This window comes from Notamacropus eugenii, chromosome 5 (assembly GCF_028372415.1).
Source record: "Notamacropus eugenii isolate mMacEug1 chromosome 5, mMacEug1.pri_v2, whole genome shotgun sequence".
Lineage (NCBI taxonomy): Eukaryota > Metazoa > Chordata > Mammalia > Diprotodontia > Macropodidae > Notamacropus > Notamacropus eugenii.
In genome coordinates, this window is record NC_092876.1 from 65,861,060 (window position 1) to 65,978,592 (window position 117,533).

The 117,533-nt window shown below is 41.9% G+C and overlaps 3 protein-coding genes across 9 annotated transcripts; 2 read left to right on the plus strand and 1 right to left on the minus strand.

Annotated features, from left to right (window-relative positions):
- The first annotated feature begins 62,135 nt into the window (after positions 1-62,135).
- Positions 62,136-77,271, plus strand: SYF2 (SYF2 pre-mRNA splicing factor). Its single transcript, XM_072609366.1, has 7 exons — positions 62,136-62,328; positions 62,449-62,577; positions 68,611-68,736; positions 70,324-70,441; positions 72,293-72,383; positions 73,955-74,053; positions 76,723-77,271. The coding sequence occupies exons 1-7, from the start codon at positions 62,209-62,211 to the stop codon at positions 76,886-76,888; spliced, it is 849 nt and encodes a 282-aa protein (XP_072465467.1). The 5' UTR covers positions 62,136-62,208; the 3' UTR covers positions 76,889-77,271.
- A 2,382-nt stretch (positions 77,272-79,653) lies between these two features.
- Positions 79,654-91,236, minus strand: RSRP1 (arginine and serine rich protein 1). 5 transcript variants are annotated; one of them, XR_011967103.1, is made up of 6 exons: positions 90,636-91,208; positions 85,118-85,653; positions 82,349-82,503; positions 81,865-81,909; positions 80,616-80,696; positions 79,654-80,133 (listed from the first exon to the last, which is right to left on the minus strand). XR_011967103.1 is itself a non-coding variant. In XM_072609361.1 (5 exons), exons 1-5 carry the CDS (start codon positions 91,202-91,204, stop codon positions 79,966-79,968), a joined length of 1,512 nt encoding a protein of 503 aa, XP_072465462.1. In that variant the 5' UTR covers positions 91,205-91,236; the 3' UTR covers positions 79,654-79,965. The 5 variants fall into 5 exon arrangements, 2 of the variants coding, with proteins under 2 accessions (XP_072465462.1, XP_072465463.1); XR_011967102.1 differs by having other exon boundaries at positions 80,616-80,699; XR_011967101.1 differs by having other exon boundaries at positions 80,616-81,611.
- Positions 90,908-115,869, plus strand: TMEM50A (transmembrane protein 50A). 3 transcript variants are annotated; one of them, XM_072609369.1, is made up of 8 exons: positions 90,933-91,065; positions 99,439-99,542; positions 102,420-102,627; positions 105,856-105,968; positions 107,976-108,043; positions 109,891-109,983; positions 111,539-111,599; positions 115,385-115,869. In XM_072609369.1, the coding sequence occupies exons 3-8, from the start codon at positions 102,508-102,510 to the stop codon at positions 115,428-115,430; spliced, it is 501 nt and encodes a 166-aa protein (XP_072465470.1). In that variant the 5' UTR covers positions 90,933-91,065; positions 99,439-99,542; positions 102,420-102,507; the 3' UTR covers positions 115,431-115,869. The 3 variants fall into 3 exon arrangements, with proteins under 3 accessions (XP_072465469.1, XP_072465470.1, XP_072465468.1); XM_072609368.1 differs by lacking the exon at positions 102,420-102,627 and having other exon boundaries at positions 90,908-91,036; XM_072609367.1 differs by lacking the exon at positions 102,420-102,627.
- Positions 115,870-117,533: the final 1,664 nt, after the last annotated feature.

A 117,533-nucleotide genomic window follows, 5' to 3' on the forward strand; every position in this document is an offset into this window, starting at 1 on the left:
ACTCAATTATAGTTATAAACCAAACAAGGTTTGTTGACATTTTCTACAATGCAGTGCAACACTGGTTACTCTTTTAAAGCCTTGAAAGGGAGATGACTGGTCTACCCATTTTGGGGATGGAGGAATTGAGATCACTGCCTCCTGGTGATTTTGTAGGCAATGGTGACTTTTCTGTCAGCTGGAGTGGAAGAATATTGTTTTCCCAGCTTTCTATACAGGATACCAATACATGCAATGGTTTATTTAAAGAGATGGTAGAAGGGGGAAGAGGGCAAAAACGTCAGAAGGCAATCCATCACTAAAGCATTTCACAGTCTAACTCTGACGTACCTTTCCAGGCTTAGTACAGATCTGTCCTTCTGACCAGTCTATGTTCTGGCCAAACTGGATCTTCTTGCTAATGTCCCTCCACAAGATTTCATCTCTCACCTCCATGTTTTTGCTTAGGCTGTCCCCCATGCCTGGAATGCACTCCCTCCTCACCTCTGACCCTTAGAATCAGTAGATTCTTGTGAGGCTCAGCTTAAATTCCACCACCCTCACAAGTCCTTTCCAAGTTCTCCCAGTTGCTAGTGTCCTCTCCCCTAAAATTACTTTTTATTTATTCTCGGTGTGTATACATACACATATATAATATATTGTTACACATATTTGTAATTTTTTTCTTTTTATTTATGTAAGGGTGGGGTTGAACCAACCCCATTTGGCTCTGGTGCCTTGACTAGGTAAGAGCCAAATGAGGTGGTTTCGGTTCCACCCTTTCCATTTACTTGTCTGTATATGAATTGTTTCCTGCCCACCTACCCAGTGGTTTTGTCTGACACCTAATACAGTGCCCAGCACATAGTGACAATGCTTGCTGGAATAGATGGACCAAGGATGAGGCGAGTCACAATACTCAGGACAGTACTGTACTGTAGGAGAGGAGAGTGAATTCTGTTAAAAGGGTGTGCTGTTATCAACTGGAATTGGCTCACCAGAAGCCGAGTGTTAAATAATACGACATCGACACCCTGGAAATCAGCAAATCCTACCAATCAAACCTTAATTTATTATTCTACTGATTGTCAAGATTTTAAAAAGTGATAGAAAAAAATGTTACCAATGTAGATCAAACTTATAAGTGCATCTTTTGTGCTTTTTTTTCTGAGAGCTGGTTGTTAAACATTTACCAGCATACCCCTGGGTGTGTGGTCCTATGATTGGCAGTAAAATACAGTCTTGGTCATCTAGTCCACCTTTCTGTATAAAGCTTCCTTGACAAGTGATCTTCAGGTACTCAAATACCTCCAGTGATGGAGACATCATTATTTCACAAAACCATTCACTCTGGCATGAGACAAGTCTAATTGCTATGAAGCTCTTGCTCATAGAGACCCAATAATCTACCTCTTGTAGCTTTCACCCATTGGCAATAATCGTAACGTACATTTTTATAGCATTTACTATGTGCCAGGAACTGTAAGTGCTTTACAAATATTTTTTTAGTTGATCCTCACAACAACTTTTAGAGGTAGATTCTATTATGATCCTCATTTTGCAGATGAGGAAACTGAGGCAGAGGTTAAGTGACTTGCCAAGGGTCTCACAGCTAAGTGTTTGAATTTGAACTCAAGTCTTCCTTGACTCCACACCTCATGTTCTGTGCGACCATGGTGCCTCCAGCTGCCCCCAGAGGTCCAATCTAGACCTGTGTAGGACAACTAGGTGCAGTGGATAGAGTGCTGAGCCTGGACTCAGGAAGACAAGTTCAAATCTGACCTCGGACACTTACTGTCTGTGTGACCCAGGGCAAGTTACTTAACCCTGTTTGCCTCAGTTTCCTCATCTGTAAAAAGAACTAGAGAAGAAAATGGCAAGCCACTCCAGTATCTTTGCCAACAAAATCCCAAATGGGGTCACCAAGAATCAGACACAAGTGAATCAACGGAAAATATGTAATTTCTCTTAGTTCCCTGCCCAAGGGTCTGCAGAAAACTAGTGACAGAGACTAAATTAGAACTTAGCTCTTGGAACTTTCAGTCTGATATTTTTCCCCTCACTGAACTGCCTTCCTGCATGGGACAGTGAATGGAGCATTATCAGCCTTAGAGTCAGAAAGACCTGAGCTCAAATCCCACCTCAGCTATTTCCCAGCTATATAACTCTCTAAACCTCATCTGTAAAATGAGGATCACCGTATCACCTACCTCATGGTGTCATAAGGAATCAAAGGAGATATGAATATAGCACTTTATGAATCTTAAAGTACTAGTAAATACTAGTTATTATTATTATAACAGTTAATAAAAATTTACTTGTATATATGATCCCTGCCTCCTCAACACCAGAAGAATAGATACATATAGAAGCCTTTGCACTCCTAGAAACCAGGCACAAATATGGACAGTGAGATCATTACCAGAACCTGCCATCTGCAAGAAACATGAATCTTCGGTTACTCTGCTCTGGACCCAGTATGATATTCCAGTCGGGTCTGTTTCCTTGGGCGTTGGTATGTTCTAGAGAAGGTATTTGTCTTCTGTCTGTGGGCTGCAAACAGCCTAGGGATGACTCATCCTTAGGAGACCTGGTGGTGTGTTGATCTGAAGAACATGCCATGGACAGTTAGGTTATAAATTTTTAAATACAAATGAAATTGGTCATTTCTCGAGGAAATGGAGTGGCAGGGATTAGCCTACCCCAGGGCAGAAGGCAAGCTAGCATCATTACAACAGCATTTCCTGGAGAAGAAATGAGGAAGGTTCCAAGGAAAGGGATCTTGAAAGAAAAACTGACCAAGCATCCGGTCCTCCATCCTTCATCTTCAGCCTGCCCTCCCCTCACCTTGAAAGGCACACCAGCTGCCCCCCTCAGCCCCATCTTTGCTTTCACAGTTTTTTCCTCAACAGTCACCCTCTGTTCTTTCCTGGTTGAATCGAACACAAACCCAGGGCTGTTCATGGAGAGATTCCAGCCAATAAGATCCAATACTCTAGCTCATATTGCAGGCAAGAGTTCATGGTCAGGGACCTACAGAGATGGAATGGATCAGCAAGCTAGAATTCAAGAGCCAAATCCAGCCCACCATCTCTTTTTGTATGACCTTCGAGCTAAGAATAGGTTTTATGTTTTTAAATACAATAAAATTTAATTTCAAAATGTAAAAAATATTTTTATCTTCACTGGCCATACAAAACAGGCTCCTACCAGAGGACCCCTGCCTTAAAATATAGAGTAGAAGAATTAGGAGGGCCTTGGAATACAGAATGTCAGAGCTGGGATGGGCCATGTTGCTGTTCAATCATTTTGGTTTTTTTAGTCATGTCTGACTCTTTGTGGCCCTGTTTGGGGTTTTCTTGGGAAAGATACTAGAGTGGGTTTCCCATATCCTTCTTCACTAATTTTACAAATGAAGAAACTGGGGCAAATAGGGTTAAGCCCAGGGTCACACAGCTAATAAGAGTCTGAGGCCAGATTTGAACCCAGGAAGTTGTGTCTTTCTGACTCCAGGCCAGTTGTTCTACCCACTGTGTCACCTGTGGGGGAGAGGGAGGGAGGAGGTACTTAGAACAAAGAATTTTGAAGTTGGAAGGTACCTTAGAAATACTTTAGTGTAAACTCAGCAGTGCACAGAGAAGAGGTCAATGAGACCCAGAGAACTGTGAATTGCTTGGTCATGGCAGCAAATAAGTGGCAGAATCAAGATTAGAACCCAGGGTTTGGGGCTCCCAGGCTAGTTCTCTATGTGCTGGAAGAGATAACCCTTGGGATCTCAGCTGCTGGGCTCCATCTTCTTCCTCCGGCTTTGGCCCATCCCTAAACTTCAGGCCTGTTTACAATGGCACAGGCCACAGCAGTGCCTTCCTCTCTGGTGGTTGTCTCTCAGACCAGCCTGCTAATTATTGGCCTCTGCTGCAAACACGCTGCCATCACTCCAGGGCTAACCCACAAATAGAAGGCTTTTCGCTCTCAATCAGCCTCTCTCTGCCTGCTTGCCACATGGGTGAGCGGCACTCCCTCACCTGTCAGTTCCACTTAGAACCCAGGCCTTGGGAATTGAACCTTTCACCATCCCACCCGACCACGTTCCTTAAAGACGTGTTTCATTGAGCAGGGGAAGAGGGGAAAGTGGTGGGGGCTTTTTCCAAGGCATCCTGGTTCTGTGCCCAGTAGCATACGTGCAAGGGGAGAAGGTGGGGAGAGGTCCCTTTGCTGCGGCCACTGCTGCCACCTCGATAATAGGAAAGCCCAGGGTATCTGCAAGACATCAGAGCAATCCCAGGCTGCTGTCCAGGAGCTGTAGGCCCTTCCAGGTTTGGTTGTGGGCCTAGCCCCAAGCAGCAGATTTTGGTTGGAGACAACCCCAACGCCCAAGAAAGGAGGACAAAATCTTCATTTTCTGACTGTCACCACAGTGGAATCCTTCATGCTACCTCTCACAGCCATACCACACACCCAGCAACCATACACTCAGAATGTCAGAACTAGTAAAGTCCTTAGAACATGAAATGTCCAAGATGGAAAGGGCCTGAGGACATAGAATGTCTGAGGTCCTTTGAATAATCTGGAAGAGGAGAAAAGGGAAAGGGAAAGGGAGAAGAGATGAGAGAAGAGGAGAGGAGGGGAGGGGAGGGGAGGAAAAGGGAGGGGAGGGGAAGAGGAAGGGGAAAGGGAAAGGGAAAGGGAAAAGGAAAAGGAAAGGGAAAGGGAAAGGGAAAGGGAAAGGGAAAGGAGGGGAGGGGAGGGAAGGGGAAGGGGAAAGGAAAAGGGAAAGGGAAAGGGAAAGGGAAAGGGAAAGGGAAAAGGAAAGGGAAAGGGAAAGGGAAAAGGAAAGGGAAAGGGAAAGGGAAAGGTAGGAAGAAATTGAGGGAAGCAAGAAAGGAAGGAGGAAATAGAGAAAGACCAGATCTCCTAGTCTTGGTCTAAGTCTTTTATCATAAAACCAGCTGTTACCTCTTTGGCCTCTGATGGCTGGGAGCCCTGTTCCTGTTTGCTTACTGTACTGATTCTTGTTCTGCTAATAATCCTAGCAACTTTAATATGTCACTTAAATTCTCTGGCCCTCAGTTTCCCCTTTTGTACTCCCATGAATTGATAAGGCATACCTTGATCTTCATAGAAGGTGCTATATGTAGGAGTTCCCTAATTGATTTGATGTGATTTGAAGGTAGGGAATTTGGGACTAATGAAAGTAGTCCACCCTAATGGAAGGTGTGTCCATTGAGAACTCATTGAGAAGATTAAGGACATATCCTGATTAGACCCTTAGTGCCTGGGCCTACCCCCAAGATGAATTGGTTGGCTTCCACTGTTGTAGGATCAGCTATGTGGGAGGAGCCCACTGGCCCTCCAAAAGGGAACCAACAGAGGTCTTCTCCTCCTCCTTTCTTCTCCTTTTTCCTCTTCTTCTCCTTCTTCTTTTCCTTCTTTTTCTTCTTTTTCTTCTCCTTCTCCTCCTCCTCCTTCTCCTCCTTCTCCTCCTTCTCCTCCTCTTTCCTCTCCTTCTCCTTCTTCTCCTTTTCCTTCTTTTTCTCCTCCTCCTCCTTCTCCTCTTTCTCCTCCTTCTCCTCTTCCTCCTCCTCCTCCACCTCCTCATCCTTCTTCTTCTTCTTCTTCTTTTTCTTCTTCTTCTGCTGCTGCTTCTTCTTTTTCTTCTTCTTTTTCTTCTCCTTCTCCTCCTCCTCTTCTCCTTCTCCTTCTTCTTCTCCTTCTTTTCGTTCTTTTTCTTCTTTTTTCTCCTCCTCCTCCTCCACCTCCTCCTCCTCCTTCTTCTTCTTGTTCTCCCTCTTCTTCTTTTTCCTCTTCTTCTTCTTCTGCTGCTGCTTCTGCTTTTTCTGCTTCTGCTTCTTCTGTTTCTGGTTCTTCTGCTTCTTCTGCTGCTGCTTCTTCCATTTCACATTATCTCTGTAATCATGAGAATATAATGGAACCAGAAATGGGCCTGTAACCTGAGATGGGTTCAGGAGCCATTTGTGGTTCAAGAAATATGAAAACTACATGTTTTCATGTAGCCCCAATGTGGTTAAAGAGGAGACTTTTTGAGCCCAGCTTTGGAAAAGAAATGGCATAGCCTCACAGCCACATAGCATCCATGAAGAAGGGACCCCATTGTCTGAGTAGCATGATTTCCTGAGCCCTGGGTTTTTTGGCAGAGATCTAGAGTTCCAAAAGCCACCCTTTCATCAGAGAGGATGGAATTCATCAAATCTCTTGGGCAGTGTCATCCTGGAATCCAACCTTCTAGCTAGAGAAGGGGAAGGGAATAAGCATTTATATACTGCCTACTATGTGCCAGGCATTGCTAAGCACTTTTCAAATGTTATGTGCTCATTACAATAACCCTGAGAAATGGCTGCTTTTGAAATCCCCATTTTACAGTTAAGGAAACTGAGGCAGACAGAGGTGAAGTGTCCAGGGCTGAATTTGAACTCAGATCTTCCTCACTCTGAACCCAGAACTCTATCCACTGCACCACTTACCTTCCTCAGAAGGGAGTTTCTGTACAGTGTTGTCTTATGGAATGCCTTTCTAGCTACCCCAAGTTTAGAGTTCTAGGACCTGGCTTTCTATTAGGAGGTGAATTTAAGGCAGAACACCCTACCAGGCAGAAACTGAGATGGCCAACAGGCACCCTGAAGAGATGGAGGTCAACAGCTGGCAAGAGAGAGGTTCAGCAACATGAGACAATGAAGACATATGACCACAATCTCAGTGGAATACTATTCAATGGGGACTACATGAGTCTGTCAACAAACAGTATCCAGTTAGAGATGAAAAACTGTGTCTACACAACTAGCTTAGGAGCATAGAATGCCATAGATTTTCAAGCTGGGAAAGACTTTAAAGACCATTGAGTTCAACCCCACTCATTTAACTGATAATGAAACTAAGGCAAAAAGAGGCTCAATGATTTGCCCAGGGTCACAAGCTAGTAAGTTTCTGAGCAAGGATTTGAACCCAAGTCTTCCTGACTCTAATTCTAGTTCATTTTAAGATGAGTAATGACCAGGCCCAGAAGCAGTAGTATGATGATCTTATCCTAAGATATTCATAGTCAGTCTTGCAGCATCAGAGATGCTAGCTGTCCCTCCATGTATATTCCCTAGACGTAACCACTATTTCCATTTATTGGTTTTATGTCCCCAAGTTGAAAGGGGGAAATGATCTCTTGCTCCTTTTTCCTATGCTATTTCATTCATTATCTTTGCTTTGAACTACTTTGTGTCCTCTGCCTGAATAGTAAAGGGAAACACATCTGTGGGGGCTCGGGACCTATAGATCTGAATGCATGTAAATCCACAGAGATCCTTGAATATAGAGTATGTGGAGACCCCACATTCAAAAAGGTAATACCTCTGGCACTACATCAATGTTTTTCTTTTTCTTTTTCTTGTTTAGACCAGATATCATTTCATCATATGGGAAATCCCTGGCAAGGAAACTCTATCAATATAGATCAGTACCTGCCCCTCAACTTAGGCTTAGAGAGTCTTTGACTCCTGGCCTCCCTGGTTTCCTTTCAGTTCCAGCTAAAATCCCATCTTCCACAGGAAGCCTTCTCCAATCCGTCTTAAACCCAGTGCTTTCTCTCTTGGTTATTTCGTATCTATCCTGTATATATAGCTTATTTAGGCATATTTGTTTTCTTGTTGTCTCCCCATTAGATTGTGAGCTCCTTGAGATCAGGCACTGTCTTTGGCCTCTTTTTGTATTTCTAGAATTTAGCACAGAACCTGGTGCTTAATAAATGTTTATTATTGACTGACCTTATCTCTTATGCCATCTCACCAATATATATAGTAATAATAATAGCATAATAAATGACAGGTACGTCCTTAAAATATCCCTCTGCTTATAGAGTCACAGAAGGGTTTATGTAGCGCAGTGTATGGCATAAAGAGCTCACAGGAAGCCCTAGTTTGAATCCTGTCTCAGACACTTACTTAACAGTTGGGTAATCTTGGACAAGTCACTTCCCTCTCTGAAATTCAATCTCCTCCCCTGTAAAATAAGAGAGTTGGGCCAGACGGCCTCCAAGCTCCCTGCCAGCTCGAAATCTCTGACCCCAGCATCTATTGAAAAATTTCAGATTCATTACAGGATATCCTAAAAACTAATAGGGGCCTTAAGAGAGCATCTCATCCAGGCAGGATTCAAACCCAGGACCTCTGACCACAAATCCATTCTCTTTTCACTGCACTGCATTGCCTTCTTATTTTACAGAAGAGGAAACTGAGGTTCAGAGATGAAAAGACCCAAAAAACCCAAGCAGGTTTGGGCAGGGCCCAGCTAGAGCTGGGAGAGGTAGTCACCTTCCAGCCTTAGGGATCCTTGTCTTTCTTCATACTCCCTCCTTCAGCAGGCCAGTAGAGTTCAAGTATCTGCCAGTAGTGAATGACAGAAAATGGAGACCAAGGGTCTTGGATTGAAGGAGATGAGCAATGGGGGGACGCTCCAATTAGTGGGCCCAGGCCCTGCCAGCCCTCTGATCACACTGTTATGCTCCGGGTCTCGTTTTGGATCTTATCTAAGCTGGGTACCTTGTGGAACACAGAGCAAGTCAAGGACAACACCAGTATCCAGGGCTCCTGCCCAGATACACAGTCATGTGCCGCTTTGTGCAAAAAGCATTGTATTTCCCCAGAAACACATGAAGAATCTTGGCTTGGCTTGGTTTTGCTGACGCTGCAATCTCCCTACCACTCGACTCCCCCCTTCTCCTGCAGAGCATACACATGCAAAGCTCCAGCCCTACAGGCCAAGAGATTGGAGGAACTGAATCATCTTGGATGTACATTTTCCTTTTGAATCTGCAGATCCTGGGGCAGGGTGGGGGACACAGAATCAGTTATCAAATGTCAGGGGTGGAAAATAAGCATTTGCTCCCTCTCCAGGCTGTCTTCCCCAGGCACTCAGCAGAATGCCTGACCAATCAGCAAGACAGAAGCCAAAATTCTTCTCCTGACTACCGCCTACCCACCCCAACCTCCTCAAAGCCTATGATTTTCGGAAGCCTTACACAGCATTTCAGAAGCCTCAACTAGCCACCCATTCATGAGTTATCTTCACAAATTATGCCCCCTTCTCATTAAGCCTGCACTGAATTCTCCATGAACCTCCCTTCACTTTCCCTAAATTCTCTCTATCCTCACAGAATTCTCACCAGCTCTCAGCATAGTACATTGGGAAGCACAAAGAATTTGGAGCCAGAAGGGCTGAGTTCAAATCCCAGAGGTGTCTCTTACCACCTGGTACCTCTGAGCCACATATTCTCCTTCTATAAAAATGAAGGGGATGTATGATCATATGAAAAAGAGAAACTATCAATAAAAACTTACTCAAAATAAAAAATATTTAAATGAAGGGGATGAACTAAAAGGCTTATGAAATCTCTATCAGCCCTAAGTCTAGAACGCCATCATCTTATGGGCTCTTGCTAATCCTACAAAGTGTTCCCCAATCCCCAATATTCACTCTCCCAATTCTCCCTGGCCCCACTAAATTCTTATAATATCACCAAGAGGCAACCAGCCTCTACTTCTCACTAGTCTAGCAAAATTCGCACTAGTGGCACTCCATACATGCATGTGGAATTGAATTGAATCAAATCTATAAAATAGGAAAATAATACTCACACTACTAATCTCAGAGGATTATTCTAAGGAACAAGGCGCTACGAATATGAGCCTTTTCTTTTATTGACAGGTTTAGGTAGGTAAGTCTGCTTAGAAGAGTGGTACCATGAACACTGCCTCTAGAGGCCAAGGACTTGACTTCAAATTCTGCTTCTGATGTTTAACATGCATGTGATCTTGGGCAAATCACTTAGCCCAGGCCCCGAATCTCAGTTTCCTCTTCTGTAAAATAAGGGAATTGGAGTACATGGCCTCTGAAATTTGTGTCAGCTATAGCTTGATGATAGTAATTTGAATCCTAACTACTATCCCTCTCAAGATACTTTATATTTACCTGCTTTGTATGGACTTATATTTACTCACGTTAAATATCTGCTGTATATATTTATATTATATATATATTTGTGTGTATGTATATATATATTTGTATATATTTATATATGTGTATACACATATATACATATATATACTTTATGTATACGCACATACATATACCTTGTGGTCTCTGCCATTAGAACACTAAGTCAAATCTTCCAGTATATAGCCCTGTGCTAAGTGCTTCTATAGAGAGGAAGACAAAAATAATCCCTACCTTCAAAGAGCTGCAACCTCATTGGGGATTCACCATGCAAACAATTATGAAAGAACAAGATTTCTGTATAAGATCAATTATAGGGAATGTCAGAGGGAATATATTACCATTAAGGGCAACTGGGAAAGACTTCTTGCAGAAATTGTTGCTTTATCTGAGACTTGAAGGAGGCCAGGGAAGCCAGGGAATAGAGATGAGGAAGGAGAGAGTTCTAGATGTGGGGAGCAAATGCGTGGAGTCAGGAAATGGAGTACACCATTCAAGGCACTGCAGGGAGGCCAGGGTCTCTGGACTGGGGTGTCAGAAGACTAGAAAGATAACTCCAAAAGACTCATGATGGAGAATGTTTTCCACATCCGCAGAAAGAGCTGTGGAGAAGCAGACGATTGGAGCTCTTTTTTTTGTTTTGTTTTGTTTTATTTTTTCTTTCTCATGGTTCCTCCCATTCATTCTAATTCTTCTTTACAACAGGAATAATGTGAAAATGTGAATAATAAGAATGTATATGTAGAGTCTTTATCAGATTGCATGCCATCTTGGGGAGGGGGAAGAGGAGGGAGGCAGAGAAAATTTAAAGCTCAAAAGCTTATGGAAGTGAATGTTGAAAGCTAAAATTAATTAATTTTTAAAAAAAAAAAAACAAAGCTATCCAAAAGTGGAAAGAAAAAAGGACTGGAAAGGCAGGAAGGGGCCAGATTACGAAGAGTTTTAAAAGCCAAACAGAGGTTTTTATAACCTGGAGGTAATATGGAGTCACTGGAGTTTATTGAGGAGCAGGAGGGCAGGGTACTATATAATTAATCTGCTCTTTGGGAAGTTTACTTTGATAGTTGAGTGGAGAAGAGACTGGAGGAGGAGGAGATTTGAGACAGGGAAGTCAAACAGAAGCTACTACAATACTCCAGGCAGGAGATGATGAGGATCTGTGCGACAGGGATGATAATTAGTATCAGAGGAGAGAAGGGGGTGTGTATGAGAGCTGATGTGAAAGTAGAATGAACAGGACCTGGCAATAGATTGAATATGAGAGGTGAGAAAGTGAAGATTTGAGGAAGACTGCTAGGTTGCAAGCTTGGATGACAGGGATGATGGTGGCGCTCTCAAGAGTAAAGGGGAAGTGAGAAAGAGGGTAAGGTTTGGGGAAGACAGATAACAAGTTCCGTTTTGGACAGGCTGTGTTTGAGATGTCTACGTGACATCCAACTCAAGATATCCAATAGGCAGTTGAAGATGTGAGACTAGAGGTCAAGAGAGTGGTTAGATAAGTAGATCTAAAAATCATTTACATAGAGGTGACCATTGAATCCATGGGAACAGATGAGATCAAAGGAAATAATATAGAGGGAGAAGAGAAGAGGGCCTAGCAGGACAATCTATGAAGACTGAGCAAAGGAGACTGAGAAGAAGCAGTCAAAAAGTTAGAAGAGCCACAAGAGAGTGTCAAGAATACAGAGAGAGAAAAGAGTACCAAGGAGAGAAGAGTGATCGACAGTATCAAAGGATTCAAAGAGATCGAAAAAGATGAAGATTGAGAAAAGTCATGAAATTTGGCACATTGCCAATATATTGTTGGTGGAGCTGTGAAATGATCCGATCATTTAGAATTATTCAAATAAAGTAACTAAACTGTTTATACCCTTTGAACCAGAGATCCCATTAACAAATCTTATACTGCAAGGGAGTCATCAATAAGAAGAAAGTTCTCATATATTCCAAAATATTTATAGTAGCACTTTTTGTGAAAACTAAGACTTAGAAACAAAGTAAATGCCCATCAACTGGGGAATGACTAAACAAATTGTGGTTCGAGAATGGAATGGAATGTTACTGAGCTGTAAGAAACTACATGAGTGGTGAATACTGAGAAGTCTATGAAGAGCTTTATGAACTGATGTAAAAAAGAAACAATAGTTTCAGTCACTACAACAATGTAAATAAAAAGGACACAACAAAAATCTAAAGTAAACATAACAAAATTATAAAGATTAAGTGAGATTTGAAGAGATATGAGAAAACAACTCCAACCTACCTCTTCGTGGAGGTGGGAGATTCACAATTGTCAAGCATCACACATGTTTTCAAGACTTTTTCAATATATGGATCACTTGCACTAATTTTCTTTTCTCCTCTCATAAAAATATTATTTGTCATGTGGGATAGTGCTCAGAAAAGGGAGGGATATTTAGGGTAATATCAAATATCAATAAAAACATATTCAATTTATTTTTAAAGACCATTGATAACTTTGTAGAAAGCAGTTTTAATTGAATGATAAGATCAAAAGCCAGAATGTAGAGAGTTAAGGAGAGAATGAGACTTACCTAGACGGTTTTCTCAAGGAGTTTATCCTTGAAAGAGGGGGCCACTCCCCAGTCATCCTGATCTATATCTTGCCAGATGGCTCCGGAGAAAAGAGTGAGGCTGGTGACTTTGCACAGCACTCCCTTGCTTAAATCCAATTCTCTTGCAAGTCATGGCATCATCTTCCTGATGTCATGGTCCTCTTTGAGAACAAAGGACAATAACAATTTTGAAAGGGACTGGAGCTCTAGGACAATAGCAATAGAAGGGACAAGTTAGAGGTTTATGAGGATGAGGAAGACCTAGGTATATTTGTAAGTAGCATGGAAGTAGTTGATAGAGAGGGAAAGGTTGAATATTAATGAGAATGGAGATGACAGAAGGAACAGTCTGGGATGTTCCTGGGAAGACAGAATGGGATGGTATTCCTTGTGCATGTAGAGAGGCTTGCTTTGGCAAGAAGGGCCATGTGAGATAGGGTGAAAGAGGAGATTGTTGTAGAAGGCATCTGAGTGGTGTGGGGTGAGGAACAGAGAAGAGGGAGCTCTTTTAAATGGCCTCAAGTTTTTCAGTGAAATATCAGATCAGTTTCTCAGAAAAGAGGGTTGGGAAGGGGACTCTATAAGAGGTTTCAGGAGATATGGAAAAGTTGGGAAAAGCCATTGTGGTAAGAGAGTGAAATGATTAGGGATGTGTAAAAGGATTGCTTTGCAACAGGGATGGTCCAGTTGAGATTATGTATCATTAATTTGTAGTGGACCCAGTCAGCGCAGTTTCATGGTCTCATCCCACTCCATTCAATAGCAAATGAATGAGAGCAAAGGCAATGGATGGTGGGAATAATCCAAAGCTGGGTTTTTGGCAAGGCAAGGTTAATGATAGTATAAAGCAAAAAGGGACTCAAGAGAAGGGGACAGTAGGGTTGAACTGGTTTATCAACGTGTCAAGATGGGAAAGGAAGGAGCAGATAGTGAAGGAGTGATAGCTTGAGAAAGAACTAAGCAGGGGAGGGGGAGGGATTGGAGGTCATAGTGAGTTTGAAGGACAGAATTTGGACTTGTAAAGTCGAGAGAGAGATGGAATTACATAAGATTACAATCAGATAAGGGAATTTCAGTTTATGGACACGGAAGTGGTGCATTTGTGGGTATTGGCAAGATCAAGTGTATGAGCATCTCTGTATGTAGCTGAAGCAGGGTGGAGGAGAAGGTCATGGGAAATGATTTAGCTGAGGCACTGAGAAGTTAGGGTATCTGAGGAAGTATCAGCATGAATGTCTACCTCCCCTAGTATGAAAGCAGGAGTTGTGAAAGAAAGACTGTGAACTAGGAATTGAACTCATTGAGGAATGAAGGGGAGTGTTCTCAGGGTCTATAGATAAAAGCCACAAAAATCTTGATTGGGTGACAAATATGGATGGCATGGATCTCAAAAGAGAAGAGCTTACTAAGTAATGGTGGTAGAGGAAGAGTCTGGAAATAGCAGTAGGGAGCAAGGAGTGTTCCAGCTCCTGTACCATGAGCAGTGAGGGAGTTATGAGTGAAATTAGAACCATGCTGGAAGGGGTGGGCAAGGAGGGGGCTGTGTCATCAGGAAGGAACCAGCTTTCCATGAGCAAGAAGATGGAAAGAGTGAGACAGGAAAAGGTTTAAGATGAGAGCTATGGAGCAAGCACCCTAGAGAGCACAATGGAAAGGGTAGATGCCAAGCACTGGGTCTATATCTGCAACCTTATTACTACAAAAGAGAGTTGAGAGATATGTAACAATAGCATGTCTATTCTGAGGAGCTGAATGCATTTTTTTAAAGCTAGTGCCTAATTTTTCCTCTCAGGCTCTCTTTGAGGTAGAGGTGATCAGAAATTACTGTCTTCCTTCTATAATAAAAACAGATGCAGAGAAGTTATGCTGTTTGACAAATATCACACAGCAAATTACTGATAAAACCAAACTAGAACCACCCCAGTCCCCTCACCCCCAAGGCACTCTTTCCACTAGACTCCTTGCATGCCAGGGAAAGAAAGGGAGGGGGGGAGAGAGAGACAGAGACAAAGAGAGAGACAGAGACAGAGGATGAGAGAGAAAGATAGAGAAAGAAGGAAAGAATGAAAGAGAGAAAGTGAGAAAGGAGGAAGATAAGGAAGGAAATAAGGACGAGAGAAAGAAAAAAGCAAGGAAAGAAAGAGAAAGAAGGAAGAAAGAAAAAAAGAAAAAACTCAGAAAGAGTCTTGTGTGCGTTTCATAGGGCATAAAGTCATCAAAAGCTCAGTGGCCAATAATGACCAGGGGGAGGTAGCCACCAGAATCCACAAGGTGACTGAGATCCTAGAGGTCAGAGGACAGACTCTCAGAAGCAGCTAGATGGTAAAAATAGAGAGCATGGGAAGACCTGAGTTTGCATTGTTCCTCAGACACTGCCTAGGTGTGTGAACCCAGGCAGTCACTTACCCTTTCTCAGACTCAGTTTCCTCATCTGTAAAAGGGAGATAATAATAGGACTTAGCTCCGAGGGGTATTGTGAGGATCAAATGAGAAAACATGTGCAAAGTGCTTTGCAAAATTGAAAGTGCTACGTAAATGTTTGCTATTATTATCTCAGAGCCAGATGAGACCTCATTTTAGAGATAAGATGGTGAGCCCCAGAGGTGAGGTGCTTTGTCCTTCACTCAGCGTTAGAGACAGGACGATTTCAGCAGCCAAGTCTCCTGATTTCCACCACCTCAATACCAGTCCAGGAATCAATCGTTTCACAAGTATCTATCCTGTGTCTCAATGTGCCTAGGACTGTGCACATGTGGTGCCATAGCTTGACAAAGTCATATACCACCCCCAAGTCCTTCTCTTTCTCCCCAGACTGAGCCAGTTTACCAAGTGGGTCTTTCTCTGTCGTTCAAACCCCAGGGGTTTGTGAAACACTTGCCGTGGAGGACTGTTTGATATTTTTAATCACTCAGCCGGCCTGCATCAGAATCTGGCAGGCGAACAAAGGGAAGCTAAAAGGGAACAGAGATAGAGTCTGCCTGCCAGGGCCCGCTGCCATTTCTGCATTTCCACAAACGCTCATCAGTTGCAGTGCATTTCCCCCTTCCCTGGCAATTCATTATCAGAAATGGAGGGAGGGATGACAGGGTCAATAACCAAGCACACAAGGTTACCGGCTTCTTCTTACTCCTGTGTCAAGTGGGAGAAGAGGCAAGGACTCCGAGTCTTTAGATAGGGACAATTAACAGTAAGAATAAATAGGGAATGCTTTATTCAGTGGGTCTTCAGCTGATTGATTAGTTAGAAGCTAGGACAAGGAATGATGTAACAATTACCAGTAGGGAAACTGAGTCAGACAATCACTGAATGTCCTGGAAGGAGAAAGGACTGTAAGAACGCAGAATGTCAGAGCTGGGAGGGGCCTTAGAACACAGAATGTCAGATCTTGAAAGGATCCTTAGAACCTAGATTGTCAGAGCTGGAAGGGACCTTAGAACACAGGGTGTCAGAGTTGGGAGGGCCCTTAGAACACAGGGTGTCAGAGATAAAAGAAGTTTTAGGCCAAAGGTTGTGAAATCCAGAAGGGACATTAAAGGTCACCTTGTCCAAAGCCCTCATTTTATGAATGAGGAGACTGAGGCCCACATAAAGGAAATGACCAGCTCCAAGTGGCACAGTGAGTCAGAAACACAGGGGATTAAAACACAGATTTCCTACCTTCCCATCCCACTCTTTCCAACAGACCATTCTGTCTCCCCATGTATAAGGAGCAAAGGTCCCAAAGCAGACCTTCCATTTCAAGAAGTAATGTACCAGGGGCTGCCCCACCTTTCACTGATAGAACCCACCCTGGTAGGCCTGGGCCTGGCACCTGCCTGGGCTCCCGGTGACACTTCTTACTTCTTCCTGCTAGTCTCCCCTACCTTTGGTCCAACAGACTCTGCAAGCACTTGCCCAGGGCAGTGATCCATAGCTTTCACAGAATTGTCTAATTGCTACATCCACCCAGCTATTCAGGGCTGGGGCAGAAGCATTGTGTGAATGGTGTGATTTTTATCTTGACAAGAGGTCCGGACACAATTGGTGTTTCTCCCCTCAAAGAACACTAAACGGAAATGAGAAGGGGAGAAGGAGAGAGGGGGCCTGATCTATGGGCCCAGCTGGATTACACTTTCGTGTAATCTATTACTCTCTGTTTACTCTAACAATCTGGGCAAAAGGTAGGCAGGGAGAATGTCTGGAGAGCCAGTCTACCCAAGGCCACTTTGGGACTGCAGAGGTGAAAAACCCCAATACAGATATATATATATAATGTGTGTATGTGGTTATGTGTCCATAAGTGTGTATTGTATGTATGTATGTGTAAGTGGGTGGAGAGAGAGAGAAACAGAAAGATAGGACAGACAGAGACAGGATCTAGAGATGAGACTGTGAAATTGTGTTGGTGACAGAAATCTGAGTTTAGGGTTATCAGGAGGGGGAATGTCTCCAGGGCAAGACTGGTAGATTAACCCTAGGCGATGAAGGACCACTATGGATCAGTCCCATCCAACCCTAAGCACCACTGGGCCAAACGCCTGAAAGTTGTTAGAGACATTAGAGTAAAGCCTATTAGAATTAGAACAGACTTAAAAAGAATACAGAATGTCAAGGTTGGAAGGGACCTTAGGACGCAGAATGTCAGAGCTGGGAGAGACTTTAGAACACAGAATGTCAGAACTGTAAAAACTCTTAGAACCCAGAATGTCCCAGCCAGAAGGAGCTCTAGAACATAGACTATCAGATCTGGGAGAGATCTGAGAATAGAAAAAGACAAAGCTGGAAGCTAGTGATCATTCATTGTAGCCACCACTACCCATCACTTTACTGATGAAGCATCTGAGACCCAGACAAGTAAAATTGTTTTCCCAAGGTCACACAGTAAGAGTCGAAATTCAGACTCAAGTTTTTAGCTCTCAAACCAGTGCTCTCTTGACACCTTGCCATCATCCCCAAAGCATCTATGCTATCAGGGAGATCTTCAGAGAAAGAAATATTCTAACTCATTTCTAAACCAGAGGTAGGTTGATCATGGCAGAGTCTACTGTATAACCAATGGACTATCTAAGGCATCCAAAGGCATCTATGCGATTTTTTTAAAGGCTTAGAAGAAGGCTTCTAATATATCAGATAGAGACTCTAGTCAGTCAATATACATTTATTAAGCGCCTACTATGTGCCAGGACCTGGGGATACAAAGAGGTAAAAGACAGTCCTTGACCTCAGGAAGTTCACTATCTAGTGGAGGAGACAGCAAACAACCATTCACAAGTAAACTTCATGCTGGATAAATTAATAATTTATTATCATTAGAATAATACAGATAATTAATAAATGGAAGGTACAAGATTTAAAAGGATTTGAGAAATGTTTCCAAAAGAAAATGGGATTTTAGCTGGGACGTAAAGGAAGCCAGGAAAGTCAGCAGACAAAGATGAGGAAGGAGAGTATTCCAAGCATGAGAGACAGATGGAGAAAATGTCCAAAGATGAGAGAGGGAGTGTCTTGTTCATAGAATAGCCAGGGGCAGTGCCACTGGACTGAAGACTATGTGGGAGAAGAATATGTCAAAAGAAGACTGAGAAGAGGGGAAGGAGAGAATATGTCCCTGTGGACGTAGTTGAGAACCACGCCTCATGTGAAGGTATGCCCTGGTTGCCTGCTGCTAAGATAGATAGTAGTGAGCTCACAGATCTTTGGAAATCGAAATCTATTCCAAGAGCACAACTCTCTTAAAAAGCTGTGATAAGTTCTATGAGACCTATTGTAAACCTGCACTACCTATGAGACATTTATATTGCAATGAATGTGATCACTTCCATGCTAGAATCCTTTTTCTCCCATTTTCAAGAACCCAGTCTCTGGAGAAAAACAATTGCCAACTTCTGCACTGGCAAAAGCTAGCCAAAATTCTTTTGTAGGAAAAGCCCACTGATCTTGGGCTGAAAACTGTGTTTGAGACCAGTTGCTCACTACCATAATGTCTAGTTCATCCCCTTCTCTCACATGCACTCTTAGAAAATCTACTCCAAGATTAAGATACTCTGTGATCTCCACAGGTGCTCAAAATCATAATTCAAAGTCCCCAATCAATGGCTTTGTGGCTATTTGTTTGCCAGGTGATACAATTAATTCAAAGCAAAAGCATTTAATGCCTTTATAAGTATTGTAAGTAGCAAATTTTACAGAACAAATCCTTGGGATCTTAGGATCAAAACCTTAAGGATCTAGAAGGCCATATGTGATTTGTCCTATAAAATCTGGATTCAGTCAAAAGGTTGTACTTAAGGACCTAGAAGGTCACAAGTTTCCCAGCCCTGATATAGAGCCTTGAAAGGCACTTTATCTGACATTCGATGGTTAGTATGTCATTCCTTTATTTAAAATAATATAATCTATTCAAAATAATAACATCCAATATTTTTGAGAAATCAGTTCAGACTTTATCCATTTATTAATTTTGCCTATTTATTTATTCACTCATTTGTTTATTTAATTATTTGCAATAGGTCCTAGTGTTTTAAAAATCCCCCTAAGCCTAAGTGGGCAAACCAGCATCCCTGCAAGTAACCCCCAGTTAGTGACTTTTCTCAATCACTCTGTCCATAAATCCTCACCCCAGCCCTCAGAAAAAGGTCATCAAGCAAGCAGGGAAATCCTACAGGATTTATGAGCCTGAGAGTGAGTTCGTTTCCCTCTGTTTAGGGGAAGATAAAGATCAGGTTGCCCAATGGGGACCAAGTGCTTAGCATCTATAAACCATGCTCACTCCCACCCTGGGACATGTCTCAGGCCCACAGCGGGTCATTTACTCTGGGTTAATGGCAGTAGTGATGAAGCAGTCAGTGTTGGAGAGGCCCTTACGGAGCCCTGATGGCCCAGTAATGAGGCTTTAAATCTGTCACTGGAGATTAAATGGGAAGGTGCATCTTTTCATATGTGTTTTGGAGGCTTAACCTACTCCACCCCCTTGTCGTGATGTCTTTTTTTTTTCATTTATTTTTTTACCTTGGCAAAAAGGATCCAACCAGTCAGGCTCCAACCACACACATTGAATCCTAACTTAGGGGTAGAGGGAGTGACAGCCGGGACATTTCTCAATTTTTTTTATTGTCTACAGAACAATAGTTCGTTGTGTTCCAAAGCACATAGGCTCATCTTGGATGAGGACAAATGGAAAAGAATGGGGAAGTTAGGAGCGGTGGTGGCAGCAAGAGAGAGCAATCTGTCTCAAGGGACTGAAGAGGAGCCGATTGGGATTTGAAGGGACTGGGGTGAGAGGAGGCGACTCAAAGCCCTAATGGGATTATGAACTCTTAGAATCTCAGCATTCAAAGGGAACTTAGAACACAAAATGTCTAGGCAGGATGAAACTCTGGCACTTAGAACTGTCAGATCTAGAGGGGACCAAAATCCATAGAATGGTAACCTTAGAACATAGAATGTGAGAGTTGGGAGGCACCTTATTTAACTGAATGTCAGAGCTGGGAGAGGCTTAAGAACATGGAATAGAACCTTAGAACATAAAATATAAGAGGTAGAAGGAACTTGGGAATATAGAATGTCATTGCTGGAGCACCAGTAAGGTCAGAGAACTGAAGGACAGTGTATGTTAGAATAGAGAATGTCTGGGGGAAATAGAACACTGAAACGCAGAATTTTCAGAACTGACAGGAATCCCAGAACATTGAATGCTGGGGCTAGAAGGGGCCCTAAAGGCTCTCTAGTCCAACTCCCTCATTTTACATGTGTGGAAACCGAGGCAGCAAACTAAATGGCAAAGACAGGATCTGAAGCCAGCTCTTGGAATTTCAAGACTTGTATTCTTACCAGTTGCCTCTCAAATGTCTATCCCAATTGTTTACAATCTAGTAGACAATTTCTTAAAGCCACCTTAGTGGACAGAACACTGAGCCTGGAGTCAGGAAGACCTGAGTTCAAATGTAGTCTCAGACCCTTATTGTGTGACTCTGGGTGGGTCGTCTCACCTCTATCTGCCTTCATTTTCTCAACTGTAACTGGAAATAATAGAAGTGCTCACCTCACAGGTGTTACAAGGATCAGATGAGATCATGCTTACAAAGCACTTAATACAGAGTATTAATAGTAATAATAAATGCTTATTCCTTTTATAGGATCATAACTCTTATTGTCTATATTCCATCCCTTGCTAGAAAGTTCTCTGGCCTCAAAGTCAAGCTATCTAGGTTTGAATCTCGACCACAGCTGCAAAAACATGGGTCTGTTTCCCTCCTCTGCTAACTGGGGATAATAGTATTTATCCAACCCATCCCACAGAGCTGTAGTAAGAGAAATCCTTTGCAGTCCTGAAAGGGCAAGATTTGGAGTCCAAGGACCTGGGTTCAAATTATGGCCCTATCACTACTCATGTGAATTTGGGCATCACTTCTCTGGGATTCAGTTTCCCCTACTACAAAATTAGAAGGTAGGTTTTGATAGTTTCATGGTACCTTCTACATCTAGACTTAGGATCTTTTGACTTCTAAAGTCCCTTCAAACTTTAAATCTATGATTCTTCCCTCACTCCACACCACCCATCCAAAGGAGCTGGGCTAACTTGGCTCCATCTCCACCACCAATCTTAGTCACCATGGTAGCTAGGGACTTGACTAAGGCTTAAATAGGGAGGAAATCTCAAAAGTTTTCTGATCTAGTGCCTTTATAGGTCCTTAATTTTGTCTTCTGTTGGGGGAGAGAGGCGGATAGGGGAGTTAAGACCAGGAGGGTAGCTGATGAACAATCCATTGGCACAAGAGAAGGAAAGAGTTGGTACCTCTTGGCAGTCTGTGAATGTTCTTTAATTAAGTCATACATCTGGAGCTCTGGTGAGACACAGAACTAAGGAAACACCCAGAACAGTTACCCACCCCCACATCCTCCTCTGCCCATTGGACCCAGCCAGGCCAACCACTGTAGCGCCACATTCCAGACCCAGCAGCACCATCCACGCAGGACAAATGTCCGAGTGCAGAGTCCAGTCTCGTTTCAGATGTCCCCAGTCTGGATAGATGGAAAGAGAAAGACAGGAGACCACGAAGTAGCAAGTTATAATTCCATCAAAGCATTCTGGTGACACTTCAAACCCCGAGAACATGGCCAGAGTGGTTTGTCACCAGGGCCCCGGTGGAATTGACTCAGAGCTCACTGCTGCTGATTTCTAGAACACGAGGCAGCAAGGGGCCAGACTGGGAGTGTTTGGCATTCTTTCCTTTGTGCTCTGCCTCAAGCTACTCAGGGCTGTTGCATAGAGAAGCCTCCTGACCAGATCGATCATCCCCCTCTCCCTCCAGTGGGTCCAGGGGACCCCTCCAAGCCACTTGAGGGAGACGGAGATGACCCATCATCTCCTTCCAGCTTGCTGACCTGGGCAAATTCCATCAAATTCCTACAGGTTCTTTCAAGACTGACTCAAATCCCACCATGATAATATAACATTTATATAGTATCTACCACATGCCAGGCACTGTGTTAAACACTTTGTGATTATTATATGACTTGATCCATTTTACACATGAGGAACCTGAGGCAGACAGTGGTTGTACTTGCCAGGGTTACACAGCTAGTCGTAGAATTTATGCTCAGATCTTCCAGTTCTGCTATGAGAGGTTGCTTTTGTCCTCCCACACAAATACACAAAGAGAGAACACATTTTTCAAAGGTGAAGCTCCAGATCTCAGGGGTTTCTTGGCTTCATTCTTCATGTGTTATAGAGTGTAAAGACCAGTGGATTTAGTGTCAAGGACTTTGGCTCCTACCTTGGCTCTGGTACTCCAAGCCTCAGTTTCTCATCCGTCAGATGGCAAAAATATAAAACTGGAAGGGACACAAGAGACCATCTAGGCCAAGACTAACATCTTACAGGTGAAGAAACAGAGGTCTAAGCAGGCTAATTGACTTATCCATGACAACAGTCATGTATAGTAGAGACCAGAAGTGAGATTTGGTCCTCTCTAAGATCTCTTTCCATTCAAGATCCTATGGTTTAGATCAATGTCCTTAAGGAAACTAAGGCTATTGACTGTTACAGGTTCTGAAGGGTGTGAATAAAGGATATGACAAATTGGTCCATGAGGCTGGCAGTGAGCATCACTCATCACTAACTTTATGATGGAAGTCATTGGAACAGTGTCTCAGGTCCCAGTGCTCTACAGGTCCTCAGTAATTTGTTTTCTCCAGGGACTTCATCATCCATGTGAGGAGATGTGTGTGTGTGTGTGTGTGTGTGTGTGTGTGTATGTGCATTTATGGGGACGAGCCAAATTGTTCCTGCCCTGGCCCCTACGTACCTAAGATCTGGTCTTATAAACAGCTCTCCCCAGACATCCCTGTGATGTGTCGAGAGTAAATGAATCAGAAACAGGCAGGAAAAGCTGCCCTCGAAATACACTTGACTTTAAAATTTATGGGAAAGTGAGCCTTTGGCAAAAGACATCTCAGGTTTGGCCAAACCCGAGGCTTTTGAAAAATCACTGGAGACATTGCACCAAACCCGGAGAGCTGCCAGCCAGGCCCAGCCCTGATCATTACGGATTATTTGCAGCTTGTATCTTTCAGATGCAATTTTCTGACATGCACTCACTAAACGCTTCTGATCCAACCTGACGCTGTCCAGATTTCTCCAGCTGTTCCCCCTACCCCACCCAGCCCTCTGAGCTTGTCAACCTGACAAGCCCCTTCCGAGGAAACTATTCTGCACGATAGGGCAGGCCAGGGCATTCCAACCAGTTCAAGGGCCCCCGGCCCTTGACCCACCATCTGCCAGCCTTCTGAAATAGCCTTGGCAGTTTGGCACCAACACCCTGAGTCAAGCCAGCCTCCTCCAGGTCCATTTCAACTCTGATGACAAGCAGGGAGGGCCTCGCCAACATGGTGAGCACCTACAGATCCAGGAGTTACAAGAAGCAGGCCCTACGCAGCAGAGATGTGCTCAAAAAAGGCGATCAGATGAGAAAATATTTGTTAAGCATTTAGCACAGTGCCTGAAACATAGTAGGCACTTAATACATATGTATTCTCTCCTCCAATCCCCACCCTCATTGTCATAAAGTGCTAAACTTGGGGGATATGCCATATGTTCATCTAGTTCACTTGCCCCCCATTTTACAGATAGAGAAACTAAAGTTTGGAAATATTCAATGACTTACCCAAAAATGCCTCCAAGATAGGATCTGAACCCAGGTTGTCTGGTTCCAGAGTGAGGGGGTTCTTTCCACTGTACTACCCAGTCATGAATGACATGGATTAAACAAAATAGAGGGAATTTGATTTTTAAAAAAGCCTTTTTAAAATTTTATTTTCTTTAAATAAAAGTTTATTGGAAAATCAGTATATTACAGTAACCCACCACTATTCTTCAGAAGAAAATGTAAATGGTTAGAAGTAAAAAAAATAGCCAAGAATAAGAATTCTCTTTTAGGTTGCAGGAGAGAATAACAGTTTTATAATGATTGCAAAAAAAAAAAAATGCAGAAAGTCTACAGATGGAGTAAATTAATTGCTTTGCTAAAAAAAAAGAACTAATGATTCAGTGCAAAATGACAAGAATTTTTACAAATTTTCACAAATTTTTCTTTTTTCAGAAACATTCTTACTGGTCAAAACATACCCAAAAAAATCTAAGCATTTTTACATGACCTGGATGAACATGTCACACCACCTGAGTCACACATGGAAATGTTCAAACCAGGAAGGTGTGTCTATGCAGTAATACATCCAGATGCAGGAATTCCTTCCACCAGCAGGGATTTCTACCTGTTGCTTAGTAGATAAATCCTGGAGACTTGGACAGATTGTAACTCTTGGTCATACAAATAGTACGTGTCCAAGACAGAATTTAAACTTGGATCTTCCTAATTCCAATCTCAACACTCAAGTCAAGTCAACCAGCATTCATTAAGTGTCTACAATAGAAAGGCAAAACAAGGTCTCTGCTCTCAAAGAATTTACTATGATGCCTCTTGGCTACTCTATTTTTCCTTTGGGCAGGGAGCTGGTGGTGGTCCAGTGTAGCAAGTTGTCTTGGGCTCTGAGAGGATCAATGACTTTCTAAAAGTCACACATCTAACACATATACCAAAGGCAGAAAATGAACCCAGGTATTCCTGAAACCCTGCCAAGACCAGCTCTCTTTCCACCATAATACACCTCCTCTCTCTATAAGGCAGCTAGATGTGCATTGAATAGAGCACTGGGCCTGGAGTCAAAACGATTTGAGTTCAAATCTAGCCTCAGACACTTATTAGCTGTGTGACCCTGGGCAAGTCACTCAATATATGCCTGCCTCAGTTTCTTCAACTGTGAAATGAGAATTATAATAGTATATATGTACCATGTTGTTGTGAGGATAAAGATGAGATAGCTAATAATAGCGAACATTTGTATCATAAAGTGATTAGCGCATAATGGCCACTTGATAAATGCTTGTTCCCTTTCTTTCTCCCTCCCTCCCTTCCTTCCTTTCCTTCCTTCCTTCCTTCCTTCCTTCCTTCCTTTCTTTCTTCCTTCCTTCCTTTCTTCCTTCCTTCCTTCTCTCCTTCCCTCCTTCCTTCTCTCCTTCCTTCTTTCCTTCCATAAAGCCCTAAAAAGTTGAACTGGAGCTGGGCATGGTGGCAAACACCAATAATTCCTGTTACAAGGGAAGCTAAGGTCAGGAGTTATAAACCTCAATATAAGGCTAAAGCTAATCAGATATTGCCACAAAGTCTGGTACCAATATGGTGATGCCCTGAAGGGGGATCTCCAGGCCCCTTAAACAGGGACAAACTGCCCCAGCTCAGAAATGGAACAGGACAAAGTTCCTGTGCCAAACAGCAGTAGAATTGGGCCCATGAGTGGCTGTTGTACTTCTAGCCTCAGGGAGATGGGGAGACCTAGACTCAAAAAAAAAAAGTTGAGCCAGCCCCCCAAAAACTGCCCTGGGATCTTAAAATTTAGAACAGAAATGGAACAGGATTTACAGATCCTCCAAGCTAACACCCTCATTTTACAGAAGAGGAAACTGGGGCCCAGAAATGATGATTGGAGTGCCCCAGGTTACTCAAAAAGCAAAGACCTGAGCTAGAATTTGGAACCAGGAACTTTGGCTTCCAATCCAGATCTCTCCCCATATCCTCAAGCTGCCAGGCAAGTCATGGCCTGTATGGGATGTCTCAGCTTCTGTCCCGAGCCCAGAGGGGGAGCTGCTCCATTGCCAATGGGCAATGGGAGCCAAGAGGCCAAATGTTCCTAGCATTTGGGAGCTCCAGAGCTGGCTAAATGGTAATGGAACAGGATCCCAATCCTGGCCAATTCAACGAAACAATTATGTATTAAATGCCTGCTGTATGCAGAGTCCTCTCCTACCTCCTCTTGATGGTTCCTTATATCTTGAGGATGTCTCAGCCCTGTCAGGTACCATCATAAACCCCGGTCACCTCAAGGTTACTTCAGGACACTCACTTTAACAACAGCCCTCTTTCTTCACAATTCCAGGCCTGCTGAGCATCTTCTGGTATATGTTAGACTCCCTGAGTCTTCCAAGGAGACAATGAACTCATCCAATAAACCAAATTCTGTGTTTTATGGGAAAGGGCTAGAGCAGATTTCTGTTTCAGTCACTTCTATCTCAGGTAACTTTCATTTTTGGATTATAAAGGGCTAAAACAGACACCACCAGCTTTGTTGTTTAACCCAAAATACAGGTATTTCAGGCCAGGTATAAAGAGGCGACTTGATGGTAGATCCAATGTATACTTGATGAGGGAGAGATACCCCAAGAAATCTTTGTGGGCAGCAAGAGTTGTTGTCTGTAGACTGTGTCTAAAAGGTTCAGTCTTATTCTATTGAGTGCATTGGAATGAGCCCCAGACTGGAAGTTAGAAGACCTGAATCTGCATCCTGGATCTACCATTTGTCAGCTGGGTTACTTATGGAAAAATCATTTAAACTCTCTAGCCTCAGCCTACTCATCTGTAAATCTGTAAAATGGCCCTAGCATTGTTGGGAGGGCAGACAGAGAGGCGCTGTGGAGGAGGCAGCTGGCATGATGGAAAAGACACTGTAATCAGAGGACCTGACCCAGATCCTGCCTCTGACATTCACTACCTGTGTGGCCTTAGGGAAGGCATTTCCCATCTGAGCCTCAGTTTTCTCATCTGTAAAAGGAAGGAATTGATCTTCCTTCCAGCTCTAGACCTATGCTCCCAAGTCCATTAGATTGTAAGCTTCTTTTTGTATTCCCAGTGTTTAATAAGGTCCTAGCACATAGCAGGCACTTCATAAAAGTGTGTTGATTAATAGGATCCTACAAATGGTTTGTAACTGTCAAATGGTATTAAAATGTGAGCTATTATTATGGTCCCCTCTCTGCCTCCCCTCTGGTAAACTGTTACCTCCCAGTGGGCAGGGATTGTTTCATTTTTGTCTTTCTACTCCCATGCCCAGCCCAATAAATAGTAGGCATTTAATAAATGCTTGTTGAATTGGGGAAGGGAAAGGAAGACCTCTCTTTGGAAATAAGGAAGTGCTTGCCTGATTCCTGCTTTCCCTCATCCCTCCACTCACTCCATGGCAAAGAACATAGACCAGAAGGAGTGAAGAAGCAGGAAGAAGACCTGATACCTTGCCAAGGAATTCCCAGACAATCCCTTGCCCACCAAAGAGACATTTTCCTTGGCTGCCCCCAGTCTGTCCCATGGCAATGGATTCCACTCTTTGGTTGAGGAAGCTTTTTTCTCCCCTTCACCTCCCTGAGACAAACACTAAGTTCTCATTTCCAGATTCACAAAGCCCTTTCTTCATCAAAACTCTGTGATGAGTGGGTCATCCAAATGCCATTGCATTCATTGGAGATTCAGAAAAGGGGAGTGATAAAGCTGGGACACCCACCCAAGATCCTAAACCTCAGTCTGAGGGCTATTGCCACAATCCAGGGTATCTCTTGCCCAGAGTGTGGTACTGAACCCTGGAAAAGGCTTTCAGGCCAAATCTGACAGGTTTCTTCCTTCCCAATCCAAAGTTAAGAATTTTAGCCCAAGTTCCAGACAAAGCTGTAACCAGGGTGGCACATTTGGGGTTTTGTCCCAGAGTGGAAGTTTTAGAGAGTAAGTTCTTTACCTTCAACCTAGTTCCACTCCTTGTAGCAACAGCGGGCCCCCTCCAGTAGGCATGCATAGTATATAGGCCCGGTGTGCCCAGGTATGCTGGCATGACCTGGGACAAACATTATCTTTGAACCTGTCCTTGCACACCAGGTCTGTGGTCTCATAACTAAGCCTCCTTCCCTCAGCTGCTGTCCTTTCAGAGGCATAGAAGCCTGGGGAGGAAGGGGGGCCACACAAAGGTTCATGGCAGCCCCCCCTCCCTGCAGCCGCACCCTCCCAGCTTCCTTCTCTCTCCAATATAAGCCAATCCTTCATCCATGCAGAAGCCCCCAAGAGGCCTGGAGCTTCCTGCTTGCCTAGGCTGCACCTACCTGCTACTTGCCCTGGATGAAAATCTTGCAAGTTATAGCCCTGGCCCCCAGGGGTTTTCTTTTTATCTCCTTTCCTTCGGTTGATAGCAAGTAGCAGGTACATCTGTTCCGAATCTCTCCCTCTCTACTTTGATCCTTTTAACACTGATGTCTCTCATATGGTTGAGATTCAATTGCCTGGAACGCCAGAGAGTTAGTCAACACTGGTGTTAAGTGGCCTGGCCAAAGCCTTGAATGCAGGTCATTGAACTAGAGAAAAAAGCTACCGTAGCCAAGAACTCATCCACAGATTAGGTTACTATAGTGAAGGGGCTTCTGGGGGAGAGACAGCATGGTACTATGGAATGGGTACTGGGCTGGGAAATCAGATAGACTTGAATTCAAATTCGCTTCTGATATTTACTTGCTACATAACAATAGGTAAGTTGCTTAACTTTTCTGAGCCTCAGTTTCCTCATCTGTAAAATGGAGCTAATAATAACTATAGAGCCTACCTCCCAGAGAACAGGAATTCCTCTGAGGGAAACCACAAATAAGGTATGTTTTAATAGCCTTAGTTTCTTAGTTGTACCCCACTTTGGGGCTTTCTTGGCAAAGACTCTGGAGTGGTTTGCCATTTCCTTCTCTAGATCATTGTACAGATGAGGAAACTGAAGCAAACAGGGTTAAGTGACTTGCACAGGGTCACTCAGCCGGTAAGTACCTGAGGCTGGATTTCAGCTTAGGTTTTCCTGACTCTAGGCCCTGAGCTCTAACCATTGCTCCACGGTGTAATATAAATCAGAGAACCACAGATTTAGAGCTAGTAGAGAACGTTGAGCCTACGGAGTCCAACGTCCTATTTCTCATACCTCCCAGATACCATTGCCTTACCGCTATATCTAGCCTTCATTTAGAGTCTTTCCTTTCTCCTCCTTCCCTAAAGGTCCGGTTCCCCTTTGCTGACTAAGTCTCCCAACCATTCACCATAGTTCCTTTTCTGTCCCCTCCTGCCCACAAATATTTCCCTGTCTGATCTGCCTTCTCTCTGCTTCAATAGTTACACTATTCAGCAGACTAACGCCAAGGATATAATTAGTGATAAATTTACTATTATTTCTGATGAAGCAGAAGTGATGTAGTATTGTAATTGAAAGAGCCCTTAACTCAAGAGGCCTGGCTTAGAATGACTACATGACCTTGAGCAAGTCATTGGACCATAGATTTAGAATTGGAAGGGGTCTAAAATGTCATTAAGTTCAAGTTTGTCATCTGACAGAGGAGGAAACTGAGACCCAGAGAGGTTCAATAACTTACACAGGATGACAGCTAACAGTATCTGAGGCAGGATTCAAACCTAGGTCTTCCTGACTTCAAATCCAACATTCTACCCACTAGACCACCTGCCTTTTCATCTCTTAGAGTCTCAGTTTCCTCATCTGTAAAGTGGAGATGATAATAATCCCTATTATCCCCACAAGGTTGTTGTGAAAGGAAGGGAACATATTTTATCAGTCTTAAAAAACTGCAGAAATGGGAGCTACAATTAGCCCTAGTAGTAAAGCACATATATTATTTCATGAGCTGGTCAATGCCTTAACCCAAACAGATGACTAAAATAAAAATTAATGTATTAGAAGAGAGACTCACAGTAAGCAAAAAGAGGCTGGAGAAAGAGCAGCAAATGTTGGTAGATGAGTAAAAAATGACAAATGCCAAGGGACAAAAGCCTAGATTTCTGGTCACCTCATTTTACTAAAACTAAAATTTTATTACCGTCTACTATAGTTTCTCCCTATTAACTCTTCATGGTTGGATATCCATCTACCATTCTGCCATGTGGTAAAGGAATTCTGGAATCAGGAAAATTTGTCTTCCTGAGTCCAAATCCTGCCTTAGACACTGACTAGCTGTGTGACTCTGGGAAGTCACTTAACCCTGTTAGCCTCAGTTTCCTCATCTGTAAAATGAGCTGGAAAAGGAAATGGCAAAACCCTTCAGTATATTTGCCAAGAAAACCTCAGTGGGGTCACAGAGAGTTGGACATGACAGAACAACAGTAACAAAAGCCTATAGAAGAAAAAACTTAGGAGGGACATAGAGTAGGAAGACGCCAAACAATATGAAAAGATCTGCGTAAAAGAGTCCTTTCTCTGATTCTGAGTAAGCTGGGACTCTGGGCTAATTTACCTCTTAGTCTCTTTACTTGCCTATAAAATCATGATGATGATAAGGAGGAGGAGGAGGAGGAGGAGGAGCAGGAAGGGAAGGAGAAGGAGAATAAGGAGGAGAAGGAGAAGCAGAAGGAGGAGAAAAAAGAAAGGGAAGAAGAAGAAGAAGCTGGAGTATGTCCGGAAAAAGACAACCTGAATTGTCCTGATACATTAAGACTTTTTGAGAGTATGTTCAGTTAAAGGATGTGAGGATTTTTAGCCTAGAAGAGAGGACTTGGTGCATACAAGATGCCTTCAAATATTTGAAAGGCTAATAATAGCTGGCATTTGTACAGCATTTAAAGGTTTGCAGAGTTTTACAATGACTCCATTTGATGCATACAACAACCCTAGGAGGTAACTACTATTATCCTTCCCATTTGACAGATGAGGCAACTGAGGCAGATAGCAATTGAGTGACCTGACCACGGTCATAAAGCTAGTAAGTTTCTGAGGCCATATTCTAGCACAGATCTTTCTGAAGACAGGACCAGCAGGTCTATCTACTTGGGCTAACTACTGGCCTGTAGAACAGAAGGGGGATTAGTCTTTTCTGCTTGATCCCAGGGGGCAGAAGTAGGAATAACAGACATTAAAAAGAAGCAAATTGTAATTTAAGTGTCAGCAAAACATTTCTCATGGTAAGAGCTGTCCAAAAGTGGAGTGGGCTCCCTCTCCTTGGAAATTCTCATGCAAGGATGGGGGCCTTGTAGAAGAGACTCCTGCTCAGGTAAGGGTCGGGGGCTCCTGAGATCCCTCCCAGCTTCAGTACTTTGTAAAAACTCTAGTTTTCTCTTATAGTAAAAATCCCAGGTCCTAGTGGGTCAGATAGAGGAGAAGAGGCCAGGGGAGCTCATGTGGACCAATCTTATTTTCTTAAAGAGGAAAATGAAGAAAGGGACTTGCTCAGGTCTCACCCAGGCAGTAAGTGGATTTGAATGCAGCTCTTTGGATTCTAAAGTCCATGCAGGAAAGATGGTTGGCACTTTTCATATCAAGCCCTGTAAGTGACTACCTATCCTTGCCTTTGCCTAGGACTCACACCTGGAATTGGTACAATAAAAAGAACACTTGAGGTAATTACCCATGTAATCTCAGGTAAGCCACTTAACATCCCTGTGCCTCAGTTTCCTCATCTGTAAAATGAGGGCCTTAGAGCAGATTGTCTCTGAGGTCGCTTCCAACTTCTAGATCTAGGATTCTAAGAGTTTGTGATGGCTACCCCCTTTCAGACCCTAGGAACACCCCAGGCATGCAGGTTACCAGCCAAAGAAATCTTGAAGCCATACTGCCATCTTGTGGGTGTTTGACAGGAGGACAGCACATCCAGTTTATAGTCCAAGTAAGCAGGAGTCTGTCATCTTTTTTTAAGTCTTTGAGAAACCATGGGTCACATTTCTGGTAATGACCAGACTGTGACAATTTTAAGTCTCCTTTGACCAAAACCGGACTTTCCGTTGGGGAAAAATTGTTTAAATATTTAAATCTAATAAAATGACTGCTGGCTAGATGCCTGGGCCGCTGTTTCATGGTACTGCCAGTCAGTCAGGCCCAGGCCTGAAAAGTCAAGACCTCTAGCCTATCCTCAGCAAGCAACTGGCCAAGGGTTGAAGCAGATGTTTGATGGAGGCTGATCCCAGATCGTGCTTTAGGAATGAGTGGGTGGGGGCTCTGAGGGAACCATGAGTGATGCTTTGGGATAGAGGGCACTGTGAAGATGGGGAAAACCTATCCACTTCAGAGTTAGGAGGAAAGATCTAGAACTGACTGTGGCCATAGTTTTCACACCATGTTAACATTCAGTCTTAACTTATCATTAGCTTCCCCACTTCATCAATCAACAAACATTGATTGAGCATGTACAATGTGCCAGCACATAAATAACAACTTTTGTATAGCTCATACTATGTGCCAGGCACTGTGCTAAGATTCAAGAACACAAAGAAAAGTAAACAACGGTTCCTCCTCAAGTTGCTTAAGGGCTATGGGAGAGGGAGATCTGTAATTTTGGAGTCAGAAATCCAATTCATTGTCTATTTGATTCCATAAGTATTTGTTAAGCTCCTACTGTTACGTGCCCAGCACTGTGCTTGACTACAGATAGAGTCAAAAAAGAAATAGTCTCTGACTTCAAGGGGCTTATATTCTATAGCACAAAATACAAATAATTTCAGTGATTAGGAGAAAAGCTAACAAGGCAGGGGACGGGTTAAGAAGGGCCTTGTGCTCTTGGATCCACTGCCAGCAGGGATCCCTCTAGTCTGGGCCCTTATCTTAGAAGCTATAGGTGGAGCAGGGGAGTAACATGGTTACAACTATGTTTGGCACTAAGATAATAGCCCCAGGGTCCATACATGAAGGTTTGATGATTTCCTGGGTACAGCCCCCAAGCAGATACACACCATCTATAAGTAGAAGATAAGTCCTGGAGAACTGCCATAGGCTGACTTGCCCGTGACCACATTCTGTTGCGTATCGTAGTCAAGATTCGAACCCAGACCTTCTTAACCACTCCTGGATGTTCAACCCCTATGCCGCATTGCTTCTTAGGGATTTTATTAAAGGGGAGGAAGGGGGACTATCTGCAAAGCCTTCATAGTGACTTTATTTGTAGTAGAGAAAAACTAGAGACTACCCCTATGTCCGATTATTAGAAAAAGGCTAAATGTACTATGAAATAACGGAACATTATTGTGCCCTAAGGAATGTTGAAGGATCTCATAGAAAGCCCTCAGAACACTGGGAGGTGCACAGGATGAGAAGTCACACATTATCCCTGCTGGAGAAAGGACGGGTCGATAATGTCCTAGGTCTGAAAATCTTGAAGGAAGCAATGACAAATATTTCTCTAGACCTTAAAGTTTGCAAAGCACTTCTTTCACAGCAATCCTATGAGGCAAGTACTGTAAAAACGATTTTCCCCCTTTTACAGATGAGGACACTATTTCAGAGAGAGGATTTGCCCATGATCGATCACATGGCTGCTAAGTATCAGAGATAAGATTGGAACCCCGCTTTCCTGACTCGGAATTCAAAGCTCTATTCCCCAATGCCAGGCCATCTCCCAGAGACCTGATGTGCCACTCCTTCCCGGTGAAGGAGACCGGCCTGGAATTCTAGGCCAGGAGAGCAGTGCCACCACCCACACCCGCCTCCCCCACCATTGCTGGCAATTCAGGAGTTCTGTTTCACGGGCCCTCATGGGAATGGGATGCAGCATATGACTTAGTGCCATTAGAAGGCAAATATGACAGCCAGGGTCATTAAGAGACCGTAACGGGTTTCAGAGGCCAGTCGTTTATATTTGATCTCCAGATGTGAAGCAGCTGAAAGCTAATTAGACTGACTTAGATCCTTGAAGGTCCCTTCTTTTCCCCAGATGCTTCAGGCCTGGTGAGTGTGAAAATGTGCTGGCCTGCTTCAGAGTGTGCTTTGATTGTGAACCCCTCCAGAATGAGGCCACACTCCGGAGGAGGAGGATAGAGCGCCAGCACATGGCACATATGGAAAAAAGACTTCTCCAGCACTTGACCCCCCAGCGGGAAATTAAGTGGTATCCTTAATGAGGGGGCCATTTCCACCCTTCCAAGGAAGCAGGGAACATTGTGCAGTCCTTGTGAATCTGAAGACTGCGATTAACTTCAAACCTCAGTGGTCAGGAGCTACTGAATGTGGATTCTGTGGCTACTAATGAAAAAGCAATTACAATGCATTATGTTGCTGAACTGTTTATGAAGGTACAGCAAGAAGAGGGTTGAACAATCAGCCAGTTGTGCGGACAGGGTCTGTCCTTGGGTCAGGAAAGCTGGGTTCAAATCCTGACTCTTGGAGTTCCTCATCTGGAAAGCGGAAATAATAATATTGTAATCTTGGCCTCACAAGGCCATGGGAGTCACAGATTTAAAGCTAGAAGCGGAATCTAGATATCATTTAGTCCAGCTCTCACATTTGATAGGTGAATAAACAAAAGTCCAGAGAGGATAAAGTGACTAACATTGGGATAGAGAAGAAAGTAAGGGATTCTGGAGTCAGAAACCTGGAGTCAGTTCCAAGCACTGCTACAGATGACCTACATACCCCCCTGCAAGTCTCAGTTTCCTCTCTACTCCCCCCCCTCAATAAAATGAGGAGTCTAGGAAAGCTTTGTAAAGTGATATGGAGCAAAGAAAGCAGATTCAAGGAAAAGATATACACAATGACTGTGATAATAGCAGTCTGTTAACCTCTAGTGAATTGGAGTGAATGATATCCATCTTGGAGAGCTAAAAATAAAACTAAGACAAAATTTTCTCAGTAGAGAGGTGGGCAACTATGGATGCAGAATGTGATATCAAGCTCAGGTGCTATGTTTGTATTTGGCTGTATTGGTCTTCTTTGCTATAAGAAAGCATTGGGCATGGGTGATATCAAGGAGAAAGTGTTGTGATGAAAAAACAAAAATTAATAAGAAATCTTTTAAATAAAATATAAACAAGAGTGCTGAGCTACATGATTCTAACATCCCTTCTAGCTCTAAATCTATGACCCTATGTCATTGGTGAACCCTTCTGGGGCTACTTTCCCCACATTGTCAAGAGAGCACCTGACTACTTTTATCCTTGGGGTTCTTTGGATATCTCTGACTAGTTGCAAGGTTTCCAGTTCTTTGTTCATGAGTCCCTACCAGTGTACTTCCCATTTCAATCAATCAGCAGACATTGATTAGAAAAGAATATTTATTTACTAAGGTAGGGGCAGAGAGGTGGTACAGTGGATAGAGTACTGGGCCTGGAGTCAGAAAGACTCTTCTTTCTGAGTTCAACACTGGCCTCAGACATTTACTGGTTGTGCGACCATGGGCAAGTCCCTTACTCCTGTTTGCCGCAGTTTCCTCATCTGTAAAATAAGCCAGAGAAGGAAATGGCGAGCCATTCTGGTATCTTTGCCAAGAAAATCCCAAGTAGGGTCATGAAGAGTTAGACAGGAACTAAAAACAGCTGAAAAACAACAACATTTACTAAGATGACATAGTAAAAACCTTTGGTACAAAGCATCCCTCCCCAAAGTCTGGAGCACACTCTCCTAAAAGTACAAGAGTCTCTCTGGAGAGTGAGTTCTCACTGTAGAGAACACATTGTGACCAAAGGGTAAATTCAGAACTCTTGTTTACTAAATGTCCTTTCTTGAGTCCATAGCTGGCATTCCACTATGGTACAAGGGATCACACGCTGAAGCTGCTTCCTCCCAGAAGTGGCTATGTTTCTATACCTATCTGTCTGTGTTTGTATGTCTCCCTCTCCTGCCCCCACATCAATCTGATAACATAGTAGGGAGAAAGGAAGACAGGGAAGAAGAAATTCTTCTCCCTAGCCATGAGCATTTCCCTCTGAGCCAAGAGTCCTTCACCACTAGACTCTTCGTTGCTGGACTGAGTCAACTGCTGAAATTCCTTCTGTATTTAAAGCCCCCCAAAGATGCAGTTACCTTATCCAGTTAGCCAATGAGCTATTCCCTTCTTGACCTAATTAAGGGGTTTTATGCTACATAAGAGAACACAAAGTGCAAAATACTTTGTTTATACATTTAAATTTTCATTATACTTAACATCTTAAAATTATATTACTTGTGGGATAGAACCCCACATATGCTATTACTGGGTCATCTCTTTTTCTTGAAAATTTAAGTGTTTTTCCTCTATATGCACTCAAAATTCTCCAAAGGATCTGTGAGCTCATTGATATGTATGTAGCTTATAACTCATCCATACATCATAAGGATACAGTGGAGCACTCCAGCTATCTTTTGCCCCTACCATCGCCCAACACCCACCAAATTACCAGCCCATCTTCTTTTCCTATCATACATCTTCCTGATGATATCTGCCTCCTGCTCTTTTTCAAAGTCCCTTCCTGGCTACGTGTTATAGTCTGCTCATCTCCACCACTTGACTCCCCATTGCCCTCTCTGTGATATTCATTTCCAATTCTTCAGAGACTATTGTGTTCTGTGTCTCGTAGCTATACAACAACACTAACAGAATATTGATCTCCCCTATAACAGGTATTAAATGAACTTAAGAACCTAACTCGGCTATATTATGAAACACAAATAGGTTCATTTTTTTCGTTAAGTAATGTCTATAGTACATTAAAACTTCAATATTAATTCAGTCTCCACTAACAGTGTATAATGATGTCTCAACAGAAGTATTGCATTATGAATTAGGGAGAATGAAAATCCCACCATCCTCATCAAACCATGCCTGGAGTATTGCTTCCAATTCTGGGAACCATATTTTTAAAAGGGACATTGACAAACTGGGGCATGGAATAGGATCATGGAATTCAGAACTGGCAAGGACTGCAGAGACCAGCTAGAACAAGCCCTTGGGTTTTACAGGTGAAGAAACTGAAGCCCAGAAGGGGGACAGGATGGGGTTGGGGGCAGGGAACTCAAGACTATGTCATATAGAGCAAATAGTCAAAAGAACCAAGATGATGAGTCTGAAGAGAAGAGTTAGAGGGAGACATGAGCACTGTCACATCGAAGTAGGGTGAGATTTGTTCTTCCTGGCCCCAGATGACACAAGCAGAGCCAATTTGATGAAAGATACATGGAATTTAGCTCAGCAGTGCAAAGAACACCCAAACAAGTAGAGCTATGGAAGAAGATGAGGAAGAAGAAGAACAAGAACAAGAACTAGAAGAAGAAGAAGAAGAAGAAGAAGAAGAAGAAGAAGGAGAAGGAGAAGAAGAAGAACAAGAAGAAGAACAAGAAAAAGAAAAGAAGGAGGAGGAGGAGAAGAAGAAGGAGAAGGAGAAGAAGAAGGAGAAGAAGGAGAAGAAGAAGAAGAAGAAGAAGAAGAAGAAGAAGAAGAAGAAGAAGAAGAAGGAGAAGAAGAAGAAGAAGAAGAAGAAGAAGAAGAAGAAGAAGAAGAAAGGCTATCCGGCGTATGAATGGACTCCCCAATGCAGAGATGGAAAGACCATCTGTTGTAGAGAGCATTCCTCTTTCAGGTAGGAGTATGACTATATGCCCTCTGAGACTCAATTCAATTTAACAAACATTTATTAAGCACTTAGTGTGTATGAGGTCCTAAGCTAGACATGGGGGATACAAAATCAAAACTGAAACAATCCCTGCCCTCAAAGAGCTTACACTCTACTAGGGGGAAAGGCACAGAATACAACATGTATCCAAGCAAGTATGAAGTACTGTGTATGCAAAGTAGTGCATGATTCCTGAGGAACAGCATGGGATAGTAGAAAGAGGGTGAGAGAACCTCTAAATCAGGAAGAACTGGATTCACCTCCCATCAGATACATATTGACTACGTCCCTTGGATAAATCATTCAAACTCTGACTGTCCTGGGACACCCTCTAGGTGTAAATTGCAGCATGGTTGCCAATATTCATTAGTAGAAGGAATTTCCTCACTAGGAATTTCCTACATTAATAAAACCCCAAGTGGAGGGGGAGGAGAGTCATTTCAAGATAAAGAATGGTAATGAATCTGGAAAGGCTTTCTGAAGGAGGAAAGACCTGAGCTATGCTTTGAAAGATGCTAGAGATTCGACAAAGTAGAAGTGAGGAGGGAGGATATTCTAGACATGGAAGGCTCACTTGGGCAAAGGCAGGAAGAAAGAAAAAGGGAATGTCAGATAGTGTGAAAAGGGAAGTCTGTGAAGGGAAGTAATATTAAATGAAAATGGAAAAGCAGGTGGAGATCAGATTGTGGGAGGCTTTGAATGTCAAAAGGAGGACTTTGTATTTCATCCTAAAGGCAATGAGTAGGAAGATGACGTAGCCAGATACATGATTTTGGAATAGCAATTTAGTGGCCATATGGAGGAAGGATGGGATGAGAGAGGGGAGGTGGCCCCAAGCAAGAAGTGATGAAGGCCTAGACTAATATATAGTTTGTATGAGTGGAGTGATGAGAATTTATTCAAGGGAATGTTGTGGAAGAAGAGTTGGCAACACTTAAAAACTGCTTGGATATGAGTGTTGAGGAAGGAAAAGGATCAAGGATGACTCCAAGACTGCAGAATTGGGTGACTGTAAAATATGGTGGTGCTGTCAACAGAAATGGGGAAGCTTAAAGGAAGGTTGAGTTTTAGGAGAAATATAACAAGTTACATTGTGAATATGCTGAGCTTGAAATGACACTAGAGCATCAAAGTAGACCTGTTCAGCAGGCACTGGACCCATCATACAGGACTGAACTTTAAAATACAATTGAGCTCGATAGACAGGTGAAGGAGATAGTGATGCCCCAGTCTTTAAGAACACACATGGTGTGCTCTGTTTGATTGGAATTCTCCCAAGGATTTTGGAGATTTACAGGTATATGTCTGCTGACCACATAGTAAAGAAAAGGCCTTTTGGCTGATTGCTGATCCAGGAATAAGTGAGCATTCATAAAAATTGCAGATTCTCTGTTTATTAGACGGTATGATCTAAAAATACTTGTATATATGGAATACCATAGCCGAAGAATTCATCCCAAAGTGGACAATCTACTGGTAAAAAATACTCTTTACATTCAGCAAGGTTTATGCTCAGTAAGCAGATGTAGTATGTGGCCAAGACCATGGTCCTCAAACCTGCTAGTGCTCCTCTTCTTGTGGCGTAGCCTTCAAGAACCCAGTGTCACCAGAACCCAGAGGCATCCAAGTGGGACTTTCCAGAGGTTCTATATATATTACAAGAAAAAAAAATGACTTTCAAGGATTTTTTATGACATGGATGCCCCACCATAGTTATTTTAATGGATTCATTTGGGGTGAAGGTGAATTTAAATTAATGAAAAATCACAGTAACAGAATTTTTTAAACTCACTTCCCCAGATGGATCTAATAGTACCCTCTTTCATACTTTCATACTTCATACTAAAAAGAACAAGATCTCCATTGCATCCTGGGCCATCTCCAGCCATCTTGATGAATATCTGGTCACTGGATCCAGATGACTCAGGGGGAGAAAGTGAAGCTGGTGACCTTGCATAGCTCTCCTTCTCTCAAAACAAAGTCAAGTGCAAGTCATGTCATCATTTCTCTGATGCCATGGTGTTCTTCGAAAAACGAAGGACAAACACAACAATTCTAACACAATGTTATAGCTAGCTCTTTCTTCTCCATGTTATCCCACCCCTGTGTCTTGCACATGCTGATCTGAAGGTTTTCTTCTTTGATGAACAGCAGTTCCTTCAGGAACAGGAGGACTGAGCTTCAAAGGAGTTCCACTGGAAGTGGAAATCCCAGCATTGTGTCTGTTGTCGGGGGTTGTGGGAAGAGGATGGAGATAAGGAAGAACACTGTCTTTGGGGACTGAGCCAAAGAAGAGAAGTAAGCCCTATCATACCCATGAAACAACTGCCATATTGATACCTGATAGCCAAGTTGTTGGAGGGGAGGGAACTGGGAAGATGGAAGAAGAACCTGGTTCAGGTTGGAGCAAGGATGGTGCATGGGGGTGATGGAGATGGGGATGGGGGAGGGAGGAAGTACCTCTCTTGGGCAGGGGAAAGAGGAAGTAAGAAGGGCTGAGAGTAGAGCTTTGGTTTCTCTATCGACTCCCTATCCATAACAGCAGGAAGCTTCCTAGCAAACTGGGGGCAACTCCATTTTTCAAGAGTACACCATGGAGTCTTTTCAAAGCTTTTTCAAAATTCTTATTAAAGTATGCCTCCTGACTTCCTTTTTTCATCCACTGGTAGAAAAATAAATAAACAAAACAAAACTCTCAAGAGATGAGTCAACATGACTGGAGACCACATGGGACTCTGAAAAGTGCATTTTAGAGCAACCATGAGCCAGATCACGAGCATAGTGACTGCAGGTTACCCTGGAATTTACTTGCTCTAAGAAGCCTGAAGCCATATGCTGGGAGTCCCTTCATCTCTCCTCCTCCACACCTGAAGGCCTTACAATATACAGCCTCATTCATCCCCTTCTCCTGGATCTGGGTCTTAAAAGGATGACACTGTGGCCCTCAGCCGTTTGACAAAGCCAGCCCTTCAGCTATAGTACTGTAGGCCCAGGGATGAAAGGGAGCTCAGAAGTCATGACGTCTAACCCCCTATTTTTCCAGCTGAGAAAACTGAAGTATAGAAAAGTTAAGTGACTTGCCCAGGATCTCCCACTGACAAAGTGTCAGAATCAGGATTTGAACTCAGAATTTCATCTCCAAATCTAAATGTTGATCCACTAAGCCCTGGACAGGGAATCAGAAAGACCTGGAGTCAGAACGATCTGGGTTCAAGTCTTACTTCAAATACTAGCTGTGAGTCTATGAACAAGTCATATATCCTCTCTGAACCTCATTTCTTCATGCATAAAATATAATAGAATATTAATCATAATAGAATCCATCTCAGGCTGTTGGGAGATCAAACGAGGTCATGTAGAAAGCTCTTTCCTTCAATCACTGTGGCTATTAATGGGCTATTATTTCCTGGGAGCATTCCTTCTTTCTCATCCTCAATCTTTCCCTCCCTACTGGCTGGGCTTCTCTATTCTGTTGTAGACCCTGTCCCAAAGCCATGGTTATGAGACTGTCTCCTAAGTGGTGGAGATTCATACCCTGGCCAGTATGAGAGGTGGGGCTGAGTTACAGAAAGGTTCAAGTTCTCAGCCCAGCCCTCCTTGGTACCCTCCAAGTAAGCATAGGCATCATGGTGGCGCAGTGAATAGAGTGCCAGGGATGGAGTCAGGAAGACCTAAGTTCACATCTGGCCTCAGACACTTCCTGGCTGTGTGATGCTGGGAAAGTCACTTAACCCTGTTTGCCTCAAGTTTCCTCATCTGTAAAAGGAGCTGGAGAAGGAGATGGCAAACCACTCCAATATCTTTGCCAAGAAAACCCCAAGGCTTCCAGTTTTGAGGGAGAAGATGCCAACTTCACTTAAAGTTACTGAAGAAAATGACTCTGGCAAGGTATATCTTCAACATGTCACTGTTCTCACACTTGCCTTTGGGTGAGATCCAGGACCCTCTCTCTTGGTTGAGCTGAGTGATGTTGCTCCCAAGGGGAGAGCTCCTTCATTCTGTGTTGTCTGGTGTGTATTCTCCTATGTATGCCTTCTCTGATTTCTGTTTTCTTTGCTCTTTTCTATGTGAACTTATTGTGGAACTGGCATTTGGTCAAACCTTGGCTGTAGAGCTTGGGGTCCTCCCTTCCCTCCAAAATGACAAAGTGATCACAAGTTAGTCAGAATCTGATCATAGCCCCAAACTAACAATATTGAAGAGAGCAGACAGATTCAAGCTCAACACTCCTTCTTTCTAAGGAGAGCAGAGTGGTGGCCTCCAGTCCCAATCTCCTGCTTCCCTCCTGGCAGGAGAAGGATTAGGAGAGAAGATACCAGAGATGTCTATTCTGCCTCTCTTCGAACCACATAAAAGGATAACCCCTCGAAACACTATATATATGGGACCCCACTCATCTTCTTTACTTGAAATAAAAATCCTTGACCCTTGACCCTTAGGGCTAGCTCAGCTTCCTGAAACTACTACTGATCTTCCAGAAAGACTAGTCTCTACTTCCTCACCACCCATACTTATTCCTAAATTCCCTATGATCTGGTTTCTGCACCCCCTACCACTTTACTGAAATGCTCTCTCCAAAATCAGCCATTCCATTCCAATTGCCAAATCACAAAAGTCATACAAATTCAAAGTTACATGGAAGCTCAGCAGCCACTTAGTATAACCACCTGAAAAATAAATCAATCAATAAAAAATATTTATTAAGAGTCTACAATGGACCAGTGACTGTTTTCAGGCACTCTGAGAAAACAGGTTAAAGTGAGACCAGCCCCTGCCACTCAAGGGTAGAAGATACAAAGGAGCCAATTTAAATTTGACTTCCGGAAAACTTCCTAAATGGGAGAGCTGTCCAGAAAAGGGATGGGGTGGGATCCCCTCCCCCACACACATACATATACACCTTGGAGGTCTTCAAGTGGAGGATGGATATCATAGACAGGCTTCCTGGTACATATGGGATGGGCTAGGTGACCACTTTCTATGTGTTCTATTGGGAGAAACAACCCATACACGTGCAAAAGTCCCCCCTCTACCCACCTCTCTCCTCCTCACCCCTGCCCCAGATGTGGAGCCAGATATGCCACCCACACCTCTGCTCTCAGAGTTCGAAAGCAAATGGCACAAGAGGTAAGTCCATACCCTGGATACACACTTAGTTCTCCTCCAATATCTTTGAAAAGCCAGGGATCAGGCTTCATGGCTCTGTTTAAATCATGGATGTGCTAAGTAGTAACTATGTGACTTTGTGAAAAATCGACGTTTTGGAGTCTACTGTTCCTCCCCTATAAAGGAGTTGTACTAGATAAAGGGTTCTTAATTATGTTGGGACCTTAAACCCCTTTGGCAGTCTGGTGAAGTCTATGAATTCATCAGAAAAATGGAGTTTTTAAATATATGTATATAATATACATATATATAATTGAATGAATAAATGAATAAAGTGACCATTAAGTGCTTGCTGTATGTAGAGCCCTAGGGAAACAAATAAAAATATACGCAATGCCTATTCTCAAGAAGCTCACATTCTAATGGGGGAGAAAGCATATATGGACAATTTCAGCTGGAAGTTAGAAAGAAAATTCCCATGATGCAAAGCAGATGGGAATGTCTCTTCTTCAAAGTCATCACTAATAAAATCCTCTCCATTTCTGATGCTGGGCCATTTGACAATGCCAAGGACTTTGCTTCCCTTCTGGGTGTTCAGTAGCTGTGACTGTATTTGAATTATAATTGTAAGAAATACTCTATTTTAATTAAAGGTTGGCAAAAATAAAGATGTCATTTTTTTCCATCCAACTTCATGGACCTCCTAAAATGTATCCAGAGGTTTGTGGATCTCAGATTAAGAACCCCTGGACTAGAAAAAGGACCTCAAAAATCCCTCCCAGTTCTGCATCAGAGACCCACATCAAACTTGAACCTGATTGGCTGTTGGTTGTCATTTTTTTTCCCAACCAAAAGAGAATGGAGCCAGAGCCGAAAGGGAGAACAGAAGTCAGGTGGTCCAAGTCCTTCATTTTATGGTATAATTGATGCCCACAGAATTGAAGAGTGACTTGTCCAAGGTCACACCTTGTCAGAGGTAGGCTTTGAAACCAGATCTTTCATCACATTCTTTTAGTAGGATCTTTGAGTTGCCATTCTTTTTGGTTCCTGAAGTCATTGGGAACCTTCCTCAATTTGGAGTAATTTGGGGCAGTTAGAGCTTCCCTCATTCTCCCAACCACTGCAGCACCCCACCCTTAAAAAATCCTCCCTACTCCCCTTAGCTATCTCATAGAATCAGATTGTCTGAATGATATGGAACTTTTTCTCTTTTTGATTGAGATTTGTGATTTTCAACAGTTTGGGGAAGTCAAAGGTATGGAAACTCTCCATTGGTATAGACTAACAATTCAGGTGTAACCTATAGGGCTAAAAGGGTTGAGAGGGTTGGAGGGCTGGGGAATCAAATAAACTGCACGTTGTTACACAGTAAATATCCAAGGTAGTTGTCTTCTTGGCTCTAAGGTTAGTCCACTCTCCACTACTTCATAAAAAGCATCACATCTGGAAGGGCCCCTTCCCATGCAGAATGTCAGTGCTTCAAATGTCAGTTAGGCAGGATCTTAGAACATAAAAGGGACCTTAAAACATAGAATGTTAGAACACAGGATATCAGAATTGGAAAGGATCTTGGAACAAAGAATGTTACTGATAGAAAGAGCCTTAGAACATAAAATGTTAGACCATAAAATGTCAGAGCTAGAGAGAATCTTAGAGAATGTTAAGCGCATAGATTTTTAGAATTGTATGGGAATTTAGACAACTAGTCTAAATCACTCACTTTATAGACAAGGAAGCTGCTACTCACTATCTAGTTTTCAATTCGGTTTTAAACTCCTGATGACATATATATATAATTTTCTTTAAAAACTGGACCTATAATTTAATTAGCACAGGGAAATCCCAGTGAAAAAAATGTTTATACCGGCACAGATGGGTACCTGCTATGCCACTTAGCTACCTGGGGCACTGAAAGCATAAAGGACCTGTATAGGATCAAACAGCCAGTGTTCATGAATTGGTTGATTTAGCTGTTACCCTGAAACCATCACCTGTGAAACTGCCAAGGAGTTCTCTCCTTGTCTTTTCTGTTTCTGCTCTATCCCTTCCTCTTTGAGGGAATGGGGAAGTCTCCTGAAGGAGTCTGGGAGGCTTCTAAAAGAAATGCCCTTATGAAGGTCACTTTCTCAAAGAGCTGTTTTCTTGGATGCTTGAGATATAAGCTTCTTCCTTGTATGAGCTTTCTGGTCTGAACTCAGTTTGAAGCCGGGTGACACATGGTAACAATAATAGCAAACATGAATCGAACTCTTTAAGGTTTTCAAAGAGCTTTAACATATATTATTTCATCTGATCTTCACAGAAACCTTATGGGGAAGGTGCTACAATTGTGTCTCCACTTTACAGATGAAGAAATGAATCCCAGAGACATTCGGTGACTGGCCAGGGGCCACACAGCTAGTAAATGTTGACTCCTGCTCAGAGCCCCATCCACTATACCACCCAGCTGCTAAAATAAGACATGTTCCAAGGGATGGGAATCTGGGACCTAGATTAAAATTCTGATGCTCTACCAGCAAATCACCACAAGGGGGCAACTACACAGCTACAATCCTACCCCTACCATTCCTCCTCTGAGTCATTTTAGGTTGATTTCAGCTCGATTCATTATTTTCTCCCTGAACACTTGGTTCTCTGACATTGTCCCTTCAAGCACAAATTCTGTCCCTGCTCCCTCATCCTCTACGGGCCTTTTTTTCACACAATGACCTGATCCTGGCGCACACAGAATCGTCCTAGTTAACTCTTCATTAAGAACATAAAAGGGTCTCCTGTTTGAGCCTTGGATGGACTTGTCACCAGTGATGACTGTCAGATCTTGATCTCATCTTTCTTTTTGACTATCCATCACAATACAATACTGGGAATATTCTAACCTAAAATCAAGTCATCTTGTTCTTTCACCTTTGAAAACTGTCTTTGTGGGAATATCTCCTTTGTAAAGTCTGTTATTGGGGGAGGGGGATTAGGGGAAGTCTTGTAGAGCCTGCAGCGGTGGTGGTCTATGCGTGTAAGCCCTGCAACTGAAGGGGGCTGAGATTGGTGGGTCTCCTGAGCTGGGGATTTCTGAACAGCTGTAGGGCTAAAGCAAATTGGGTGTCCACACTCAGTCTGTCAGCAGTATTGTGAACCTCCAGGAGCAGAGGCCATCAGGCTGCCTAAGGAGAGGGACAATCTTTGATCTGTTTGGTTATTCCACCCTGACCAGGTTCCCTATTTTTTAGACACTCTAGTGGACCTCTGAACCAAATCAAGTTGAAAAAAAACAGAGCAGATCAAAGCTTCCGAAATAATAAATATTGGCCTGTGAGTATCTATTGCCCTGCCAGCCTGGAGATGGGAAGAACCAGTTGCAATCAATAAGATGGATGGAGGAAGGAAGGAAGGAAAGAAGGAAGGAAGGAAGGAAGGAAGGAAGGAAGGAAGGAAGGAAGGAAGGAAGGAAGGAAGGAAGGAAGGAAGGAAGGAAGGAAAAGAGGGACAGAGGGAGGGAGACATGGAAGGAGGGAAGGATAAACAGAAGGATAGAGAAGAGAAGAAAGGGAAGGAGGGAGGGAAGGAGGAGGAGAGACAGAGACAGACACAGACACAGACACAGAGACACAGAGAGAGAGGGAAAGGAGACAAAGTCTCCTAAAAGAAATTTTCTTTTCCCTAGGTGATGGGCTGCCACACCTTTTATGTGGTCTTTTAAAGCAGAGGTGTCAAATTATCTATTTTCTATTATCTATTATCTAAGGGCACAGACCATACACCTAAGTGTGGCCCATACCAGATTTAAATATAGTTGGGAAAGATTTATCAAAACAAATAAAATACAATAAGATTTAGATGGTGTTAATATGTGGTATTCTAAGTCAACATATAGCCTTCAGGGATCCTTATGTACAGTTAGTGGCCCAGTGGCCTCCATTCCTACTTGCATTTGACACTACTATTTTAAAACAATTAATTATCTCAGTGATCTGTGAAGTTCTGGGTACCACATTAGAGAAAGGACATTGATGTCCCATTAGATTGGGAGTCCCTTCGCACAGTACCGGGCACATAGTAGGTGCTTAATAAATGCTTATTGACTGATATAGCACAGTTAAAAAAAACTTTAAGAGACTGGGTTTGAGTTTGAGTTTGAATTATGACTCTGCCCCTTACTATATGTTTGACCTTGGGTAAATCACTTCATTACTTCAACTGTTAAATGACAGAATTGGACTTTTGTTCAATCATTTCTCAGGTATATCTGGCTCTTCATAACCCCAATTTGGGGCTTTCTTGGCAAAGATACTAACGTGGTTTGCTACTTCCTTCTTCAGTTCACTTTACAGATGAGGAAACTGAGACAAACAGGATTAAGTGACTTGCCCAAGGTCATACTGATAGTAAGTATCTGAGGCTGAATTTGAACTCAGGGTCTTCCTCACTCCAGGCCTGGTACTCTATCCACTGCCCCACCTAGGAGCCTAGTTAGACTAGATGACCTCTAAGGTGCCTTTCAGCTTTCACTCTATGATGCTGTACCATGAAAGCTAATCAATTTCACAAGTATTAGAAAAGAAAAACAGGCAATATTTGCTCTGAAAAAGATCTGGAAGTCTTAGTGGACTGGAAACTCAATATGCATCAGCAGTGTGATGTGGCATCCAAAAATATTAATGGGCTGCATTAAGAGGGGCAGAGCCTCCAGGAATGGGGAGACAATAACCCTCATCAGACTTCATCTGGAGTATTATGTTTAGCTATCAGTGCTTTGGTTTAATAAGGACCTTACCAAGCTAAGTGAGAGTTCAGAGAAGAGCAACCAGGGTGTTGAAAGGCCTTGAGTCCATGTCATGTAAGAACTGATTGAAGGAACTGGGCCTAGAGAGGACACTAGGGTGGGCATGGGAATGGAGGTGGGCTATCAAAGCTGGCTTCAAGTATCTGAAGAGTTGTCATGTACAGGAAGCCTTTTGTTTGGTCAAGAAAGCAGAACCAGGAGCAAGTTGGGAAGAAGCCAGCGAGATGGTTTTATACCACAAGGTGGATGGAGTGTCTTGGAAGGGCGTGAGCTCCCCAGCAGGCAGGTCTTCAAGCACAGCCTGGATCACCCTTGCCCAGTATATTACAGAGGGAATTCTTTTCATGTCTGGATTAGAATCGGTGGCTGCTGAAGGCCCTTCCAGTACAGAAAGGGATTCCTATGAGCCTGGGATTCTGTTTAAATATGTTCTGTTGATCCCTGGAGGTCAGAACCAGGAGAAATGGGTGAAAGCCTCCTAACCATAAGTAAAATGGGCTTTGGAGGAAGGAACTGAGCTCTCCCTCATTAGTGGTCTTCCAATAAAGGCACAGATGACTGTTAAAAGAAAAAGCCTTTGTTCAGGCTTCTGCCTTGATTAACTAGGCAAAAGTAGAGGGGAAAAGTAATTCAAAAGAGTTTATTAAAAAACACCAAGACAGAAACAAATCATAAGTAGACTGATTGATCACTGAGGATCAGCCCCAGGAATTCAAACAGACAATTTTTAAAGATGACTTTTAATAATTAAAGAAAGACAATTTTGATAAGTAGACATCATAAAGGGGATGAGCCATCGTGTTCCTGCTCCACCTCAACTGCCCCATCTTGAGGCTATGTGCTGCCCAACAGGCAATACCAAAGACAAGTGGATGGGCCAGTATTATCTCAAAGACAGATAATAATCCATACAGATTTCTAAGAAAAGGGGATCAAAAGCACATGAAGCTGCTCTTTCCTTCACGAGACTTGACACATAGTGCAACCCCACGGAGAGGGCTGTCACTACATCTGTAAAGGGGCATGGGAAGTCATGAATTCCTTCAAACACACTTGACACTATGGGCTAAATTCTCAATATGACCATGTGATCATATATTTCAAGTCAAGTCAACTACCATTTATTAAGTGCCTACCATGTGCCAGGGACTGTGCTTAACACTGGAAATACAAAGGAAGGCCAAAAAAAAAATTCCCTGACCTCCCCAAGTTCACAGTCTAATGGGGAGACCACATGCAAACAACTGTGTATGACCAAGTTCTGAATTTAGAGAGGCAACCATAGGGATGAGGAGAGCTAGAGACTCAGTATCACCCATCAGGGGCCAGAGAGCAGCAAGTTTTAGGATAATCTAAGAGAAGAAAGATTAGCTGATGTTGGGGTAGGGCTTTAAAGTCTGCAAACTGTGTTCCATCTCATTTGATCCGCACCATAAACATGTGAGGCAAGCCTTGTTATCTCCATCTTACAGATGAGGAAACTGAGGCTCAGAGAAGTTGTTGGACCTGCCCAAGCTCATAGAGCTAAGTAAATGTCAGGGACAAGGCTTGAAGCCAGGGTGGATACAAGTTCAGTACTTGGCCCACCAGGACACCCCTGACTTCCAGCCAAAGAGCCAGCCATCTCCCCTCTTGTCTCTCATCAGTTCTGGCAAGGAACTGAGCTCCCCAGAAGTTTCTGGGGTCAGAAAGGCAGGTTCCAGGTGGAGGGGTAGAAAGCACACATTTTAGTTAGAGGCTACAACCTTCATAAACACTGAGCTTGTAAAAACACACACACACACACACACACACACACACACACACACACACACACATTGGGCTCTTTCATAGGGAATCACCAACTAAGTGGAAGGCCAAGGTCTATTTTTACTTTTCTTATCAATACTCCTCTATTGACTCCTCTTCTGTCTGCTTGAGTCATTTCTCAGAAACCAGATTTTGAATCTAACTCTTTTTGAATGGAGAAGAATTCCAGGGAGGGTCTTGAATTAATCCTGCCCTAACTGATAAGCACCATCTATTCCCAGTAGGACCAGCCCATCATACTGTAATGCATCATGCAGCTGCTGATGCCTGATCGACTGCTATCCAGGGGCAACTTAGGTCTTGAATTCTCCAATAAGCTTAAAAGCTATAGAACTCAATTCTCTGCAGAGGTTCAGATTGACAGGTATAAAGATAGATGCTATACTAAGACTGTTTACCAAAAGAAAGTTGGCAAAGACTTGTAATAGCCAATGCTGTAATGAAATCTACTTCACAAGGGCAAATTTAAAATCTGGGGCCCAAGGGGAAAGGGAATTCTTGTCTTTTGGGGTAGGGTTGGGATGGGATACTCCTGAATGCAAGGAAAGACTGTTTGGAAAGGACTCAAACAGAGAGGAAACAGTATAGGCACAAACAAAATCAATGCAATTAAAATTAGAAATTAGAAAAAATCTTTGAGGCAAATTTCTCTGATAAAGATCTGATAGTCAAAATACATTGGAAATGAATACAAATATATAAGAACAAGAGTCATTATCAATTAGAAAAATATACAAAGGTTGTGAATAGACAATTTTCAAAAGAAGAAAAACAAACTATTGATGATCATTTTAAAAATAAACCATGCCTAAATTAATCATTGAAATGAAAATTCAAGCAATTTTCAGGTTCCAACTCACAGCTATCAGGTTGACAAAGATGACAAAAACGGGGGTGGGGCCTATGGGAGGATACGTACTGTCAGTGAAGCACTAATTTGGTCCAATGATCATGGAAAGTAATTTGGAACTATTCCCCAAAGAGTTATTAAACTAGGTATGTTCTTTGATTCATGATACCATCATTAAGCCATATACCTCAAAGACAGGGAAAGGACCTGTGCATAAAAAAAATTTATGGCAGAATTTTTTGTTGTATCAAGAGCCAGAAATAAACTTAGGTGTTCACTAATTGAGGAAGAGCTGAACAAATTACAGGTGTTCTCCCACCATAAATTTGGTTTCCAATAAAAAATAAGATAATAATAATAGCTGGATACCAGTTGGTGCAATGAATAAAGTCAGGAAGGACTAAGTTTGAATCTGGCATCAGCTTACTATCTATGTGATCCTGGGCAAGTCATTTAACCCTGTTTACCTCAGTTCCCTCATCTGTAAAATGAGTTGGAGAAGGAAAGGCATGAAGAGTTAGACACAGCTGAAGTGACTAACAAGAACAAAAATAGTATTTTAAAAGTGCTTTAAAATTTATTTCAAAATTTTACATATGTAATCTTATTTGATCCTCTCAACAACCTGGTGAGGCAGGTGCTATTATTATGTCATTTTTTGCAGTACAGGAAACTGAGGCTGAGAGAGAGGTCAAAAGACTTGCCCAGGGTCACACAGGTAATAAATGTCTGAGACAAGATTCAAACTCAGGTCTTCTTGATTCCAGACAACTAGAAAATCCATCCAAAAAAAGACAAGCTGGGAGTATTCACTAGAAATACTAAATACACCCATTCCCAAAGAAAAGTAGAGGCAAGAGCCAATTGGATTCACCATACATTTTGCTTCAAAATCAGATAGAAAATGTATGAGTATGAATGGACATGCCAGCTAATTCTCTTGGATAAGAAGTAACAAGCCTGGAGGAATTAGGCTTGATCCAATCTGTCTAATCCAACAAGTATTTATTATTGGTGCAAGGAAGCAATCCAGTGAACATGGGGAGTGGTGGATTTAGAGCCAGAAAATGTAAAGTCAAATCCCAGCTCTGCCCCCTACTACCTGTGTAACCTTGGTCACTTAACATCTCTGGGTCTCAGTTTCCTCATCTGTAAAATAAAGGGCTTGGGCTAAATGACCTCTTCCAGTTCCAAATTTATGGTGCTATGAGAAGCTTCCCATATTCCGAGCTATCCATAGGGGCAGTGGACTGTCTTGGGGAGCAGCAGGGTCACCTTGATTCATGGTCTTCTGGTAGTGAATGTCCACTTGTCCAAGATAGTGTATCTTCCAAAGTTCCTTCCACCTCAGAAATTCTACAAGAGCTTCTTAGAATTGTTCACCACCTAGAAAACTGTCACAAGGCATTTGGCCAAGGCCTTGCTGGAGGATGTGGTCATTGGTCTTCACCAGGGTTTTTTGCTGGTAGTGGTGCAAGCTCTTCAAATGTTAGCATGAAGACAGCTTCCTGGGATGTGAAAGCCCTATAGCACATGGTGCTTCCAACATTAGAATGCAAAAAGGGGACCAAGGAGTCCAAAGCATAATTAATGGTGCAGAAACTCTACATGATGGAGCAAAATCTGTAGTTAGGAGACAGCTGGATGAGATCCTGCTCCTGACACATAGTAGTGGTGTGCTCATGGATAAGTAAGGCACATGATCCCTTGACTTGGGGTCAGGAAGACCTGAGTTCAAATACACCTTCAATTACTAGCTGTGCAATCCTGGGCAAGTCACTTAACTTCTGTCTGCCTCAGTTTCCTCATCTGTAAAATGTGGATAATAACAGCATCTTCCTCCCAGAGTTGTTGTGGGGATCAAATGAAAGTGTAATAATAAAGGGCTTAACCCAGTGTCTGGCACATAGTAAGCCCTATGGAAGTGTTAGATGTCATTACTGAAACAGACACCATAGGAAGGACCTCCAACTTTCCACACACTCCACCTGGGTAACTTTCCCAAAGCTGCTGATCCCTAGAAAGTAAGATTTAGATCATAACAGCATATATTTAGAGGCAGAAGGGACCTTAGAGGTCAATGAGTCCAACCCCTTTATTTTACAGATGAGGAAACTGAGGCACAGAAAAGGTTAAGTGATTTGCCCAAGGTCACACAGCTGGTGAGTATCCAAGACAGCATCTGAACCCAGGTTTTTCTGACTTCAAGTTCAACCAGCTACTCTACCGATTGGGTCAAAGAAGCATTGTGAGCAAAGTCTTAAATCATCTGAAAAATAAATAATGGCTAGCATTTAGATGGTGATGAAAGGTTTGCAAAGCACTATGCGTAGGTTATCTTATTTAATCCTCACAATAACCCTTTGAGGTAGGTGGCATTATCATACTCATTTTATGGAGGAGGAAATCAAGGCTGAGAGAGGTTTAGTGACTTACCCAGGGTTATACAACTTGGAAGGGACTGAGGCAGGAATTGAACTCAGGTCATTTGCCACCATGATGATGATGATGATGATGATGATGACAGAGGAGGAGAAGAAGCAGAAGCAGAAGCAGAAGCAGAAGAAGAAGCAGAAGCAGAAGCAGAAGAAGAAGAAGCAGAAGAAGAAGAAGAAGTAGAAGAAGAAGAAGAAGAAGAAGAAGAAGAAGAAGAAGAAGAAGCAGCAGCAGCACTTTTAGCTGGAAGTGATCTGATCAAGCTAATTTAGGGTAAGGTGTGAATTACTGATAACTTAATGTGTTAACTCTGACAGGATGTTTGAATTATTTTTTCCCCTTCTTGTGCTAATCTGTATGTAAAACACTTTGCATGTTTATCCTGAGGAGACAAGGGGGAATACTGGCAAACAGCTCTTAAATACCAGGTCCTTGTAGCCAGTGGATGAGCCAGTATTGTATACACTAGAGTTGGAACTAGGAAGTTCAGGTGTTCAAATCTGACCTCTGACACTTTCTGGCAGGGTGACCATAGGGAAGTCATTTAACTTGTCTCAACCTCAGCTTTCTCATCTATTTAATACCTGTCATACTTACCTGATACAGTTGACATGATGCTTAATGAAATAAGTATATAAGATGCTTTGCAAATTTTAAATGGTTATATAAATGTTAATTATTACATTATCAGTATTATCTCAATAATTATATTAAGAAAAAGTACATTCCAGATTTCCAAAAATCTCTTGAATTTCTCTATCGGACTTCATTCCTGCTGCCAAAACTCCTAGTTCTGACCCTGACCCTTAACTTGTCCTGGAGACAATGGGTGAACCATTTAAACATTCTAATAATGCTAAGATTTTCCTATTTGCAAAATGATATAAATTACACTGCCGGGCAGTCAGGTGGAGCAATAGATAGAGTACCGGCCTTGGAGACAGGAGAACCCAAATTCAAATTCAGCCTTGGACACTTGATATTTATTAGCTGTATGATCCTAGGCAAGTCACTTAACCCTGATTGCCTTGCCAAAAATAAAATAAAATAAAATTATGCTGTCAACATTTCAGGTCAAGTCAGTTAGCATTTACTAAGCTTCTATCAGGCACCAGGCACTGTGCTAGGCTCTAGGGGCTCAAAGAAAGGCAAAGACTGTCCTGGCTCTCAAGAAGTTCACAATCTAATGGAGAAAACATGCGAACCGTTGTGTACAAATAAACTATAAGTAGGACAAACTGGAAATGATCAACAGAGGGAAGGCACTAGCATTAAAGGGGATCAGGAAAGGCATTTTGCAGAAGACAGGATTGAAACTGGAACGCAGGGAAGCCAGGAGGTCAAGGCAGAGGGACAGAATTCCAGGCATGGTAGGCAACCAGTGAAAATGCACAAGCAAGAGCAAGGAGACAGATGCTGTTGGATTGCAGGGTACATAGAGAGGATTAAGTTGTAAGAAGAACAGAAAGACAGGAAGTGTCCGGGTTATGAAGGGCGCGACAAGCCAAACAGAAGCTTTTATATTTGATCCTGAAGATGATAGGGAGCCATTGGAATATATTGAATGGGGGTGAGGGAGAGATGTGACATGATCGGACCCGAACTTTAAGAAGATCAAGTTGACATCTGAGTGAAGGATGGATTGGAATGGGGAGACCCTTGAAAACTCCAAGGTCTGTTGGGAAGAAATAAAGTATGACCCCTGCCCAGAGCTCATTGACATGGGATTCTCTCCTTATTGGTAGAAATGAGCATTTTGTTCTGTGTGAGGGCCTGGATGGAGTCTGCAAGAATAGGTGGGCACCAACTATCTTCAGTCTTCTTGGGGACCCTCCAACATTGAGCTGCTTCAGGAATTTCTGGCTTCTGGCTTCAAGGCAGAAGATGAAAGAGGCCAACCCCACTTCAAGTTACTGACTCTGGGAAAATGAGAGGAGCCAATAGTTTCCATCATGTCCCCATCCCCAGCCTTCTAAACTAGAGTTTTGGGGAGTTTTCCATTGGGTGAAATCTAAGATTTTTTCTTGGTTGAGTTCCTTCGTTCTGTATTGTCTGGTGTACATTTTCCTATGGATACCTTCTCTGATTTGTTTTGCTATTGACTTGGATTAATGGTTTTCTTTGCTATTCTCCATGTAAATTCATTGTAAAACTGGTATTGGGTGGGGAAAGGGTCAAACCTTGGATTGATAACTTAGGGTCTCCTTCTCCCCAATAATAGAAATCAGAAGCTAGTCCAAACCTGATCATATTCCCTAGACTAATAATATTTAAGGGAGCAGACAGATATACTTCTAACTTGGTATCCCCATCTCTGAGCTCCAGTCCCAACTCTCTCCTTCCCTTTCTAGCAGGAATGAAAGTCTCCCTTGGAGGAGGGTAGAGGAAGAAGAAGCTAGCAGTCCCTACTCTGCCTGCCTTGGGGCCACACAGGGACACCTCACACTGGGGGACAAATTCTCACATCATCTGAGGTCTTGAAACACAACAGGTGAGTCTCATTCCATTAACACATTGTAAAGGCACTGAGCCTGAACCCTTGTTAGTGCGGAGGACAACACCATTTCCCCCAGATAGCTGCACTAGCCTCTTAAGTAGTATTATATCTTCCTTCCCATATTGTAATATTAATGGAATAGGAAGATCTTCCTTGTTCTATGTGACCACATGTGTTCAATCACGGATGTCTTGTTTTAAACTCTGGCCCCGCTGTGATACATCCTAAGTCACATAGAGCTCATTGAGGGAGGAACTTGTCTAAGGAGGAGCTTGCTTAGGGGGAGGCTTGCTTGTAGGAAGCCTTTCACGCCTTTTGGTAGTAAGGTAATTAGGCACTGAGTCATGAGGGTTGTGATGCCTTCTGGCTCTAGAAGTGTTATATATATATTTACTTTGGGGGTTAGCTTGTGAGAATGACCTTTTGATTCCCTGGACAGGACTCTGAGTAGCCATCCCCCACCCCCCACTGCTCAGGGGTTTGTGCTCTCCCATCAGGTGGTGTATGTAGGTGGTTGTATTACTTTGTTCAGATAATAGGAGCCCTGTCTGTTGAATCTTTGTGCTAATTTCTATGCTTGTATTTTTTTCTTGTTTGTATTTTCTCCACATTCAGGGTGTTAACCTTTCCCCTGAGACAGAGGTTTCAAGAAAGATGCCCAAACTTAAAAGCAAAGTTGGGGGAGCTCCAGTAAGATGATGACATGGATGATTTTCTGAACCACTTCACAACATGAGTCTCAGAATCCAGCACTCAGCAGAAATGGTTTCAGTGCCTCTCAATTGCTCGCTGAGGATTTCAGACTATTTTAGCATTCAAGCGAATGATTATATATGTTTAATTAAAGAAGGAGTGTTAACCCCTTTGAAGCTGTCTTTCCTTTATAAAGCAGACCAAAGAACCTCTGCTAACAGGCCATCTTAGGTATGCTAGGGTACTTGTTGTTACACATATGCGCCACATACCTATGGGGGCCATCTCCAATTGGCCTAATCTATATCTGGCCACTGGACCCAGATGGCTCCAGAGGAGAAAGTGAGGCTGGTGAACTTGCAAAGTAATCCAATTTACTTGCAATCATCTCCCTGATGTCATGGTCCTCTTCAAGAACAAAGGACAAACAAATAAACATAACAGACAAAGTTTCACGTTACTTTCCTGCATAAAAATATACAATTTTATTAGCCTCAAATCTCAACATTTCTGCTGAGAAATCTAAGGCCTTGCTTAACTAGTCCTTTCCCTTTTCTCTCCTTTAAATCACCACCAGTCCTATTTCCTTTATCGTCTGGTAAGTCCAGGTTGTGCAATGGATAGAATGCCAGGTCTGAAGTCAGGAAAATTTCTTTTCCTGAATTCGAATCCAGCCTCAGACACTAGCTGTGTAACCCTGGGCAAGTCACTTAACCTTGTTTGCCTCAGTTTTCTCATCTACAAAATGAGCTGGAGAAGGAAATGGAAAACCACTCCAGTATGTTTGCCAAGAAAACCCCAAATGGAGTCACTCAGAGTCAGATCCAACTAGACAAACATATTAATGGTTAAAAAACTCTACTTAAGCAGAAAAAAAAAAATCCCAGACTATGTCATTTTATGTAGCAGTCTAGTAAAGCAGAAGTCAAAGTGATCTATGCAGTTGAGAACTGTGTTAAAGAGAGGAAGAGGTTTCAAAAGAGATGCCCAAAGTTAAGAGCAAAGTTGGGGAAGCTCCAGTAAGATGTTGACACGGATGATTTTCTGAACCACTTTGCAATGTTAGTCTCAGAATCCAGCACTCAGCAGAAATGGCTTCAGTGCTTCCCAATTGCTCTGTGAGGATTTTAGACTACTTCAGCATTCAAGATCCTTCACAATCTGCCATCCCCCTTTCTCACCAGCCTAATCTTATATTTGTCCCTTCCAGACCCCTTACATTTCTGCCAACCCATTTGCACTGCCCCCAGGCTGAAAATCTATAAGCCATTGCTGATCCTAATCTCAGCACCTGGAATACGCTCACTCCCCAGAGGGAATGTGAAGGGCCCTTAGAAATCATCCAGTCCAACATACGAATCTTACAGATAGAGAAACTGGGGTTTAGGGAGGAGACATCTTTCAGGAGGTCATATAATTAGTAAGGACTTGAACGGGGATTTCAAATTAAGTCATGAGAATCTTTCCACCACATTAGGATGTCCTCCTCTTCACTTGTTAAATAACAACTTGCCCTTTATCAATCAACAAACATTTATTAAATATCTGTTATGTGCTGGGTACTAAGCTAAATGCTAAAGCATATACCAATACAAAGGTATAAGTTAAAGAGCCCCTCCAGGAGCAAGGTTGGTCATGGAGATGGGCATACATTCTAGCCCAGGGGTAGGGAACCTGCATCCCAAGGCCACACGTGGTAGAACACCCACTCTTGGTAGAGCATATATGTCACCAGAAGGGGCCAGAGTATGAACCCAGCTTGACGAGAAGTGTTCAAGACTGATACCTTGCTACACATTCTATAGGAGAGACAACCTTGTAGATAGAAACTCATAAACAAAGTAAATACAAGGTCATTTTGGGATAGAGGCAGGGATGTTTTGTAAAGGTTCAACAACGTTCTCTGGGGAGAAAGAATGTCACACTTTTGAGTTTAATCTGCATTATTAACAAATTCTACCTGGCCAGAGATGGTGAAGTATGAAACTTGTGCCATATGTATTTCCCACCCTTGCTGCATATTTGGAAAATATAAGTGCCCACATGCCTGGGGAACTTGGATGTATTGAATTCCTATTTCTGGGAAGAGATAGTAAAACCATTTCACATCTTTCTGGTGATTGTGCATTTCACCAGGGATACACCAGTATACCCGACAAGAAACCAGAGAGCAAAATGTTGTAGGAAATTTTTTTCTCAGTGTATGGATTTCCTGGACAAAGAAAGAGAATGAAATGTCCACCAAAGATTTGATCCAAAGAAACAAACAGAATAGGTTTCCCTCTTTACCAAAGGTTTGAAAAAGGAACAAAAAGAATCAAGTTGTATATGTACCATATCATGCTTAATTATTCTCATTAAGCCAGAGAATCAGGCATGATGAAGAAATATTCAGAAAATTATTCTGAATTCAGAGGTAAACAAGTTGAAGGAGATCCTTTATATACTTATACAATCCCAGCTCAGGATTATAGTCTCCATATGTGTTTAACCCTAACATGAGAAAGGAATTTCTTAATGGGAGAGGTTGTAAATACAGAAGGTAAGAGAATGCCAAGGTGTCATTTGAAATTATAGATCCAGGATGTCTGTTTCTTTCATCTTTAACCTCTCTCTCTCTCTCTCTCTCTCTCTCTCCATATATATAATAGCACAGCATGTGTCCCTAAAATACCAAGATAAGAAAAGTCTCATTATTCAAGATAGCATTCTATTCAACGTGTCCTGTTCTGGTCAGTCATAAACAGAAGAATGCTCCTGTTCAGCTTCATCTGGCCTTGTAGTTGCTGACACAGGAAGGGGCATTTTGGGTTCACTAACACAGCAAAGCAAAGCATGTTTGTCATTCTAAAGCACACGAAGCATTATGGTAAGTTAAGCTCAGAGTGGGCCAAAATGTCTTTCTCCTGATTGGCCAATCCAAGCTTTAGGCCTTTCTCAAGTAATGGAGAGGGGGCCTCAAAATGGTTCACAGGAGCAAGCTACTCAAGGAAAATCTAGCATCAACAGATATCAAAAAAGTCTACAACTATTCCTTGCCATCCAACAAAGAAACCCACAGGCTGAATATTTCTATCACACCCAGTTGAACGTGATGGGCAGTCCAAGACAAGGATAAAAAGCTCATTAGAATTAACATGTCATTTCTAATATATGCACACAATTCCAGCAGGAATAATGCTACAGGTTTTATACAATGTTACTGATCATATCTGGGCAAGAATGCTATTTTGACTTGCACTTTTTATGAGGGCTGGAGAGATAGAGGAACCCCAAGACTGGCGTTCCTTTCATGGACCATCTGGAAAAGAATTCGCAGACTCAAGCATTCTTGAGGTCAAAGTGGTAAAGATTTATTATACTTTTCAGCAGGCAAGAGTTCTTAAGGAACCTGCAACTTTAGAGGGGTACAGGTAAAGTTTATATAGTATATTCTACAATAAGACGTGCCAAGTGTGATAGTGGTTAGTTTTAAAGGAACATGCACTTTTAGTATCTACTGTGCAAGCATTTTACCTAGAGTTCATTGAGAAATAGAGCAAGAGGTGGCTACATGGAGGTATGATTTTAGGCCTGAAAACGTCACTAAGTCAACTAACAGTCAGCACTAACTAAGTAATGCCACGTTGTTCTCACCAATGTCTTGTTAGACAAGATAAATATAAGGGAGTATAGATATATAGATACACACACATATATATATATATATACATAGATAGATAGATAGATAGATAGATAGATAGATAGATAGATAGATAATGTCTAAGTCTAGGACACATATGATTGGTCAGTGAGTAGTAAATGTCATTATGACCCAGGACACAGTCAGTTCAGCCAATACACAGCTGGTTCAGACTAATAAATTCTACAGGTGCAGCTGGCTACTGTATCAGGAAGGCAGATAAAAGTTTTGCTAGGGCAGGCCGTTCTTAGGCTGGGGAGAAACTGGCTGGGATAGCACTTTGAGGCTAGGGAGAAATGTGTTTTTTAGAGAGAAATGTGATTTTAGAATTGGGATCCAAGCACAGGTACCCAAGCACCCCATCATTTTGGAACTTTGGGTGAAGGAAGTTGTTGGGGGTGTAAGCTCAGTTCCATGTGGACAGTCTCGGGCGGGTAAAGGTGAGAGCTTCTAAACCTTAGAGTTCTCATGAGGCCCCCCAGGGAACAGCAGGGAATTGAGGTGTGAGACCGAGCTATCTCGTGAATTTCCGCCTCTTCCCGTGAGAAAAGTAATGGGAGAGAGCATCCCCGCCCTTGAGATTGGCCCGGATCTGAGCACACCTATTGTTATCTAACAGGCACGGTATTCAGGTGCAAACTATGCGGCCGGCCGGAGAGCTTAAGTAGGGTCAGGAAAGCCTGAAGGCGCTCTTAGCGCTGAGGGGCCCTTACAGGACAGAAGGCCCCTCTTCCTTCTCTCCTCCCTCTCCCCTCTCTCCCCACTTCCACTTCTGCTTTCATGCTCTTACTGTAAGATCTTTGCCTCCTTGGGAGATTTCTCTCTCTCTCCTAAGGAAGAGTTCCCCCTGCACATGTAACCAAGACCCTGAATAAAGCCTAACCCTTGTTCGACTCCGGAAAGTCTCTTCTCTCATACGTTTATCCAGTTTGGCCAGCCGAAGACCTGCGATAGGTAAGGTAAGACTCGGGTAGCCCTCAGGCCTCTAGGCCTGGCAGGAAGTGATTATACTTACACTCATAATCAATGCATCTCTCTATTGAGAGAAGAACTGAAAGAAACCTTTTGTTTGTGCTCTGAGGTGGCAAGCACGTGGCTGGCAGCAGCCTCACTAAACTTCCACATAGGTCCTCTGTGTAGGCTCCCAGGATTGGGTTTTCATTGCAATGATGTGTATTATATTTTAATGTGCTTCAGTTATTTCTCATGACTAAATTTAAAATTCTTTCAAGGCAGAGTTCTGTCTTATTTCTATTTTTGCACTGCTTTTGTTTGGAGCACACTACTCACACCGTCTTAATACATTTTAGTTGAACAAAATTTTAAAATAACTTTGGCAATCCATAAGGCTAGACTAAATCAAGGAAGCATGAGAGTATGAAATTGTGGAAAGAGCCTTGGATTTGAGTGCAGGAAGACCACATTTTGCTTCTGTGTTCACTAGGAAACCATATGCAAATCACTTCCCCTCTTAGAATCTCAGTTTCCTCAACTATAAAATGAGAGAATTCAACTAGATAAACTCTAGGGATCTTCTCAGTTCTTCTATGTTCTATATCCCTTCCAACTCTAACATTTTGATTCTAGAGTCTCTTCTAGCTCTAATGTTCTATGCTGTGATGTTCTGTTGTGGTTGGTGAGTATCTCAGTGGCTCCCTATGTTTGGGATGGTTCCACATCACTTTATACTCCCTGCTTAGAGAAATGTTCTTCTCTCCAGCTACCTGAACCCTCCACACATCCCAATCTTTCCAGTTCTGGAATCCTAATCAATTTGATGCTGCCTTTGCTACTGGAAAAGATATGTTAGTCTATTCTGTTATGGATCTGATGAGGTGCTCCGGTACCTGTGCTTGGACCCCAGTTCTCAAATCACATTTCTCCCTAGCCTCAAAACACTATCCCCGGCAGTTTCTCCCCAGCCCAAGGATACAGCCTCCCCCAGCAACAACTGTTATCTCCCTTCCAGATACAGCAACCAGCTATACAATTTATTAGTCTGAACCAGCCGTGTACTGGCTGAACTGGCTGTGTTCTGGGTCATAACGACATTTACTACTCACTGACCAATCATATGTATCCTAGACTTAGAAATATACATCCTCCCTTACCTTTATCTTGTCTGACAAGACATTGGTAAGAACAGCCTGGTATTACTTAGCGCTGACCGTTAGTTGACTTAGTGATGTTTTCAGGTCTAAAATCACACCTCCATGTAGCCCCTCCTTGGGCTATTTCCTGGTGAACTCTGGGTAAAATACCTGCACAGCAGATACTAAAAGTGCATATTCCTTTAAGAACAAACCACTCCTTAAGCACTCTCTAACCCCACCCTGAATCACCTACTTAGCAGAGTATTTTTGCCTATTTGTTAGGTTATACTATAGAATATCCTATATAAACTTTACCTGTACACCTACCTCTAAGGTTGCAGGTTCCCTAAGAGCTCTTGCCTGCTGAAAAGGGTAATAAATCCTTACCATCTTGAGTCTGTGAACTCTTCTCCAGATGGCCCATGCAGGGAACTCCAGTCTTGGGGTTCCCGTACCCCTCTCTCTCCAGCCTTTATCAGATTCACTCATTTTCCTTGTAATATTTTGAACCAAAATACCACCTCCCTGTCCATTCTGCAATATGTAATGTCTCCCTCTTTAAGAGCAGGGAGGGTCCTTGCTTTTGCACCACACTTAACAGTCAGTCAATTAACGATTAACTGATTAATAAAGTGCCTACTATGTGCCAGGCACTGTCCCTACCCTCAAGGACCTTGGAATCCAACAATTCTGCACAAACAAGATCAACAATGACTGCTTATGAATGCTTTTTCATTCATTTTATGCTCTGAGGTCCCCTCCTACTCTGACATTCTATGATCCTGTGACTTTTTTTTTGTTAGCTGGTTCTAGGATCTTTTTCTAATACGCTTTATTTTTCCTTCACCAACTTCAATCCCTTAAAATTACCTCTTCTCCAAGAACATTCCCCGCCCACTCACCCTTGGTCCTGGTCAATTACCTCTGCGCCTGCGCAAAGCTCTCTACTCTTCCCTTCCCCCCCCTCCCCGTCCCCTTTCTCTTCTCTTCGGCTTGCGTCAGGGGACGGAGTCTCGAACAGCGGCAGGCCCCTGTTTCAGGAAATGCGTCACTGGCGGAAGAGCATTAGACCGGATGTTGTAGCAGTTGTTTCCTTGTTTTTTCCGGAAGTCGGGGGAAGACGGGAGAGATTCGCGGAGATGGCTTCTGGAGGGGATGCTGAGGTAGTGGGAGTGCTGCCTGGGGGGAGTTGGGGAGCTCGGGGTGGCGGGGAAGGCCGTGGGCGCGGGACTGACTGCACGGAGGGAAGGGAGCTCTGGCTGACTGTCCCCTCCGCGGTGCAGGCCCGCACGGAGAACACGGAGGACGAGGAGGAGGAGGAAGAGGAGCGGCCCCTGACCGCGGCCGAGGCGCTGGCTGCCCAGAAGCGAGAGGAGAGACTGAGAAAATTCCGGGAGCTGCACTTGAAAAGGGTAGGTTAGGCCCCGGAGGGGTGGGGAAGGGTCGGTACGGGGGATGGGGCGGAACCTGACTAGCCGAGGAGCTCTGGCCTGGGCCTTTTATCCGCCGTTCGGCCGAATGAGTGGAGCTCGGGTCCTTCAGCCTCACTTCTCTGTTCTGTAGAACGGGGGTGATGCTGGCACCCCCATCGCGGGAGCCGCGAGATGCAACTTCCGTAAAGCCTCACCTGCGTGCTCGCCATTAGTAACACCGACAAGGGTAATCAGGAGTTTCCAAGTCCTTAATGGAACGGCAGGCCGGCCTGATTATGGGAGTCCGGAAGACCGAGCTTGGCATCCTCCCTCCCTGAGGCCTCTGAGCCTCGCCGAACCTCGGTTTCCTCACCTGTCCAATGAAGGAGGATGGACTCGATGGTGCCTGAGGGCGGTTCGGACTCCAAGTGGGCGCGCTACCTCATTGGGTCCTTCCAACCATCCTGTGAGTTCCCGTTTTCCTCAATTCACAGATGAGGAAAGGGGCTGACACAGGCGAAGTGATATATCTTTTGCTGAAAAAGGGTTTTTTTAAGAGCTAAAAGTGGTCTAAGAGTGACCACAACCACATCTTGTTCTTTGTATTTACCTTTTTTTTTTTTTTTTTAACTATGTGAAGTCTAAATCTTGAACCGCAGGGACAGCTTAAAAGTAAAATGCCTCTCTTGTATAGCTCGCTTCCCGATTGATTTATGACTACAAAAGAAAAATCAGAGGACTTTGTCACCTTTTTAGCCTATCTGGTGAAGCAGTTAGTGGTTGATTACCAAATGCTCTTTGATTGGCATGTAAAGAAATTACCATTTCCTTTGGATTAGTGTAAATGGCCAGGAACACCTGCTTTCCTTAGCATTAAGTGATAAGCATCCTCTTGTTGTAGTAAGTACCTTTAATAAGTACAGCATATAAATAGATTACAAATATATAAAATAGAAAGTTTGTGCAGGAAGGGAAGGCACTAGATGCTGGGAAATTAGAAAAGGTCACATAGTGTCTGGCATATGGTAGGTGTTTAACAGCTGAATTGTGCTTTAAAGAATTTAGAATGTTGGAGAGCATCTATAATACCATCTTCATCTGATACTCATTTACAAATGGCTGATTCTAGAGCAAAAAAGAAAAAAAGTTAAATGAACAGGCTTAAATGTAAATTTAACAGGCTAAGGTATAAGGCTTAGGTGTAATTCTAGTCTCCTTGTCCAAGACTTAAGAGGTGGATGTAAAGGAAGTGTGAATTCTAAGTGTAATTCTAATAGAGGCACTGAGACTGGAGATGATGGTATGGGGAAGAGCCAGTGGGGCCAGTGAGGCTTGAAAGTGGAAATACATCATCAGCTTGGAAGGGTAGGCTGAAGCCTGGTTGCAAAGAATTTTAAATATCAAACAAAGAAGATTGTATTGTATTCTAAGGGCAGTAGGGAGCCACTGAGTCTTTTTGAGACCTTAGGAAATTGAATGTCAGAGCTGGAAGAGAGCTCACAAAATGGAATGTCAGAACTGGGAGGGTCATAGACCCTTAGCTCCTGAGAGGAACCTGAGAATATCAGATGTCAAGAGTTGGGACCTTCCAGTGGTGTTCCAGGGCCAGGAGGGACCACAGATACAATCTAATTCATACTCTTATTGAGTCTCTGAGAGAGGCAGTGGCATGTTCTGGATTACACAGTTGTATAGTAGTAGTACTATAACCAGAAATCTAGTCTAATGGGGAAAGAAGACACATCCCCTTTTTTTGTCCATTTGGCTTTAATTCAGCAAGCACTTAATTTTTAATTTATTTTTATTTTTCAACATTCACTTCAATAAGATTTTGAGTTCCAAACTTTCCTCCCTCCCTTCCCTTCTCTCTCCCTAAGACGGCACAAAATCTGACATAGGCTATACGTGTACAATCATATTAAACATATTTCCCCCTTAGTCATGCTTCAAAAGAAGAATCAGGACAAAAGTCCCTCTGTCAACAAGCACTTATTAATTGCCTAGCAGGTCTAGGTCTTGTGCTTTGGTTAGGATGAGGGTAGGAGCAACATAGACTAATGAAAGTTGGAGCTCTGCAGCTGAGATTCCCAGAGAGCTGCTCAAAGCCCTGAAAAGTTGTGACTACCTCTGGATCACAGATCCAGTGTATGTCAGAAGTAGGATTTGAACCTAGGTCTTCCTGACTCTACTGTATCTCCTCTGCTTTGGAAACAAAGATGACCTTCCCTGTTCTCAAAGAGCTTGAAACCTAAATCTAAACCACTATTTTACAAGCTAGGTTATTAAGTGGAGGTTATTAAGTGCTGACTCAGAGAGGTCATCAAGATTCAGAGATCCCATGGGGCAGTCATTGAAAGTTTCCTGGAGATCCTAGCACCTGAGCTGGCCCTCAAAGACAAGTAATAATTTCACCAGGCAGAGAAGTGAGTATTTTCTAGGCTTAAGGAATGAAATGCATAGTAGCAGGAGGTCTGGGCATGATCTCAGAAGTAGCTTCCTTATTACACTTCCTCTCTCTAGGCTCCATTTAGTCCTCCAGGCAGCTGCCAAAGCAATCATTCTAAGCGACCAAAAAAAAAAATGTGACTTCTGGGATAAACTAAAAGTATCACCCTGATGTTCAAGGCCTTTTGCAGGCTGATTCCAATCTGCTTTTCCATTTTTCTTTACATAATTCAGTTCACACTAGATGTTCTAGGGAATCGGGCCTACTAGCTATTTCCTGAACCTCTCATTTTATCTTTTGCTTCTGTCAATTTAAATAGCACAAATAGATTTCCTATGCTTCATCTTAGCCTCTCAGAATGACTCTTTATCTTCCCGAAAGACTAAGTTTCTTGGGAGCAGAGTGTTTGTATTTATCTGTTACCAGCATCTAGTACAGTGCTTTTAGGTGCATAGTTGGGGCTGTCTGAGACTAGTTTGTTGGAAGGGAAGAGCATATTGAAAGGAGTTAGTGTGAATGGGTACTTGTGGGGGGTTTCATAGCAGAGATACTTGTTCAGGAATGCCTTCTGGATCCTTTCCAGCTGAGCTTTGTAAAATAAAATTTGAAAGGTAGACTGGAGCCACATCATAGAGACATGACTAGTATCTTATATTTTATTCTGTGAACAGAAGGGATCAGCTGAGGGACTGAGTTTCATGATTAGATCTCCCCATTAGGAAGATGATTTTTGTATCGGAATGGAGTTTAGGGTGAAGGGGGAGAGACTGACAGTCAGGACCCCTGTTAAGTAATTGCAGTTGGCCAGGAGGAACTGAACCAAGGTAATATCAGTAATGAATAGAAGAGGACAGAGGGCAAGTCTTGTGGAAGTAGATTCACAGCACTGGACAGCTGATTGAAGGTGGTTGATAAAATCCACACAAATCATCAGCATTTCTGCATGTTAGTAACAAAGCCCAACAGCCAAAGATACAGAAATTCTATTTACAGTTAGACATAAAATATTTGGGAGTCTACCTGCCAAGACAAATCCAGGTACTATATGAACACAGTTACAAAACACTTTACACACAAATAAAATCAGATCTAAATAATTGGAAAACCGTCAGCTGTTCATGGGTAAACCAAGCTAATAAAAATGACAATTCTGCCTCAATTTACTTATTTAGTGCCATATCAATTTAAAACTACAAAAAATTGTTTTATAGAGCTAGAAAAAAAAGTAATAAAATTTATCTGGAAGAACAAAAGTTCCAGAATATCAAGGGAATTAATGAAAAGAAATGTAAGGGAAGGTGGCCCAGCCATCCCAGATCTTAAATTGTACTATAAAACAACAGTCATCAAATACTGCTTGATACTGGCTAAGAAGTAAAGATGAATGGAGTAGGTTAGGTATGTAAGACACAGTAGTCAATGATTACATTAATCTACTGTTTCATAAACCCGGAGATTCCAGCTTCTGGGATAAGAAATTTGACAAAAACTGCTGGGAAAACTTGAAAATATGAACTCTATACCAAGATAAAGTCAAAATGGGTACACGATTTAGGTATAAAGGCTGGTACTGTCAGCAAACTGGGAGAGCAAGGAATGGTTTATCTGTCAGATCTATGGAGAATGGAAGAATATATAAGAAGAAAGAGGATATTATGAAGTGGATTATTTTGATTAAATTAAATTGAAAATTTTTTGCACAGACAAAGCCAGTGCAACCAAAATTAGAAAGGAAGCAGAAAACTGGGAAAGAATTGTTACAATCATTGTCTCTCTTAAAGGCTTCATTTCTCCCATATGCAGAAAACTGAGTCAAATCTATACAAATACAAGTCATTCCTCAGTTGGTAAATGGTCAAAAGATATGAACAAGGCAATTTTCAAATGAAGAAATTAAAGCTATCTGTAGTCATATGAGAAAATGCTCTAAATCACATTGATTAGAGAAATGCAAATAAAAACAACTCAGAGGTACACATCACACCTATCAGATTGGCTAACATGACAAAACAGGAAAATAATAAATGCTGGAGAAGATGTGAGAAAATTGGAACACTAATGCTTTTTTGGTGGAGTTGTGAACTGATCCAACCATTCTGGAAAGCATTTTTGAACTATGCCCAACAGGCTGTAAAATTGTGTGAACGCTTTGACCCAGCAACACCACTTCTAGGTTTGTATCCCAAAGAGATCATAAAAATAGGAGGAGGACCCACATGTACAAAAGTATTTATAGCAGCTCTTTTTGTGGTGGCAAAGAATTGGAAGTTGAGGGAATGCCCATGAATTGGGGAATGGCTGAACAAGTTGTGGTATACGAATGTAATAGAGTATTATTGTGCTATAAGAAACGATGAGCAGGATGACTTCAGAAAAACCTGGAAAGACAGGAAGTGAAGCTGAGTGAAGTGAGGAGAACCAGAAGAACATTTTACACAGTAACAGCAACATTGTGCGATGACCAACTTGATAGACTTAACTTTTCTCAGCAACACAAGGATCTAGGACAATTCCAAATGACTCATGATAGAAAAAACTATCCCCATCCAGAAAAAGAACTGTGGAGTCTAAATGCAGATTGAAGTATACTATATTTTGTCTCTTTTTTTGTTTTTCCTTTCTCATGGTTTCTCTCATTGGCTCTAATTCTTCTATACAACATGACTAATGTGAAAACATGTTTAATATGAATGTATATGTAGAGGCTATATCAGATTGCATGCCATCTTGGGGTGGGGGGAGGGGAGGGATGGGAAGAAAATTTGGAACTCAAAATCTTATGGAAGTGAAAACTAAAAATTAATTAATTAGAAGGATAATAAGAGGTAAGGCTGGACATGCAGGGTAGGGCCAGATTGAACTGGGCTTTGAATAACAAAGATCTGAGGAAGAGGCTTCTGTGAGCTGGGCTGTGGTAGGCTGTCAGAAAACATGCAGTTCTTTGAGAACTGTTTGTTCATATGCTTTGACCACTTGTCTTATTGTCTTATTTTTCTAGGTTTGCAAAGCATTTTCCCCTCAAGCACCCTGTAAGATAAATAGTACAAAACATTGTGCCCATTTTTCAGATAAAGAAACTGAAACAGACATTACCTAAATTGCCTAGGGACACATAACTAATATCAGAGTGGAATTCAAACATAGGTCACCCGGTTCCATGTCCAGTTTTTAATTCCTAGCTGAGCTTCATAGTGCTTGTGTGGCATTAAGTGAGTCACTGAAAACTTTTTTGGGCCTCAGTTCTTCATCTGAAGTGTCAAACAAAAGTGTTGAACTGGGTGACCCCTTGAATCCTCTTCCACTAGACTAATACTGTATCTATTTCTTTTTTTTTTTCCTGTTTATCTGTATCTAGCTTTTAGTAACTGTTTGGTAAATTCATTTGAAAAGATAACCTGCATCAAAAACTTGCCTTTCATCAGTCTTGTTTTTACAGTGAATAAGAGACTCTGGGAGAATCTTCAGGGGTGTTCTTGCTCCTGACACTCTAGAGCCACATTATTTTGTTTAGTCCTGATTTTTCATCTTCCAGCTATTCATCCATGCTAGTCTTTTGTGGTGATGACACATTCTTCTCATGGTTTTAGAATGAGGCCCGAAAGCTAAATCATCAGGAGGTTGTAGAGGAAGATAAAAGGCTCAAGCTGCCAGCAAACTGGGAGGCTAAGAAGGCTCGTTTGGAATGGGAACTTCAAGTCGAAGAAAAGAAGAAGGTAAGTGTGACCATCCTGTACTTCAAAGTGAGGAGGTGTGGCACCATGGCGAGGTGCTGAATAGTCAGGTGGCAGGGGTTGAGCAGGTGGTACCTCTGTTGGGATAGTCATAACCTCTCTGAGCCTCAATTTCTTCAGCTATAAAATGAGATGGCTAGACCAGATGATCACCACAGTGGATGCTAACTCTAAACCTGTAATTCTATGTGGAATCAGGCTTTTTTTTTTAAGCTGATCCTCAAATCTTAAAACATTGCCTTCTGTAAAAAAGCACTATGGAAATGTATTAGGGTCATTATTTATTTTTTTAAATCATGTCATTAAGTCATAGGATTTAGAGCTGGAGAGAAACTTAGAGGTGATCTCATCTAACTCTGGTTTTATAGAAAGAGCACAATTAGACCTAGGGAAGGAAGTGACTAATGCCCAAGACTGGGACCCCAGGTCAGGGTCATGGGATCATAAGATATTTAGCTGGGGGGGAACTGGAGTAGAAGAAGGCAGTCACATATTTAGACCCACACTTTAGAAAAATCATTTGGGTATGTGTGTGCAGGAATGAGGACAGCTTGAAATTGGGAGATTATAGGAGACAGCTGTGGTTGTTTGAGTAGTAAACTGGCAATGGATATGAGAAATAATAAGATAACAAGATCTAGAAGCTGCGTAGATATGTGGTCTAAAGGATAGTAAAGAGTAAAGGAGAACATAAAGGTTCTATAGCTGGGTGGAAGAATGGTGGTCCTCTAAACAGGGCAAGTGAAGTCTGGAAGTAGAGTGGACTTGGGGGTGGGGAGAGAATGAACTGTGATAGGACTAGGTTGGATATTTGGGTCCTAAAGAGTGTCAACTTTAAAATGTCTAGCAGGGCAGTGGGGGATGTGGAACTGGAGCTCAGGAGAGACATGGAAAGGTAGTCATTGAAACCCTGGAAAACCTAGGTTTGAGTCCCATTACCATCCTTCAGTAGCGCTGTAATGTTGGCTCACTTCTCCAGGCTTCAGGCACCTCCGTGTGCAGATTAGGGTGATGATCTTTGCCCCTTGGAGACGCAGTATGATAATACTGATTAGAGCATTGGGTCTGGAATCAGGAAGGTCTTTTTTTTTTTTTCAGTCATGTCCACCTCTTCACGACCCCATTTGCCAAAGACACTGGAGTGGTTTGCCATTTCCTTCTCTAGCTCATTTTATAGTTAAGGAAACTGAAGCAAACAGGGTGAAGTGACTTGCCCAGGGTCACACTGCTAGTAAGTGTGTGAGAGCAGATTTGAACTCAGAAAGATGAGTCTTCCTGACTCCAGGCCTGGCGCTTTATCCACTGTACCACCTAACTGCCCTGGAGTCAAGAAAACCTAAGATCAAATTCCATCTCGGATAGCTTTCTCCTTGTGTGAGCCCAGGCAGGTCACTATATCTTTGGATCTTAGTTTCTCATAATCTTTGAGGTGCCTCCCAGCTCTCAGTCCCTGATCTTTTGATATAATATCATGTGTGAGGCCTTTTTGTAGCTGCAGATATCACACAAAGATACAAAGTCAGCTGTTTTGTTGTTTTTTTTTTTTTAAAAAGAACTTTGATCTTCTAGGAATGTGCTGCAAGGGGGGAAGACTATGAACGAGTGAAACTACTAGAGATCAGTGCTGAAGATGCAGAAAGATGGGAAAGAAAGAAGAAGAGGAAGAACCCAGATCTGGGCTTTTCAGGTAAATTCTTCTCATTGAATAGAAAGACATCCAGTGACTGAGGATGAGGCACTTTCTCGGTGAGCTGGACCTTCAAAAAGTAAATCAGTAAGAGCTCTGGTGTCGGGAGAACACTTAGACTCACATAGTAGGCCTCTTCATGCTTGTGAAGCTTACAGCCCATCCATGCCTACTGCCCTGTTCTCCTTCAAATCCTCTGTAAAGGATCTGACCAGCTTGTTCAGGGCATCCCCCAAAGCTCTTCGCATTTCAGGATTGCCACAGCTGCACGGAGCTTGTCCTTTGCTGTCACCACATAGCCTACCCACTTCTCTTGTCAGGCAGACCCTTCTTCGCTACCTCTTCTGTGGGTCATCTTTGGAACATGCCACAACCTGCTTACACTTACCAGACGTCTCTCCATTGGCCTTTGGGTCACTCGCAATTTTTATTTTTTTAGATATAGTTGTGGTTTACGAATTACAGCCAGATAGGATAACCAGAAGAAAGTCGCTGTTAAAAAGAGGGTGTGCATGGGGGTATGTGTGTGTGTAAAGTAAGTGTGTAAGTGTCAGAACAGCTTGGGATCATTGAAAAGCCTTGTGTAATAACTAAAAGGTAATTTTGCCCACTGTCAAAAATACCAACATTTATGCACCCAAGAGCCATCATCTCCTGGTTTGGATGTGGAGGATAGGCTGTTAGTAGATGGGTATTTTTCACTCTTTGTGGCCAATTGTTAAAGCTTATGTCATCAGTTTCCTAAGTATCCAGCATCATGTCATTTTCAGACATCTTTTGACAGGAAAGCTTTGGATTTCGACTTGATTAATGATTACCATGTCTTCTCTCATCCTCTTCCCTCCCTCAGCTAAAGTCATTTTGGTGACATGGAGGTGAGCTTGGTTTGTTGCTAGCCAAGTTCAAGTTGTTTGACTTCTGCCAGTCTGTGAAGGCTTCAAATATCAGCCTGTGCTTGAGGACCAGCCTAGGGGAGTACAGGGGAACTCATTGGCCAGGCCAGCTCCTTAAGGCCTTTCTCTAGGTGTTCAGTCAGGTTAGCAGTGAGCAGGGCTGGTCAGAGAGAGCTCTTAATCCATAAAAGTGACTGGGATGATTTGCCACTCCACAATACTGGTCAGACCAGAAATGGCAGGGTAACCAAAGCCAAGAGGGTAAGTAGGACAGTCAGAAGGATTTTGTGGGCCTGGTCTCCAAAGTCCAGAGCTCCACAGCATGCTTCAAGGAAACACATTATGGCCTGAGTAGAATAAGGCTTTATCTCATGGAACTTCTCTGCTGTTTCCCGTATTTTTGAAAACCAAACTAGCCATTCTTCCCAGCCATCCCCTTTCTTCTCTGCACTTGCAAATTCTTCAGACAATCTCAGATTTGGAAGGGATCTCAGAGTCCATTTAGTTCAGTTTTTACCTGAACAAAAACCTTCTAAAATACCCTGACACAAGGAGTCATCTAATCATTTAGTAAATTGAAAAGTATTTATTATACATATACCAGGCCTGTGCTTGAGATAGTCTTAGCTTGAGTATTTCTTTTAGTAATGGAGATTCCCTGACTCCTGACTTTCAAGTGCTTAGAAAGCTTTTTTCTTACATCCAGCCAAAATGGGCCACTTCTATCCACTGTTCCTACTTGGGCTCTTGGAGGCATGGTGGCCACTAAGTTATGGGTATTTTTTGGTCAAAGCAATTGATAAAGCTAATTTCCTAGGACGTGGAGGGGTTGCCATCTGTAGTGATGAATGGAACACTTACCCTATTAATCTGCACACTATTGTTGTGTCAGGACTCCAACTGAGAAACGAATAATTACTGTCTTCATAACCAAACAATTTCCCATTTTGTTTTAAAGACTATGCAGCTGCTCAATTACGCCAGTATCATCGGTTGACCAAGCAGATCAAACCTGATATGGAAACATATGAAAAACTGAGAGAAAAACAGTAAGTACTCGTACTGGGGATCGATCAGCCTTTGTTTCCTCTCCTAACATAAACACCATTGACTCCACTGCTAAGGTCTGTGCTGTCCCTACTGCTGCACACTCCCAGAGGATGTTCTTAGGTCCCAGTGAGGAGACTCGTGTCTCTACCACCACCTGGGGGTCTCCACCACCACCTGGAGCAGTCATTTAAGTACCATCTGTCTCAAAAGCACATGGTGGAGTGTTTACATTTTACATGGAGACTGATTTAACAACACATATGGTGTTTGGGAAGCAGTGGGGAGGACAGAGATTTTTTCGGGCCAGAGGAATAGTGTGGATCAAGGTGCAGGGCTGAGAAAGCCTTGGAAGCAAAGGATAAGATCTGAGGAATGGCTTCAGACGTTTCTTCTGCTGGGATGAGATGCTATTCTGCTTGGCCCCAGAGTCAAATACTAAGACCCATAAGTGGAAATTAAATGGGCAAAGTTAAGGAAAACTTCTGCCAATCAGAACTGTGGGAAAAAAAAAAATGGAATCTGTTGCTTCATAAGGTTATCTGGTTCAGATACACTATTGTTGGCCACCTGTTTGACATCTCTGCTCCAGCCCAGCTTGTCAGCTTGAACAGGAATCTCCTCTACAAGTGGTCGTCCAGCCTGTGCTAGAAGACCTTTGAAGATGATTCTGGCAGTCTGTGCACCCTAGGGCTCTGTGAGGACATGCTCATTTCTCTAAGTGGGCCTGCTGTACCTAAGTAACACAGGATTGTGCACTGGGCAGAGTCAGGAAGATCTGAGTTCATATCCACCCTCAGACACTAGCTGTGTGACCCTGGGAAAGTCATTTCACTTGTGCCTACCTCATTTTCTTAATCTGTAAAATGAGGATAATAATAATGCTTACCTCCTGGGGTTCTGAGGATCAAATGAGATGATGTTTTTATGGTGCTTATGTAGTGTCTGGCACATACTGAGTGTTGGATCCCTTCCTCCTCCTCTCCTGGTATCTGCTTTGGGTATAGTAGGCTGCCAGCATCATGTCATCTGTTTGATCCCCTGTTCAGGTGGAAGTGGAACTACCACTTACTTGAGTAGTTGTAGAAGGCATTAGACAGATGACTCAAGAGGGGCATCTTCTGCCTCTGGGATTCTGGAATTTTGTGACCCGGCTTCTAATCTCCATTCTGGCACTTTCCATGTGACTTTGGTCACGTGTTCCATTTTCTGATCTCTAAAATGCAGTGGCGGAGAAGGGGGAAAGTTGGGCAAGATCAGGATGGCCTCAAGGCCACATATGGCCTTCTAGGTCCTCAGGTGCAGCTTTTTGACTAAGTCCAAGTTTTACAGAACAAATCCTTTGTTCTATGAAGTTTAGATTCAGCCAAAGAGCTGCACTTGAGGACCTAGAGGGCCACATGTGGCCTTGAGGCCACAGAGTAGATGGTCTTTAAAGTCCCTTCAGGGTTTTACATTCTCAGAGATTCTATTTAATCCTAAATTTAGTGCTTGAAAGTAAATCTTTTTATTCCCATCGCTCAACATTTGTGACAAAATGTGTTTATGATGTTATAATTTTGATTTCTTGCAGTGGAGAAGAATTCTACCCAACATCCAATAGTCTTCTTCATGGAACACATGTACCTTCTACAGAGGAAATTGATAGGATGGTTATAGACCTAGAAAAACAGTAAGTACTTAGCACAAGTCTTGAAATTTAGCAGTTTTCATTCAGACAACCAGAAGTTATCCTAATTCTTACAGTATCTTTTTTATTATCTCAAGGCATTTCTGGTCTCAGAGGCAGTCATTTCTTTCAGTGGTGCAGACTGCAATCCCCTGTGCCTTTTCATCCCGAGAAACTGTTCCCCATATGCTCCTGTAAATGCTGCAGTCTACCTAACATGCTGAGAATCTTCGTACCTCTTGACTTTGCATGCCATACACAGATTTCCCATATAGCAGTTAATTTTGAACTTGTTTCTGTGAAGTATTAGGAATACTTCGCAGTAGATGAGGGATTACGAAGGTGATTTCAGTAGTATTTTTTAAAAAAATCAAAGCAGGATATTGATGAAACTGTTGTAATCATCGTAAGAGTAAGTTCTGAATTAAATCATTCCCATTTTTACTTTGTAACATGGCAGTACATTGAGGCCTGACCTGAATTGTGGGAAAGTTGTTGTATTGGGGTTGTTTGTATTACTTAATTCAATACATATAAGTAGTTGTTAAGAAGTTATCAAGAGGGATTGGGAGTGAAAATTGACCTAACCATTTTCCAGGGCCTCCCGTGTATGTACAGACATTGAGGGTCCCTACCTTCAGGGAGTGTAGTGTCTAGTAAAGGAGAAAAGAAATAGTGTTGAGGATAGGATTTGTTTTACTCTACATTAGGGTCAGTAGACATTTGAGAGGTTGTAGGGTTTGGGGTAGTTGATCCTTGAAATCAGTACTGACTGCTGAGCACTGGAGAGAAAAAGGCAAAAAACTTAACCTCTTCTTAAAGATCATACAGTCTGATAGGGTAGACAACATTCAGGCAACAATGTGCAAATAGGATCTGCATGGGGGAAATGGGGAGTAGGCATTAGCCTACTGGGAATCAGGAAAGGTTTAGGAGGAGGTGAGATTTTAGCTGAGACTGAAGGACACCAGGAGGCAGTGATGAAGAATATGCCCTAAGTTAGGAGAGAAAGGTAGGCCAAGGAGGCCAGAGGCTAATGGAGGGGAGGAAGATAGAAAAGTGCTAGACGGGACCAGGTTTTGAACAACTTTAAAAGCCAAATGGGATTTTACATTTAATCCTGGAGTTAATAGGGAATCACTGGAGCTTATTGAATTGGTGATAACTTTAGGAAGATGAATTGGACAGCTGAGTGGAAGGATTGTAGAGGGGAGACTTGAGGCAGGCACAGCCACCAGCAGCTGCTGCAGTAGTCCACGTGTGAGGTAATGAAGGCCTGGCCCAGGGTGAGGGCAGTGTCGGGAGAAGACAGTGAGTGAGAGAGATTGGTTGAGGGGCAGGGAAGAGTGGAGGGTCAAGGGTCAAAGTGAACACTTAGGTTTTGAACCTTAGAGACTTGGGAGGATGGTGATACCCTGAACAGTAATACAGAAGCTCGGAGGGGGTAAGAGGAAGGTTGTGGAGAAGGTAGTTCAGCTTTAGACATGTTGAGTGTAAGATGTCTATGGGACATCTAGTTCAAAATGTCCAGTAGGCATTTGGAGATTGGGGGAAGATTAGGGTTAAGATATGGATCTGAGAATCATCTGCATAGAGGTAATAATTGAATCCCTGGGAGCAGACGAGATCACCAAGCAAAACAGCTTAGAGGGAGAAAAAAAAAAGTGCCCAGGACAGAGCCTTGGGGAACACCTTAGAAAGTGCTAACTCACAAAGTGTCTTTGTGAGGATCCTACAAAGGAATCTAAGGAGTGGTTAGAGAAGAGGAAAATCAGGAAAGAGTCCTGGAAACAGAAGAGAGTAATCAAAGAGGGTAGATTGACAGTTTCAGAGGCTGCACAGAGACCAAGATAGAGAAAAACCATTGGTGATGGAGAGATCACTAGTTACTTTGGAAAGAGCACTTTTGGTGGAATGAAGTCAAAAGCTGGAATGCAGAGTTAAGGAGAAAAGAAAAAAATGGAGGCACTGGTCATAGATGTTCTTCTCAAGGAATTTAACCTTGAAAGCAAGGAGTAATATGAAAAGATACAGATGGACAGATCAAGTGAGGGATTGGGGGAGGGGGCAGACACAAGCATGTTTGCAGACAGCAGGGAAGCAGCCAGTGCACAGTGAGAAATGGAAGATTTGTGAGAGTTGTGATAATAGAGGAGGCAGTTTGTTGGAGAGATGGAATAGCATCCCTTGGGCATGTAGAGGGACTATCCTTGGCAAGAAGGACTACACATAATTGTGTGAGGAGGGAGAAGAGAGGAGCTCTCAGTAAAAGGCCTCACTGTTTAGGTTTTCACCTGAAGTGAGAAGTTTGAGGAAGGATGAAAAGGTTTAGAAAAGCCACTGTGGGTGGGATAGTGAATTGATTAGGCTTAGTTGAAATAATATAACAGAAAAATATGTAAGTTGACCCATTTGGCACAATTTCATGATTTTCTCCAGCTTTATTCAGGAGCACATAAATAGAAGCAAAGACGATAGACAATAGGAATAATGGCAAAATAAGCAGGGGACAATACTTGAGAGGAATGTCAAGGTAAACTGATTTGCTAGTAGTTCAAGATGTGAGAGAAGAGTGTAGCCAGTATTAAATTTATCCTTTACTTTCATTGTTAGTCATTCTTATTTCCAGGAGACCAAAAAGTTTAACCTTTTTTTAAAAACTTGTTTTTCAGAATTGAGAAACGAGAAAAATACAGTCGGAGACGTCCTTATAATGATGATTCTGATATTGACTACATTAATGAAAGAAATGCCAAGTTCAATAAGAAAGCAGAGAGATTCTATGGAAAATATACAGCTGAAATCAAACAGAATTTGGAGAGAGGAACAGCTGTCTAAACTTCAGGAAACGTTGAACATGATGGTAAATTGAGTCATTGAGTAAATTGCTACCAGTGAACTGTACAAATAAAGGAGAATTTATACTCTTGTATTTAACACTCAGATGCACTTATAAGTTTGTGTGTTTTCATACTTCAAAGTAATGCTATTTTAGGAAAACTGCAACTTGTAAAGATTTGACTAATCTTGGTAAGGAAACTTTCCCCACCTCTGATATTTACCAGGCTGGCACACAAGGACAGAATTCATTCTAAGTCTTATTTCTAGCTGTAAACTGTGAGAATAATGAACTAGCTCTAACTCATAGGGTTGTTGAGGGACTAAAATGAGAATGTATGTATGATGCTCTGTAAAGTTATATATAAAGTGCGATATCAGGCTTTTTTTATGTGTTGTGAGTTATTAGGAGTGGGAACGTCAACTCCCTCTTCCCTGGGCTTAACTGAAGCATAGAATTTGAGTGAGGAGAGATCCTGAGGCTGTTTCCTTTCTCCACCCTGTACCTGAACCAGTGCCCAGTGGTCGTCCAGCTTTTGCTGCAACACCTAGAAAGATTATTTTGGCAGAACATTTATTCATGTTGTATTCCTTACTGTCAGTAGACATATGTCTAAGTGATCTTTTTGGCTGGTAAGGCCATACGTTGTCTGGGTTTTGTTCACACTGAGCTAATAATTCAAAATTGTTTTCTTCACATTTGTGAATGTATCAAGCATAGGAGTTTAAAGGTTGCTAAGTAAAAATTGCTTCTAAGTGGTAGGCATTGGAAAGAATTGGATGGGTAAAGTTGTGTTCCAGATGTAAAGCTAAATTTTTTGTTACCTTCAGTCATTTCTGACTTTTCATGATTCCATTTGGGGTTTTCTTGGCACAGATGCTAGTGTTTTGCCATTTCCTTCTCTGGCTCATTTTACAGATGTGGAACTGAGACAGACAGGGTTAAGTAACTTGCTCAAGATCACACAGCTAGTGAGTGTCTGAAGCTGGATTTGAACCTAGGTATTCTTGACTCCAGACCCAGGGCTCTACCCCACTGTGCCATTTAGCTGCTCAAAGAAGCTAAATTTTGGCTTTCTTAAAAATGTGTTCACAGATTCAATTTTTTCCCCCATTTACATCTGGGATCCATACGTAGTTAAGTGATATACTAAATTTTCATTTATTCTAAGTAAGGTAGAGGTAGCATTGAAGACCTCAGAATTAGGAGTAAGACCTAAAGGTCCTTAACATACCCTTATAATTTTCTATATGCACACACACAAGAATTACTCTTAATACTAGAGTGGAGTCATCTCTAAGTGACTAAACATTTTGAAAGGAGAAAAAGCCAAAGTGCCAAGACCAAGTTGGAAAAAAAGTTTTTCCCCACTGGAAAATATTGGATGATCTTTTTTTTTTCTTTATTTTTACCTTTCAACATTCACTTTTATAAGATTGAGTTCTAAATTTTCCCCCCTCACCAAGAGATCATGCAATCTGATATAGGCTAATACATGTACAACCATATTAAACCTGAGAAATTTCTAAGGAAGGTAAGGTACTAAAAGTAGTTACATCTTGGATGGCAAAAGTGTCCCCATAACTTCAGTTTTCATAGCCTGAGCCCATCCCCACTTAGTCCCAACAACTAACTACTTTTCAATAACCCCTGCCTCCAATTAACAAAAGCATTTTAAAAGCTGTCAGTATCCTAGTATGTAAAAATTTAGCTATTACGCCCAAATGTGAAAAGCAGAGGCGCTCACCTTGGTCAGCTGCCACAACTATTGGGCAAAGGGGAAGTTATAGGAGCTACAATCTGCAGTAGGGCAATATTTAATCTGATACCAGATTAAAGTATTTTAAGTATGAAAATGTTAAGTGTCTGATATCACACCCACAGTCCCTTATATTTGCAAAGGGAAAGATACATTCTCAAAAAAAAAATTTGGGGGGGGGGTAAAGGGCAGAAGGTTAAGCGTCATTGATCTTTCCATTTGCAGTACAGTCATAGCTAATTGCTTTCCTGGTTAAACTGTTTGTCTCATTATCAAGTAGTCTTTTATAAATCAATCAGGAAGAAGTCTGACTTCTCAACCTTCAAATGCACAGCTCTTTTCACTGATAGCACCACTCACTCAGTTCACATTCACAGGATAGTGGGACTGACGGAATGTGAAGACGCCATGTACAGATACAGATAACAGCACATTATGGAGGCAAAATGGCACAGGAGGCTACATACATATGCTACAGGCCCTGCTACAGCGTATGTATACAGCTCTGCTCTAAAAAATCCTTTTCACACCATCTTGTGACCAGCTTTGGAATTATTCAAGTAAATAGCCAGGTCTCAGAACAGCTTCAAGCATACAAGAAATGACATTCTTCGTCTTTGTTTATACATGCATGGCAAAATGCCTGGGAACTAAAACAAGACACTGAATTAAAATTTAAGCTGTTTCAAATTAATGTCCAATGACCAGGTCTATGTTTTCAATCTCTGGAGGATTTATAAAAAGAGCAAGCCAGCTCAAACTTTGAGTAGGTCCAGGCCGCAGATTGAAAAATTATCTCCAAGCATTCTGATAATTTTGCCCTTAAGTCTCATTACTCCTTGGGGATAAAAATATTATATTAAGAACTTAGACTTTAGGAGGTCCAAGAAACCTAAAGCAAATGTGAGTATCCTGAGAAAATATTTCAGCAGGCTACCCTTTCCCTCACTCACATTATAAATTATTACTTTAGTGGTAAAGAGACAACAAAGAGGCAGAAACTGAAAAAAAAAAAGGAAATTAAACTTTATTAACAAATTAAAATATATACAATGTCCAACATGCAGCTGTTCAGTTGCTTCATTTTTAGAAGTTTAGCCTACTGCAATGCCACACAAATATCTACATACACGAATAAAAATCCCACCTGTGATTTCTGGTCCATTTGTGCTCATTTCACTTATCTGGAAAAGAAACCTAAGATATGATATGTTAAAGTACTTAATCTTTTCATGCCAAGATTTCAAACTGTCTTTTATAGCTAAATAACAGCTTCTGCTACTCATGGCTCATGAGGAAGGGATGATACCAGACATACTAGAATTTGGAAGACAGTGCTGTTTTAGCAGAACTTAAAAGTAAACTATTTTCCTCTTTTTTGATAGGAATCCACTGTCCATAAGAACTCTGGCTTTTCTCCTCTTCTTTAGTGGATCCTGCAGTCTCTTTAGCTGTTTTCTGAAGTACTGTATTTGCTACAGAGTTCTGCAAAAAGAAAATCAAGTAAGGAGTGAATCTTTAAACCCTAGTAAGGTTAAGGAAACATCAGTAAATCCTAAAAATTTTTTCTGCAAAACTTTGAAATAAGTACCAAAATTCATATGGTTTACAAATTAAATGTCAAATTCTAAAAATTAACATATCTATATAACTTCAGTTTAAGTTTTTCATGTTACATCTTAAAAGTGACTGTTAATGATTACTTTGGCAAATGATTTGGAAATAACTTAGACCACAAAGAATCCTATTATAGGTCATTTAGTCCAACCCTTCATTTTAGAGAAAAGGAAACTAACCCAGGAGAGCATTAGCATTCCCAAGATCACACTGCTAAACAAAACAAGAAACTGGATCCTAGCTGACAAAGAAGAAAGGTAAACACAAGTTTTCCAGCTCTTAGTTCAACGTTCTTTCCACTATCTGTGTTGCACCAAGGAAAGAAAATGAAATACACACACTATACTTACACCAGAGCTGAAAGGTAGGCTTCTCTGCTGGGAAGAACTTTCATTTGAAGTTTTAATTATATCCTCATTTAATCTTCCTGACTGCTAGAAAAATGGGTAGGAAAAAAATACTTTTTAAAAGACTGTCATCCAATTGATGACTATTCTATAAAAAAGTCCATTAGTATGCAAACTTAGTTGGAAATATTTATAAACAAGTTGGATCTACTGAAAGAGTTAGTAAGATCAGGTCCAAACAGAATGGTCTGTTGAGGACTCTTCCTAAAAAAATTAACTCAACATCAGATTCAAAGATGGCAATATTTAGAAGTTAATGATGGGCTCTTTCCACTTACACCTCGCTGAGGCATTGGGATTCACAATAAATCCAACCAAATCTTGATTATAAATTCAGATTAAAATGAATATATAAAATGCCATACCAAGTTGAATGAAAACCTCAAGTTTAATTTCATTGTTTCCCATCATTCTTAACCAAAAATTATGGAAGTATGAATGACTTCGTTTCATCAGCATTAAATCTGCATTAAAAACAGTCAAACTAGGATACTTCAGTCACCAAGTAGTTAACACTTATGCCTAAAATAGGTTTTAAGAAAATGGGTTCACCTGGATGGCATTTCTCATCTATATCATATAAATTCTTTATTTAGATATTAAAATGTTGAGGCAGAATATTTTTTTAAATCAGATATGAGTTAAAGGATTTAAGTATTAGTAGCATATAAATACTTTTATTCATTTACATAAAATAACTAGACAATGACCAACATTTGTACTAAACAGATCCCAAAGTCTAACTGTTAAGTCAAAACCACCCCTATTTTCTTAAACGTAAAAGCTAAGGAATGTAAAGTTTTGATTTTTATGTAATGGGAAATTAAAGCACACTGCATTTGACTGATTCAAGTGCACATATCCTGCACAGCTCTGGAAAATGACAATAAACTTATCTGCAAGTGGTGCAGGCCTCTTCTTCTGTTATCTCTCAAACATCTGGAATATATTGCATACATTATGAAAGGGACATCTATAACACAGATGCCTCCCCAACCACAAAGTGTACTTTTAGTTATTTCTGAAATGTAATTTTAGGTGTTATATCTGAAGGGTAGCTAAGTTTGCATCTGTCCAAATTCTAGCATGCAGATATTCTACCATCACAAAACTAAAATTTCCAATTTGTGAAAGTTAACTTTCAAGTTATTTAAACCTCTCTCACAGCAGCTTTAGCCCATGTATCAATTACCAAGAGATTTTCTTCATCAATGTCTGGAGACCACATTCATGATTTCTATAAGACAGAAATAAAGCAAGTGAACTGCACTGAATGGTGGGAGTACAGAATTTGTGGGAACATTATTTGTTGCAAATGAAAGTTAATTAATAGTTTGTACAGAATTCATTATCTAAATGAAGTGTTCAAAAAAAAAAAACAAAAAACCTTTCAAATTACATAGAAGTGCTTGAGGTACCAGCTACGATACTTTTAAAAGAGTTGGAGTTAAGACCAATTAGCATTTCATGATTTCTAGAGCACTTCCCCCAAAACAAGATCATAACTTTCCCACCTTCACTGTATGGATAAATCTGATTTCAGATTTCCACAGAAATGTAAACTAAAGCATTCTGAAAATAAGTCAGTACATCCTGCAAGTTCATCTCGGAAGTAGTCTGTTTCTGAAGTGTTCATTGTTTAAAAAAAGAAATTACAGACACCTAACAATACTTACCTCAACAAGTTTTGCAGCATCACCCTGTATTCGTTTTCCACAGTTAGTGTCTTTAGATTGTGGACCAGTTCGGAGACTAGGTGGCAAGTCAATATTGGCTGTTCCTAAAGCTTTGGCTGCATTAGCCTTTGCTATTTCTAAAAGTTCCATCCTATCTGGAAAAGAGAAAAAAAGCAAAGCAATTACTAACACCTAAAAGCTAAACTTCCATCAAGGGAATTATGTACCACCATTAACATCATGAAGGAATCAAACATACTTCTTAAATAACAAAAACAGCTATCCTTTTCTCCCCACTCCTTCGGGAAATGTCATGGGTCAAAGTTTGAGTCCAGGTCTCTCCTTATTTAAAATCTGTTACCTGGTATCTTGGAAAAACAAAGGGACCATATGGTGTAATAGAAAGTGCTGGCTTCTACCTGTCAATAAATAGACCAGGATTACAATATCTTTAACTTTTCTAGTTCCTTATAGACCATTAATATTACATTTCACAACTGGAGCCTCATCACATGACTGTGCCCTGCTGAACAAGTTGTGGTATATGAATGTAATGGAATACTATTGTGCTATAAGAAATGATGAACAGGAAGACTTCAGAGGCCTGGAAGAACTTATACAAACTGATGCTGAGTGAAATGAGCAGAACCAGGAGAGCATTATATACAGTAACAGCCACAGTGTGTGAGGAATTTTTCTGGGAGACTTAGTCCTTCACAGCAATGCAAGGGTCAAAAATATTCTCAAAGGACTCTGGAGGCAAAATGCCATTCACATCCAGGGAAAGAACTATGGAATCAGAACGCAGAATAAAGCAGACTATTTTCTCTTGTGTATTGTTTTTTCTCATGTTTTCTCCCATTCATTTTAATTCTTCTATGCAACATGACTAATGTGAAAATGTGTTTAATAAGAATGTATATGTAGAACTCAAGATTGCATGCCATCTCGGGAAGGGAGTGGGAGAAAATTTAAGACTTAAGGCAGTGATTGCTGAAAAGTGAAAACAAATAAATTATTTTTTTAAAAAAGAATATAATCATGTATTCAATAAACAATGAAAACTGGTTTTTAAAAGCTCCTAAAAGCCACTCTGCAACTTTAAAAGAGCTACTGCTGACAGTGGAGTCTGGAGTGTGGTCAAGTGGGAAGTCATATAATAAGTCATTTTTGAGCAATAATGTTACAAATGGAATTTATAATACATATAAGTAACTAAATGAACAATTACAGACATATTTAGGCAAATTCTCTGTTCTATTGCCAGTTTGGTTTATTTATACAGCTCCGGCTCAATGATGGCCATGAGAGAAATCGTTAGTTCACTCATACTCATACAAAGTTATATAACTTTCAATACTGCCTCAATATTCAATACTAAAACATTCCTATTCCAAAGATGCCAAAGTCTAGAAGATCTGAGTACAAATGTAGCCTCAGACACTTTATTAGTAGCAGACCCTGAGCAGTCACTTAACCCTTATTTGCCTCAGTTCCTCATCTATAAAATGTGGACATACTGGAAAAGAAATGGCCCACCACTCCTGCATCCTTGCCAAGAAAACCCCATGGACTTTTGTCCATGAGGTCTTGTAAAGTCAGGGATGACTGAACAACAAAATTCCCTACTGCTATATTCATGAAGTGTTTTATTTTTCCTTTACAGAAGATCAAAGATGAGGGGAAAAATTAAAAAAAAAAAAACAAACCCCTCCTTTTTAAAGTGTTAAGAGATAACCTTTCTAAAACTTTATTCAATAAATACAACTCATGCTAAAACATATTTGTTGATTTGAATTCAGTTTGCTACTACTAGCCAATTAAAAGAAGAGAGAAATAAAGGAAAAGTCAAAAACAACTGGGGGGGAAACAAAGGGAACAAAGGAGGAAGAAGCAGCCTTAGCAAGCAGGGACTGAAGTGCTTGAAAATTTGCCACCATACCTAGCAATTAACGTATTACTCCAAAACCCAAGAGAAAACTAAGTCACCACTGACTTTCAAAGTGTTAATTAGCTGGTAAAGCAGTTCAGGTACCTTAGGTACCTTTTAAAGGTTCCACACTGCACTCAACAGTCATAAAAAAAAAAAAATTATTCACTGAATAACGGAGCCCCTAACTGAGCCATTGTCCCCAAACTCCTACCATTGCCCTCTATATGGGGCCACCTTTAACTTATGATTCTAAAGGGATTGTTACGAAAAGTTCACTTAAAATGGTTTACATTTAATAAAGCTGAATGGATCTCTAGAACCACACTTGGATTCCTGTAAGCTTTCATCAGATTTAAGGAAAAAAAAGTACTTCCCTAGTTTAAATATAATCAATCACCATACCAGACACACCTTAATACTAACTTTGCAGAGTTCAACTTTAATATAACTATTTTCACTCAATTTTTTTTAAAAAAAATTCTCTGTAAATAAACATTCACTTCCTCCATTAGAAACCATTTCTAAAGGGGCAGCAAGGTAGTACAGTGGATAGAGCACCAGTCCTGGAGTCAAGAGGACCTGAGTTCAAATCTCCCCTCATACTTGACACTTACTAGCTGTGTGATCTTGGGCAAGTCACCCAACTCCTGATTACCTCACCTATCTCCCCCCACCACCCCAAAAAAAGAAACCAGTTCTATCATGAAGAGATTCCAGTACCTAATTAGAGGAGCAAAGATACCAACAAGTAATTAAAAAAAAAAGGTTTTGGAATAGTTTTGTCCTGCTATTCAACTTCAAGATTCTGTTAGTTCTGCTTGAAAAAATCGACTTACCTTTCTCACTTAAACGCAGAGGCGTGTGGCTGCGGGATCTGGACCGAGACCTGTACCTCCATCTTTTATGTGCCTCTGGATAGACTGTCCTTCCAAAGCCATAGTACCTTCGTCTCCGAGATCCCAAGTAAGCTCCCTGGTAGTACGACCGCCTGTGGGACCTAGACCTGCTTCTGGACCTGCCCCGGGAAGGCGATCGGTAATACCTCTGGTAGGCCCGAGGTGGAGGCCTCTCCCAGTGCCTGTAGCTTCGGGACCTTGAGCGGCTCCTGGAATAAGAGCGTGAGTAGCGGCGATACTTCCGCTGGTGGCGCCGGCGGGACTGGGATCGAGACCTGCTCTGCTGGGACCTGCTGCGACTGCGGGATGATGAGCGGGAGGACGGGCTCGAGGCAGATCGAGAACTCACAGAGGATGATGCACTGCTCGACCTCGAGGAGAGACGGCTGGAGAGGCCTGTCCCAGAGCCTGAGGGGGAGTCCTTCCCCTGGGGAGAACCAGGCCACATGTCGTTCACATAGCTCGTCATGGCCCTCCTGCAACAACAGTCACCAGAAGTGGTCAGTCTGCCCTCCAGGCAAGAGGCTGGCAACACCTCCTTTGGCACTCAGGGGTACTCTGGCTCTCTTCTGGGACCACAACCAACCCAGAGGGACCAAAGGAAAGTCTCTGTTGCAGTGGGAAAATGAGTTCAAAAGGCAAAAATTACCCAAAAGCCAGACTTGTTTCTCAATGAGTGAAGGCACATCAAGTTCATCTTGAGTATGGAAAGGGGGGACGTTTGGCTTGGGCAATGGGAGAGGGGGGTAGGTTGGGAAGAATGTAGGGGGCTCCTTGAGCTGAGCTATGAGCAGCTGAGTCAGCAAGTTGGTTCCCACAAGACACCTTGGAGTCGTCATTTTGATGACCCTTATAATGTATGACTTGAGAAGGGAGCTGGACAGCTGCAAGAAGGTCCATGATCTGGGGTCCATGTTTGACAGGGGACCCACTGGATGTGAGAAGACCTTGTTCCTTCCAAATAGCCCCAAGGGCATGGAGAATGTGGAAAGTGTATTCTGAATCAGTGCAGACATCAAGGAGCCTCCCCTTTCCCAATGTGAGGGCCATGTCAAAGCAATAAGTTCAGCTTTCTGGGCAGAGATGGAAGGGTCAAGGGAGTCTGATTCAATGGTCTCCAGAATGGAAACAACTGCATAGTCCAAGTGGCAGGTGCCATCAACTACAAAGTTAGAACCATTGATAAATCAGAGGGCATCTGGATTGGGAAGGGAAGTGTCTCTTAGGTCACATCTAGGTAAACAGGAATGTTCAAGGATCTCTTCGCAGAAGTGAACGAGAGGGGTCTCTAGAAAGGGTGGCAGAAATGTGGTGGGGTTCAGGACAGAATAAGTTTTCAGGGTGAGAGGTCAGGGGAGTGAAGAAGGGCCTGGTATCTGATCAAGTGCTCCTTAGAGAGTCACTGGGACCCTTTTGCCTCCAGAATGCCTTGGACCTGGTGTGAGGTGTAAACAGTAAGAGGCTATTTTAGTTGCCTCATTTATTAGAAGGGATGTGGCTGTGACTGCCCTGAGACAGGAGAGTTAACCTGAGGTAACAGAGTCAAGGGCTTTGGAGAAATAGGCAACTGGGCAGGGATCAGGGCCAAGGTGTTAGACAAGGACCCCCTGAGCAAAACCTTGCTTCTCAATCTACAGAAAAGCCTGAGTACCCTACCATACCAAGAAAAGTTTGAAGCTGTTTCTTTGTGTTTGATTGGGGGATGGAAAGAATGGCCTGGGTCCTAGACTATGATGGGCCCTGAATTTTGGAGAGTCAGACCCTGTACCTACAACTCACGAGATATTTTAGAGTTTCAGTGGCAGCAAGGAGATATCCCCTTTCAGAGAGGGACCATACCAAGAGATCATCAACATACTATATAAGGGTTACATGGTATATAGAGAAGTTCAGAGGTCTCAGAAAAGCACCTGATCAAAAAAATGAGGGCTATCCTGGAAATCCCAGGGGGACAGAACTGTCCAGGTATACTGAACAGGCAGGTGGGAGTTGGAGGAAGCCTACTGAAAAGCAAAGATGAAATGGCACACTGGGTTCAAAGGGATACAAAAAAAGGTATCCTTGAGATCAATGACAATGTACCAGGAGGCAGAGCCAGGGATCTAAGCAAGAGAGTATAAGGGTTAGGAACTACCCAGTGTACAGGAATGATGGCTTCATTCATTTCACCGTAGGTCTTGGACCATCCATCATGGGCCTTCGGGTTTACAAAAGGGAAGATTAGGAGTATTACAGGGGGATTGTCAGGGGACAGGAAGAACATGCTGGAGAAAGCAATCTAGCATGGACTGCAGGTGGGTTGTAGGCCAATAACAGTCAAGGGTTTGAGAGGATACTGCTTCTGGTAGGGAAAGTGCGGTGGGTCCTTAAGGTGTATCATTATAGGGGGAGCACTGAGGGGTCTATCTGGAACCTCATTTTCCCAACCTCTGAGATCCACTAGATTTTGGAAGGGGAGGGCAAGGGACAGGATAGAGGTGAGAAGGGTCAGCTGGGGAAGCAAAGTGAACATAGAGCCTAATTTGAACATCAAGTCCTGGCCAAGTAAAGGGTATGGGAATTTGGGGAAGACTAAAAATTGATAGGAAAAGATAAAGTCCTCATAAGTACAGACCAAAGGGCCCATCTGTCTTCTAATTTCAGGTATGCCAAACAAGCCCACAAGGGGTTGGTGGGAGGGATAGGTCTTGCAGGACAAAGAGGTGAAAATAGTCAGTTGCTCCCTCAATTAAAAAGACAACAGACTTACCCTCAGCATCCAAGGTCACCCACAGTTTAGCCAGAGAGATGTTCAAGAAGGGACCCAGCCTTTTCCAAGAGCCCCATCAGTCTGAGTCTGGAGGGTCTCAGGTGGCAGGGAGTTAGATAGTCAGTCTTGTACCTCTGGCACGCCTACCATGGGGACAGTCCAATTTCCAATGTCCCTGTTGATTACAGAGGGGGCAGGGTCCAGGGGACTGTCGAGAACTCAAAGATTTAAAGGGACAGTCTCAAGACTAATATCTGGCCCTTTTGCAGTTAAAACAAGTACTGGAGGACTGGAAGGCCAGGCTCTGGCTACTAGCTATTAGTCAGTGGCAAGGGCCTGGGCTTTGTTTACTCCTCCTATCTTTTTCCTTTGCCAGTGCTCTATCCCTGTTGTTAAAAACTTTGAGGGCAATATAAAGCAAGTTTCAAATGGGAGTCTGTGGCCCTTTCTCCAGTTTTTGGAGCATCTGTCCAAAGGTGAGTTAGAGATAAAATGCATGGAAAAGGACTGTAGCTCCCCCATGGAATCGGGATCAAACTCAGTGTATTTAACCAGTGTCCCAAAGTCTATTCCTAAAGATGGCAGGGTTCTCTTCAGGCCCTTAGAGGATGCTGGCTAACTTATCATAGTTAACCTCTTTACAAGTACCCAAGGTGATTCCCTCAACTAGGCAAATGAGCATGTGATCTTGAAGGAACCCATTCCTGGGATCAGCATAATCTCACCTGAGGTCTCCAGTGGGGACTACTTTTCAATTCCAGGGGGAACCTGCCTGTCAGGGAACCTAACTGTGAATTTGTCCCCCAAGACTTGGGCATATTCAGTAATCTGGAGCTTTTTCTTGGGAGAACACTGAGCCAGGATAAGACTGATATCACCCCAGGAGAGATTAAATTGAAGGGGAATCTTTAAGAATTCATCTTTAAACTCTTATGGGTTTTCTGAGTAGGAACCAAGCCTAGCCTTAAATAGCATGATGTCATTAACGGGAAGAGAGACATGGACTCCTGTTCTTGGGAATGAAGGGTCTGGGACATCATCAACTGGAAAGGTTGTGGCAGGGTTTTGAGATCAGCTGGCAAGGGGTACCAGACTGTCTGGGACAGAAGGGAGCCCAGAGAAGGGGCAGTGGAGGAGGAAGAGTTGGATAGGAAAGTAAGAAAGGATTAGGACTGTTTGGGTAAGGAAGTGGTGGGGGAGGGTGTAGGGGCTGAGAAGTTGCAGATAGGGGTCTGAAAGGCCATCATAGGGCCAGAAGCAGGAGGTGGGGGAGGAATGAGGGTGGGATGAATGGAGGAAATCGGGCAGGGTTTTCAGAGGCATACCTAGGGCAGTCAGGGGCATTTTGCAATTTCTGCAAAAATCAGTATCTTGGGAAATGGCCACAAAAGCCTGAACATACAGGACTTCAGTCCACTTTCCTTCCCTCTGACAAAACAAATCTAATTGTAAAATGGTATTATAATTTAAGGAACTGTTCTTTGATCTTCCAGACTATATTGAAGCCAGGTAGTATTGCAATAAAAGATCATACATTTCCTCCTCAGATCCTGTACCCCGAATTTATCGCAATTCTTAAGCAGACATCCCAGGAGGAGCTGAGAAGAACAGACGCTCCCTGTCCCAGAACTGACTCAACGACCAAGAGTCTGGCATCCCAAAGGAGCGGTAGGGCTAAGGTCCTGTTCTAAGCATCCCCCGGTAGATAGGAAGGCAAGCTGCAGGAAGCCAGTCGTTTCTACAGGAGGGGCCCTCCCAGAAAGATCCCAAAGTCAGTGGGAGGGTGAGAGAGAGCCAAGAGGAAGGAAAGCCAGGAGGAAAATAAGGACTTAGCCCTCCCCGGTGGAGGCTACATTGGAGGTGTACACCCAGAGAAAGGGTCCAGGGAAGGGAAGAGAGGCTCTTGGAGTTCTCTCCACTTTCCCTTCGCCGGTTTCGGCACCAAGGCATGCGGTGGGAGGGCGAGTTCGAAAGGTAAAAGTTACTCGAAGGTCGGACTTGTTTCTTAATGGGAGAAGCCTTATTATCGCCAAAGCAAACGAAAGGCAGCAGTGTCAGGAGACTGGTGGGAAGGGGAATAGGGACTAGCTTACATGGGAGCTGAAGGGGGAGGGACTTAGGAAACTCACTAACACGAAATCATCTTTGTGCAGAAAGACTAGCGCCTGCGCATACAGCGTCTTCCCGCTGGAACAGCTACACTTTCACTCCCGGGAGTCCCTTCATTATCATATTCATGAAACGTTAAAGACGCTCTGCCGTCTCATTGGTTACTCTCCAGCTGTAAAAAGTCCCACTGCGCTTGCGCGGTCTCGGGAAGGTTTCCCCAGACCACAAGGCAGCTGGTGATAGGCCGGGCCAGAGTAGGGAGGTCGCCCGCTCAGGATATGGGGCTGCGCCCACTTCACCGGTAACCCGGGTCGGACGCTGCGAGGGGCCGCGCCCTAGACGTTCGGGGGACGGCCCAGCCTCCTCCCACTTCCCAGCCTCCAGTTCCAAAGCGCAGCCCAGTCCGCGCAGGCGCGCCCTCTCCTAGGTCCGCTTGCCCTCCGTCCTCTTCCGTCTCCCTTCTCTCTTTCCCTCCCACCCCGGCAGGCCGAGTGCGCACGCGCAATCCACCCCTCCCCCACTTTCGCCCGCTCTCTTCCCACCCCAGCCCAGCCTGAGGAAGCCGAGATGCCAGAATCCAGCCCAAGAAGGGAGACTTACTCGAAACAGACACCTAAAGCAGTGTGTGAGAACAGGGGCCCCCGGTCGTCTCTCTTTCCAACCGAGAAGCGCCTCAGAAGCGTCACCTTCCGCACCAAACCGTTGCCTCCGCCTTCTGAAAGCTCCAAACCCCAGTAGCCGCCGAAAGTACCGGAAGCCTCCCTGCTGGCGCACGCGCAATGGCAGCAGGCGGGGCTAGGCCCTGCCAAACCCACCCCTGCCTCGCGCAGACATTCCGTAGGGATGCGCATGCGTGTCTCGCAACTCCCACATCCGGGCTCCAGGCCGGGCACATAGTTGTTGGTTGGCTTCAGGCTGGCCTGTGGAGGCTTTTTCAGGGCGGAGGAGTTGCAGGGAAACTGCGGCGGAGCGCCGGAGACTGACCGAGTGACGGCCGCCAGGTCTGCGCCGCTGCTAAGGGCTGGGGCCGGTAGGTGCCGGGCGTGCCAGGGCGGGAGGGGAGGCGCCCCCGGAGCCTCGCTTGACCCTGGCGACCAGCCCGTGAGGCAGGTGCCCGAGGTGTCAGCCCGCTCTGACAGATGAGGAAACTGAGGCACCCGCAGTCCCATCTCTTCCGGATGCCGGGGGCCACATCGAAGAGTCCCTTCCTCTTCTGGAGGGGGTGGGGCTTGGTGCAGCTCCAGGGCCGGGGGCGGGGGGAGGGGACAGCCTTGGCCCGCCTGAGCCCTGGAATTCCCCGAGAGCTTCCCGCGGAGCTCCGCCCCTGGGCGGGCGGCCCCTGGGCGGGCTCTGGGGCGTCCCCCCCGGGTACGGAGGCGGAAAGGAGACGGCCCCTGCCCCCGGGACCCTCCCGAAGGGAGTGGGCGGGCATCTCCATCTCCTCGCTGTACGGTGGGGAGCCTGGAGATGGAGGGCGCTGCCCTCTGGGCCTCAGTTTCCCAACTTGTGCAGCGATTTCTGAAATCCTGTCCAGCTCTGAATTTCAGGATCCTATAAAATCATCTAGCCCCCCCACCTCCCACCCCATTTACCGATGAAAATAGAAGTTCAGAAAAGTTGTGACTTCACCTGGAGATACAGCTAATAATGTCGATTTTATTTATTGTCTCAAAAATCCCTGTTTTAATCCTTTTGGGTGTTGCCACTGAAACGATGCAACTCTCCTTGGTAGACGTTTTCACGAGTTGTGGCCAGTCTTTTTGAAATAAATGATCTCTGTACTTAATTAGACATAGCCTTTTAAAATTTGGTTATGCATAGCCTTTAAAAAGTGGGGGGGAGGGGAGGGGCTGATCACCTACATGCCAAAATGAGGCATGAAATGAGAATATTTTTAAATATTTTTTAAAATATTTTTATCGGTTTTTTTTAATGACCAGAAATTCTCCCAGCATTCCTCTCCCTCCCCGATCCTAGAGAGCTATTCATCTGTTTACTTTTAATTATGGAATCATGATGCTAAACTGCTACCACTAGAGGGTAGGGGAAAACTTCAGAGTTTTGATCAGACAGGATCCCTAACCTCATGGAGATTATAGCCTGATAGAAGAGTAAGAGCCATAAGCAGATCATTGTAATACACCCTGCTGTTTGATAGGTAGGAGACAGAGTTAGTTGTAAAAAAAAAAAAAAAAAAAAAAAGTGCTTGCATTGGAGTTGGGTAGAGAATGGGTAGGCCTAAAATAGATGAATGGGAGGAGAGGCTATTCCTGGCTTAAGAAAAAATAGCATGAGGTGTTCAGAGAATTTGACTATGGTGGAGATTATGTAAAAAATATTATGAGATAAGGCTGGAAAGCTTTCAGTGCCAAGCAAAGGCATTAGTAGGGAGTTCCTGAAGATCTTTGATCAGAGCAGTAACCATATCTTTTTGTAAAGAATCCTGACGTTTAACTCCAGAAGAGTATATCATTTTTGGAAAAGACTGACAAAGGTACACAAAGTGGGGTCAGACTAGATGGATATTGCCAAAACAGCTAGAATCTATAGACTAATTTGTAACTTAGCTGAATCTATGCAAATGATTTGTAAAGTAAAATGGAGTAGGAGTGGTGACAGCTCTTAGAGACATAACCAAGGCATCACTCAAATAGGACTTCTCCCTAGTTTGGATCCATTTTGCGTGTCTTGTTTTAGAGTCTTGTTCAAACTGAGCAGGAAAGACAAGATTATGTTGTACCTGGGTTTGAGTTCCAGCCTTATCATTTCTAGCTTTGTAACTGAGGAGTGACCCTGAGCCTCAGTTGACACGTGTGTAAAATGGGGATAATAACGCTCTTCAAAGGTTATTGTAATGAAAGCACTTTATTATAAAAAGCATTGTATGAATATGGGTTTCATGGTAAAAATGGGAACTAACACCATTAGATGCATGAGAAACCTTGAACATGTGAAAAACATTTTCAAGATTTAATTTGAATGGATAAACATAATTTTTAGGTGCTCTAGCTAGTGTATGAAAACCTGGCATCTGATCAATAAAACCAGGGCAGCAGGTTCACTTGATTAGCAAGTTACTCCTTTCTTCATGTGCTGAAATTGTGTCCCACTAATGGCTGATACTGAGACCAGTAGAACTTGCTAGTCCAGGTCTACTAGAGTCATTCCATCTTGATAAACAAGCTCTTATCCTCTTCACTGGACAGTTTGCCTCTGTGTAAACTATTGAAACCTAGCTTGTTAGAGTCAGGGGTAAGTATAATAGTAAAATGATTAATAGTAATAAGAACAGCCTTTTGATAACTTTACATATGTTATCTCGGTTGCCCTTTACATCAGACCTGGAAAGTTGATGCTATTGTTATCCCTATTTTACAGATGAGGAAACTTGAGGCTGAGATGGGTGAAATGACTTGCCCGGGGTCACATAACTACTAAGTGTCTGAGTCAAAATTCATCCCAGATCTTCCAAACTCCAAATACAGTCCACTGTCCACTATGCTCCATTTCTAGAAGTGAGAGAAGAAAGCAGGAAGTAAAGAATGATGGGACAGGATGTTTAGGTAGAGTGAATAGAAGAAAGCTAATAAAATATTTTCTGAAAGAAAATTTCCTCAAATACCTGAAATGTGGAAAACAGAATCTCTGAGTGGGAAGGGACCTCTGAGGCCTTTGGTTCTAACCCATAGCTGAACAGAATTGCCCTCTGCATTTTACCTGACCAATCAGAGGTTAGGGTTAGGGTTAGAATCGGATTTAGGGTTAGAATCAGAGGCATTTAGGGTTAGGGTAAATGCACTCCCAGTCCAGCCATTGATGGACAACTTCCAACAAGGGCCTCATGTCCTCCTAAGGCAGACCGTTCCATTTTAACTCTAATTGTTTGGGAATCCTTTCTTATGTCAAGCCAAAATATTCTTCTCTGCCCCTTCTACCCTTTCTTGCTATGTCTTCCCATTTGTGGACCAGGAAAACAAGTTTATTGTCTGCAGATGACAATCCTTCAGAGGCTTGAAAGCAGCTCTTCTATCCCACTAAGGCTTCTCTTCCCCAGTCTAAACATCCCCAGTTCCTTCAAGTGATCCTCATGTGGTGTAGATTCAAGGCTCTTCAGTATCCTCCTTGTCCTACTCTGGATACCTTTTAAGTCAGGTTTCTTCTGGGATCCATGACTTGTTTAAATATTTTGATAAAGGCAGTTCAGTATAATTGGGTTTTTTTGTAATCCAGTGTGTTTTATACACTTAAAACATTATAAGAGGAGGGCTTCAGCAAACCTCCAGAGGGGTACATGATACAAAATAGGTGGAGAATTCCAGCTCCAGCTTGTCAGTACTGTTCCTGAAATGTGTGGCCCTGAGTCCAAAGGTGCTCTCATCCTGGCAGTGGCAATTCTCATCCTGGACATTGTGTCTTAATGTGGCCTCAGGTTCATGGAGTGTTCTACTGGAGATCTTCCAAACTAACACTGGACCTTTAAGGAATACTTGAGGAGAGAGACAAAAACAGCCTTTCTCTTATTTCCAACACTTAGCACAATGCCTAGCACATGGTAAGCTCTTATTAAATGCTTGTGGACTGAGTAACTACTCTTTGGATTATCACATAGGCCATGTCTTTGTATTTTGTCCACATGATTAGCATGAGAGACCATTAAATGTGCTTGTCTGGAATCTGGGTAAACTAGATTGTTTTCCCTAATTAGCTTGTCTTGTAGCCCTCTCAGTAAAGGAAATATTATTATCTTCTCTCTCCTCTCTCTCTCTCCATACATATGTGTGTGTGTGCATATACATATATATATACATACATACACATATATATACACATATACATACATATATATATATACACATACATATATATATATCTATCAACACTGCCATTGACAATGTGGAAATCTTCTTGTAATCTGATATACTGACTCTTGAAATTACCTAAATTCCTCTTGACTCTAAAATGTTTGTATTAGAACAGACTGATTAAGTCATTTAAAACTAATGGAGCATCTCTCTAGATCTAGAACGCTGGCCATCAACGTTTGGGAAGTATCCAAACAGCAGGCAAAACATTTGACTGTTGAGGCAAGAACCTACTTAATATTACATAACTAGATCAACACCCTTAAATGAAATATGTAAGATTATTGATTTAGAGTTAGAGGGGCTCCCAAGCATGTACACAAATATAAATGAATCTTTTGTTTTTCAAAATTAGAAATGTTCAGATACTTCCTCAGTATTTTTGTGTATCTAATTTCATTGACGTGGGTTATCTGCTTTCATTTCTGCTATTTGCAGCCCATATGTGGCTTTTCATCTTGTCAGTATCCTCCCATAAATCCTTCATGGAGAATCTACCCACTGTACTGAAGGCCTTCCTCTAGGCTTGTTAACTTTTGGTACCAAAACAATAACCAGGCTATCTTATCTGCTAACCATAACTTTCTAGATGATCAGCCCACCTGACTTTCCAATTACATATTTCCCTTGTGGTATCTTTAGGCTGCTTCTTTCCAGCAAGTCATAACTGGTAATCTCCTGCAGCCTGCTTATACTCAATGTATGTGTCTCTACTTCCCTTAGGTCACCACCACAGCATATGGGATAAGTGGGTCACTCCACCTTAGCTGGAAGACCTGTGATGGAGAAGCCATTATCTCTCAAGAAAATCTGTTTTTTGGGTAGCTCTAATCACTAAGATATTTTTTCCTTTAGTAAAAATAGATAGTTATAGAAACTTTATCAGATCTGTTTCATTTTTTGCCTCTTTTTTTTTTGTCCTTGAAGTTTAAAATGTACAGAATTTATTGGAGTAATCTGGCTTAGTTGAACTGCCTGGCCAGACTGACTGCATCCTTGCTTTCCCCTCTATCATTGTTCTCTGTTTTGTAGGGTGATACAGCTGTAATCATCCACTATTCTCCTCTGTAACATTTTGCAGATGAATTTCTGTTCTAAACTAGTGTTACCTTTATCTGCTGTGTCTTTCTACTTGACAAATAACTCAAGCATTTGAGGAATTTATAGACTTCCTTAGTCTCCTTGTTATGGCAACTAATTTACTTCAGTTAAACTCCTGGAAAAGTGGTGACAATCAATATCAATGCTTTTTCCTTGATCCATCTTTCATAGCTTGTTTGACTGGATCAGTAGGGCATTGTGACTGCATGTAGTACTGTATCATCTTTAATCTTTCTTCTGTGATGTGAGGTGCAAGGACCCCTTTGAGAGAAGGCCCAGAAAGCTGATAGAAGTGCCCATGGTCTCTTCCTCCCCCAAATCCAACACAGCTGCCAAAGTGGCACTCCTAAAACACAGCTATGACTCTCACTCCCCTGTTCAAGAAACTTCAGCCCCTCAACTGCTGTGGGATAAAAGGCAAACTCTCTTGGCATCTAAAGCCTTTCACAATCTAAACCCAGCCAATTCTTCCAGATTGATTCCAGTCACTTCACTTTATGCCCTATGCACTTCATACTAACCTGCTTACTGTTCCTGCGACTTGGGATTCTCTCCTTCACCTCTCAGAAGCTCTCTGTTTCAGATCTCAATTCTTATGGCCACCTTCTTCAAGAAGCTTATTCTCCAGTTGCTAGTCTCCCTCCTCCCCATTACTTTGTATTTATTTGTGTTTATCCTATATTTATTTTTTACTGATCTGCGAACATGTTGCATCATCAACACTTAACAGGTGCCTTATACATAATGAGTGCTTCATAATGCTTGTCAATTGATTGATAGATGGCATATTTATCAAGTTGCAGTTGATACTAAACTGGGAATGATAGCTAACAACCAGATGTCCTAAGATCTGAAAAGATCATGACAGGTCAGAATATGGAGTTGAATCTAATAAAATGAAATTTAGTGAGGATTAAGGTAAAATCTTATATTTAGGGTTAAAAAGCAGTGTCACAAATATGGGACAGACCTGACTAGGTAGCCATTCAGTTAAAAAGATCTGGGGGTTTTGCAGACTGCAAACTGAATATGAATCAGTTTTGTGATATTGCAGCCATGAAAGCGGATGAAATCTTAGACTTCAGTCAGATGAGCCTCATGTCCAGAATTGGGAGGCAATAGTGCTTCTACACCTCAACCTGGGTCAGACCACATGTGGAGCACGAGGCTCAGAGCTTGGTGCATACTTCAGGAATGATACTGATCAGCTTGTTCTGAATTTCTCCAAACACTCCAAACATTGGTTTGGATTGCATCAACTCCCAAGATCTCACAGAGCCTCACAAGAGATCTCTAATGGCCTGGCCAGCCACAAAGGAAAGACCAACTAGAAAAAGAATATCTGTTGCCCAGACTTCAGCATATGTCATAATGGACACACTATGTAGTTTGTCCAACATTATGAGCTTCTGGGACAAAACAAGTACAGATGAAAAATGAACTGGGTTCCCAATGGAGAAGGAGGAGGCAAGGGGGCTGCATTTCTTTTGGGAAATTGCAAAGTATTCTTACCCTAAGTTTCCAATAACATCAGAAGTCCATTTTTGAATATGAACATTTTATTGGCATAGCACTAATTCTGAAGAACCCAGGATGAGGTTCAGAGGAAAATGGAAAGGCAAAGAACATCATCAGAAAATTGTGTGACCAAGAAGCTGGGCTGATGGCATGACACAGTAGAAGGATGCTCCACTGATCCCAGCAAGAATGGACCAAAAGTGACAGAATGAATAGAAATCCTCTACCTGAGCTCTAGCAGTTTGGAGAGGACATAACGAGGGGTCTGGCATGGAGAGGTTGCTATATGCATTTTTAGAAAAATTCCCAAGTCAGTAAGTTCATAGATCCACTTACATATTGGTAAGCCAGACAGTAGGGTTACTTGTTCAGTAAAGACCCTAAATTCAAGCCATATGAGAATAAGTTAAAGAAATTGAAGGTGTTTAATCGGAAGAAGAAAAAAACTTAAGAGAAATGATAAACTATCTTCAAGTATTTCAAGGAGTGAGTAGGGTCTTTAGGACCTAGAATCAGGAAGACCTGAATTAAATCTAGTCTCAGACACTTACTAACTGAATGACCCTGGGCAAGTCATTTAACCTCTCTCTCCTTCAAGTTTTCTCATCTGTAAAATGAGGATGATAATAGTGCCTATCTCTAAGAGTGGTTGTGAGGATAAAATATTTGTAAAGTACTTTGCAAATCCTAAAGAGCCATATAAATGCTAGCCATCATCATCATAATTCTCTTTTCTTCAGAAAACAGAACATGAGTAGAAGTAGAGAAGCAAATTTTGGCTTGAGGTCAGGAAAATTTTTCTCTGAATAATTCCTGAAATAATTTCTCTCTGAAGGGAAGTAGACTGCCTTTTACAGGAGCATGATAATCTCTTAGCAAGAGCTGGATGAACAGCTGTCCACTGTATTCCAGAGACTATTTTTGTACAGGTCTGGATTGATTTAGATGACTTCTAAGATTCTGTAATTCTCTTTCATTTCTTTGTCCTGAACCATATTTTCCAAATTATTTTTTGCCTTGCTCCTTTTCACATCAGAGTCTCTATTAGGTTAAACAGTGTTTTGCTTTGGAGGATCTTATCAAGTTGAGATAATCTCTGCATTTCCCCATCTTCTTTGTCAGATGTTGCTGCATGAGCTGTAGTTATCACTCTTCATGGTTTTTTGCTTATGCATATCAAGAATACTGCAAGACAGGATGACCAAGTGTCCTAGAAAAAGCTGTGTCTGATTTCCCCTAGATGGAGGAGGAAGCCAAGTCCTTTGCTTACCTCTCCAAGAAAAACCCATGAGACGAGCCATGAATTAATCTTCCTTATGTCTTCTATTTTGGTTTCTAGTGAAGATGCTAATATAGAAGTTTAACTTGTTCTCCATAGCATGTCGTCTCATTGGTCATTGCTTCGTTAAATTAAATTTGTATTTATTTGTGGTCTAAAAACTGTTATCTTTATTACCTTTTGCCCTATTCTACTATTCTGCCCCTGCAGCAGTAGAAGGGAACTACATAAGCACTGAAGATAATTTTTAAATTGTGCTTTGTTTCTTAGCCATACTATTCATAATGAACTTCTCCATCCCTCAGTAGGCTGGTCTTCTTAGAACAGCAACTGTCCATCATTGGTAATGAGTTGCAGACTTTTTCAGCTTAACAGAACCTGCCAGAATTTATAGTGTGTGGCGTAACTTTTAAGATCCCAGGGCCACTTTTATGATGAAACATAGGGCATTAATGAAACATTAGTGAAGGCCAAAACATCCCAGATGTTCTCTGTTGTGGGACAAGTGGAGCCAAAAGCATTCATATTTTTTCACCTAATGTCTTCATACTACTTTACATACATTTGCCGTGAATTGTCACTTTTTCTACTAGGGACATATGATTGAATAAAAAGCTGAATGTCTTGTTCAATTTTTTTTTAGAGACCTGAAAAATGTCTGGATTTCTGGAAGGCCTTCGATGCTCAGAATGCATTGATTGGGGAGAAAAGCGTAATACTATTGCATCCATTGTAGCTGGAGTTCTGGTATGTATATTTCTCTGATTTGAACCTCCATTTTTTGATATGCCTCTCTTCGTGTGACTTGAACTGTCAAAATTATGTCTTTCCTTCTATTAAATCTCTATTTTGTGGTACCAGCAATTGCTATATCACTTTCATTTTTAATATATCCTCACCCCTACCTCCTTCCCAGCAATCCACATGTTGTAACAGGAAAGAAAAAAATCTGCGTTGGAAAACTAACCGACATGTTTTTCGTTGTGTGCAATGTTGCACACCCATCTCTGCAAAAAAGGTTATAGAGAACAGCATTTTCTCATCTCTTCTTCCCTCCTGATGAGCCTGGTCATTGCACTTGGCACAGCTTTCAGGTTTTGTGGTAGGTGTCCTTGCCACTTACCTTATTTCAACAAGACCTTTTTAAGTCTCTTCAGTAAGTAGCACTCTGTGCTATTCCAGGATCTGGGGAAGACAAAGAAGCTGCCATTCCCACCTCCAGGGATCTCATACTCACATTTCTTTCATTAACTTAAGTTTTGTTTGTACTAACACAAGGAAGCCATCAATCAGAAGAAAGTCTCCATATACATGAAAGTACTCATAGCTTCACTTTTTGTGATAGATAAGAATTGGAAATGAAGTAGATACCCATCATTTGGGGAATAACTGAACAAATTGTGGTATATGACTGTAACGGTGGAATGCTTCTGTGCTGTGAGAAATAACGTGTGTGTGTAATATTGCATGAACTGATGCAGCATGAAACAGGTGGAGCCAACAATATTCAGTGACTACAACAATGTAAATGGAAAGAACCACACCACACACCACAGAAATCGCAAGCAAATGATATATAATCGTCAAGATTAAGTAGGACTTGAATGTAGAAAGAAGAGTGGACATCTCCAATCCACCTCCAGTGGAGGTCCACAGGGGTTAGACATTACACATCTTTTGGATTTTTGTCAATGTATTGATTAGTTGTGCTGATTTCTTTTTTCCTTTTAAAAAATATCTGTCATATGAGGTGGCATACTGAGAGGGCAGGTGACAGATGCTGGGAATGCCTGTAGTGATAGAAGAAACAGAAGACATCAGTAAAAGCTTATTTTTGAAGAAGATTTTAAAATTTTAACCAAAGTGCCCCTTAATTCCCAAAAAGGTTTGCTTTCTCAAAGTTCATGATATAGTGTGCCATACATGTAATATAGACTTATCTGTTATTTATAGTGTAAGATTCTTCAGGACTACTGTGCATGTAGCTTCTGAGCAAATGACCACGGAGAGATGAAAGAAGCTAAGCCATTCAAAATATAGGACTGCATCAAAGGAGGCTGGATGACTTCATCTCCTCAGCCTTAGTGCCTTAGAGAGCTCAGCACAGAGTTTCAGAGAGAACTTAGAGGACAAAATTCGTTTGTGTTCCTTAGGGCATGTTTGTATTACTGTGCCTTGCTCTTGCCCTATAGGGTCTTTTTAAAAAGAACAACAAGCTTTGACATCTTGAAATTTTCAGGTTGGAAGGAAGCACTCCTTCATTTTATAGAAGAAACCAAGGAAGAAGGACTTACATGTGTTGTATTCCCCACCACCTCATGGTAGTCTGTAAGCTTCCAGAGGACAGCCTCTGGGGAGGGTTCATTTTGTTTTAGTATTTCCAGTGCTTTAGACATAGGAGGTGCTTAGGAAATGCCTGTCCATTTGTGCTGGATTGGTCACACACCTTGTTGACAGCAGAGCAGGAACCATAAACCCAGTTCTCCCAAGTCCTATCCCAGTGTTCTTTGCAGTCCATTTTGTTGCCTCCTCTCAAAAAAACTAAGTTTAGACATGCCATAGTCTATTCACTGAATTTATGTAATTAATAAAAAATGACTAACCTATATTTTCCAAAGAAATGGCACAAGTAAAACTTACTGGCACTGTAAAAAAAAATACTGTACTCATAAATACATCAGAAAAGTTTTATATTTTGGTCTCTGAAGTAGAATTATTGCCTACAGTGAGCTGAGAATACCAAAAATGAAACTGTAATTATACTAGCCCATGAAAAATTGTTACTATATAGCAGCACTAACTACAGATATATCTGAAATCTGACAAATGAGAATTATTAATTTCAGTTTGAAGTGCTTTTTATTTCTGAGCTGTTATCATCAAATTGTGATTTAGAGTACAATTCCAGGAACTAACCAAAAAAGTGCTAATTATAAAGTTTATGGTATATTTTATTGCTGTAGTGTATAACTAAATGAAGTATGTTTATAAATTTTGTTTTGTATATATCACTTTACATGTATATGTCCACATGTGTGTCTCTTTGCATATTTCAGAATGTCAGTGTGGGTACTCCCTCTACTGGTTTCAGTCATAATTTCTCTGTGCCTTAGTAGATGGTCTTCATGTATTGCCAGAGGGGAAAAAATCACCACCAGGTTCCCAACCTGGTAATAAACCTCTCTGCACTTGGCTAAGTTTGGCCCTTGTCAGCAGATAGAGTCTGTTTCTGAAGCCATATGCAGCGCATTTCCAGCTTGCCAGAACCAGCGTGATCTTGTCCTCTGAGAGCTCTGATTCACCTCTCTGTTAAGGTGAACCGTCAGAGTCAAGTGGTTAGTGACTGCATAGAAAAATATGTACATGTTTGGTAGAAAGACACACAGCTACAGATTCCTGAAAATTCTACTTGTAACAGTTTGATTAAAATGTTTTTATAAAAAAATAGATGTTTTTATGGAGAACTTTCTGTTTAGATAACAGAAGAAGCTTCATGGGATCCTGAGCTTGTGGAATTTTGAGAATGTTTGTATTGGTCATCTCACTGCTCTTAAAACCAAGTGTCTACACCAAAGATTTTTGTAAAGGATTTTTCCCCCTTCTCTGTTTGTTTATACTTTACAGTGTCCAGAATAAAATTCACCAAAAATAAAATTTTAATTTATGCTGGAGCTGAGTATGTTATCATAACTGAAACCATCTGTAAGATGAGATGGTCCTGAGGTCCTGTCCAGTTCTCCATGCCATCTCAGATTTGGGGGCAGAGTCCATCTTTGGTCTAACTGGGTTTATGACCATGAACTGCCTATCATTTAATCTCCTGCAGTCTCAGGTAATTTTCTAAACTATAAATAATTTTAGGGATTGTTATCTATGTCAATGGAGGGAGTTCTCACAGGGTCTTTATGTCCTTAAATTAATTAACTGCTATTCCATTCACTGCTTCATTGTGATGTGGTGGTGACCCTAGGTTTTAAAAAGCTTTGCTAGTGGAGTGTAAGCTATGATCCTCTGGCCCTGCTAAGCTGCAAAGATTTCCGATATGGGTCTGAAGATGGACCAAGAACAAACCAAGCCATCATTTCAGAAAAGAGCCTCTTTTCCAGAAGATTGGCTCCTTGGGGACAGTTTTACAAACTTCAGAAGGAGGGTTGCCATCTACATTGGTGGCAGAAGTACCCACACCAGTGGAGTCATTGGTCTTTCAAAGTATATTTAATAACTGTGATTGCATGCTAACATACTGGTAATATGAATGTTATGTGTTGTATTATATTTTAGAATGTTGAACATTTCACTGGTATATTCATGCCTGACTTGATAAGTGTTTTGTAATTTTTTTTTCAACATTAGAACTATAATTAGAATTAACATGAATGGTAGAATAGGAGCCCAAAATATTTCTTCAAAACATAGCATGTTGGAAAGAACCTTTAAACATCAGCTAGTCCTACTTACTCATTTTACAGATGAGGAAAATGAGGCCCTGGAGAAGGGAAGTGACTTACCTAAAGTTGTTACATAGCAAGTAAGTGGCACAACTAGGACTGGTAACCAAATCTCCTAACCCGCAGTGCAGTTGTCTTCCATTACACCATAGCTAAACAGATGCTTCATTCCAGAAGGAAATTCACACTGTAGCCATCTGATTGCTATATAGATGGTAGCAGCTCCTGGGAGCAGCTGCCAAAAAAGACCCTTTCATTATTATTTTTAGAAAGGAGCAGCCAACCATATGGCTATGGAGTAGATTCAGCCCCAAATCCCCTTAAAACCTTAGGATAAAGAAGAGAAAGGCCAGAAGTACTAGTCTACAAGAAAACCACTGGAAAAAGAAGGGCACAGGAGATGTACAGGGGGAGATAGGAGTGTAGAAAATACATTTGTCCAAAGATGAAGTGAGTAAACACTGACTGGGAAACAATCTTTTTTGATTGGTTGTATCTGGAATATCAGCTTTCTCTTTTCCATCTCTTCCTTCATTTCACTTACTAATATGGTCTTTGTTTTTAGGTCCATCCTCTAATAACTCCCAAAGTTAGTCTAAATATATTGGGCTTGTGGAGTTCTGAGGGTTGGCTTGAGACTTGGTGTGTGGCACTCAGCAAAAAGATATTCTTTGATGCACATGAGGACACAAGTAGAGGCTGTGCCACTACACTCAGACTCTGATCCTTTTTACCCTGACTGTGGTCACAAGTATAAATTTTCCCCTGATTCCTAGGGTTTGAGGAATTTTCAGTTTTGTCTCATCCCATTGGGTGTAAAGGTATTGACCTGTAAAAAATTTCTCTTCCAAAAATACCTTCTACTTTGATCTTTCTTTAAGGATGGTAAGAATATAAAAATCTATCACGGAAGTGTCCAGTATCTAGATAGTGCCGTGTGCTATGAACCCAAGTCCTGTGTCTACCCCACGCCTATACACCTTGGTTCCTTTTCCTGGGTTTTCCTTCTTTCCCCGCATCCCCACTTCTGGCTTCCCATCTTTTCCAAGCTAACTCCTTCATGAAGACTTCTGAGCTCCCTCAGGAAGGCATTAGCTTTTCTTCCTTGGACTTTGTGTAGTATTTTGCTTTTGTTTTTCTTGTGTACTTAACATTTTGTGTTAAACTTATTGTTGAACATGTTGAACATATCTCCCAACTCTGTGAGCTCCTCTGTATATCTGGATTTCCCCTAGAGGCCCAGCACTGCTGTGTACATAATGTACACTCAGTAAATATTTGTCAAATTTGAATACTTTTACATTTGGACAGTTCAAAATTCTTCCTAAGCGCTGCAACAGCACATCACTAATATGCTACTCTTTCAGGCCAGTGGTATACTGAGTTGTTCCCTGCCCTTTTCCTTTTTACATAGTACTATAATTATAGCAGGTTGTTGCTAGATTTCATGTAATCTTCAGGGTTTCATTAATATGCCACTGAAAAATAGAAATTCACATGGACTTCTTCAAAATAATAACCATGGCCATTTGTCTAACACTTTCCTTAAAAGCCTGTAAGCTTGGTATATTATGCTTTTTTTAGAGATAAGAAAATTGAGTCTCAGAATGGTAAGTGACTTGACCAACTGTCATATGAGGCCTGAATTCGAACACTGTATATTATGAATTACAACCCAGTACTCAGCTACTGAAAAAGTCCTTTTTAACAATCAAAGTTTACTACCCTTAAGTGTTAAATCAATTGACCAACAAAGATCCCCTTCTCTGTAAGGAAGCACACTGAACTGAAATATTTAAGAAATTTCTCAGTTCACTGGAAATGGGTATATTATGCCAAATTAGACAACAGTCCTCTGGGCTTGCCCACATGGCTTTAATTAATATTTTATATTAAACTTGAAATTTTTAAAATTATTTTTGAGCCTAGTTCAAAAAATTCTCATTTGGGCTAGAAGTATAACAAGGTCCAAAACTATTGTTGCTCAATAAGGAAGCTGCTTTTCCCACCTGATCCAGTTTGTCCCTCTTTAGGCAACCTGTTTGTCCCCCCTGTTGGATTTTACCTCTGCCTTGGATACTCAGCACCCGTACTCTACTCTCTCAGCTTCCTCTCTGCCCTCTGATTGGAAGACTGGAGAGTATGGTATCAAACTCCTCCCGAAGCTTTCCTTTATAGAGCGAACCTGACTTTCCAGATAACTCCCCTTTCCATCTTTGCCTCTAGTTGGTTTGTACTCCACAGAACATGATGCCTCCACACTGGCTAACCCCCTGGTGTCCATTCCATCCTCCTCCATCCCTTACCAATTTCTTTTTATATGTTGTCTTCTGCAGTTAGATTGTAAGCTGCTTGGGAGCCCGGATTGTCTTTCTTTTTCTTATTTGTATTTTCAGCACTTAGCATGGATGCCTTTAGCCATGCTACAGCCAGGAACTCCCAAGCCTTGTGATCCACCAGCCTTGGCCTTATGCAGTGGCAGGGATTATGGATATGTACTGCCACTCTTGGCTAAATTTTTTTAATGTTTAAATGAAGTATTCCATTTTTAGTCTTAATAAACTGAAAGGTCCTTCCTTGGTCACCCAAGGTAACATGTTGGTTCTTAACAGTTTTTTACAGGATGGTGGATCATCATAGATGCAGCTGTTATTTATCCCTCCATGGAAGACTTCCACCACTCCTACCATGCCTGTGGAGTGATAGCCACTCTTGCCTTCCTCATGTAAGCAACATTCTCTTAGTACTACCTTCATCATTTAGATTACCAAGTACTTCCTGAAGACCTCTGGATTGAATTTTAACAAAGAATATCCTCATAATTTAGAAGTATAAATCATCATTTTTTTCCTCACACATATGTAATTATGGACAAATCTGTTTGTACCTTCATCTCAGGGGAGTGAGGAACGTTAGAATCTATTTGACTAGCAGGGGCTGGAATGAGATCACTGCTAGACCAATGGTAATTATTCCATTAAAAAAAATTAGTCTTCCTTTAAAAATGAACAAGATATCCAAATGTTAAAACCTTTTTAGAAAGTCAGCAGGCATGTCTAGCACCTAGCACTTAGTTTCAGTTATTCTACAATGAAACCATCTTAGAATGCATTTTATTCAATGGGAAATTTCCATACTTAAGAGTTTTTTTTGATATGAGGGACATTGTGGCATAGGGGATAGAGACAGGGCCTCCAGGAATCCAGATCCCACCTATACTTAATGTACTGGCTGTGTGACTCTGGGCAAGTTGCTCAACTTCTTAAGGACCCTCCAGACTTGCTAAGATTGTGAGCTTCAGAGCAGTGCAGACTTGTCCTCACCAAGAGCTTTGTACACTGATAAAATCACTAGTGTACTCCAGAAAAAAATTCATTGTTTTTTTTTAAGGATTTTAATCTCTTCTTGCAGAAATATTTGTTGTGTGACATTGATGACAGTAGCTGTTAGCATTTATAATTCTTTATTTGTTATCTCATTTGATCTTCACAACCCTGTGAGCAGGTACTGTTACAGATGAAGAAACTGAGGCTGAGACAGTTGCCAAGAGTCATACAGCTAGTAAATGTCACTAAGAAATAGCAGCTCTATAGAAAGATGAAGGAAAACTTAACTGTACCTTGGACTGGTTGGTTCAATTAAACCCTTCTGCCATGCTTCTGATACATGGCATATTTGACTAAGTCACATCTTTCACCCTCATGAGTGGCAACTATTCATTACTCCTTTCCCAGTCATCCTAATACAGCTTTGAACCCAAGTATACCAATAATGAATTAGCTCTCAAAGGTAGAAGGATTTCTAGAATCCTAGGACTTAGATTAGACCTTAGAAACCATCTAGCCCAACAGCTCTTGGCTAACATCAAAGGAAATGGGCTCAAAACAACTAAGCATTAACTAATGCTTAACTAATTAATTAATATTGTTACATTAAATCATGTGCCCATAGTTTTCACACAGCTCATTCCAGAGCCCAGACTAGATCATACTATCAGAAATTAGGTGGCAGCCTAATGTGAAGTCTAAGTCTAAAGAGCTTGTCTGCTCCACCATGGCCAGAGTTGAGACCACTTGTTTCTTCAGCATTCTTTAGCAAAGGCAGAGTATATAATGGTAGCCCTGGATTCAGGAGCCAAAGACTCCATAAGACAGCTCTCCAGTGTTATTGGCCACTTAACTGTGCCTCAGTTTTTCCTCAGCCTTGACATTCAGGGCTTTAGACTAGGCAATCTGCCCAGGTTTCTTCCAGCCCTCAAATACTGTTGTTTACTAAGCATCAACTGTTTGAAGAGCATTATGCTAAGGGCTGAGCTAGATGCAGAGTTTAACTGCCCCCATGGAACTTCTAATCTCATAATGGCTAAGACACAAATAGTTTGCTATAATATTATTAGACATCTAGTACTATGCGAGATCAGACTGCCTTAATTTCTCCTAGGTCAGGCCTTCACAACATGTCTTTGTCATTTTAGTGGAATTCTTATGGTTTCACAGAACATCAGTTATTATTGAAATATCTTTCAAAATTAAAGGACCATGTTCATCATCTAGGTTCATTTATCTGCTTTTGCTCAAAGAAACACAGACACAGACACACACATTCCCCTAATTAGCACAAATAGTTGAAAGTGTTCAACATTTTATGTTCCAAATGTAAAAACTGAATAAGGCAGTTTTGTAAGCTCTGTGTAACCATGCCAGACTGCATTACGTTTGTATTATTCACACAGGATTAACGCAGTGTCCAACGGACAAGTCCATGGTGATAGTTATAGCGAAGGATGCCTGGGTCAAACAGGTAAGCAGCTAGTGCCAGTCACCTGGCATTTATTTAGAGCCCCTTGAGTTAAAAAACAAAACAAAACACTGCCAGGCACAGGAGGAAATAGAGGGATGTATAATATGGAGTACCTGCCCTCCTGAAACTTGTAGCATAGTGGGGAAGTTAGGGAGTGTGCCCAAACAGCTAATTCTGAACAGAGAGGGCCAGGTACACTGTGGTTAGTGCTGTAATCGCTGCATAGATGGCAGCGGTCTGTCTGACACTCAGAGGACCAGGAGAGTCAGCAGCTTCCTCAGCCAGCACAGGCAGTGCTCATTTTTAAAAACTAATTAATATCAGGGATCAGAAGGCTAGAGTTTAGGGTCTGGCTCTGCCCATGCCTTCCTGTGACCTGAGGCAAGTCACCCCTCCTTTCTGACCGTGTTTGCTGTAAAAAAATAAAACGAGTGATTGGGAGGTGGGGGGATAGGTAATTCTGTACTGCCTTCCAGGAGGTTGTGTACTTCTCAACTTACATTTGTAGAATTCTTTGTTATATTTAATTGAATTGTGACATACGGTCTCTGCCTTTGGGTTTCCCAAAAGTTAGTTACTATTACTGTCAATCTGTTTAATGGTTTACATTAAACTTTCCAGGCCTCAAGGAATTCATTCATATATAGGAGATCCTTTTTATAAGGATGGTCAGCACCAATGCTTGGTAATGATGATAGTGAGGATTTAAAAACCACCTTTTAAAAAGTTACCTTCAAAAAAAGTAGAAAAAAGGTCAGCTTAAAACATGCCCTTAAATTTGTACACTTTGAATAAATTTTCCCACTGTGGGCAATATTTTTCCCCATAATTCCCACATTTCTACAACTTATTATTTATTGCTATCACAATAGTATAATATCATGCTAAAATTGGTAATATAGAATTTGAAATCTATTTGTATTGATAGAAAGATACTGGATTTTTAGGGCCCAGCTCTGGGCAGGACCTGAGCCTTTGTGGTAATCAGTCAGAACCCAGGTTTCATGAATAGTGGCATATTAATTCACACCTAGAATTTTATGTTTTGGGCAGAAAGCCAGGAATTAATATATAAGCTGTCACTTCCTGCTTTGCTTTATTGAGCTGTGATACTCATGGACACTACTTTTTATTAAATACTTGAGCTAATTAACTCAAAAACTCATTTATCTCAGAATTCATTTTAGCTAGTCAAATGATTTCATTTATTTTACTTTGTAATAAAGTATAGCAAATATTCATAAATACTACATAAATGTGACTTAAAAGTTGATTGTCCTCATCTGTTAGTATAATTATAATGCAGCATTCCTAAGTGCCAGCTAGTTCTGCCCAATTTGAATTCATTTCACTATCCTAAAAGTGAAAGATGATGGTCTTTAGATTCACTCATCAATGAATACAGATTTATTATGGGAGAGGATAAGGGGAAGAACCTCTGCTAGATAGTTTCCTTGCAAAAGAAATTTAAATTATATTGTGCCGCATTGAATTCTTAAAGGAAATTATCTATTGGCCAGCCTGAAAGAATGCATGAGCCAGTATTTTTTGTGAAACATTGTTCACACTTGACATTTTATGAGCAAGGTTAGGATGGGGGTGGGGTGACTTTGGGAAAGTAAAGATACATTCAGACCTTAGAGTGTCCAACAAAGCTGACAGCATTGTAAAAGGGAAATCCTAACTAAGGTCCTACAGTTTCTGCATCCATTTTAGATACATAATATATTTCATCATAGCTTTTGACAGCTGATGGATTTCTTTCCTCCCTTTCTTACCCTCTTCTGGTATACAGCATTTGTGATCAGATCACAAACAAAATATAATAGTGTGTTAATTTTTTTAAGGTGCTCGAATTTGGCTCTTCATTGGATTTATGTTGGCCTTTGGATCTCTGATTGCATCTATGTGGATTCTCTTTGGAGGCTATGTCGTTAAAGGTAAAAGAAAACAGATTTTGGTACGGTTGATTTAGAAGCAGTACCTGCAGAGCCCAAGTGTTTTATTAGGTTTTGTTTAATTCAAAAATTCCCCTTGAGCTCTTAGGGTTTCAGCATTCTTTCTGAAGCTTTGAAAAGACAGTTAAGCCCTTTTATCTGTTAGAGTATTTTCAGTTCCCCCTGCCCCAGAGCTTGCTTCCCTGCCTCTTCTAACTCCTTAGACTCAGCCTCCCTAAAAAATAACTCTTCTCCCACACACACATACACACACATATATAACAGTTTGAGCTTCCTTTTGAATTTCTGATTGACTCTTTGTACAGCCCACAAGTTGAAATCCTAGGTCTCCTGATGGGTCCCTTTGTACACCAAGGATATCCCCTGGTCTTTCCTGAAAGTTTTTTCTGAGGGGTCTCAGAAAAACAAAATAAAGTCTTGTCTCTCCCTTCCCTCCCCTACCCCCAGTTCCTCTGATTTTTATGTAGACACCACAAGGATCTGTTCAAAACCTCAGCCCAGTGTCCCTACAGTTACTCCCCAAAATGTTATTTGGCAAAATCCTAAAAAGGCAAAGACATTATTTATTAATATAGCCCTTCTATGGAAAAAGATGGGGGTGAGCATGAGGACCGTTGCCCCAGAGTGCCTAGGGACTGGGCCTGTGGTTTCACTGGTTTCTCTACCCATGCAGGTTAGTACCTTCTAAATGACTTTGGATCTTCCCAGGGTCTAAAGCGCTCTGGTGAAGGCTGACTGGGGTCACACAGCCAGCTTGGGTGGCACTTGGGCTTTATGGCTGTGGTGCTACCTCCCTTTCCCAGGGCAGTATCCACCTTTTGAGACCAGAAACTGTTTCTTTTTCTCTTTGCATCCTAAGCTCCTTGTACATGCCTGACACTGTGACTGTTGGCACTTTTTTTTTAATTGAGTTTGTTCTATTTCTTGCTTGATGCTTGAAAGCCCAAGGTTTAAGTTCTTTTTACCTCATTTCAAATGATAAATCCTTAAGTGCTGAACTCTAGATATAACATTTCATTTTCTATACCCTAGTCTTTATCTCCTTAGCTTAGAGAACCTGAGAATATTCATGTAAACAGTTTCAAAGCCAGGAAACCTAGTGTTGTGTTTTCACAACTGCAGGCATCAAGGTGAGCTCTGATGAGAGCAACAGGTCAGTGAGCCTGAAGGCTCTGCTCTATCTGACCCTTTTACTGTTCTATAGTGAACCTGAACTGAGAGCTGGACTAGTCCTCCCACTGGTCTGTTAAGAAAATGGGTTCCATTCAAATACACTGAAAATTATTTTGTAGGACAGATGGGGTAGCTGAGCTTTCATGTAGTCATTCTCTTTTCCTCTTTATAAGTATGCCAGTTAGGAGATAATTACTGAAAGCATGTGGAAATGAAACCTTAGAAGAATTTAAACTGAAAAACCAGGACAGATCATGCCACATGATTGCAAGGGACTTGGCATTTCCAATATATCAGAAACTACAGATAGTTGAGAATTTAAACTACTAGGAATTTATTGTAAATTATTTTCTTTTCAAATCAGAAAAACCAATAGTGTACCCTGGAATTGCTGTTTTTTTCCAGAATGCATTTATCTTTTTTGGGTAAGTCTGTGTCTAATTGTCTGTTCCTTCTGTTTTTTTTTTAAATGTCTGTATTATATTATTTATTACAATTGCTCCTTTAATTTACCCTCCTGGGAAAATACGAGGCCTGCGGGAGGTCAGTGTTGTGCACACCCTCCACATTTAACAGACTTGGCCACCCTGTTTTAGGCACCATTTCTGTACCATGAGCTCCTCCGTGGCAGCCTGAGGGTCTTCCTCTCCCAGTTTGATTTTTTTTTTAATTAAAGGGACCATCCCTTGAGTAACTACTTAAAGAAGCCTATTCATTAAATGTGAATGTATCTCACTCAAAGTGAGAATGTGAAAAGACCTTAGCCTGAAAGGGCCAGGGTCTCCCATTGCATCCTGGGTTATCTCCAGTCGTCCTGATGAATATCAGGCCACTGGACCCAGAAGACACTGGAGGAGAAAGTAAGGCTGGTGACTTTGCACAACCCTCCCTCGCTCAAATCCAAGTCAACTGCAAGTCATGTCATCGTCTTGATGTCATGGTCATCTTTGAGAATGAAGGACAAACACAACAGCCTCTTCAATACCAAGCATAGCATTTTGCTTTTAGGGGCTTCAGTAAATGTTTGTTAAACTGAGTATATGAATTCTTCCTTCATTTACCGAAGGGTAACAATCAAGGTTACTTTTCGTGGTAGTCTAAACTATTTTGATTATTTTGATTGTGCACTGTATCGCAAAGCATCTATGCTGCCTGCTCATCCTGTGAGACTCCCTTTGTCCTGTGGAATGGAGGGAGTAGAGACTAATCCCTAGCATCATGCTATCTGAGCCTGCCAGAGGGACACATGAGACAATTATCTTGGGAAGGGCAGGATGGGACAGGAAGGAAATCACCTCCCCCACACTCCCCTAGTTGGAAACCCCTAAGCTGGAGAACACTTAAACTTCTTTGATTGAAAGACTGTCAATCAGACATAATGAAAGCATAGTTTCTGGGGATGTTTTGTATTTTGGTGTGATGGTAATTTCACTAGGTCCAGAATAGTAGGAAAAATTGGGGAGGAGAGAGTCCTATTCTGATATTTTTTTGATTGACATACCAATTATTAGAGATAGTAATATTTAGTCCTCATCAAATGCCAGAACTTTTCATAAAAATGTCAGTTTGACTCAGTCCTGGAGCACTCTAAGGTACTCACTGCACTTATGCTCTCATCATCAAAAATAAATTTTCTTTATTATAAAAAAAAAACAAAACAAAATAATAACACCTTTCATGCAGCTTTTAGATTCTAGAACCTTGAATAAGGAAAAACGTCCAAAGCCACTTTGACACCTATTTAAAATACTAATTGCTTGCTGTGAAATAGCCTGTCTACTAGGAGCACCCGTATTTAATTCATGCCTTCAGGCATCTGAGCATTTTTAATGCAATCTGCCTCTGCCACTAAAAAAGCCTAGGCACCCAGATTGAGGCAAGATATAAAAGAACCTGCTTGGGGACCTTTGTGGAGATTTCATCTCCAGGATGTCCTAACAAATGGAGAACCCCGCCACTCTCCCACCTAAAGAGTAACTGTGGCTTTTACGTCAGTGGAAGCTCCAGAGCCACATAGAATTGATCCAAGTTCAATAGTCATCATCATCATTACTGATATTTCCATAGTTTATATGCATGACCTCACTTGTTCCTCACCACAGGCCTATGAGGTAAGTTCTGCAGCCATAGTTGTCTCATTGTGCTCACAAGGAGATAACTAATCTGTGTGGGGTCAGGTCTGCAACCCAGGTCTTCTAACTCCAGTCCAACATGCTCCTGCCTATTTGCAAAAGCTCAGAGGCCAGAACTCTACCACTTTACTAGTACTAGCCCTCCATGAAGAGTTGTCACTAATACTAGCCCTCTTTGAAGAGCACGTCAACTTTGAAAAGTTGATAAAAATATGGTCACCTTTGGAAAATAATTTCTAAAAAGCACTGTTTGTCAGAGACATGTTGACACAGGCCATTTTGGAAACAACCTCTTTGAAAATTATTTTCAGCTTCTTTCCCATAACTGGGGAGAGGGGCTGGCAGAGGGAGCACATTGGGAACTAATTGGCAAGTGTTTGTATTTATGGCTTCTTGTCGTTTGAAATTATGGAATAGAGGCTTAAATCTCTTCAGTCTGGAAGAGTGTTGGGTAGCCATCATCTGGCAGTAGCTCAGTGCTCTTGGCTTCCTGTCAGGTCACCAGGGGATAGGGGAAAGAGGACTGGGTTTGGATTCAGAGAACTTGGGACAACTCTGCCATCTGCTACCCATGTGTTTACCTTGGACAAGTTACTTAACCTCAATAGGCCACAGTTCTCTTGTGTAAAATGAGAGGGTTAAACTAAATATTCTCTAGGTCTCTTCCCTCTCCTAAACTCTTAGGCTTTCTGGTGAATCCTAATGCTTGATTTCTATTTGGAAGGACACTAGCCTTGGGGAAGGTAGAAGCAAAAGGCCTCTTGAGTTGAGGATGGAGAACCAAGTGCTTTCTTCACTCCTTTCCAAGCAGCAGTCTGCTCCTCTAATTTTAACTTTACCTGTCCAAGAGTTATAGCCTTGAGGACACTTAACAGATCATCTAATCTAATCTCTTCATTTGTTAAAAGAAAAATGAGGCCCTAATGAAAAGAAGTAATTTGTTCAAGGTCACATTGCCAGTTAGTAGCAAAGCCAGGACTAAAACCATGTCTCCTAATTTCCAGTCCAGAACTATGATCCCCTAAGCATCTGCAATAGATCAGATCACTTGCTTAAGTTAGCTGAATGAATGAATTGGAAACCATGTGGTTGTTTTCTCACTAGCCACTGTTTTGCTTATGAACTCCAGAGACTAAGCAGGCTTTAGAGGCATGCCACTAGCTAATTGAAATAGGAGAATTTGACATTACTTGGCATTGCTATCTTAATTATCATATTCCATATCGTTCTGAAATGTAAAAGAACAAGGTTCAAAAATAACTTGTAGCTCTCACTTCAGAAATCTGAGCTAGCTGCAGCTTATCAAGATGACCATCTGATAGAATATGAAGGAACTGAGCACATCACCCTTGAGCCAAAAAAAAAAGACAAAAAAAAACCCACTAAGAAACTAGTAGTCACAAATTACAGCTTACATGTTTTGCCCATAAAAGCATTGAGCATTCTTTACCATGTTACTCTTAGGATCACTATCTAAATGTGGCCTTGGTGTGTACAACCACACACAACAGGTCTACTAATTGGAAGAGCTCTCAGAGATGTCATATTCACCCACAGGAACTTCTGGTATCATCTACTCGCTGGTAGAAATCTTATGCTAACTAAAAACAAAGTGCCCTCCTTAAAAAGCAAACTTGACATTTTTTCATCGATGACTATAAGGTGGACATGTTGATACACATAACCATACCTCTTAAGAGTGAACTCACTTTCTCTGTTGGGCTCTGAGCCTCTTGTGGACAAAGACTATGTTTCAGATAATCTGTTTCTTCCAGTACCTAGCATGAGGTTTTGTTACATAAGTAAAATAATGTTACATTTTTTGAACTGAAGCAGTCTGAACAGAGTAAATAAAGTTAGGGTCACACTGCATTAAGTGAAACAGGCTTAAAAGGTAATGCTTTGGTTATTTTTGTTAAATACCTTTTTTAGAGGGACGTGTACCCACTTTCTCAGACCTGCGTTGAAGGTGATAACTGTTACAGTTGAGCCTCACTAAAGAATCTCTGTATCTTGAATATACTGTCCCTTCTCTCAGATTCAAGCACTCAAATTATGTGTTTTCCTTCTGTTAACAGAGGCCTGGTCTTTAAGTTTGGCCGCACTGAAGACTTATGGCAATGAAGAGACCTGATTTCCCTCAGAAGCCCTGCTTGGCACTTACGTTGTATTTTGTTTTTATAGCTCACTTCCAATCTTTTGTAATGCCATTTTATAAACTTTGCTGAATATCCTCGAGTGAAAAGTGACAAGTTGATAAAAAAAGTGGTGAAAGTGATGTTACGAGAAACTCAGAAAGTTACAGAACACTCCAAATCATGAACTTAGGCTTATATATTATATATATATGTAGTTCTGTCAAGCTAAGTAAGTACTTGATTCAGTTATGAAGTGTTAATAGAAAATATTTCACCAAAGTGACTTTGGGCTGGTTCTGTTATGATGTAACTCATTTTAGAAAGTAAGTGAAAGAACAATCGAGGGAAATAATTATGTGTGCATATGTATTTGGCATCATGTCTGAGGTCCAAAATTGCAATTAAAAGTGCTTTAAAAGATTTAATATATTTATTTAAATGTGGTATCTTCTGTGTCAGAAATTAAACTAAATATAGAAACATTTCCTTGTTTTATAAAGCTATCTGGTGGTCAGAACTCTTTCTCACTGTAGTTTATCTTTCATTTATTTAGTTCCCCAAAGAAACTGAATTACTGAAGGTTAGAGCTGGACAAGATCTCATTGTGTAAAATATTAGAAAGAGAACCTACCCCAGGACAGAGACTGCAAGAGTGGGAGGGGCCCCCACTAGTCATTGGAGCCTAGATTTAGATCTGGGAGAGCTCTCAGGGCCCATCATCTAACCTGCCCCCTCTCCCATTTTTAGGAGAGAGAATTGACACTCAGGGAGGATGGAAGTGATTTGCCCCATTTAGGGAGTAAAAATCAAGTGAGATTTTAATCCAAGTCCTCCAACAACAGTCTGTGCTCTTTGCCTGTGCCGTACTGCCACCTACCCCACCTACCTCCACCCCACATATACCCTCTGTCTTTCATTAGAGGGAGCTGTGGTCCAAAGAAGTGCCTAGGCAGGGCTATTGGTGTCCAAACTGGGACCTGAACCCAAACTGGGCTTCTGACGCCAAGACCGTCCTCCTTTCTGTAATACCACTCTGACTTTCAGACTGTCACTGATTGGTTCAAAGGGATTTTATGTGAAAATATCCACCTTTAGGATTATGTATCTACTGTGTTTTATCAAGCTGAGTTCTCTGCATCTCGCCCAGGCAGAAGATCAGCAGCCACTCATGGGTCTGATCCCGGTCTTGATGGGAAGCTTTAACCTGCTCTGTTTTTCTGGCCTGGCCTGGTTTGCCCCTCCATAAGCAGCTAGGCAGGCTGCTGTCTGCCCACCACCTCCATGCTGCACTTGGCATTCCCAGACTCACTCTCTCCAAGCAGGGAGGACTGCTTCTATCCTTCCTCCCCCTTATCAGGATGACCGAAGAATGGAAAGGGGAGAGGACAGCCACAGGCATCTACTGGCTTGGCCCTTCATACTCCCCCACTTCAATTTTGCAGCCATTTTAAAAAGTGAAATGAATGCATCTATGAGATCAAGATGTGGTAAAGGTCTCTATGACTCCAAATACATCCTGACAGAAAAGGAAAAAAAATAGAAGGAACTGGATCCTAGAATCCTAACTCGGGTGAAACCGACACCTGTTCACCAATGGAATCGGATTGTACAATTGTATTTGTTTTTATGAAGACAGAAACACTCCAATACCAACTGCAGTTATCAGCTTTAACTCCAAGTAGCTTTCACAGTCTGATCCTCCTGGGAACTGCTTCTTAAAATCTAGTATGTTAGAGTGGGAAGAGCCTCCAGAACATAGAATGTCTTAGTGAAAGAAATCTTAGAACTGAAAGGGACTTTCAAACATGGAATTTTGGAGCTGGAGGAGGCCTCAGAAATTACCTTGGACAATCCCCTCATTTTACAGAGAAGGGACACCTAACGAACCAGAGAGGAATAGTGACTTGCCCACAGGCATACAAGTGAGTAGGTGTCAAGGTCAGGACTAGAACTGAGAATTCCCACCTCTCACTAGAGTGCTTGAGTTTTCAAGGCTATAAGAAAAGGACTACCTTATTAAGGTAACTTTGTTGATTTGTTTTTAATCCTGATGTCATTCATTCTCCCATCCATCTTCTGTCTTTCCACT

Excerpts from the sequence above, each read along its gene's own strand:
- SYF2 (XM_072609366.1), top strand. The coding sequence starts at position 62,209 with ATGCGTCACTGGCGGAAGAGCATTAGACCGGATGTTGTAGCAGTTGTT. Across the intron at positions 62,329-62,448 it reads CTTCTGGAGGGGATGCTGAG|GCCCGCACGGAGAACACGGA; the intron begins GTAGTGGGAGTG and ends TCCGCGGTGCAG. Across the intron at positions 68,737-70,323 it reads AAGTCGAAGAAAAGAAGAAG|GAATGTGCTGCAAGGGGGGA; the intron begins GTAAGTGTGACC and ends TTGATCTTCTAG.
- RSRP1 (XM_072609361.1), bottom strand. The coding sequence starts at position 91,204 with ATGGGACTGCGGGTGCCTCAGTTTCCTCATCTGTCAGAGCGGGCTGAC. Across the intron at positions 82,504-85,117 it reads TCTGCGTTTAAGTGAGAAAG|ATAGGATGGAACTTTTAGAA; the intron begins GTAAGTCGATTT and ends TCTCTTTTCCAG. Across the intron at positions 80,700-82,348 it reads ATGCTGCAAAACTTGTTGAG|CAGTCAGGAAGATTAAATGA; the intron begins GTAAGTATTGTT and ends CCATTTTTCTAG.
- TMEM50A (XM_072609369.1), top strand. The coding sequence starts at position 102,508 with ATGGTCCTGAGGTCCTGTCCAGTTCTCCATGCCATCTCAGATTTGGGG. Across the intron at positions 108,044-109,890 it reads AGGATGCCTGGGTCAAACAG|GTGCTCGAATTTGGCTCTTC; the intron begins GTAAGCAGCTAG and ends AATTTTTTTAAG. Across the intron at positions 109,984-111,538 it reads TGGAGGCTATGTCGTTAAAG|AAAAACCAATAGTGTACCCT; the intron begins GTAAAAGAAAAC and ends TTTTCAAATCAG.